Source organism: Xenopus tropicalis, chromosome 2, assembly GCF_000004195.4.
Source record: "Xenopus tropicalis strain Nigerian chromosome 2, UCB_Xtro_10.0, whole genome shotgun sequence".
NCBI classification, from domain to species: Eukaryota; Metazoa; Chordata; class Amphibia; order Anura; family Pipidae; genus Xenopus; species Xenopus tropicalis.
Window position 1 is genome coordinate 111,840,742 of NC_030678.2, and position 144,179 is coordinate 111,984,920.

Below are 144,179 nucleotides of genomic sequence, written 5' to 3' on the forward strand. Positions count from 1 at the left end.
TCAAAACAAAGTGCTTCTTCTTCTCTGCATCCAGGCTAAATGCTCTGACATTTGCTTTGTATTCCTTATCTTTAGAGAACCTGGAAAGCCAAGTCGGGAAACAGTGCTCATACGTTTCTCTTGCCTTGCTTTGATTTTTTCCCAAAACTCCTCAGTGCTGCACAACTGTAAAGAAAATGGTACCATGAAGCCTTGGTAATTGTAAGAGCAATATTGAAACCCTCATTACAGCATAAGAATAGACAGAAGCCATACTCTTTCCAAGCTAAATCTCAGGGCTGATTTATTACAGACTGAACTGGGGAATTCAAAAGCAGCGCTGAGCACTGTTTTATAAGAGGTCATACGATCTCAGACCTTAACTGTAGGAAAGTGGGCATTAGACCTTATTTACCATTGCATTTACAAATAATTTAAAAATAAATGCAAAATGTATGAACAGATATAGGAAAGTTGCTTACTACTGCATGTGCAAAATAGTATATTTGGATTGATATCCACTTTACATTTTGTATATGCTGCAAATGGTGTTGGCAGTAAAACGGGCAATGTACACAGAAATGGTTAAAATAAGAGTCCTTTTTTTTTTTGCCCACACAATATAAAATGCATTGTCAAAGCAGAATTGAAACATTTGTAAAATAAGAAAATAAGCAATTTCTATTTCTGCTTTCTGCTAATTGTTTGTCAGGAACAGATTACCTTCTGAAAAGCTCTGCATGTTTCTGATGTATTTTTGATGTCATTTGTGTCAAGAAAAGACAAAATACGAATCTTGAGATCATCTGGGAGTCGGACTATGAAATCACAGTTTCCCCTGCACATACTGAGCACATATTCCACTGTGTCCTTGCCAAAGATCCTTTGTACCTGCTCTGCAAGCAAGCAAAGAAAAAGAGACAAATAACAGATGTTCACCTGTCTGTGCTGGCTCCAGTGGTTTGTTATTCTGGTTTCAACTTATTGACATAATTACTTGGGCTACATTAGCACCACAGCCATAATGCTTGCTAATTCCCAAAGCTTTGCATAACTCAGGGCTAACAACTTTATGGGTTTTGTCCCATTCTGAGGATTTTCTGCACCAAAACAAGGATATCCAACTGGGACTTCTCAAGGAAACAATCACTAGGTTATCTTGGTCCATGCCTAAGAACCCAGTATCATTTTCTGCATCCAGACTGACAATTCCTTACCTAGCTTGTTCCTGACTGCCACTGCCTGTTGCCCACACCTAACCTTGATATCAGTTTGCTTCTGTATCTCTGCTGCCTGTCTTCTTTCCGACTGGTTTCATTATGAATTGTCGATGATTTACTAACCTCATAGGTGCTAAATTATAGCAGCAATGTTGCTCAGATACTTGCACATTGCTTGCTATGGGTAACTGCACTTGTGTGGTTTAGCAGCTATGTTATAAAAGGAGGTTGAGCCTTTCTGGATTCACCACTTACCCATGGTGAGTTCAGTGCTACAGTATGAGAGCGGTGAAATCAATCAAAAGGTAATCCCTATACCTCTGTAGTAGTCTGTTGGACTTTTAAGGCATATTGTTGTTCCTTCTGCCTTATTATTATTCCAGCCATAATGTGCTCCTCCACTTCTTACAGGTAGTAACACTGTGCTTATAGACATATGTTGCAACTTGTGAGCAGCTGCCCATGGAGACTGGCATTCTTACATGAAGGGCAGTTTTATGTCGAGTGCTTGGTTGGTCTTGAAAAACAAATGCACTGTAGCTTGAACTGAAATAAAAGCTGTCAGGAGCTGGAAGGAGTACTGGCCAGGATTTTTTCTTTGAACCCACATTTGTGCCCAGGCATGCCAAAGCATTGTTTGCTGTTGATATATTACCATTAGGTGTTTCCTTATCAAACACTATTTGGATACAGTTGACATAGTTATTGTGAGAGACAAACACTTGCTATTGCTACAAATTATCCCTGCTAGGTGAGAGGATACTCTACTGTGTTCATGAAAATTGTAGTTTATCAAACAGTTGGTCAGTTTCATTAGACATGTGAATGTAAAGACATAGGAGTGTTTTGAATTTAAGCAACAAAAAGTCACTTTGTGCAAAGATTAACACAATGCCCAAAGCTGATTTGGTCAGAATAATCATATTTCCAGTTATTTCATCTCTAGTTAAAGTAAAATGCTTTTAAATTCTAAAGCCTTTAAGATGTAGAGGAGGGGTGCACAAAAGGTACATCACTTTAAAGATTTTGGTAGACCACAAGGCGGGATGACATGTCAACACTTCTTTTTTCGCCTCAACATAACAGAGCTTTTGACTGCAGCCATACTGCTGTGTTGACACTTGTTTAAAGTTATGTGGGCATTAAATGTGAATTTAACACTGTAATTATATATATATATATATATATATATATATATATATATTGCTATGTGTATTTAGGTATTAAACATCAACTATCTTTTATTAAAGTAGATCTCATGATGGAGGCCAGATGCCAAGAGTAGATCACAGGGTGACAAAGTCTGGGTACCCCTGATGTAGCGCTTGACATCTCTGGATGCAAGATGCTGCAAATGTGTTTATTTGGGTCTATACCTTTTAAAGGGCTTCACTGGCAAATTCAGTCGGATTTACAGAATGACACTTATGAATGGAATAAAGAGATGGGGTTATGTGCTTGTGGTGTCTGGTTTTCTCATATACTATAACTAAAAATTTGCCCATGTGCTGTTAAAGGCAATACTGAACCTGCCAATACAAAGAAGTATTTTCTGGTTTGTGCCAGTTGTCATCTTCTTGAAATACAGAACAGCTGAACAAATATCACTGTTTAGATCATGTTCAGCACATACTGTATATTGCAAACACTAATACACATCCTGATTAAAGGGGCTATTCACCTTTGAATTAACTTTTAGTATGTTGTTTAAAGTACTATTCTGAAACAATTAGTAATTGTTCTCTATTTTTTATTATTTGTGGTTGTGGAATTATTAAGCTGTATATTCAGCAACTCTCTAGTTAGGACTTTTAGCAGTTGTATGGTTGCTGGGATGCAAATTACCCTAGTAACCAGGCAGTGGCTTATTAAGAAAGTGGAATATGAATAGGAGTGGGTCTAAATAGAAAGATAAGTAATAAAAAAATAACAATGTTATTTAGTCTTAAAAAGCTACAGTTTTTGGCTGCCATGGTCAGTGACCCCCTTTTGAAAGCCAGAAAGCGTCAGAGGAGAAAACAAAGGACCAATCGAAAAGTAGCTAAGGACTGGCCATGCTATAATATACTAAAAGTTAACTTAAAGGTGAATCACCCCTTTAAGATGCACTTTAAAGAACAATTTTTGTATAGCTTTAGCTTTCGGTAAGAATATTTATTAATGATAACTGTGCTTAGTTGATTTTTCTATTTAGTTCTGTGACTTTAAGATAATGTTAGCATATTACATAAGGGTATCTGAGTTCTAAATTGGTCCTACCACCACAGAAACTTTCCTTGTACTGTGCTCTAGAGAAGCGCAAAAAGCTTTACCATCTGCATTCTGCATGGGGTATACATGGCTTTTAAAGTAAAGACACCTCCTACATGTTTTATGCATTATTACACACAAGTAGGGTGCCAAAGCAGGACTTGCCAGGGCTCCAAGGCACAGGAAGAGAAGCCTCCAGATAACAAGTCGTTTTGATTTTTTTCTTTTCTTTTTACAATGTACCACCATAACTAGTTTTAAATTACTTGTAGTACCCTTTCTGATAATTTGAGACTACCTGGTCAAAATGTATTTTGTTTGGTGCCACTAAATCTTACTTTGAAAGCCACTGTCCTCCAAGAATTCACTGTGCGTTTTTTTTACTTCTCGTGGCAAAACTTTTCTGTGCTCAGCACGGACAGAAATCTTCCAGGATCTTAGTATTACCTGGTGGACACAAAAATATATAATTAGACAAGTTACTTTTATATATATATATATATAAAAGAAGAACACATTTAGTGTGACGAAGAACACATTTAGTATTCGAAACGTGTTAATAAAGATTTTTTGTTCTTTTTGAAGTCCCTGTGTGTGCGGCACTCTGTTCTTCATTTACATAAACTTCTGGCCAGCACCTGGGGCAGTTGATTGTAGGGAGTGCTCCTTTTGTTTCTTATTTTATATATATATATATATATATATATATATATATAATATGATATGAGAGAGAGAGATATATGGTTTATTGTATCTTTTCTGTAGTAAAAATAAGGATTGATGATTTTGTAAAGACAACCTTATACTGTGGGTTACTGCACTGAGGAACTTTCCTTAGAGTTGGCAAATAAGCCCCACTGTATGAATCTGCCCCCTTCTCCTACTTTGCAGAGGCCCACCTTAATGTATGGAGCTAATTGTAACTGAATCTGACTGAAGCACACAGAGGAATTATTAGTAATTACCTGAGTTTTTGTGATGATGAGATGGTGGAAGTCTTTGTTGGGAGCAGGGGCTTGGCCCTGGACTTCATACAGTATATCCTGTAGCAGGGAAGCCATGATAGATTTAGAAGCCAAACTGTGGATTGCTGCCTTTCCACTCTACAGCTGAAATGTGTATGGTATATATCCTTTGATCTGGCACGGTGATAAGTGATAAGGAAGGGCCTGCCTGGAGAATATTAGTGCTAATCCTTTATTGGTTTATTTGTTTACAGAAAACCATGCTTAGTTTCTGGCACATAGTCAGTAAATGTGTGTGAATAATTGTTGACCTGCTGCCAAATCAATGCAGTATATCAGCTTTTGTTATTATGGCAAGATTGATGTTTTCCCGAGTGCCATGCCAAAGTTGTGTATTGTACCTTACAAGAAAGAAGCATTGTATTAAAGTCACCTAGCAGTGAGGCAGAATTTACAGTATGTTTTGCATACCCCTTCCCTTATAGGTGGTATCCAGATATAAAAATGTACTATTGCCTGCAATAGACATCCCTTAATGCTCTTGTACTTCTGTCCAGGGTCATGCAAAGTGCAAAAATTGGTTGATTTTTGTCTTTTTTGCACTTTTCTCACTGCATGGCCTATCACAATACTTTGGAACAATAGTTAGACAAGCTTTTAAAGGTGGGATATCAAAGCCACTGCCCCTCCAGGTTAGGGTTGCCACCTGTTCAGGTCTTTTTGGGTTTCAGCCTTGTGAAACAATAGCCTGGCCAATTGCTACCTATGATGTCATGGCCCCATGCCAACAAGGCACAAACACCCTCAAAAGTCATGTCTCCAGGGCCATGTCACTGCTCTGCCCCTAAAATCATCATCCCACCCTCTTGTGGCAACCCTTCTCCAGGGCCCAGCTCTTGTTGAATGAATTCCCTGTCAAACAGCACACATAAAATCCTTAAATCTACATTACACTTAGATTTAGAAATGCAAATATGAAACTTTATTGGTGACCCTAAACCAATGTGATTGTGGTCCTAGTACCTGAACAGTCAAGAACGGGCATATTCCTATTTGTAATAGAGGCATTCTGGGCTGATATATTTGTGCAGTTTGGCAGATGGAGAGAAAACAACGTGTTCTCATCCTGATTTTTTTTTTCTGCACTGACATACACGGTCACCTCTGTGCAGATACCCAGAACAGTTTTCAGTATGAAACAAGAAATGCATTTCGGAACATCAGCTTCTCTACACCCACTAAGAAAATGCAGGCACAGAGGAGCCGAGGCAGAGCTCGATGTGACTTTAGCTTTATGATATACCCTGTGCTCTAACTAGGTCTACTTTGTAGCCACCACTTAAAAATACCATGCCTTATTAACAAAAACAAAGTTTTAACATAACTGAAGCAAACAAATTGTGTCCTCAACTTCCCCCCCCCCCCCCCCCCAATTTTCCACGAATCCCACCGTCTGGATTCCAGCTCATGTACATCCAATATTCAGTGGCAGGAGCACACGCCAAGGCAGTGTCTGCTGCAAACATGACTGATTTATTAGCACCACATGTTTTGAGTCACACAAAGACCCTTTATCAAGTGTAAAGGTGAATAGCTATTATATATTACTTAATAAACCCTCCCACAACCAGTAGTGTACCGCCCCCACCTAATACATTTAGAAAAACTTTGTGTTTAACCCAAATATGATCTAAGTAATTAGTCCAAAAATATAGTCCATATTTCACACGTTTCAACATGTATAGTCTTTAGTATTCATCATACTGAATATCCAAATCTAAAAAGCAATACAAGAGACATATACAAACGGAAACCAAATATAAAACATTAAAAACACTTGAGACCTTGTCAACCAATATATGTCTTAAATTGTAAACCAGTACTACCTCCAAGGTCTACCATGGTTCAATGATAAAGACAGCCTGTTTATTTGTTATTATCTAACCTACAGGTTAGTCATGAAAAATTATTATAAATGTTACCATACCCGTGTCGCTACTTTTCCACAAGGAATTGTCTAAGGTGGTTTTTTACTTATTCTGCAAGAGGTAGGATATAGTTAGGATCATTTAGTCCTACTGAAGACATTGTATTTAACCTCTTTATCCATCTAGCTTCACACTGGAGTAACTTCTGTATATAATCAACTCCTCTTGGGGTAGTTTTTTACTACCTCTAAGACTGCCCATTTTAATTGTATATGACTATGTTTCATTTCATGAAAATGACAAGAAACTGTTCTGTCTCCAAAGCATTTCATTATAGACACAGCAGTTGTCTCTCAAGCATTGCACTACAATCCACAACTCCTCTCCTCTGCAGGCAGCCATGCTGTATATAGCTTGAAAAATGGCGTTGCGGTCTTATCTCGTAGGACTGCAATGGGCCATTAAGATAATGATACTTTAAAAGGGCTGGGACCTCTAGCTAGTGACCAAAAATCAAAGTTACATAGTTACATAGGGTTGAAAAAAGACCAGTGTCCATCAAGTTCAACCCATCCAAGTAAACCCAGCACACCTAACCCACACCTACCAATCTATACACTCGCATACATAAACTATAAATACAACCACTAGTACTAACTGTAGATATTAGTATCACAATAGCCTTGGATATTCTGATTGATCAAGAACTCATCCAGGCCCCTCTTAAAGGCATTAACAAAATCTGCCATTACCACATCTCTTGGAAGGGCATTCCACAACCTCACTGCCCTCACCGTGAAAAACCACCTACGCTGCTTCAAATGGAAGCTCCGTTCCTCTAATCTAAAGGGGTGACCTCTGGTGCGTTAATTGTTTTTATGGGAAAAAAGAACATCCCCCAACTGCCTATAATCCCCTCTAATGTACTTGTACAGAGTAATCATGTCCCCTCGCAAGCGCCTCTTTTCCAGAGAAAACAACCTCAACCTCGACAGTCTCACCTCATAGTTTAAATCTTCCATCCCCTTGCAAAAGTGAGCCACTTAAAGGAAAAGTAACACTAACATTTTTAAAGTAAAAAATCTATTCTACCCTGCCCTAATAATTGCCCTATCCTGCACACCATTTATACGATAGCAGGTATTTTAGGTATGCAATTGCAGCATTTGCTTGAGGAGTGTTGGGCCTATACATGTGTTGCTGTTGGGCCCTCAGTTAACAATTTTACTAAACTTTCTTTATGGAAATCTTGTTCCCATCATTCGCCTGAGGAAGATGTGTTACCCCCAAGGCCTCAGTATAAAGATCTGTGTCATATTAATGCACAACCACTGGGGGCTCTTCACCTCTATGTGCCAAAAGGAGTCTTTTTACCTAAGATTTCATCATTTCATCTGACTCTAGTTTGCATAAAAACTCTTTCCTTCTTGGTCAAATTGGTAAAAAGGCTCTGATGACGGCAGGCACTTCTGGCAGGAAACAAATGTCTTGGAAGCTCCTGACACCACCACAAAAAAGACTAAAAAGATTACTGTAGGTACCCATTAGACTCTCCTAAAGGCCATACATTGTCCCAAATTGTGAAAAATACTGTCCTTGTCTTTAAATACTGGAGCAGAACTCAAAATATCAATGTCTAGGTAACTTGGCGACAGCCAGTGTGGGCCAAGTCATTCCTGAAACAGTGGAAACTGGGCCAGCATGGTACTGAAGGTGGTTTACTTGGTCAGTTTCTTATTCGTGCCTTGAAGTTGTTTTGTTCCTGAATTGTGAAAATTCTGCCCATTGTGTGTGTGGAACCATCAAAGTATAATTAAACTAAAAAAAGTGACTTCATTTCAACCACCCCCAGTTTGCACAAAAATAAAGTTTTCTTTTTCTGTCAAATTAACAGAAGAGGCTCCGACAGCACCATGTACAGATGGCAACCAGAAATAAATAAAATATATATATATATTTCTTTTGTTCCCTAGCAAAAAGCGTAACTCTAAGCAAAAATATAAATGGCTATATTGGGAGTGCATGGCGAACAACCAACATGAAACAAAAGTTTGTTTTTCTATTATTTGTTTTCTAACAAAAGAAGGCGGTACGACCACGGTGTCAAAGTTACGCAGTCTCCGCTAGTCACTTGCGCAATGCGGCTACGTGATGCGTCACTGCGCTTACGTGAAGTCGTGATGCCAGTCTCGCGTGATGAGACGGGATTTGGCGTCGGGATTTTCCGCAAGAGAGGCGGCCAGGAGCTTGCAGTTACCAGCTTTGTGGTAGGTGTAAGTAGCGATCTTGGACTGTTGTTATAGGAAAATAGGTGTGTGTGTTGGGCAGTCTGCACTTATTTGGGCTAGTTTGACCCCTTTCGCTTAGAGAGCTGCAGACTCCGTAAGGGGCAGGAGCTTAGAGTGCAATATGCATGCATGTTCTTTCCCTTACACAGCTTTCAGTAATGCTCTTTTTGTCACGGAGGTTTTAGCCCCGTAGAGCTGCACAGGACTGGGTGGGTGGGAATGCGATTCTATCGGGCTAAAACCTAGCTGCTTGGGTTAGAGAGATGTTTTCTATTAGTAATTACATCCTTAGACACTGGTTTGTAATTAAGCACAGAAAATAGGGACATAAAATCTAAAATACTAGTAAAATGGGGTAAAAGAAAGGACAGGAAAGTAGTGATTACCTTTTTAGCAATGTTTTTTCGTCTCCATAAGGGCCTGGTACAGATTTGCAATGTATCTGCAATGCATCTCAATGTAATAGAGATGTCCCCTTCTGTGGTGATCCTACCTGCCATTCTCATGTGCCTCAGTGCCGAGAGATGCAAACCATTGTCATTCTCATGTGACACAGTAGTTTTATTTTCTCAAAACATAAGGACTGTACACAGTGTGTATACAAGTACATTATCCCATTTATTCATTGTTTGAAAACATGTGACAGACTCCAAATAAAGCTCGATTACAAAAATGTATATTATATGTAATAAAGAGTGGCGTGGCGATCTGACCATCGGTTGCACGAAACATCGTCAGATCCGCCACACACCATTCAGGGCTGAATCGGCAGGTAAGGAGGTAGAAACAATAGGATTTCTACCTCCTTCTGCCGATTCAGCGCTGAAGGGAGATTTTGGTCAGGCGCCTTCTATGGCGCCTGATCAAAATTTTCAAACTGGTCCAATCGGCAAGTCGTCCGATATCAGCAGCTTCCTGCGATATCGGTCGACTCGCCAACATACCATACACGCACCGAATATCGTACGAAACGAGGTTTCGTATGATATTATCTGTGCGTGTATGGCTACCTTTACAGGTGCATTACAGTATAATTCATGCAATAGTAAAGTACTTTGTTTTTTATAATAACCTGATGATTTGTTTTCATTAGAAAAGTGGAGGTAAGATTAAATCAGGAAAAAATGCTCAAAAAAGCCACAATTCCTGTATGGCATGCAGTTATCTGTGCACGTGCAAAGTGCAGTGTCCTGGCATGCGGGATAATCTGTGAATTTACTTGCTCTGTATCCTGTATCCCCCAGGTATGGTACTTGGACTACATGCATTGTGGGCTGGTCACTTAGGAGGAACCCTGGAAGCATAGTTTTGGTTGCATGTTGGGGCAGGGGTGCGGTATTTTATTTGGCAGCCCTATTGTTACTTTTATATATATATATATATGAAGACAAGGCATATAAAATTGCACACAGTAAGGCATCATATTTATTTGCACAGTGTTTTATGGATCAAATACATTAAAATGGAACCCTACATAGAAATAGGGTATTTTCCCCCGTTAATGATGATTGTGATTTTTTTCTGACAATGTTTTCTTGTAATACTATACACAGTAGGCTTATAAAAGACAACAGCCTGTAAAATAATCTGAAAAAAACTTCTAACAGTGCCTAAGGATATGAGTTTGAATCAGTTTTGGTGATGTGGGATGTGTATTACATACGCCATACCTTTTGTCCACAGGCTCTTGTCTCTATATGGTTGTGGAACTCCTTGGCAAATTCTAATATCCTTACTTTTTTAACAGAGGGTACACCATTCCCTCTGTTAATTAATGCAAGTAGCATTAATTAACAAGTCATTCTCTTGTAACCCCCCCCCACTTCATTGGTGCACGCCATATATTGATATATATAAATTTGTGTGGACCTTGAGACCTGGGAGGACCCGTAGCTAAGCATTCGGCTCACATCGGTGACGTCACCGAAAGAAGGGAATCCGTGCTGTGCCGTGTGAAGGAGCTCGATCCTCCCAGTGTTTAGACCCACAGTAAGTTCCCGGCCGGGACAGAGGGTATTCTAGCTAACACCTGTAGGGTGTGGGGGATCTATTCAGCACCAGGTTAAGGTCTAGGAGGTGCCTGTACTTATATTGTAGCCTTTGGTGATACCTCACATTGCAAGCGCCACATGTTAGGGTGCATACACGAGTGTTTGCCCTTATAATCTTATTGGACAGTTTCCTTCCTAATTGGGTGTCCGTTTGGGAGTGAGCTCCCCAACTGGGGCCTTTTTTTCCCCATATTATTGCTGTATCCTTCGATTAGGCAGTTATGAAGTCGCAACTTTTCACTTAATTATAGACTGGGCATTTATGTAGTAATCCATCCCCTCCTGTGCTTAGTGTAGCAGTCTGTTACAGATTTATCCAGTATATCTGATTCATTTGGTAGTTCTTTTGCCTACCTTTTAACCAACTGATCTTATGTATATGTATTTTTAGTAATGCCAACGTTTAGTTTTTTTTAACCTATCCTCATATGAATTAATATATTGTTCCTATTTCATCCTCCATTGAACTGATAGGTTTAGTCACATTTCTCCATTTTAGCTTTTCAATTGAATTTCTGATTTTCACTTTATGTATTGTAATTATTTATATTTTTTAATACAAGGTTTATGTATTTATGTGAGATTATTTTTATTGTAATGAATTATTGTATGATTAAACACTAATAGATTGATATAAATTTATACACTTGGTAGTTTGTTTTTTGAGCGCCAACTCCGTTTCTTATTAATTAATGCAAGTAGCAACATTGTAGAAAGTTAAGTGTGTTATATGCATGTAAACCTAGCAATTATTTAGGCTTGCTTGGTATAATAAAATACAATCTAATTAAAGTTGTTTTTTTTGTTTACTCTTTAAAGGTAACACTGACACTAGAACTGCTTCAGGAATAAAAGTTATATTGCTCACGTTTTAAAGCGAAATGGAAGTCATGAAAACATTTAATGAGTTGGACTGTGATCGTTGCAATTTTCATGGCACTGATTATGAGAGTGTGCAGATTCATAAGGGCACTATACATCCAGAATTCTGTGATGAAATGGATACTGCTGGTTTGGGAAAGCTAGTGTTTTATCAGAAAAGTGCAAGACTGTTTCATTGTCACAGATGCTTTTTCACCAGCAAGATATTTAGCAATGTTTATTATCATATTGTAGCTCGTCATGGAACTTCTGAAAAATGGGGCAGTGAAAAGAAGCTTATATTAGAGGCAAAGTCTGAGCCAGATTCTGTAGTTATTTCTGAGAAAAATTCTGAAAATGGCACAAGCGAAGATGAGAAATCTGTAGATGATCAAGAGCAGAAGGACAAATTAAGTGAAGCTGAAAAACCAGATGAAAACGATACCCTTTCTTCTTGGCCAGAAAAACCGCCAAAGGAAGAAAGTCAGGAGAGTTCTGATAGTGAATCTAAAAGCAGCATTGTGGAAAAATCAACTCCACAATCCCCAGAAGCAAAAGAGAAGGAATCAAGTAGTGATCCGGATTTGGAGTCTGAGTCCAATAGCAGCAGTAGTAAACTCAGCAAAACAAACTCTATTCCTGCGAGACATGAATTCTCTGACAATGAGGCTGCATCTTCACATTCAAAAGACATCCCAGAGTTCTCAGATGATGATGAGCCTGATGATGAAACACCTGCTTTACCTGATAGCCTTCCTCATTTTTCTGAAGACGAAGAAACAGTAACACAATCTAAAGGTTTGGAAGAGTCCTCGGATGAGGATGAGGAGCCTGATCAGTCAAGGGGAATTGAGGATATTTCTGAAGATGAGGAGATGCCAGTGGTGGACAAAGGCATAGAGAATGTATCCGAGGATGAAGCTCCAGTGCAATCAAAGGAAGTAGCAGAGTCCTCGGAGGAAGAGGAAGTTCCTGTTCCAGCTCAAGAAACAATGGATTTTTCTGAAGAGGATGATACACCAGCTCTGTCCAAAGATGTATTGGAATTTTCAGAAGACGAAGAGCCAACCAGTATACCTAAAAACATGACAGAATTGTCAGAAGAAGAGGATGAGTCTGCAGTTGCAGCAAAAAATTTAATGGGGTTTACAGAAGAAGAGGAGACAGCAAATGTATCAAAAAACATTATGGAGTTTTCAGAGGAGGAGGATACACCATCACTGTCTAAAGACATTATGGAGTTCTCAGAAGAAGAAGATACTCCAGCAATGCCCAAGAGCATTATGGAATTTTCTGAAGAGGAGGACAGTTCTCCTCCGTCAAAAGACATGCCCAAATATTTAGAAGGTAATTTAACTCCAACTCAGTTAAAAGACCCACTAGATGATGCTCAGGAAGGGAATAGCTCTGCAATGAAGAAACCATCAGCATTATTAGAAGATGAAGAAACTCCTGATGAATCAAAGTTAAAGGAAACACCATCCAGTTCAAAGCAGGAAGGGACTCCAACACACACAACAGGAGGCTTTCCATTTTCAGAAGATGAGGGAGCATCATCATGGTCTAAAGAGTTAGTAGAGACACCAGAAACTGGTGACATTTCTGCAAATGCTCCAGATATGCCTGATACTTCTGATGATAAAGATGGATTTATCAGAGATGAGGAAATAATGAAGCATGTTAGGCGGGCAAAAGGAAAGTTTTATTGCATGTTATGTGAGTGTCGTCCACTTAAAAAGGGACCTGTGTTGCACCATCTTATTACTAGACATAACATGCCCAGCCCGTTTATTTGTAAAACATGTGGAAAAACATTTGTTATGGAGACACATCTTAAAAACCATCTGGCGTCGCATACCAAAGGTTTGTATAAATGTCTCCGTTGTAATTTTCAGACCGATCATCCACGAGGATTTAAAAAACATCAAACTCATTGCCAGAGATGCCACAAAGATGAGACAGAGCAGCCAGTTTTGGACTTACAACAGAGTAAAGAGGAAAACTAATGGGATTCTTGGCATGGTGAGATTTCGTGGGGGGTGGAAAATCTTATTCTGTTAATGTTAGCCTCCTACCGGTGAATTTGGTTATGTATTTTATTAAAGGAGAATGTTTTTTTTATTCTGTTGGGCCTCTTTATTCATGTCTGTGTGTCATTAAATGATTCCCTACCAGCTAAATAGACACTCTAACCAGATTAAAAAGTGTTTACATAATGTTTTCAGGCAAATGTAATGTGTAAGATTTAGTTTTGGGCAAATATATTTCACTGCTAGGTTATAGTAATTAAAGTATTCAGTCCCTGGTTTCTGAGCAGGGTTCTTTTAGTCAACAGGCACAGTGTATTCATAAAAAAAGTAGCAGTTTAGAGAGGATTTTGACAGCCACAGTTTACCACCTGATGATAGCAGCAGTGAGAACAATCAGTCTGGCAGTAGGCCTTTTTCAACTGGTTTAGAATTGCAACAAAGCGACTCTGCCTCCCATTCACTTGAACATTTTTGGGCAGGTATTTTTTGCACTTCTGTGCTGGTGGAGAAAAGAGCATGTGACTTCAGCCTTACTACAGAGCTGCTTAAATGCTTGTGATTGATTTAGCTGAGAAAGTTGCATCTTCACTGACCAGAGTTATCTGAACTTCTTATGTAATTTAACAAAGCATTACATTAGGGCCGTGACACACGGGGAGATTAGTTGCGCTGCGACAAATCTCTGTTGTTGTGGGCGACTAATCTCCCCGCAATGCCATCCCATCGGCTAGAATGTAAATTGCTGGTGGGATGGCATAAATGGCGTCACGATTTGCCTAGGTCACCCGAAGTTTCCTCTCAAGGCAACTTCGGCAAATCATATGCGTATGGTGTATGCCATCCCACTGGCGATTTACATTCTAGCTGGTGGGATGGTATTGCGGGGAGATTAGTCGCCAATGGCAACAGAGATTTGTCGTGGTGCGACTAATCTCCCTGTGTGTCATGGCCCTTAAAGCCTGGGTTTAAAGAAAACAATCAATGGTGATATAAAAAAGGGGTAATTATGTAATGATGGCACAACCAAAAGCTGGAAGCAACAAAGCTAAAGGTGAACTTTAACTTCGATAAGAAAACCCATCATGCTGTAAAGCAGTCGTTTTCAGATTTAAGATCAAGCCTGCATCTGAGATCCAACATTTGGCCAGGACCCACTTTATCTCATAACAAGGTTTCAGACATATAAGCATCACTGTGTTAGCCATTCAGAATATCTAGGCAGGAACATAAGTCTGAATAAAGAAACAGGCACTTTCTACAAATCTCCCCTAATTAGTGCTTAGTCTGGTTCCCCTAGCAAAGGCTCTGGGCTCCACTTGGAGGGCTAGCCCCAGATTTTGGCCGACATTCCATTTCACAGATATGTTTAGTTACTTAACAATGAGTTTTCAACTGCAAAACAATCATGCTACAATAAAGCTAGTATACATACCAACACCTGCCAGTAGCATGGTTTTTACCTATACCAATAAGGTGCAAGTGAAAGTGAGGAAGCCATTTCACTGCTGCAGATCTCCTTCAAAATGCTGAGTGCGATATACATGTATATACATTTTTTAACACTGGATTCATTAATGCACCCTCATTTATAGCCACAGCTGTAATCGTGGTCTGGCAACAAAAATGGATGCAACACATTGATTAAATGAATGAAAGGAACTTGTAGTCAAATCAACCAGTGTTACCATCCCACCTCCTCTTCTGAATTGCTCCAAAGTTTGCCTATTGATGCAGGGAAACCTTTAAGCTGGCAGTTATTGCAGGGTTCCCTCTGTGGAGAGGTGTCAATGGGTGAAGCCCAGTGACTAACGCAGATATCGTTATAACACCTAACAAATTTTGGATACAATTGTGCCTGATTTGAAAAAAATGTGCAAATTGTTTGTTTTGCACTGGACGTAGTTGCGGTAAATGCTGCCCTTGCGCTCAGCTGCAAAAAAGCAGACGTGGGGAAATTGGAACATGTGGAGGAAAATGTGGCATTATAAGAAAAAAATGACATGTTGCATCTTTATAACTTGTAGATACAATCAACTTTAGAATTCCTCACTTAATAATTACTCACTAAATAATTTGGGTGAATATAAGACCAAAGCTGAACCCATATTTTATATCCCCTGATCCCAATGTTTTTGGATTTTACACTATTTTTGTGGTCCCATCAATATATAATGCACTTTCTTGATTTTAATATTTTACACCATTTTTTTTATAGCCCCCTGCAAAACATACGATTTGGTTTTACTGTATTAATATTTTATATAGCAGGGATATTCTGCAGCAATTAACAGAGATTATACATCATTCACATCAGTCCCTGCTGTAGCAGAGCATACAATCTAAGGTCCCTATCACATTCACACACTAGAGCCAATTACCCATCTTCTTTTTAGAGTGTGGGAAGAAAAATGGGTAATGGGAGGATAAGCAACATTAAAAAGAAAATGTGTACTGTTTTCTTCGTGCTTTAAAGTAAATTAAAGCTTCTGGTAAACATCAATAATCTGTCTGAATATAAACTCTGCAAAAAGTGCTGGCAACTGGCTCCAGAATACAAAAAGATCAGCAAATACTATTCTTTTTGTTTTTGTATAATCAGTACCATACCTTTTAATAACAATTGGGGTTTGTGTCATTGTCATGTTAAAAACAGCTTGAACAAGGCTATTAATTCCTGGTTGTGGATAACTCTGTATATGTAGTATATGTTATCCCATGATCCATCTACAGCTTCACAATATACACAGCCATCCAACCCTGTGGGTGGGACATAGATAGCAGATCAGGCATAACCTTCATTAGTACTGGAATATGTTTCTGTGATTAAAAAGCCCTGTATGTTCAATGGGCCATAGGCATTTTTGTTCAGATAAAGCTGAGCTGGGTACTGGCTGATCCTATCCAAGCATGTGGCCAGCAGGCACTGATAATTGGTAAATGTCCTGCACCATGAGTCTTTACCCCACGGAAGAGCATTTTCTCTAAGCTAATCAGACAGACAGAGCTGGCAAGAAGCAGGTAAAATACTACATTAGTATTATAGTGCAATAAAAACACCAGCTACAACATTGTTAGGGCTTATGCTTTTGCAAGCTTCTCTTTCAGTTTAGTTCAGAGAGCTGAATGTTTGATAAAATGAAAATCACCTTATTCCGGCATCAGCAACCAGCAGTATGGGTGCAATCACAATTACAAAAATATAGTCATATTAATTTTTTTATTAAAATCCAGCTTACACCTGATTGGGGTACCCACACAGGTTGTTTTCCCTGTAGCCAGCAGGTGTCACTGTTACATTATTGTTATGTATACTTACACGTCACAACATCTAGCTTTTTCTGTGCTGGGTTTTTTTTTCCTATTTGCTCCATGTGTTGCTGCTAACATTGTGTAAATCAGCACCTTTTTTTATTTTTACTGTTGGAAAGTTTCTGCCAATTTCTTTTTGCTTGCATCAGGGAATTAATTTCCTGAAATTTGTTTGACTTATTTCCTTTCTGGCAAACAACAGGGACGCTTATGATTCTTTATGAAAGGCCTTGGATGAACACTAAAACTCGGGATAAATTATAATCCTTTATTTATACAGGACCAGCAACTTTATGCTGCACTTTATCGAGATTTCATATCAGTCCCTGCCTCTGTGGAGCTTACAGTCTGAGTTTCCTGTCACATTCACACACACACAATAGTTTCATCACTAACTAAACAAGCTGTCGATATGTTTTTGAAATGTGGAAGAAAACCAGAGTACTGAAAGAAGCATAGATCTGGTAAACGGGTGTTCCTGGGGTCTATGCCTCTCTGAAGCAGCCTTTCAGATGACACCCTCCTCGAACCCAATGCTTACCTTTCCAATTGACGCAGAGGTGTGGAGGGGGCCGCATAAGACCAAAATTATGATTTAAAAATCAGAATTTAAGCTCTTAAAGTTACCAGGAGCGGCTTTTTGCCACCCCTGGCATCGTGTGGGCTGCTGCTGCCTGGTGGCTGTAGCACCCCTGCTGTTAAAGTATACAAACCTAACGCAAATGGTGTCCTGCTCAGTCTCAAACACATGACTCCAGTGCTGTAAGGCTGCAGTGCTATTTACTAAACAAGTGTCCAAAGCATTTGGATGAACTGTCCAAGGCAAAAATGAGCAGATGCTCATCTTAGATCTGGTCCACCAATCTGCTCCACTGTCATGATCAGGGTTTCCAAAAAACAACATTAGAATTTCACTGCTACCTATAACACCTTATACTTCAGGGAGTGCCCCTCGCTAAACACTCATAGGCAGGCCAGGTCAAACCAGATCAGGAATATAGAATAAATAGGAAAAGGCTAAGTCAGGCGTGGAAGGGTCAGGGCAGGCAGCAATCTTATCACAGGCAGTGGCAGAATGCAGGTCAGGGGTTCTTAAAGGGCAGAAAACCACCCTTGTTCAACAGTTTGAAAAAGTCACTCACTACCACCCCTTAGGAATGTGGATCTGAGCCAATCAGCAGGAAGCTGACTCATAGTCTTACTAACTGAGCATGTTCACTTGGTCTGGGTCTCAGTGCAGGAGCGAGGCATTATGGGAACTTTCTTTACACAGCTCAGCATTTTTTCTTCCTTTTTGGCTTTTGATCATCTGAATGGGAGAAATATGGGGAGACATAAGGGCATTATTGAGACAACTGAAGGTATGCCTGCAGCTTGAGATTAACTCTTTATTTGCCTTTCCTTCTCCTTTAAATACACAGCAATCCTATTCCCATGGGCATGTCATACTCTTACCCCTTTGGTGCACTCAGGTTGTCCCTAAGCCACCGATGGCTGATATAGGGGGAGGCCCTTTAAGTATATATCTTGATGTAACAAGCCAAACAGCCCTATTTGTTGCAGCCTGCTTCATATCCAATTTACAGAAACTTCAGCAGAACAGGCATAACCTTCATTAGTACTGGAATATGTTTCTGTGATTAAAGCCCTATATGTTCCATGTCCCATAGGCATTATTTCAGGTGAGGCTGAGCTGGGTGCTGGTTGTTCCTTTCCAGGCATGTGGCCAGCAGGCACTGATAACTGGTAAATGTCCTGCACCTTCTTAAAGGGAAGCAAGCCACCATTGTTCAACATGAGTTTGATCAATGGGGATTGTGCTGAATTTATTTTTTAACATTGTTTAAATCACAACAAAAAAATCTATTTTTCTAGGTAAACTGAGAAATGAAAGCAACTCTCTGACTTCCTTTGTACCCTAAACTTCCTTTTCTCTGTGCACTGGGAAACTAATTATCTACCTTGCAAGGACAAAACATGGAGTAGCTTCTGTTTATCTGTTAAGCTTAAGAAATAACAAAAACTATAGATTTTATTTGGTTAACTCAATAGGCAAAACGTGTGTTCAGCCCAAGCCCTATTTGTTACACTCAAGCTGAACAAGGGTTTACACTGTCCTTTTAAAGGCAAGGTCTAGAAAGTGAACTCAGACAATAAACCACCTGCTTGTACAGCTGAACCCACGTTACACAATGAAAGAACACAGGAAGGGATTTCACAGCCATAGACTGTAATTCATGAAGCCTGACATAATCTTTTTTTTACACAGAAATTTCCCCCACACAAACATCCTAGTTCACCATGGAATGGAATGATTTAGCAGTCATTCGTTCATTTTCACTTTCTACCTTTCCTGAACCATGGGGGCTTGCACCTTTTCTTTGCATTTAGCACCCTGCCCAGCCCATTGTAAATTTCTCCTCGTAAAAAAAAAAGAATATCTGATTCTGCAGCTTCATCCTGAATTTGCACTTCATTAAACACCCCTATATTACACCAATTGACATTTTTGTCTAATTACATTAATAGGTTTAAAAATACTCAAAAAAATGATAGACTGCTTAAAGCAGAAAGGTACATTTAGGCCTTGACTTTTAACTTCTCCTTCTGCAGAACTTCCTAGTTACTGCCAATAACTAGTTAACCTTTAGCCTGTTATAGAATGCCCTATTCCTAGCAACTTTGCCATTGGTTTTTATTATTTATACATTTTGAATTATTTGCCTTTGTCACTTTCCAGCTTTCAACAGCCAAAAACTATTGCTTTGTGAGGCTACATTTTTATTGTTATTATTAATTTTTATTTTTATCTGCACAGGCTCTCTACTATTCATATTCCCATTTCTTCCAATTCCAGGGTGAAAAAGACCCTAGCTGGGTACCAGATAGCTGCTAAAATACCAAATGGAGAGTTGCTGAAAGGAATAACCTAAAAACCATAAAAAATAAAGACCAGTTGCTAGTTGTTTTAGAATATCAATGTCTGCAACATATTAAAAGTTAATTTAAAGGTAAACTACTCTTCGAAGAACTGACAGGCTGTATTGACATGTAATGACATATGAAATGCATTTTATATACTTGTAGTGTGATCCAAATATGTTTTAAATATGACTGATTTACTTTGGTCACTGTGTGGTTATAATGAAAAGGACTGTTGCACTACAAAGTTTCTAAAGAAGCCACTTAGAAAAAAAAGATGTTTAGGCTCAGAATACTTATTATAGTAACAGGCTCCTAGACATTCACATGTGCAGTTTCTTCTACAGCTAAATCCTCTTTATCATGATTAAGCTAGGAGCTAAAAGAACACAGGCATCTGTCTGCCTTTTCTTAAACGGAAACAAATACATGAGGGGTTGGGGAGACGGAAATTAACGGAAGTAAGTAAGTAGAAGTAAGTATTTTTTAATTGGAATTCTGTTAATTTTCTGTTACATACTATAAAATGTTAGAGGTCATTCATGACCCCTGGAGGCACAAGTGCAAGGGCACTAAGGGGTGCACGTAGGGTTACCATGTCAGACGTGGCGTATTCTCAGCAAGCCGAAAAACGCTTGCCGAGAATACCACCCGCTACTGTAAATGCGCCCTACCTGTGCCTGCACTCGAATGAATGAGATACGTATTTACAGTAGCAGGGCGTATTCTCGGCAAGCGTTTTTGGCTTGACAAGAATACTCCACGTCTGACATCAGCCTTAATACCGGCCACATACTGAATGCACAGCTTTTAGGGGTAGGCAGAAGAGGCAGCTGCCTAGGGCGCAACGATTGGGGGGCGCCAGGCTGGAGCCTCTCCTGCCTACCCCTAGTCATCTTCCTCTGTCATTGCCCCCGCTGCTTGTCACTAGCGGTGGAGGCAATGACTGTTGCCTAGGGCGCCCGGTCAGCTTGGCCCGCCCCTGCACAGCTTGCATGGTTAATTAACAATTAATTTAGTTGCATGCTGCAGACTGAACTGATTTATGTGCAGCCATGCAGCATGCATTGAAACTGATTGCTAATTATCCAAGCAGGATGTGGATTTAATATATGCCAGAAGTGGCATAGGGCTGATATTTTCGGCAAGCAGAAAAATGCTTGGCGAAAATACAGCCCTACGCCTGCTACTTGTGCCTGCACCCGAATGAATGGGATACGCTCGGGTGCAGGCACATGTAGCTGATATACGCATGAAAACGCGAGACTTTGCATTCTCTCGCGTTTTCATGCGTATATTGGCTACATGTGCACAAGTAGCAGGCGTAGGGCTGTATTTTCGCCAAGCGTTTTTCCGCTTGCCGAAAATATCAGCCCTACGCCACATCTGGCATCAGCCTAAAAGGGTGAGGTGGCAATCCTAGGTGCAGGAGCGCACCCCTTATTGCTCATTTCCTAAGCACTTACTCCCCTGGACTAGCTGCTCTTTGTATGTAGTGTCAGATCAAAAACGTGCAGCGTCAGGAAGTGCACCCCAAAAGTGCAAAAAAATGTGGACTTTTCAACTGTGGACTTTCTTTTCATTTGGCACACTGCATGGGGCATTGTGAATGATCTCTATTGCTTTACCAGAATATTTGGCTACAAAGTGCAACATCACCATTTTTCTTCAGTTCTCAGACATTCCATGCATTCCATGTGCAGGCTTGGAACTCTCTCTTACAATTCTTGTTAATCAGACTGTACTGCCTACAAACCAATCGGCTCCCAAGGGGCTGAAAAAAAATGTCAGCGCCATGTCCCGCATATCCCCCAAGTGGGTATAAAGAATTGCATTTTTTCTCACTTGGGGATCCCTAACAAAATGCTCACCCCTATTCAGTTAAAGCTTTGTTGGTTAGTACTGACCAATCTACAAATATTTCCCACCCACAATGTCATGTTTACTAAACTGAACCAGATTTGTAGCACCCCGGGTTGTGTAACTACAAGATCTATCCAACTCCCGGTGACAGTGAAAGGGGAATAGACCCTGTGAGGCAGAGCACATGCAGGGAAGCAGTCTGGCAGCTTTAATCCTCACTGTGTTTGAGATGCTGGGGCAGGGTCGGACTGGGCTGTGGAGGGCCCACCGGGGCCCGCGCCCATAGCGTACCCCTCCCCCCTAGGGCCCCCCTAACCCCCCTCGCAGGGCCCCCTCTAACCCCCCTCCCAGGGCCCCCAGCCGACGACCTTCCCCGAGCGCCGCAAGGGTCGGGTCTGGGCCGCCGGGGGCCCACCGGGATTTTTCCCGGTGTCCCGGCGGCCCAGTCCTACCCTGTGCTGGGGTAGAGAAAGGCTTCCTGGTATCCTGAGGAGATCCACTACAAGTGTCACGCAGGCTGATGAGAAGTCCCAGTTGAGATCCAGTGCTGCAATAGCTGCACTAAATAGCTGAATGGGAAGGGTTAACTAACTCCCTATGCTCTGATTATGGGGTTCCCTATATGGGTAGTTGTTCTACAGGTGGAAACCCTATCTTCCTACTTGTACAGATCCACAGGAACACTCCCAGGAAAGATGAAATCTCAGGCAGCTCTCAGTAATACTGTACAGACTCCATGCTTTCCTTCTACTCTCCTTCCTGGAAAAGATCTGCCTCCCTTTCATATCTTTTTGGCTCCAAACCTCTTTCAGCAGGGTCAGAAGTAAATCCCTCCTGCTGATTGGGCCAGGCTGTGACTGGGACTTGTCCCTTCTCAGTACAGTTAGCAGCCATGTTTTTGGTTGTCCCAGATTTAAAGTCACAGAGTTGTGTTTTCAGGGAAAGTGAAAGTTCCCTACAATAATAATAATATTAGTGGAGCTACTGAAATGTCACCAAAATCCAGCATGATTATTTTCATATGAACACCTATTTAGATTGTATACAGTACATTCATATATTTGGATTTTTAAACAAATAATAATACATTGTACTGTTGCCTTGGTAAGTAAGCGGTTTTGAATCAGCATTGAAGTTGTGCTGTGTCAGCCAGGTCCTGTGCCAGCTCAGCAAGCGAGTACTGACAAGCCTCACCTGTATTACACAAGAAGGACATGTACTTTCTTCTGTGAGACAAGTAGGCAGATGGTAACACTGTCTTTCGTAATGGTGGGAAATATGACTTTACTGTAAATTTGGTTTTCCCCTGAGTCATTGCTTCATATTTCTCTTCTTTGATTTTTGCCAGGTGAATTAACATAACCACTGTGTGCCCTCAGCCTTAGATTTATCACTGCTAGAGGTCATTTACTAAACATTGGTGCACATGAGTGCACCACCTAATGTTCATCTAAGAAGCACTAGTGCCCTGGTGTCTGTTTGTCTGTTGTGCTCTGCAGCAAATGGTAAATTTTTGATGCAGAGACACGAGCCAAGTGTCATGAAATGCATACCAAGGTTGTGTACACAAAAAAAGACAAGAAATCCAGTTTTTCTTTTGATAGAGGACTCGGTGCAGCGTTTCTGTGAGTGCTTATGGCTGTATTTACATAGACCTTTCTGATAAAGCTTACTTAGTTTTTACCTTTCCTTCTCTTTTAAATAAGTGAGAGGTGCAATCAGGGATATAATATACCACAAGCCACAGCCGTGGCACTGCATATTTAATTATACATAAAAACACAATCTTTATTGGAACAAGGAATAAGACTTGGTTAAAGCCATTTAAAATATCCAGTCTCCCCCATATAAGCCCATACTTAAATACTGTCCAACTTGTGCAAAGGTACAAAGTAAAAAGCCCTACCGGGACTAGAAGAATATGGTTCACGGACACCCGGTTGCATCCAGATGCAAATAAAGTATCACCAAATTATGAAGGGATAGTCCCAGTGAAAGTCATTTATCCAGTACATAAATACATATAACCAACGGGGATTGATACACAGCAAAGAAGTATGTTGGGCAGCCTATAACCAGGGAGTGCGGGCTGGAACACGGTCCTCTTCTGACGGGATTTTCTAACTTGCTGGAATACGGTCAGGCAGACCATTGGAAGGGCCCTATACATGAGCCTGCCAATTTGCTCTGTATATGGTTTGTTTGCCTTTAGTAAATTACCTTGAGAGGCTCAAATGTAATATTTAGACACACATGTAGGAGGTCACAGTCAGCAAGACTAGTGTTTTTTTGGGTTGCTGATGCACTTAAGTGTTGAACTTGATAGTTGCGGGGTTCTTTTAGCCAAAACTAACTTTGTAACTATGATTAAAAATAATTCACCATTTAACAGCAGTAGCTAAGTTGCTACGTGTACTGACTCATTTTAGCTGAAGGCTGATTTTTATGATTTATACACAAACAATTCTAGGTGTGCTCTCCTATATTGCGCCACTGGAAGCTTTAACTCAGCCTTGTCTTGGCTGGGAAAAAACACTTACTAAAAGTGCAAAGACTCAGCTTTACTGATGTTTTCTACATTATGATGAAAGTTATGCAGCTGTTGCTGAACTACAATTCCCATTAAATCATGGCATGCCAAAGGTTTTACAACAGGCTCTGCTGAACAGCCAAGAACAATAAAATGTAACTTGGCACAGAGATGTCTTTTGGGAATCCCCACAAATCTGCAGTTGTGTTTTTCAAAAGAGAAATTTCTGTAGGGTAACAAGGAAACAGGAAATTTCTATTAGTTTTGCCCAAACTACACATGGTAAACAGTTGTTGAAGTACAAAAAACAGCACCCACAACTAGCCAATGGCTAAGTCTTTTTGGGGGGGGGGAGAGGGGCAAATCCTGGTGGCCCTGCGTTGTACTTCACATAAAGTCTTTTGTGCCTTAGGCCCTGTAACAACTAAAGACAGCCCTAATAAGGTATGAGTATGTATGCGGCAGTCATGTTACCTCCACAGCCATAATAAAAGAACCCCTTGAGTGGTATCTACATAAGATTTTTGTCTAGAAATAGTTTACATTTAATTAGAGTCTATTATGATTTTTTTCAGTGGCTTGGATAGGAATGAGGCAAGATAGGTGTAAACCAAACTTATTCTAGTTTACCCTTCCCAAAGTGGGCCTTTCAAAGTGGTTACTGACATTGGCTTGTTGATGCAGTCCTTGCTCCGACGGTCTGTGCCTTGTTTTAAAAGGACAACTAAAACTTAAAAATGAAGCTAGCATACAAAAAACTATTCCTTGTATATAAAAAAGTTTAATATCTATAACATTGATTTTCATATTTATTCTCTTTAAGCCTCCCTCTTGAAGCTAACAAAGTTACAAACATTGTAAAACTTTGGTGTATTGACCATTAAGTCATGGCTTCAAGAATATCTGCAACATTAATGTGTACTTCTTAAATTTCACTTGACCAAAATGAGCTTCCAGGGGTATCTAGGAGAGCCAAGGCTCTAAGCCCCATGTGGGTGACTAGTCTCACAGGCTGGGAACTACTGGTCTAAAGTCACAGGTTAAAGGTGGCCATACACATGCAGATCTCTTTCCTTCAGTTCAATTCAGTAGCACATCTGCCTTGCATGGGGCACTCTAACTGGCCTACCCAACCAATATTTAGCCAGACATCGATCTCAGAGGTTAAAAAATCTTGTCATAATGATGAACACAATGGCTTGTTAATGCAGTCCTTGCCTTGTCGGCCTGCATCCCCATTGATGTGATCTGATCTTTTAGCCCTAGGGCGAAATGATCGAATCAGTCTAAGTCCCATATTGCCCACCTTAAGGTATGACCAGCTATAGTAAGGACTGCCAAGAGAAGATTGAAACAATCACTTAGCAAAGCTTTCCTGTTAGGACCAATCACTGGTTGCACATTGTTAGTATTTATTTCCCAGAATATGGGATGGTTCTTGAATTTAGGACACCTACATATGGTAAAAAGACAGCAATGGTATTTTTGTTATGTAGAGATACTAGATTCCATTTGGTTATTTGTAAATGAGTCAACACCCTGGCACAATTATGATAATGTACCACAAATAGTGTTATTAGGTAAGTGCAATGTATAAGCCTGTATAATTATGTAATTGGCAGATTAAATATTTTTATTCATGTTTGCATAGCTTCATTATTATAGGCCAAGTCTAAAATTAAGGCTGACAGTGGTCATTAGTGTATTTACTCAAATTCTACATTTGAAAAACACATTTAAACCTATTACTGGACGCAAGCAGTTATTTGCTCACCAGGGTCGGACAGGGGGGTGATGGGCACACAGGGGCTGCCGCCCCACAGGCCCCCACACCCCTCAAGGGGCTCCTGTCGAAGCAAACCCCCCCCCCCCCCCCCCGGTAATGGCATTATGGAATTATATATGTATCACCTACAATGTCTTAGGTAGCAAAATTAAATGTCTTTCTTGATCTTAAGAGTAATGTAGCCCTTGTTCTGCTAGAGTAACTTGGGACTTGCATATAGTGGATTTTATAGTATATCGGTGATTGCAAGATACAGTTAGAAAATACTTAAATACACAGAATGTTTCAGGGTCAGGGTGAGTTCAGGGTGAGACTGGGTTAAGCTAAGTGACTGCAATGCAGTTTCCTACTACTGTATAGGCCTTTGTCTAGTAAATCCCTATAAGCCTTTGCTGATTTTAGTTAACCTGCAGTTCAACTGGCCTGTTTAATGTCACGTACTGGGCTTAGCTGAACAGTCCTTGCTCACTGGTTATTATTGCAACCTTTTGTATGATCCCTGCTTTATGTACTGTATAGAGCAGATTCTTCAAAGACTGTACTTAGGTACTGTATATGAAAAGTGTGACTTTATGTATATATATATATATATATATATATATATATATACATAAAAGTGTGACTTTAACTAAAGTGCTACTGAATGAGCATAATTCCTAATGCAGATGCCTTCACAAACATGTAATGTTTCCGTTGGGTTGATTTTGTTTTGACATTTTATTTTACTTGTAAAGGCCAGAGATATTGCACAAATAGCAGCTGCACACACAAATCCTGACAAAGCGTGGGAGAGCCACCAGAAACATTTAAAATGGTAGTTTACCATCAAATTAACTTTTAGTATGTTATAGAGTGACCAATTCTTAGCAACTTTTCAATTGGTCTTTATTTGTTTTAATAGTTTTTGAATTGTTTCCATTTTTAGATGGGGGTCACTGAAGCCAAAAATAATTGCTCTGTAAGGCTACAATTTTATTGTTATTTTGTTATTTATCTTTCTGTTCGGGCACTTATTTCAATGTCTCACTCTCACCACTGCTTGGTTTGTAATTAAAGTGGCTTAACTGATTTGTTGATAACCTGTATTTTGAAAATTGTATGAACAGTAAAAAAGCAAAAGGTGTTTGTTATGTCTTTGCTGTTCCAGTATAACCCATGAGTTTCCAGACTGAAACCAGTAAGCCTTCCAAAACATACCTGTACCAACATAAATCTGCAACGTCGAGTTTCTGAATAAGTTTTGTTGATTTGCAGCCTAAATTTCTAGGCCATGCTTTTTAATAATTCCAGATATTTTCTATAGTTGTAGTTTTTTAGAATTTCTGTACAGTTTTGGTTCTGAAGTAACAAGTTCTAATACAGCCCACCCAGTAACTTATTCAGACATGGCTGACTTCACATTTACCTCAGTCCCACAGGCTCATTATGTTACATTTTGGCTGAGTTGTATTTTAAGTTCCAGCAACAGATGAAATTAATAACAATAAAGGCTTCTCTGAATAGTCAGAGTCTGGTACCCAAGCTTAATAACTAAAGATATTCATATGCAAAGTGCACAGTAGTAGGCCAATTAACTGACATACTGCATGTTTATGGGTTGGATTATATAAAAATTATGATGTGCATAGCAAGTCTGTTAAGCCCATAGTTAGGAAGGAATCTATTTAAATACCTTGGAGGACCACACCTAACTCATAAGTCTCTAGTTAGAAAGTCCTGTTCTAGGCAAACAGAGAACTGTATGCTAACACCAGGTTCAGTGATAGCCAGAAGGACTAAACGTAAGAAACATTATCAGTGTGACTTGGGATGGGTGTGCTTGGGATCATCTTCCAGCAGCATGGTTACCACTAAAGAATAACAAAAACATCAGAATGTTGGCAAACTATGGAGGAAAAAATTAAAAAGCAGTTGTTCTTAGTAAGACATAAAATTAATTCTCCCGGAGCCATTTCAAATACCTAACTGCATGTGCTAACTCAGTGATCCCCAAGTAGTTTGTGAGCAACATGTTGCTCACCAACGCTTCGATGTTGCCCCCAGCAGCTTCAAGCAGGTACTCATTTTTTATTTATGTCTTGGAGGCAAGTTTTGGAGGCATAAATACCATGTATACTGCCAAACAGAGCTTCCTGTAGTCCATATAGGGGTACCATATAACCAATCACTGCCCTTACTGGTCACCCCCAAGGAACTTTTTTCATGCTTGTGTTGCTCCCTAACTTTTTTATATTTAGTTGTTGCTCACAGGTAAAAAAGGTTGGGGACCCCTGTGCTAACTTATCATTAAAGGAACAGTAACACCAAAAAATTAAAGTGTATAAAAGTAACTAAAATATAATGTGCTGCTGCCCTGCACTGGTAAAAGTTGTGTGTTTACTTCAGAAAGTCTACTATAATTTATATAAATAAGCTGCTATGTAGCCATGGGGGCAGCCATTCAAAGGAGAAAAGGCACAGGCACATAGCAGATAACAGATAAAACACTATTGTATTCTACAGAACTTATCTGTTATCTGCTATGTAACCTGTGCCTTTTCTCCTTTTTTCCAGCTTGAATGGCTGCCCCCGGGGCTACACAGCAGCTTATTATATAAATTATAGTAGTGTTACTGTAGCAAACACACCAGTTTTACCAGTGCAGGGCAACAGTGCATTATATTTTTATTACTTTAAAGCTCTTTCATTTTTTGGTGTTACTGTTCCTTTAACACAAGCTGAGCGGATCTTCTCCTGATATCCCCACCTATGGGTGGGCAATATCGGGGGAATTTAGGCATCAACGAGCCGATGCGGTCCCCGATCCAACTGAGTTTTTTAACCTGCCCTGATTTCAGGCCAGATATCGGTCGGGTAGGCCAGTCGTTGTTGCCCCTACACGGCCCGATAAGATCCGAATCGGTCCAAAGGACCAATATCGCCAGCTACATTCGGCCCGTTTATGGCCACCTTTAGTAGTGAGAGCAAATAACATCTGCTAAAGGCATATCTTGCAAACCCACCAGCAATACAGGTTTTGTGTATAGGTGCATTCTGCAAGGAAATACCCTTTGAACCTCTTGTCATCACTCACTATGAGCTGTTTAACATGCACATTTTACTTCCTATAGTATTTCTGCTGTACTTATAATTATGTTTTTGAGTAAATAATTTATCAGGGCTTGACTGAGACCGAGTGAGAAATACATATGAGACTGGATTGCACTACTGACAATGCCAAACTCATGCATTTTCCCCCAAGAGTCAAAATCCAATGGATGCTGGGAGTTATATTTCACAACTGCATAAGGGTCAGGGATTTGACGCCCCTGCTCTATGTCAAAGCTGCCAGAGCTGTTGAATAGTATATTCACATTGTTAAGAAACAGAACACTGGCCAATGACATCTCAGTAGCTAAACAGTTTCATGGAAACCCCGTGACAACTTGAAGGCATTTATGCCTAGGTATGCAAATTATATACATACTAAGGGGATAAATATGTAGGACAAAAGTCTTATATAATTTATTAACTGTGTGTTGCCAAAATTAATTTTTTTCCTGTGTGATTAATTATTTCACAATTGTCATGTAACATCTGCTGATATTTGGCTTGCAAACATCACACAGTAAAAATATCACAGCTTGGGCTGGTACATACCATAACAATGATAAAACCAATATGTCGTAATACAACATTAAACGTTCACTTAATTAATAGTAATGTTCATGTCTTGTGTAAATCTTCATTGTGATTCATATATAACCATTTATTACTTTAATCAGTCATTTTGTTTAGTGCAGAAAAACAACTGCACAGTTACACAGTGTATAGCCACAGCTTTTGAACTGCTTTTCCTTATAAAAATCAGCTTTTGTAGTTTACTTACCTTAGAGAGAACAATGGTAAGAATGTTGCTAAACCTTGACCCCCTGTTAGTGCACTTTTATCGCCTTTGGGAATTACTGTTTTACAAATCCTTTGCCTGCTGTTAGAATAGTAGTTCTGTGATTCAGCATATGCTATGCGCAATAAAAGTTTAAACTAACCAGAACCCTATCCTTGCCAAGCAAATAATCCACAAACAAGTCTTATGGATAAAATAAGCTGCTATACACAGCAACATTATTAGAGACCAAGTTGGTAAACAACTACAATCAAAAGAGGCCTGTGGTTTTCTAGAACCAACCAATGGCTTTTAAGTGCTGTATGAGAAATGGAGTTTGGCCAGAGGTTTAAGTCCAATCACGGAATCTAACCAAGGAATCAAGGTTGGATAACTCTAAAATGCTACAAATGGGGTTTACCTGAGATGGCTATATTATTTGTTTAAAGCTTCATTCAGAAATTATTGCAATTGAAAGGGTGGAGAGTGGATCTTGCTGTCCAGGGAACAAATGACCCCATAACCCATTGATAAACACAGCCATATCTGGAGACCACTTCCTGTAAATAATCCCTTGGCAATCAGTGGGGTAGGCCAATCAGAGGCCCCATACACAGGCAGAAAAGCTGCTAACTTGGTCTGAATATGCCGAATTAAATCTACCTGTGTATGGCCACCTTTACTTACCCACAACCGCTGAAAATAATAATATGTTCACATACACTCATTTGCAAATAAAAAGAACTATCTATCTTCGCCTTAGGTACATTGTTGATTTTTTGCAACTTGCGCAACATGCTTATGACTCACTGGCTTTTGACACTTCACTACTTTGAGCACTGTCCTTTAGATAAATGCCCTTCCTAGCACAATTAACCTGCTCTGCCACCAGTATTTCTGGGCAGCTTCAATTACAACACCTTCTGTGTCATACAATCTCCAAGTCTAATGCTTATAAGAGCAATCCTTTGATATTAGGCCATGAGTCCTAATAGTTTCCAGCCAGACCCTGACAGCTTTCCAATAACTTTCAGTGTCTGCTCTGTTCCCACAATGCCAGCCATCCAGTTCCTCTGTCAGCTTCTTTGGGCAGCCACTGCTTTCTCACATGCTTTACTGCCGACTTCCCAACCCCACAGAACATGTTCAGTTGCATTGAATACGCACCCTCAGAACATGTATCCAGCTTCCCTGCCAGTTCCTTTACTTTCCTGCACATCTTTCTGCCCCAGACCTCTCCCTCTCTACAACACTTCCCCACAAGTTTCATTGCCCAATTGGCCCTGTTTGCAACATCTATCATTCTACTTTCAGCTCCTTCAACAAAGGGGCAAGTTCTGTTATGGAACATGGCCTGACTAGGATTTAACAACAGATCTCTTTATTTTACTTCAGTGGTGAGAGAGAATATAGAAATTAATGCAGTGAAAATCAAAACATTTTATCAGCTGGTAGCAGTTATAATGCAAGAAACCAAATTCAATCATGTAAAGCCAGTTCTCAAAAGAATGGGATTACTGGAGGAATATATATTTTCTTTTAATATGTCATACCTATTTGTTTTGGCCAATTTTGACCTTATCAGTTAAATGTAGGAAAGGGATTTTTCCATGACAAACTTGGTAACATGGTAACTTGTTCTGTTATAGATTTATATTCATACTGTCACATGCAAATACAATGGTCTCTGTGCCTAATTCTAGTTTTCTGGCATAGTTTATTGGAATTGCTTTGCAAGTCCCTAATATAAAATTCAATTGTAAAACAAAGTACTTTCTTGTGTTTATAAGTTTTAGTGTAGTGGTAAAATTTAAAGAAGTCTCCTCTGAGACAATATTGTTTTACTTTGCTAGTTAAGGTGAGTTCTTATCATGTAAATAATTAAACTCTTTAATATATAGTTGTTTCCTCTTATTAACGGTGTAATCCAGAATTGGGTCAGGCAAAATGGCATTCACTTTAGATGTTGCACATATTAGTGCTTCCCTACACTTGCTCTCTGACCCCAAATGCACCTTCATAGTAGAATTGAGCTCAATGCCCTTCTCCTCCTTTTACCATTAATATTAATGGCATGGCCATTTACCCTGTTACCTAGGTTTTGTATGATTTTATTGGTACATGTATGGCCAGCACATGTATTAAAGTTGCCTCACCATCTACCCAAACCCCTTCCAGTATGGCAATCCCACCCCCTAGCCCTAGTCCTAGCCCAATTAGAAAGGAGACTATGCACATTATTATCTGGGCTCCATGATGTCCAGCATTAAGCTCCAGTTCAGTGCAGGGATGAAGAGTGCAGTTACTTGATGTTGTTCACACAGACAAGGATGGAACTGGGTCCAAAATTGAAAGACAGGCTAGTTTAAGTAGTTGTAAAAAATCTTCTGTTTTTATATTGATGACTGAGGGAAGATGGATATGGAGGTGGAAGTGGTGTTTGATTGAGGATACACTGCATGTTCAGATGAGGAGAATTGGGCATTAAGCCTGACATTCTTTCTGGAAAGATGGGTTTGTTAAGGTTTACAAACTATCACCAGTCTATTGCTGGGTTCATTGCCATTTGTATGGACTTGACAGGGTTTGGGGAAGTGCAAAGCAATGGTGAACATGGGTAGGGAGAGAGGAATTGCTTGGGCTACTTCCACACAGGGTATTCTATGGGAAAAGCTCTGCTTATGACAAGCACATTGGCAACGAGGATCGCTGCTCAGAAAAAATCACTTCATCCTGTAGTCTTTCTAGCATAGACTGAGATTTCCCTTAGATGCTATTGGAAAATGGTGACAAGTAGAATTCATTGCATGAGGAAGCTTAGTCCCCGCAAATATCATGGCACACTTTGGGACTGTGACACACATGTCGTCTGAAGCTCTTTTATCTGCCAGGGTGTATAGTCTAGCTGGGTGCACACAAAGAACAATTTGGAATGGCTGCCCGTTGAGCAACAGATAGCATACATAACACTCCTATGCTCCTCAATTCTTTTTCTTAATTGTCTCCCTGTACATTCCTGGCCTTCTCATCTGCTCCTCTTAAGGTGGCCATACACGCACCGATATTATCGTACGAAACCTCGTTTCGTACGATAATCGGTGCGTGTATGGCATGTCAGCGAGCCGACCGATATCGCAGGAAGCTGCTGAAATCGGTCGGCTCGCCGATCGGCCAAGTTAGAAAATTTTGATCGGGCGCCATAGAAGGCGCCTGACCAAAATTCTCCCTTCAGAGCTGAATAGGCAGAAGGAGGTAGAAATCCTATTGTTTCTACCTCCTTACCTGCCGATTCAGCCCTGAATGGTGTGTGGCGGATCTGACGATGTTTCGTGCGACCGACGGTCGTACGAAACATCGTGAGATCGCCACGTGTATGGCCAGCTTTAGAGCCATCCTCACACCATCCACACACACCCTTATCTTTTGTCTAAAACCTTTTTATCTCACTGCTCCTTACCTCTGGAATTCCTTCTCTGAATTCCTCCATAAGGAACACCCTCAGATCATTGGTCCAGATTGAGTTCCATGAGAAAACATTATTTTAAGTTTTATCAAGTAAAAACTTATGGGGCGAGATTAAAGTTAAGGAGAGAAAACTTTTCTCCTAACACATTTCCAGTTTTTCCCATAGACCCTCAATTGTGCCTGTATGTTATCCACCCAATTAGACTGTAAGCTGCACAGGGCTGGGGCCTCTTTCCTTTGGGCTTATCCTGAAGACTTTAATTACACTGAATTGTGTTACCTTATATTTTTTACATCTGACATGATTACAGCAGGTATGTGATTACATATAGGACTTGAGTGTTTTCTCTGTATGAACATATCTGAACTTGCTTCTTTGCAGTAAGAATTTTTATCTTATGGTTTATTTATTTTGCTGCCTGACTAAAACATTCAGCAAGATTTCTAGGTATCACTTAGGACAAGTGTTCCAGTCAATAGCACAGGTGGACTTGGCAATGTTTCCTATCCATCTGCTTTGTAGATAACCAGAAAATATGTACTGTTTGTAGAAGGCAAGGTTACACACTTTGGTGCACTAATGCTTAAGAAATCAGTAATGCTATTAGCAGGCCTGGACTGAGATTCAAAATAGGCCCTGGCATTTCAAATAATCAGAGCCCAAACACGCTCTCACCAACTCACTAAATAGTGACTGCCTATGGCATTTTACAGCAGCCCGTCTTGCATTTGCTAGAACCCACAGGTGGACAATCTGGCCTGGACATTAGCATTCCTATTTATTTTACTCAAGTCTGTTGCACGTGTAAACGCAAACCTTTTTTGGAACCCTGTAATTACTGGCAGCTCCAGACAGGTCTTAATGTGCTTGCCCATTTCTATTTGCTCACAATGTGCATATTACTTTGCCCCAGCCAGATATTGCTATAATTTATACTACATACACTTTCTAAGAAGCTTGAAAAATATCTTTCTGAATAGTGTCCATGCATGCATTTTGGCATTTTTAGCATAATTGAGTCTTTATAAGGCTGAATAATGATCATCATGCAGCCCATACAGTATCTCAGTTATTTGCAAGTTAGCCATGCAACTTGGGGTGCCACACAATGCCTTTGATTCTGGTCACAAATGTTGTCCATATACCAGCCAACTGATCACTAAATAGCACCAAGCAGTGTAGATTAATGATTAAGGCAGGCTGCTGAAATGTGCATATTGGTTTGCCCCATGTATTGCTGTGAATTGTTTAGAATTAGCATGTCGTGTCATCAGCCATTGGTGCTCAGTGATGTAATTTGTGTCTTATGATTTACTGAAACTTATGTATTATAAAGAACATTGTACCCCTTGTAAAATATGAGGATATTAGAAATCATAGAGCCCTGTTGCAATTAGGACCCCAGAAAGGCAGTGTGCAAAGTGCAGAAACAGCTGATTTCATGAGAGTACAACAAGTGCTAAAATGTATCTCTAAAACTTATAGAGTATTTTTTTCTTTTGAAGCTAACTGGAGAGAGATGTGCAGCAAGTTCCCAGCAAGCTCTCCTGAGGTATAAGCATTCTTTATAAGCTTCCCAAGTGTCTTCAGGCATAAAAATGTTAAAGCTATTATAATATATCAAAAGTCCCCTGATACAGTAAAATGTATTAGTCTGTTTCTTTACACAATTGATGTACAGCACTAAATCATTAGGAAACTGGTCAGGACATCTGCTAAATATCCTTTCATTTTGTTTACCTCATCCATGTGTGCTGGTTACCAGACATAACTACTGTGCTGGGGAATCTTCCTGCCGAAGTCTGCTTGAAACATACATCACAGTCTGTGTATCTTATAATGTTCTCAGCTCAATGGAAGCCTTGTCCAATACCCTTCATAAAAATGTATCTGTCTCTAAGGAGATTTCCAGATATTGTTCCAGCTGTAGTGCAGGCAAAACTGACCTGCTGCAGAGGCACTGAGGCTGCAAAAGCACATAAAGAAGACATAAAATGTTAGGTTGTACAGTATATGGCTGTGGTTAACTTTTTCAGTTCAGGTCTCCTTAGAAACCCAACATTTGGTCATGGCCTTCTTTGACTCAGTGTTGCACATACATAAAAATGTGCTATTCATCCAAAGTTCAGAATATATAGGACAGCAAATATATTCGCCCAGAATCTCACCCTCATTAAATATCAAGCTGGGCTTTTAACTGTATGTAGGAGAGCACATAGGTAGTCTCCCCAATTATCACTAACTGCCCTGGCTACTAAACACCAGAATATACCGTGCCATAGACAATACTAAGAACTGCCTCTGCTAAAACACACATAGAGATAATTATCCATAAATAAACAGCATTGTAAATTTTTGTAGCTGTGACAAGTAGCTCCTATTAGTAGCTCTGTGAGTCGTCACCTTTAGGGAAGTGACACACGGGGAGACGCGTATTCCATCCCACCACCGATTTACATTCTTGCCAGTGGGATGGCATGTTAGGAAGGTTAGTAAAGATTTGTGGGAGACTAATCTCCCTGTGTGCCACTGCCCTTAGGGGGGTGACAGAAAAAAACATTTGTAAATTATGTGTTAAATCACTATGAAAAAAAGTGCAATCATCACATAGGCTAGTGTCACATGTACGTCCACCAGTACAGTGGTAAAAGTGGAGTTTTAAAGGCAGTCACCATATTTTTCTTCCCCCAATTCAGCATGTTTTACCAGAATTCAAGCGTTATTGCAGATGCAAAGGGGCAATGTGATTTGTGCAATTGTCCAAATGGTCAAAATTACTGCAACTCTGTCTCAAATTTGACTAATGTCATTTCCAGTGTTTGGTGTGCCAGTGACATCTGCACATCTGCAAATGTGCTCTGCCTATTGACGCTGAGTGTGAAGGTAACCCTTGGTCCGGAGGTGGCAATAGGCGGGTCAGTGCTGGATTCAGAACTGAAGGCCAAGTAAAACTATATGTGCAAAAAGCGCAGTTTGACGCAAGTACCTTTAAAGAAAATGGTTTAAATGAGCCCTATTGTGTTTTTACTGCTGGTGTAACATGCAATCCACTGCCTCCTGCACCATATTTAACCAGGATCGGTTTGGGGGATACCCCAGGGGCCCCACACCCCCCCAAGGGGCCTCGACTCCCCCCAGGGGGCCCCCACCGCCCACCCAACTCCCTCCTCCAAACACACATGCTTTATTCTTACCTTGGGCAAGTTTTTCGGCGTCTTTACGATTTTTGCGTAAAAACGCGAGTTTTTCGTAGCCATTACGAAAGTTGCGCAAAGTCGCGATTTTTTCGTAGCGTTAACACTTGCGCGCAAAGTCGCGCCTTTTTCGTAGCGTTAAAACTTAAAAGGCGCGACGTTTCGCGCAAGTTTTAACGCTACGAAAAAATCACGACTTTGCGCAACTTTCGTAATGGCTACGAAAAACTCGCGTTTTTATGCAAAAATCGTAAAGACGCCGAAAAAATCGCAAAAAATACGAAAAAATCGCAAAATTACCTATCATTACGAAAAAAACGCAATCGGACACATTCGGCCCGTTCGTGGGTTAGTAAATGTGCCCCATAGAGTTTACTCACAAGTGAATGAACTTAATATGCTATAATTTAACACTGAACTAAAATTGAAAAGGAATTAATAGACTGAAAGAAATAAAGTATTGTTGGATTAAACAGACCTCATTTTTTAATATTTTTTAATTAAAATTTTTTTTTTTAAAGGTAGAAAATTGTGTGATTTTTATTCCTTAAAGTTTTGCTTCCCTTGAGTCTGACAACATTACTCTGCATCTTGTGCCAAATTCTTTATCCTGTGCGAGGTGCAGAGCACAACCAGACCCTAGACCAAAGTATTTAAGAACTAAGAAGTACACTTTTGTCAGGGGCACAAGGTGTGCTTTCTCTGCTCATGTATCTATACCAAAACACAATTTGGTCACAGATTTTGGCTCAAAAATCAGCTCAGTTAATCTGCCTGACACAGCTGGAAATCACATTTCTTCTGCTGTTGTATGTATACCAGCAGTAAAAAAGCATGAGGGCTCAAGTGCAGTTCAGGAACCTACCATTTGCATGCAAATAGTTGCATGTAAACCCACTTTCATTAAAAGGTACTTGCATCAAAATGTGCTCCTTGTACTTTCATATAGATGCACTCGGCGGTGCTCAGTCCTTCCTGCCTTCCATCCCAAATAAAATGCTGCTGAGCCTATCGACACAGGGGAACCCTGGCGCCACCTTCTGACTAGGTGGTAGCTCCAGGATTCCCTTCACGCCCAATGTCAATAGGTGGAGCACAATTGTGCCTGAAGAATGTGGCACAGACACTCTCACGCCAACCCTGGAAATGATGCCAGGGGGATTTTTGTGCAGTTACATCTGATTTGCAACTAAATGTGTATGCAGCTGTCATTTTGCTAAATGGTGTGCAATTGTGATAGGTGAAGTGCAATTGAGACAATAACATTTTCCTTTTATAGCTACAATGCCGCTGAATTCTGGGAAAAAATCTGCATTGTTGGAAAAACATGGCGACTGTGCTTGAAATTGTATTTTGCGGACGTATGTGCCCTATTGTCAATGGGTTTAGTGCTCTCACGCTTCTGTCCTGGGTCTAACTAAATAACCCCTGTAAAGCCCAGAAATCAATTCTGCTGTCTTAAGCTGGCCATACACGTGGCGATCCGACGATGTTTCGTACGACCATCGGTCACACGAAACATCGTCAGATCCGCCACACACCATTCAGGGCTGAATCGGCAGGTAAGGAGGTAGAAACAATAGGATTTCTACCTCCTTCTGCCGATTCAGCTCTGAAGGGAGAATTTTGGTCAGGCGCCTTCTATGGCGCCCGATCAAAATTTTCTAACCTGGCCGATCGACGAGCCGACCGATTTCAGCAGCTTCCTGCGACATCGGTCGGCTCGCTGACATACCATACACGCACCGATTATCGTACGAAACGAGGTTTCGTACGATAATATCGGTGCGTGTATGGCCACCTTTAGGTGCCTTGGGTTAACCACAGTGAAGAAGGTCAACATCTCTGGGCTGCAGTCCCAAATGTAACAACCCACCCTCTAGTTAGAACTGTCCTTGCTAAAAAGCTGCAAACCACAGGGTGTCTTGGAAACAAGAAAAATGCAAAGTGCTAGTAAATTAAATAGAATTAAGCCTACTGTAAAATAGGAACTTATCTAAATAAATCAAGGGAATTTCATTAGAGGCTGGAAAACAGATCTTTGCAACAGCAGGCCTAAGGGTAATGCCACACAGGCTTATTCATCGCAAACTGAGAATCAGCCCCAACACTGGCATCAGCCTTCGACTGTGGGGAGGTCACGTGTATAAGTGAACAGACTAAGTAGATTAAATGAAAACACTAAGGGACCGATTAACTAAAGGTCGATAACGCTTATCACATGTTTTTTTGCATTAAAAAGCATGCGATAAATAAGTACCGATTCATCAAAGTCATTTCGCATGCGCTAAAAAAAAGCATCATCGCAAAGTGTTAATTAGCGAATAGAAATAATACTAACGCATGATTCACAAAAGCATATGAAGCGTTAAACACGCAAAATATTATATTAATCTGTGCAAATATTAATACCTACTTGGGGCAGGCGGTACTTAAAGAAAATTGCGGTTTGTGAGCTTTTGGCAACACAACATGGAGTTTGCAGTCGGATTTTTTCAAGTATGTGTTGGCCCTAGAGTGATGCATCCTCCAGTTTTAAGGGAAATGTATAGGATCCCTTATCTGGAAACCCGTTAATCAGAAAGCTCCGAATTACAGAAAGCCTGTCTCCCATAGACTCTATTTTAATCAAATAATTTAGTATTTTAAAACTGATTTCCTTTTTCTCTGTAGAAATAAAACAGTACCTTGTAATTGATCTCAACTAAAATATAAATAATCTTTATTGGATGCAAAACAATACTATTGGGTTTAATTAATGTTTTATTGATTTTTTAGTAGACTTAAGGAATGGAGATCCACATTACGGAAAGACCTCTTATCCGGAATGCTCGAGCATTCTGTATAACGGGTCCTATACCTGTAGAACCAAAATAGGATATGCCCAGACGCCAAGAAACAATATACATGTACCTTTCAACTAGAATCACAAAAAGGAAATGGGGGCGGGTGGGATGATTGGTCGCCATTTTTGGATGCCAGACACGCTGCCAGGTGCCTGCACAGCACTCCAGGTGCCCGTGATATGAAAGCAAAAGGCGGGTAAGTTGCTCCTCTTTTCAGAGCCCAAATCCACTCCATGTACCTGCACCTGGACCACAGAAGAAGGCTGATATCAGGGGAGGGGCTAATTCTCAATGTGCAGACAAATGTGGCATCACCTAAATATTATCTTAATGTTTTAATATGACTCCTTTTATACATCATACATTTATAACACATGAGGCTTGTTTGGACTGGTGCATCCTTAGTGACATCCCACTTTGATATAATGTAGGAGGAGGCAGGTTTTTACAATTTCTTAAAGAATAAAACTGCTTAAAAAATGTGTGTAAAGGTGGCCATACACAGGCCGATTGTAGCTGCCGATATCAGTCCCGTGTAGGGGCAGGAACAAGGGGCATGCCCAACCGATACAGTATTTGGCCTGAAATTGATATCAATCAGGCAGGTTAAAAGATTTAGTCGGATCGGGGATCCCATCGGCACGTTGATACGGTCCCCGAACCGACTGCACCCATTGCTCCCGTTATAATTCGATAGTTTGGCCCCAGGGAGAAGATCTGCTTGGCGCGCGAGCGGATCTTAATGTGTATGGCCACCTTTACCCCTCCTACTATTGTCAGCTTAATAAGGCTTTGGCTATTGACTTGTTAACAGTGTTTATTTGCCATGCTAAATGCAGAACAAATTAAATGAATTGTTTGTTATGTTGCCAGTGGAGTTAATTGTTCCTTAACCAATTAGTATTTTTAATAGTGCCTGTCACCAGAAGGATGTTGAATCCCTAATTTGCAGTGCCGACCAATTGTCAGTTTTGCAGACACGCACTGTCAACAAAACCTTTTGCTGAGGTGTCTACCCCTACCAACAATGAGTTTCAGCCTTTGTTTGCAAAATGTTACATGTATACCCCTAGCCCATAAACATCAAGAATGCTGACACTTAGGGGCTGATTTACTAACCCACGAATCCGACCCGAATTGGAAAAGTTCCGACTTGAAAACGAACATTTTGCGACTTTTTCGTATGTTTTGCGATTTTTTCGGCGTCTTTACGAATTTTTCGTTACCAATACGATTTTTGCGTAAAAACGCGAGTTTTTCGTAGCCATTACGAAAGTTGCGTAAAATCTTGCGATTTTTCGTAGCGTTAAAACTTGCGCAAAAAGTTGCGCTTTTTTCGTAGCGTTAAAAGTTACGCGAAACTTTGCACCTTTTAAGTTTCAACGCTACAAAAAAGGCGCAACTTTTCGCGTAAGTTTTAACGCTACGGAAAAATCGCAAGATTTTACGCAACTTTCGTAAAGGCTACGAAAAACTCGCGTTTTTACGCAAAAATCGTATTGGTAACGAAAAATTCGTAAAGACGCCGAAAAAATCGCAAAACATACGAAAAAATCGCAAAATACCGATCTTTACGAAAAAAACGCAATCGGACTCATTTCGACCCGTTCGTGGGTTAGTAAATCAGCCCCTTATAGTTGGAATTGAGCTATCAAGCTGGGGGTCAAGTTGATTTTTATTGTGATAAAATTAACAATGCTGAATGTATTTAATAAATAAATGTACAAACATAATTCATATCCTTCAGCATCCAGATCTATGTCTTTGTGCTGAAAAAGACTGATGTACACAGTTCAACACAAATAATATTCTGCAAACAAATTCCTCTACACAGGCAGGGCAAAATAGCCTTTTTTAGCACAGCAAAAATTTGCTAAAAAGAAAGAACACTTATTAGCTGCCATTTATATTATAATAGTATTTTTTATACATATTCATTGCAGCTTTTGTATGTGAACTGTGGCTTATTGCACAGTCCTTAAAAACTAGTGCAAAATTACAAATATTACAAATACTGTATGAACTGCAAAGGATTTCATATACTCTGTGGAGTGTAATTTTCTGGTATTTATATTATGTCAACACATTTCCTGCAGGACTTTACAGAAATTATGCATCATTTACTTCAGTCCTGCACCAGTGGAGCTTCCAATCTAAGATACCTATCACATTTTACACACAGTAGGGTCAGTTTAGACAGAAGTCTAAAGTTTTTGAGTGTGGGAAGAAATCCACACAGAGAAAGGGAGAGCATAGAAACTCCTCACAGAGAGTACCCTGGCTGAGATTTAACTCAGGACCCCAGCAGTGCAAGGCAGGAGTACTGAGCTACCGTGCTGCCTCTATATATATGTATTTCTCCATATAAATTAGAACATACATTTTTCATTTATTCATCATTTCATTTTTTTAACTAAAACTAAGGAGAGTTGCGCTATACAGATATTTTACATAGTCGACAACAAAGCCTGTAGAGGCTACTGTGTTATATTGTAATCTTCAGTAGAGTCAACAGCACCACAATTGTGAGGGGGGACGGGGAGTCTGGTCAGGGGTCCCAATTTGCAGCAAGTCATGGGAAATAGCAAGGTTTGCACAAGTCATGGGAATGTTCTCTGCATAACTTGATGTAACTGGGGTGGTTTGGGTATGTTATCAGGTGTGGAATTTAATTACCCTTTTTTTTAATGGTTTCCATTTTACCAAGTTGGCCAACTCCCCTGGGGGGCCAGGCAGGACGTGGACTAATAACTGGGATGCCCTGGAGGGAAAGGCCCTGCAAATCATGGCGCTCCATGATTTCTGATAGTAACCCTGAAAGACAGTATATTCTTCTACAAATAGGGGTTAACTTAATACCCTTTCAAGGTCAGACTGATCCAGGAGAGAAGATCCAGGACTATGGTGAGTTCAGTAATGGATATGCAACAGAACTACCAGCACAAACTAGAATGTTTTTCTATAAAAATGATTCTAGTATAGTAACATTTTGGTGTTATTAACAATGTAAGTTCTACACAATCTAGCAACAGGCTATTTGGTACAGTTTCCTTTTAAAAGAAGGAGAGTACTAGTTCCCATGTTTTCACATGCACAAATTAATCTACTGCATTTATACTCTGATAGGATTAAAGTCAGGTGAAAAAGATTACAGCCAACACATTTACTAGACTGCATACACATGAGAAACAGGGTTGCAATACTGTATTCATACTTTTCAACATATATTTATATATAAATAAAAGCTTTTGTAAAGGTCACAGAACTGCAGGGTAACTGAACGCTACCTTCAAAGCTCCACAGCAGCTAATTTATATGAACTATAGTATAGTTTTTACCAGTGCAGGGGAACAAAACATTATATTTTAATTACTCTGATACACTTTCATTTTCTGGTGTTACCGTTCCTTTAATTTTAGTAGGTGGTACATAATCTACAATGCACCAGTGTAAATGGGTCAGAAAAGGTAAAGAATTGGCTATCTTATGATTACCATTAGAGTGCAGAAACAAATACATAAGCTATATACCTAGGTATATAAATATAGGTATATACATTAGCACATAGCTTATGTATTTGACAGGGAGTCAGTTAATATCAGTGTACATGTATAGCAAAACTGTGTGTATATAATCTATAGCTTGGCCATTTTCCATTGTTTTAAAGGAAATGGAAAGGTAAAACCACTGGGGGTGCCTGAATGTTAAGAACATTTTCCGGCTTATAACAGCCTGTTCTAAACCTGCTGCAATATCATGGCAGATAAACCCCCCATATTATGTATTAAAATAAAAAACAAAAGAAAAACCACAACAACCAATCAGATATTTACTTTCAAAGAAGTGACAAGTAAATGTTACCTGCTGATTGGTTGCTATGCATCATTAGGCCTGGTGAAAACTTTGCTAACTTGATTATACAAGTCTCATCGTTTGTTTTAAAAGAGGGACTGCTATTTAAACCCACAAATAATAAAATTGATTGAAAAAACTTGTGGAGGTTTATGTGAAATTTTCTGCTGTTATATAATAAGGTAAATGTAATAAAGACAGAAAAAGCAAATTGAAGAGGTAAAAAAGCCTAAAAGCAAACATATGCAGATTGCACTGTATGAATGTTGTGTGCTTTAAACAGAACCTCCATTGTCTAGCAGATTCTAAAGGCAGGCAACTATAGTTAGTTCGCATGGCAACATCTCAAGGTCCAAGAAAATCTGCCTCACGCAGTTTACTCTTCTCCATCACTCCAGAGAATGAAAGGCCTATTATGTCAGTTATGCCCAACCACCTTTTTGCTATTTATGCCATAAAGCAGCATTTCTGTCAAATTCTATCATTCTCAAACTAAGATAGGGTTAACAAAGCTTTTTTTTTAGGCTTCTGGCATTCAGCTGTATAAAACCCTGCATACAAAGGGGCTATTCATCTGCTGAACTCCCACCGGCAAAAAGTAATGTGGGAAACCCTTTGTGTGCTCACAGCAATACCTTGGGCTCTTGTCCTGTAAAACAAGTGAAACTACTTTATCGCCCATTATAATTTTAACTGGGGATACACAATTAAACTGGAAAGCTAGAGGCTTCCTTACTATTTAAAAATGGAGGGGGGAATAATTCAAAGTAATACATTCATTTAATGTAAGGTAATCAGTAAGGTCTTATCGATGTGGTATTGTCCAATGCCAAAAGCAGTACCAATTTTCATCCCATAGTCTATGTAATTTTAACATTGGTGTGTAATTTCACACAGCCCAAACTGAAAGCATTATTGATATGGAAGAGTAATTTCAACACAGGGTGTGATACCCACATCTGTAGTACAAATACTGAATACTACTACCTTGTGTAAAATTTGCAGTGATAACACATCCCACTCTGCTTCAGACCTGCAATTATTGGCAGGAGGAGGAAGTATTAGGTACAATGTATTGGGAGTACTGATAAATACACCTGTGTACACATCAGACTTTTGTCTGATTGGTGACTATCTGTAATGTAAACTAGCTGCAAGCCTGCAGATCACTAAAATATCAGCAGTTCCAACTGATTTATAATGATAAATAATCATAATAATATTCAGTCTGATTAAATCTGCACCATGCTCTAACCATAACTGACCAAAATAGGTCTGTACCTGAAACTTGCCTCTGATTTGATGCAGTTGAGGTCAGAACTACTAATCTGAGCTGTCAGTTCTTATTCACATTATAGTCTGTCAAACTACACTCAGACACAACTCTGCAGGGTGAATAAGCACTTAAAGGAACAGTAACACCAAAAAATGAAAGAGCTTTAAAGTAATAAAAATATAATGCACTGTTGCCCTGCACTGGTAAAACTGGTGTGTTTGCTACAGAAACACTACTATAGTTTATATAATAAGCTGTTGTGTAGCCACGGGGGCAGCCATTCAAGCTGGAAAAAAGGAGAAAAGGCACAGGTTACATAGCAGATAACAGATAAGCTCTGTAGAATACAATAGTGTTTTATCGGTTATCTGCTATGTGCCTGTGCCTTTTCTCCTTTGAATGGCTGCCCCCATGGCTACACAGCAGCTTATTTATATAAATTATAGTAGACTTTCTGAAGTAAAACACACAACTTTTACCAGTGCAGGGCAGCAGCACATTATATTTTAGTTACTTTTATACACTTTCATTTTTTGGTGTTACTGTTCCTTTAATGTTTCCCTGTAACAATATATAGACTCAAATACAAAGATGATATGGGGGTTGACACTGAGTTCACCCTTGTCAGACAGAATCTAACGCACCATCTCTATACAAAATTTACCAATAACAATAAAAAAAAACAGTCCAAACCAATGAATGATAGTGGTTTATTAGCAGGTTATTAAATGCTGAGGAATAACAATAAAACATTAATAGCTCTTATTTCATCATTTTTATTAGAATTGCTCTCACGCATCCCTACAGATTGTAAGTCTTTGTAGGTTAGGAATGTTTTCTCTTGTACCTCTACCTTTTATCATTTAATTTCCACACCAGTAATATCTAAGTGCTATAGTTTAAAGTTGCCTGAGCAGACTGATCTCCAGAAGAAAATCCATGCAAACATGAACTTGCTATACCAGATTTTGGTCAGTAAGTCAGATCAATTCATTGTACCAATGTTGACAAAATTAGCTGTAATTTATATACAAAAGTGCTATAAATCAATGTACTGCTTTCTGATCAATTTCCACATGTACCATATGGCACACTAAATATAGAAATACAAAAATATATGTATTTTAGGGTACACAATATACGTACATTGAATTACACAATTAAAAAACACCTCATAAGAATGAAAATGACTTAAAAATTGTGCTAATACTTTACTAAGCCATGGGTTAAACTAACATTTTGCACAAAAAGTATATTGTAGTCAAAACTCTGTAAAATCATAAAGACTGAAAATTGTGCCCCCATCCCAGCTGCTGCAATGCCTGCCTCCTGGCACAGCACTACACAATGTTATTTATCCCAAGGAGACAGATTTAATAGATTCACTGTGGATTGCTCAAACACATTAGAATTTTCTCCTGAAGGCTGCCATTTTTAAAAAGCGAGTTCCAGCAACAAGTCGCTCACTTTGTCTCTACATAAAGAAGAATATAAATCGCCAGTACCTAAACCGATGATACTACTTCAAATAGCTTATCACTCCGAATCTCTATGAGACCCTTTTTTGAGCGATTTTACAAAGAAAGCATTGTCATTCAAAACTTTTGGAATCGCGGAAAGTAAAACCCACTGAGCGGGAAGTCGCTGCGATTTCCCATTGCACTAAATGTAATTTCTAATTGTGGGCAGGGAATATGACACCTGGATTTGTGGGAAATGGAATTTCTTCATTGTTGAAATCTCTAGTAATCACTTGTCAAGAAAAGATGAGGGACTTGTCGCTGGAAAATTTAAAAAATTGCAGCGACTAAATCGCCCCGTGGATCATTAGCCTTAAAGTTAAACTTTAATTAAATAAAGACAGTATCTAAACACCTTTGGGCACTGCACACACTGATGTCTATCATGTAGCTGGGATCTGATAGGCTAATCATTACAGTGAGGCCAGACTATGTGAATAGGGTTCCTTCTCCAAACATCCACAGCTGTAACAGATGTTTTGGATGGAGGCACCATCAAGGCATTTTTTGCTAAGAATTTGCTTCTCATTTTAAAAATATGGTCCTTTTACAAGGTAAAGTGAATGCACCAGACCCTAATCACACAACAAAACCTGAAGGGCACATAGCCTTACTAAACATAGCTGCTCTGCCAGATAAAATTATTTCAAGAGATTATACAATATTTCAGTTTGAAGAAGCAGTAAAGGGGTCAATAGTGCAGCCAGACAATGAAACATGAAAGGTGCTAACAGGGGCCAAAACACTACATGAGTTACAAGCCTCAAAATTTGCACAAGCACTAAAAGCAAAAAAAATCTCTATGTTATGACTAGGATCTCAAATGCCTGGGTGATTAGTGAATATACCATTACACTAAAATGTAGAGGTCTGTGCTATATATTTGCAATCACACGCAAAAACGCAAAAATTATGGTCTGGCACTTACTTAACAGAACTACTGGAAGTGCAGAATGTACAGAGAAGGAACCACAGCTCCTATTCACTACCTGCAGTTCTAGTAATTATGGCTCTCTCTCTGTTAATATGGGACTGATTCAGCAAGCCAATAAGTCTAATGGCTGTGTATGGCCACCATAAAGCTTTAGGTTAAAAATTTTGAAAGGCAGTGAGCAAGGTTTGAGCACATTTTAGAGTACAATGTGCATCATTTTAAAGTTCAAAGATAAATTCAAACATTTGGTCACGTATAATATATATGCCAGCATACATTACAGTATTAAAATTGGTGGCACGACAGGAGTGACATTACTAAAGATGCAGCAACAGTTACAAAAGAATTGGTTATCAATATCACAAAACTGGAAATGTGCACTTGTCTGCACTACAATTTAAGAAGAGCTACAAATAATGGCTACTAGAGTAAATCAGGCCAGCAGATTGTCTAGCAGCACCACAGAATTTCCAAGGCAGTTTTCACTCAGAGCTTATTTCTATGATAGTCACTGAATTCCAAATCAACTGGAACAAGTTCAAGTATGCCAGGCATCTCAGTGCAGCAAGGTGGGTGCACTCTGATTTGCCCCCATGTTGTGTGGTTGTAGGGAAGGAACCTCCAGCTTCCAGCATAGGTAGACTGCTGGGTTGTGCAGTAGCTGGAGGGGGTTCTCTCTGTTATAATAACTATCCCACCCATTGAGATAGAAAATCGATGCGTTTAATGTTAAGATCACCCGAACACATTGGATTTTGGCCTGAGCCTCATTGGACTCTTGAGAGGTTTATCCTCCTGCTCATAAGTGTCTCTAGAGGACAGGTTGTTATGGATTATCTGAGTCCTAAATCGGATTTTATTGAGTCTTGGCTTCCCCTTTACCCCAGACCCCTTCCTGTAGATATCTGTTCTGCTGCCTCCTGCGCCGGGCCCTTCCGGTTGCTCCTCCGGTAGCTGAGAGAGCCGGTGTACAATGAGCTGGGAGGGGAGCACCTTAGAGAGCCGCCAGCGGCCCGAGCCCGTATTCCCTCCTTCCTCCTCTTCTCCCCCTGCGCTGGGCAGAGCACCCACCAGCCCCTGTACATCATGGGTCGTGCTTGGGCCAAGGTACTGCCAGGCTTTCCTGCCACTGTAGTCCCTTATATCCACATCGGCATCGTATGCCCCTATGAGCAGCTTAATAACGTCCAGGTGTCCGTGCATGGCAGCCAAGTGCAGAGCCGTGTAACCCCCCGCAGCCCGGGCATTGATATTGACGGGCACACGGTGCTGGTGCGCATAGGAGAGGAGAGCAGCCAGGAGCTCATGCTGCCCGTGCTTGGCGGCCCAGTGCAGGCAGGAGAAGCCGGTGATGAAGTCCCTGCGGGTGATGAGGCCGGGCTCGTTGCTCAGTAGCTCCCGTAAGCTCTCCCAGCGGCCCCGGCACGAACTGAGCATCCAGGCGTGTTCCACAGGGTCCAGTGCCGCCTGCCCGTGTGCCGCGCCGCCCTCCTCCTCCTCGTTTCCCGACACCGAAGACGAGCTGTGAAGGGACGAGCTGTCCGAGTCTCGCATCCCGGCCCGAAGCAGCGGGGGGCCCCGGCGGAACTGGGGGGACACGGGATCCCGCACACCCCTGCGGCTGCCCCTTGGAGTCCTACCGCTGGGAAGGAAAACCTCCGGGGAGCCAGGGCACTGCTTTAGTGACCCGGGGACGCTCTTATTTCCCTCCTTCTCCTGCGGCTGCTGAGCGGCTCCCCCTGGGGCTTCGGTGACGGAGATGCTGGGAGGTGACGGCAAGTCCTTGCTTTCCCCCTCGGAGCTGTGCCCTGGGGACTCGCTGGCCGCCTCATGGTCACTAGCCGAGCTCTCTGATGAGGGCGCTCCCGTTCCGCTCTCTCGGTATTTTTTCCGCAGACAGACATATCTCACCCCGGCCTCTTCCTTCACGGTTGCCAATTCATTCACAATGTCCTTAAAGCGGCTGCGGACAGATTCCCGGGACTCCCCCGCTGGCGGCTCATTCAGCAGCTCCTTGAAGTGTCCCAGTAGATTCTGATTTGGTACCCGGCCGCCTTGCTCGCTTAGGAAGCGGATAACTGATTCCCGACTCAGCCCGGTCATGACTGAGCGGTTAAGGCGGCGAGCTTGGAACAAGGCATGTCAGCTCCTCCCAGCGGGTAGGCTCGGCGGGGGCGGGCAAGGCAAGTGCCCGTGGGAATTATAGAGACACAGCTACGGACCGAAAGTGCGGCGACGTGTAAGGTAAAGCTACTGTTCAAATCAAACCCCAACCTCCCCCGCATCGATGACTTACAAAATCTGTTCCCTTCTCTGGTACCCAACGTGGGCTGCACCACTTTCAGTAGATGGGGGCGATGCTGAAACTCTAAACCAATCATGTGCGTCCGAGCTCCCCGCCCAATACAGCGCCGAACCAGTCACGGACTTATCCCATCTGCCTGTGGCTTGTGTGAGATTGTTTGTACAGAGCAAGCTGAGTTGGGAAAGCTACAGGCGGTCGTGGGATGAATTATGCGATCTCTATCGCTCTTTTATCTTCGGCGCATGTTCAGCTGCAGATGAACTTGACCTGCGACCCTCAGTCATAGTTTGGCCTCTGCCTCGGGTCTGTTGTTATTAAAGTTGGCACAGAAAGGGAAAACGAAGAGAACTCAAGGGCATCCAGGGGAATTCCAACTCTGTTAACTACACGGCTAGCGGGAAGCTTTCCCATCAATCACTTTTAGTTAGGGTAACCTTAATTGCCCAGGGCATAGATGATTGGAAATCTTCACGGCCTACATCTTGTCATATACTACCTGTATATTATTATAGTTGAGTAAACATTTTTTAGTATTGTATCAAATGTGACCTAATTGGTTTTCTTTATTTTTATGTATTTCAAGTTATGTATGTATGTATGTATGTATAACTTTATTTATAAAGTGCCACAAGGGTACGCAGCACTGTACAATCTTACAGAATACAAAATTACACACAGGGAGGATGAGTGATATAATAAATAAATACATATATGTATATATATATATAAGTGCCATGTGGTATGAGACACAGTAGGAAGGAGGTCCCTGCCCCGTAGAGCTTACAATCTAAGTAAAGTTATTTGCCTTCTACATCTTTCCAGCTTTCAAGTGAGGGTGACTGACCCTGGAAGCCAAAAAACTATTTCTCTGTGAGCTTACAATTTCATTGTTTTTTGTTACTTTTTATCATTTATTTTCTTTTTCTAGTACAATCAAATACTGCCTGGTTGCTAAGGTAAACAGGCCCCTGGAAACCAGATAGCTGCTGAATTTCCAAATTGGAGAGCTGATAAACAAAAAGCTAAATGACTGAAAAATCACAAATAATAAAAAATGAGAACCAATTGCGAATTGTCTCAGAATATCATTGTCTACATCATACTACAAGTTAATTTTAAGTTGAACAGACCCTTTAACATAAATAACAGCAATTAAAGCCCCAAATGCACATGGCTTATATGTTCTGTTTCCTGAATTGTATCACTTTCCGAGTGCAAGTTGTTCAGGGACCTCAGGCTGATAAGCAGGCACTTTGAAGAATATACCTATCAGGTCACAATTCCAGCAAAGAAGCCTAATCATTCCAGGCATCAGTACTACTGGTATTGCACAGACCTAAACCTAACACCCATTTCACAGAAGGTCTGGGCCCCCTTGGCTCAAACATTTATAAATTCTTGGAAAAACTGGTGTAACAATACCACTGCCTTAGTTAAAGTAATGCTGCAATGGGAAAACATGTTTTTCTCAAAATACATCAGTTAATAGAGCTTCTCCAGCAGAATCCTTGAAATTTCACATGGGGCTAGCCATATTATTCATTTCCCAGGGCGCCACAACCATGTTAACTGTACTCTGATAAACTTCAGTCACACTTTACTGCTGAGCTGCAAGTTGGTGTGATATCACTCCCCTCCCAGCAGCCAATCAGCAGAACAATGGGAAGGGAGCAAGATAGCAGTTTCCAGTAGGTATCAGAATAGCACTCAAAAGTAAAGCTGGCCATACACGCACAGATAATATCGTACGAAACCTCGTTTCGTACGATATTCGATGTGTGTATGGCAAGCTGGCGAGTCGACCGATATCACAGGAGTCTGCGTTTCAGCCCTGAAGGTTAGTGGCGGATTTAACGATCTTTCATGCGACCGGTGGTCGCACGAAAGATCGCAAATCGCCACGTGTGTGGCTACCTTTAGAAATCCAAGTCTGGCTTGCGACAATAGGTTACCTGAAAAAAGTTCTTTCTGACTCTTTCTGAAAGCTCAGACTCAGGCACAATGCACTGAGATGGCTGCCTACACAGCAATATTACAATTAACAAAAGAAATACATTTGGTTAATATACATTTTGGGAAAATTAATTATCTGCTATGTACAGTGTAGTTTAGAAATAAAAAGTATGCCATAAAAATCAAACACTATCCTTTTATTGGTAAGTACATATGCCTTTACCTAAAATCAGGCTGCAGAGTGAGCCTTCCAATCTCCGTTATTCTTATTAGCCTTATAAATCTTATTTGTAAATCCTATAGTTCAGTGGTTAAACTATAGAGGAAGCAGACCTTGCAGCCAATGGGGGGCCCAGGGGACAGAAGGGCCCAGACCGCAGGGTCTGCTTCCTCTATAGCTGTTAGTAGTCTCCCCTCCCCAACTGCCCTTTTATCTACATGGTGCCAGTGGCCAGAAAACGGGGCACACAGGCGGAGGAAGGGTTGAGTAAGTGCGCACATGGCCCCTCCAAAGATCATTTTTGCAGTGGGGAGGGGGCAGTGCAGCATAGTTATGCTGCTGCTACAGTTCACCAGCCTTCGTGAAGACACATTGATTAACCAGCAGTTGTTCAACTCCTGCCATGGGATGCTGGGAGTTGCAAATCAACAGCTAAAGGGTCAGGTTTGTTCACATATAATGGCAGAGAGTGGAATGTTGTGTAGGGACCCATAGGGTTAAGCTCCCTATGGTGTTATCCCTTATCTTTTCCTTATCTGTGCTATTATAGGGCAGAGCCCTCTACACTCAGATTACAGTTGTTAAGATACTCCTAATAGGTTTAGCCAGGTTGACCACTCCCCTTGGCAGACTATATAGTGTCTTGCACAAGGAAGTGTCTTCTTCTCTGGCTGCTGTTGTCTCAGGCTTCACGTCATTGAGCCTGAGGCATAAGGCCCCAGTAAAGAGAACCAGCCATTTCTAAAGTCGGGGACAGGGCCCCGTGAATGAGAACAAGCCAGCACAGTCAGTTTTATTAATAGCACCCTCTAGAAGTGGTGAGCATAGTCAGCTTATTTAGCAAGGGCAGTTAATAGCCCCAACCAGGAGTTGTAAAAGGGTTTAGCCTACCCCGGCTCTGTTGTCGTTCTTTAGGGACCGGTTTATTAGACGCCAGGTACCAGTGTTAGGAGCTCTCCCCTGGACCACAGTCGGCCGGAACACTCCCTTCTGAAAGGTCTATATCTCGGGTATCAGCTAATCCTCTGTGCATCCTCCAAGTGGGATATTCTGTTCCTTCAGTGTCACACTTGCTACTATCCGTTGTGACATAATCCTATACTGCTGTGTCTGTGAGTATAATCCCTGCTGCACTATTGAGTTGTGCCTTGTCCAATAAACTTGTACTATAGTTCATGAGCAAGAACCTTTCTAGCATCCATTATTCTATCTGCACCACACAAGCTATATATAGCTGTAGTTCAACTACACCCTCAGCTCCATTAATACCTCCCATATAGCGGAGGCCCACTCCTGTGCATTAAGGTCGCATGTAACACATGCTCTATTCCTATCACTAGCCTGGGTTTTGCCATATCTAAGCCAAACAAGTGTTACAGTTGCTATACACATAGAATTTCAATATTATAGTCTACGTACCATTGATTTCTACCTACTTCTTTCCTCTCTAGCTGTTTCCACATTACTTACATTAAAGAGATACTGACACCAGAATTTTATTTTTTTATTTTTATGACTTTCATAACAATGTCTTCAGGGTCGGACTGGGCCCAGATCCGATGCCTGTTGCCGCTCCCCGGCCACCAGTGTTCTCTTCTGATGTGTTTTACTTATGCGCACACAGGGGTGGACGTGCTATTGTGCTTCAAGGTATTTCCAACATTGAGTTTTGACTGTAGTGACCTCCCACTTGCCCAATCTCTATGTGACTCACAAGTGGTTGCAGGAAAGCATCACACTAGTACTGAGTACTGACAAGGAATGAACTTTTCATTTCAGAGCCCTTAGAGGCATTCCAGAACCTAAACCAAAAGGCATTGTTAAGATATGCCAGACAGTTATCAGTATTTGCAATACACAGGACTTTTTTGTTTGAAACAGAAGTTGTCAGATTAGATAAATCTGATCTATATGCAAACTATTTCTACTTGTTCTAAAATGTTTTTAAAGGAAGTGGCTTATTAAAGTTGTGTACTTCTTAAAGGAACAGTAACACCAAAAAATGAAAGTGTATAAAAGTAACTAAAATATAATGTGCTGCTGCCCTGCACTGGTAAAAGTTGTGTGTTTGCTTCAGAAAGTCTACTATAATTTATATAAATAAGCTGCTATGTAGCCATGGAGGCAGCCATTCAAAGGAGAAAAGGCACAGGCACATAGCAGATAACAGATAAAACACTATTGTATTCTACAGAACTTATCTGTTATCTGCTATGTAACCTGTGCCTTTTCTCCTTTTTTCCAGCTTGAATGGCTGCCCCCGTGGCTACACAGCAGCTTATTATATAAATTATAGTAGTGTTACTGTAGCAAACACACCAGTTTTACCAGTGCAGGGCAACAGTGCATTATATTTTTATTACTTTAAAGCTCTTTCATTTTTTGGTGTTACTGTTCCTTTAAGCTGGCCATACACGCACCGATAATATCGTAGGCCAGGGTCATGTTGTGCAACCACTTAGCTATCACTGTATATTGGTTTCTAGTGCTGATATTACACAACTGACCACAGCCAGCAATGAACTTAAACAAATGTCTCAGGCTGGCTTGAATGCCATGAATTGGTGCAGGAGTCTTTGAATGGCATTACTGTGAGTTTGTTAGATGGACCTACATAAAACATTTTTCAATTTTAAGCTCCATTAAAGCTCCTTACAGGTTTTTGTTCACTCATCCTTCACAAAGAAGTAGATGTGCCTGATAATACCTCTAAAAACACCAGGCTGACAGCATCAGGAAAGTACTTGCATGCTGCATTTCTGCTGACACTGAGGCTAAACATCATTTCTTTCTTGTGATCTTAATAGCTGGAAGGCAATGCTCACTTAATATCATGATCTTTGGTTCATTTTACTGGGAGGCACACTGTATATGAATATTTGACAATAACATGATCACTGTCTGTTTTGCATTCTAAAAATGCTTTCAGTAATAAATTATTGTGAATATGCAGACATACTTTTTTAGTTTACACTAAAAGTTATCTTCATGCATTACTGTTTAAGGATTATAAATGTCATATAAACTATACAATGTTATCCAGTAAGTAAGTCATTGGGGGACAGTTAGCTCTACAGCTAGCAGGCCTGGATTTGTGGAAAGGCCACAAAGGCCCGGGCCTAGGGCGGCAAAAATTGGGGGGCAGCATGCCGTCCCGCTACACCAAAATATTAAAGTTTTTTGTGCATACGGAGCAATGGGGAACTCTCCCCCACTGCTCCGTATGTGATTGAAAAGGCACGAGCATGCGCGATCGCGAGTTCGCCCATGCGCGGGGGGGAGGTTCGCCGTTCGCGCATGCGCAGGGGGGCGCGACAGAGAGGGGGCGGCATCGGGGCGCCCGGCAAACAAATCCGGCCCTGACAGCTAGATCGTCTGTATGAATTGTGTCTCTTACGTTGAACAAAGAGCAACAAGATGAGTTTTTGTATTACAGGTATGCTGTACAACGTAAGTAAACAGCACAAGCAACTATTCAATGTTTAAATTAAGATTTAGTATGTTATGCAATGACCTATTTTTATCAACTTATCAAAATTATCTTTATTTTTTATTGTCTGAATTATTTCTGTAAAGCTAGATTTACATTGTTATTATTACCTTTATTTCTTGTCTATCTATGGCAGTTTATGAATATATCTATTCATCTATCTATGGCAGTCTGATTCATCTAAATTCTAAAGCAGTACTTGGTTGGACTCTAGCAACTAGACAACCATAGAAATAGTTATCTATATCATATTAAAGGTAATTGTTGTTGTTTTTAAAGGGATACTGTCATGATTTTTATGGTATAATTTTTATTTCTAAATTATACTGTTTACATAGCAAATACTTTTATTCTTGAACCAACAAATATACATATTTTTTATAGGTCAACTTTTAATGTTTTGTAATACAAAAAACAAAACACAATCAACAAAAAAAGTAAAATAACCGATAGTACTAACAAGGAGATACCGCTTATTAAACTTACCTCAGGTTAGGGGTACACAGAGCAAATTTAAACATATCTGGTCACCGTGGTTAGACTTAGGGTATTAGTAATGTAATAGTACTCTTTTCTATACCACCTTGTACCTATTATAGAATGTACTAAACAATTTATACTTCCTCCAATGGCTTCAAGTAGATATTATACTTGAAGCCATTGGAGGAAGTATAAATTGTTTAGTACATTCTATAATAGGTACATGGTATTGCTTGTGGGCATAATTGGTTAAAATAATATAGTTCAAAATACACAGGAGGAAAATTTTAGGTGGCACTATATGAGGGAACTCAAAGTCATTCGCCAAGATATTAATGGTGCTTCACCAGATATTGACTATTGATGGGCATAACCATATCATATGGAAAAAGTTTGCATTTTATTGTCCACACCGGGGGCAGGAATCATCCATCTTTCTCCCCATTTTAAAGAATCTGGTGGGGGTAATATCTGGTGTTGGATTTTAATATGGAATGAGTCTATCCTTGGTAGATATTAAAAAGTTGTAACAGTTTTCTGTTGCTTCCTCTCAGTCCTAGCGGGTCATGTCTGACATTACCTGGACCCATTTGTCCATCATAAGGGGCTCTTGGGTGGTTGAATTTAGTATTATCTGATATACCCTCGAGTTCATTTTGAAGGTCTCCGGTGAGTGTAAAGTATCTTCTAATAGGGTGATACGAATCATTGGTTGGAGAGATTAGAATTGGGCCTTGAATGCGTGTCTGAGTTGTAGATATTGGAAAAGTGGAATATCATGTTGGGTATATTTTTTGGAGATGGGGAAGCTTGTAGGTGGGGAAGCCTGTGTCTAGGATAAGATCCCCAAGGTATTTTAATCCTATTTGAGGACAGAATATGAAGCTTTGAAGCCATATAAGATGGTTTAAGTATGAATTGTCCCATAAGGGAAGTTTGGGGGAGAGCAGTGGCAGAGGATTGCCCAGGAGCATGGTAGCTGCTTGCCACGCAGTTGATATGGTGGTATGGGAAATTTTGAAGGCCAGCTATAGATTCCAAGATTAACAATTGTAAAAGCCAATTTGGATTGTATGGATCCAGAAGGAAGCACCAATGCAAATAATACAGTTGCGAGGCAAGATAGTACAAGTACAGGTTTGGGAGGGCTAAGCCTCCAGTGTTGTATGGAGCTATCAACTTTCCCCAGACCAGTCTTGGTGATTTATTATTCCATATTAAGTAGGGTAGGGGTAGTCAAATGTATTTTTTTAGTTGTAATATTAGTGTGTAGGCAGCCATCTCAGTGCATTGTGAGCTTTTAGAAGGAGCTAGAGCTGCACATTAGAACTCCTTTCAAGTAACTTATTGTTTCTCTTACTCCCTTGTAATTGGAAGAGTCCCAAGCCAGACTTGGATCAGGGAACAGTTTATTCACAATCTTAGTGAAAGGAATAGTTTATTATGTCATGCATTGGCACTGGAGTAGCCAAATCATTCAATTCCATAAATTCTTCAGGCAGCATTTGAAGGTTTGCAGTAAAGGATTGAATTTGATAGGAGGAGAGTGGGAATGCTAGAAACATGCCATAGCATGATGTGAACTGTTAAGTGAGGCATGGGACAGAGCCTGTGGGTCTGAAGAAGGCAGAAACGACAAAGTTTTAGGCTTTTTTATATTTTTAAACAGATAAAATGTTTCCCTTTTCAAGCATTGGGGAACCAGAAAAAGGCATTTTCCCTGAAGTGTAGTAAATATGCATTTGTGAGATTACTGGAAAGGTCTAGTTAAAAAGTTTTTATTAGGCCAGAAAGAAGTTTATTTACTGTGTTAAAGCTTACTTTATGGGTTTAAACAAAGGAACCAAATTCCTCACAACTAACAGGTGTCCCTTAGGGGATTAGGGAAAAAGCAAACATGAGAGACCTAAATTCCAATAGAGTGGATGATAGGAATCCTGGATAAGAATCCATATGGGTGATATCTTAGTCGCTTGAAGTTGCCTCAAATGCAAACTTTGGGTGACTTTGTGAAAAACAAAGCTACTCATATGTTTTCCCACCAGCAATTTACATTATTGACAGTGGGAAAGAATTCTGAGGAGATTAATTTCCTGTGTGAGTGGAGATTATTGCAAGTAATTTCCATGTCTGTCGGGGCCCTAAAAATTAAAAAGATTGAATCTGGTTGGTTGAATAAAAATTTTGAGGGGGAGTATTACAGTGACAATCCCAGAAGGGGGTGGAGAGATAGGAATAAAATTCTTACATACAGTGCCTGAATCAGGGCAAAACGATGGATGCTATGTGTGCTGCACGTATAGTGGTGTGCCAAAAATAAGCCCCACCTAAAACTATAAGCCCCCACTCACAGCTATAATAAGCCTCACCAACCAACACTTTCTGGTTTCACCCACTTTAAAGGTAAGCCATTTTGCTATTTCAATTTTACTATTTTATCTACTTTAGTGTTTGATGCCCATTATGTATTGATTTACCAAAGTATATGACATGTAGGGACCCCAAAACAAAATATAGTGCATATGAATTTCTTGGCTGACAATTCCGCTTCTGCAAACACAACACCCTGCCCAGTGGCTTAAGTTGGTCATTCTGGGCCCCCCTGCAGAAAAAAACTCTAAAGGGGCCTGGCGTGACCAGTCCCCCCTTCCCAGCCCTCTCATGCCACACCTCCCAGCCCTGACTGCACCCCTATATTTAGAGTTTTCACAGCTCAACAGGTATATGCTTTGATATCCACTCTGTGTGTTTGCTAACAGCCCGATCCTGTGCCAGTGAGACATGTATGAGGTAAGGAAGTCAGCAGATCGTTTTCTATGGTCTATATACACTAGCAGATAAAACATACCATCTGACATTGGCCTTAATGGCATTAATGTAAGGCTTCTTACACACGGGCATTTGTGAATTTAGACAAACATGCTAAATGTGTAAAAACATTATTAAAGTGTACCTAAGTGCATTTTTGTGAGTTCCAAATGCAACCCTCTATTCTATTGTTTTTTGAAGGTATGTAAAGCACAAAAAATGCAGCAAGTTGCGAAAAAAGCCACAATGAAACACAGAATAAAATGCAAGTTTGAACATCCATAAATACAACCAGGCAGAATATAATGGAATCAGTGATCTGTTGCCTGTGTGTAAGAGCCCTTATACTTTTGTCTGCTGATTTTATTTTAACAGATGTTAAGCTAATAGTCCTAACTTTTTTTAAAATGCTTTTTTTTTTTTAAATATTTTCTGCAAGGCATGCTCCAAAGAAGTGTATTGTTTGCCTGCAGTGTCAAGTCAAACCTTTATTGCATATCACCTAAAATCCCATCAAAACACCCAATATTTTCCTTAATATAAAAGAGATAACCACACCAGTTGGATGGAACTGAAAGGCTGCAGTTCTTTATTAAAAAGCATGATAAGTATCCAAAAATCTGAAATAATTTAAAAATTAATGAAATGGCCAATAACCCGTCACCCACCTCTGATAAATATACTTAGAATTGGCAGAAAGTTTTAATCTTGCATTCAGTGCATCCCTAATGTAAAATGATCCATGACTTTAACTTTATAAGTCTAATTTTGAAATAAACCTAATAAAATTGTTTTTGTCATAACTTTGCTTCTTCAAAGTTCAGCTTGCAGGCCATTGCTTCATATTTCTGGAGACAAACTATGCAGCCCTGACCACACCTCTCCTTACAAAAAACATATGGAACACCTCAGAAAGATTTCTTGAGAAAACATGACTATGTGCAGCTGCAAAATGGTTTCTTTTTATCTTTTATCTGTGGAAATGTGGCAACAACACACATGGTGAGCAGCCTGGAGTAGACAGACTGTGCATCTGCATGCTGCTATGGATACAAGGAACAGCAGGACATTTATTTCCACCATATGACATGTGACTGGATTTAGAAAAGCCATATGGTCACTCAACATTTCATTATCTGATACAGGCGGAACACCTACAGGAAGGAAAATAAAGTGAGATGAAAGGAGTAGACAAGATGGTAATTACTGCCATACCGTCTTTTCACATCAAAGAAAGCCACAGAATATTTGTATTGGATTATGCATTGCCCAATTGCATGGCTCAGAGGTGCCCAAGCTTTTCCCATCAAGATCCAAGTAAAAGACAACAAAAATAAATGATTCTAAAGTGCAGAAAAAGATTTAGTCATATTTTTTTTTTGTCTAGGGTGCAATTTAAGTGATCTGCTAGCAGGAGGGTGGAGTTGGAATTGACTGGTTGGGGAAGTGTGGGATGGTGGGGCAGGGGAAAATGAGGGGTGTGAGCAGAGAGTGCCACTTTGTCCAGCTGCATGTACACACCAATATTCCATCTAATGAGAGAGTTTATTTTACATTGAATAAAAACAAAAAATATCAGGTTTTTAGTTGGAGCAGCAAGGTATAGTTTATTCATTATTGTGTACAAGGCCTGGGAGTTCAGAGCACGTTTGTGGTCTATCACTAGTTAACTGAGCTTGTGTTGTGATTTAGATGCCAGAGATCTATGTGGATCATAGCAAAATTTTAATACACTAAATTATCTGGCTGCAGGGTTAAGTGGGATGTATGTGCTTATTCTGCATATTAATACGTACAAAATAAAGCAGTGACATCAAGTAAAATCACCTCATCGGCTAAATCCATGCCTGGTGAAAAAATTCGCTCATCACCAAAAATTAAATGCTATCCCATACAGTTTATAGGGACAGTAAACACCTAAAACATATTTGCTAAGAATTAGCCTAATAAATAGGACTTTACAAATCATGTTTACATTTTTTTTAAAAACGTATTTTCCTATTTTTTTGCCATTAAAAAACATTCAGTATTTTCCTATTTTTTTGCCATTAAAAAACATTCAGAGGTCAGAGCTCCTTAACTACCTTTATACAAATAAATCTCTCCCTTATCTAAGCAGCCACATTTGAGCAGCTCATTATCAGGGGCTTTCAATGGACTGGTAATTTGTTTCTCCAGCTCCTTTGAAGTTCTATGGGACCAGAAGTGAAACTGGCTTCATATTCTTGTTTTGTGCCAGAAATAACAGAAACCAGAGATATTTCTTAATTAAAATAATGGGCAAAAAATATGTGTATTACAAGCCCCCCTATTCATTCAGATAATGTTGAAAAGCAGTGTATACTGTTCATTTAATGGAGCAGAGGAGACAGGTATGGGTGTATTAAATGCAACAGCTAACAGTGCTTAGTGATTGGCTGGTAAATTCCAAAACTGTGCTAATCCTGTGCATGAATTGGGACTGAGTTTGGTACTAAATACAGTTGGCTGTGTTTAGTGCTGATTCTGGAGCTGCTTATGCCTGAGGCAGCAGCCCCAATGCCGCCCCTGCTCCACGCTTAGAACCTTAGTGGTTGTGTGGGTCCAGAGGGGGCCGCATAACTAATCTAGAGAGCACTCACTGCCGCCTGAGACAAGATTCTCACCTTGCCTCATGACAGGAATGGCCCTGGCTGTATTTATTACTGTGGACATTCTGTAGGGTGTCCTTTTTGTTGTTCACTCACCAACTATAACGTTTCCTAAAACTCTTTTGAGCAATAACGGAACTACTGTAAACATCAACAGGCCTGGGTGCAGGGCATGCAACCGGGCCCCCACCCTGTCTCTGGACACATTGTTTAGTGGCAAATTTGCACTGGTGCAAGCTTAATCACACAGGAACGTAATCACCCTCCTAACCCCAAGTAGTTTCGCCACTGCTTTTAAGTGCTCTTTTCTAGATGTTTGCACAAAGACACAATTCTTGCACAAATTGAACAACTTTTGATTGGTTTCTGCCAGAAAAATGCTTCACCTAATCACATCAAGCATTTCATTTGGGCTACAACGTGCTTATAGTTCTTGCACAGGTTAGTTCAGTTGCTAAAGCAAAGTTTACAAAGTCAGTCGGTATTTAGTTAGTCAACTGTATAATTTATCCTTCTCCTGCTCCATCACACTCCTCAGCATCAAGCTATGGCTACCCTTAGTTCTTGACTGCGCTATATCTCACTCTACAGTAAGCTATAAAACCAATATGGCTCCCAACTAGCTTTGCCTTCAGTTACTCCTTTGCCTTATAAATGGCACACTGGTAATTGACATGCATTGGCAATGGGCATACATTGGCATGCAAAGGATTTCATACTCTTAAACAAAATTAACAATTGGGGTCAAATATTTTGGCCCAATTCCAGAACAACAAATATTTGCACCTAGCAGCCCATATGTTCACATTTGGCATCTTGAGCATGATGGGGGGGTATGAGAATTTTAGAGTCAGATTATCCTATCACACTTTCTGTAGATGTACATGTTCTGGTTTATACCAGTGCTATCTCATATTAACCATTTTCATGTTGCTTACCAATTAAACAAGCGCAGGGTTGCTTGTTGATCCCTATAGAAGAAGGCATGTTTTTAAAGTACCACTTGTAAATTATAGGTCACTATATGAAGGTTATGATATTGCAGCAGGTAAATACCAAGCTATACACTATTTTTTCAGTGTGCATTTACACACCTTTCACCTGATTCTAAAAGCTTCAGAAGAAGGACATATCATTTATGGCATGGTATGCCTCTAGACCAGTGATCCCCAACCAGTGGCTCGTGAGCAACATGTTGCTCCCCAACCCCTTGGATGTTACTCCCAGAGTCCCCAGAGCAGGTTTTTTTTTTAAATTCCTGACTTGGGGGCAAGTTTTGGTTGAATAAAAACAAGATTTCCTACCAAATAAAGCCCCTGTAAGCTGATAGGGTGCATAGAGGCTGCCTAATAGCCAATCACAGCCCTTATTTGGCTCCTCCATGAACTTTTATGGTGCTTGTGTTGCTCCCCAAGTCTTTTTGCATTTGACTGTGGCTCACGAGTAAGAAAGGTTGGGGACCCCTGCTCTAGACAATATGAAAAGAGCTAAAAATAAAAGAAAAAATAAAGGACCACGAATAACAGCATTATGATATAAACTGAAAGATGATAAAAGCTAAGCACATTTAAATCACATAAACAAAAAGTACAGTCTTCATGATCATGTGGCCTTTTGATTTACGGTCTCAGATTTAATATATGACTGATCTCAGACAATCCCTCAAAGCACCCTCAATATTATGTAATACCCTTTAATCTATCACATGAAGACAATTGCCTGCTACTATTTCTTGTAAACAGTTCTACCTACAACACATAACAAGTGATGTTTTGATCTTGAACTGTGTCATGTGTTGTTAGTTAATTATTGTCAGAATGAGCTTTTAAGCAGCTTTGACCTTTTTTTTTTTTTTTTTTTTTAAACAAAAAATGATATTATCCCATTTCAAAGGTCTGAGTTTTGCAATAAGTAAATATTTCCCTAGTCAAGCCATTTCTTTTGATCCAGGTAACAGTAAAATAAAACTATACAGTTTCTTTAGTCATTCCTTAAAGGAGAAGGAAAGGGTAATAAAGAGTTAATTTCAAGCTGCAGGCATACCTTCAGTTCTCTCAATAGTGCCCTTAAGTCTCCCCATATTTCACCTGTTCAAATGATCAGAAGCCAAACAGGAAGAAAAAAAATGCTGAGCAGTGTAAAGAAAGTTCCCATAATGCCTCACTCCTGCACCGAGACCAAGTGAACATGCTCAGTTAGTTAGACTGTGAGTCAGCTTCCTGAGTGATTATGGCTGTATTTACATAGACCTTTCTGATAAAGCTTACTTAGTTTTTACCTTTCTTTCTCCTTTAAATTGCAAGCAAATATATAACTGATTTTATAGTACTGGCATAGTCCAGCTTGGAGTGGATTGTCTGCTTTCCTTGGCCTATGTTTTGTAGGGAGGTGGAGGAAAGTGGATCAACTCTCATGTGCTCCTTCCTGTTGCTCCATTGGCTGCCTGTGTGGAGCTACACTAAGCGGATATCAGTGCCAAAATGCATGGTTTTGCTGATATTTGCTCAGTGTAGGTCCATGCCTGTGGAGCTACAGGAAGGAGCACATAAAAGTGTAACTACTTTCCTCTGCCCGCGTACCAAAGTAGACAAACTGCTTCATGTACCCCAGTCTTAAGCAGTAGGTATAGTGCTAACTCAGTTCCCTCATACTACTATATTCTTCACTCTGAGCAGCCAACAACATACATAATATGCCAGGAAGAAGAGAAAAAAAAATGGCTTCCCTAGAGGAACCTAGAACATGAAGGAAAGGTAATATGGTGTAAAGGCATTAATAGAATCTGCAGTCATAACATCTCCCACCAGGACTTTCCACAGCATTACTACCCTCACTGTGAAGAACCACCTATGTTGCTTCAAATAAAGTTGTGTTCCTCTGCTAGTCTAAAGTGGTGGCCTCTGATGCACTGATTTCTTATGTTTGTCACAGAAAAGACAAAATGATTCATGGATAAAGCTTAAAAGTGTTAAAATGCCTAACAAGGAATACAGTAACATTAAAACAACAGAATTTCAGTTGTGTTTACTACCGCCTATAAATTCAGCTGTCACTAAAAAGTCCCTAGATTGTGTATTTTATTACTGCTGTGGGCCATACCATGATCCCAGGAGTCAGAAAGTGATCGACCTCTCTGTAGCAAAGAAATGTTTGATTAGCATCTTGGAATTTCCCTTTTATTTTATTGAAAAAAATGTTTATCTACAAAAACATGGTATTGTATTACAACATAGTCCTGCAGCTTATAAAACATTTTTTTAAATTAAAAAAAAAGGGTAAAAGTACTTGTCAGGCTTTCCTTTATACCTGCCCTGCATACGTTTTCTGTGTTTTATTTCTATCTACTTCCTCTTGACATTGCTATGAACTTCTCATAGTGGTGGGAATTTGTGGCTCTGAGATGGAGAACATATGTGCCCATAGGAAAACTGATATTCAAGGGAATGAGACGGAGGCTGGAATGACAAAAATAGCTTGCAGGAGTCGCTTCAGTAATACAAAGGGATTGAAAAGGAAATTCATTAGGATGATATATTGATATATTAATAGGGGGAGAGTGATTTATTATTAGAACTGCAATTTAGTTTTAGCAATGAATGACAAATTACCAAGTAGTGTGGAATAGGTTTGCTAACAAATTTAGTCACTTTAAAATTGAAAAATTGAGAGCAGGAGGGGATCCTTGTTTAGCTTTCAAGCCAAATATATTTTGGAAAACACGGAACGGGAGTATTTATTGCTTAAATGGGATCTAAACTCTCTAAAACAGACTTGTCTAACAACAAAGACTTAAAGAGTGCTTTGTTGAGCATATTTTCCATTTACAGCAATTTTCTATTTTTAGTGAATTATGAGGTATTTAATGTTTTAGACTGCTAATACCAGGCTTTCAGCTCCCCCTTTGGGACTCTTTTATAGTTGTTTACATTGTAATAGATGTAATTCCTTCTTCTCTCTTTTTTAAAATAGATTTATCAGTATGCTTAGCATTTAATTTATACTCTGAGCTTCCATAGAGAAATCCATGAACCCCATTAAGTGGAAGTGCTATGCAGTATTATCTTCTATGTACCAGGGTTCCCAGTTCCTTCAAGTACCACCACATAGAGTTCCTATGTTTTTGCCTGACTATTAGCATTAAGTGCCCTGGGTCACATAAACTTTAATCACACTTTGAGAAGAAGGATCACAGGAAGCCTACATTATGTATTACTTTTTGTTTGTACTGTTAGAAAATGATTAAGCAACAGGACCTTTTTTCTGCCTGTCATTGTGCTACAGCTTTATCTGGAAGGTCCTGGGGCTGATTTATCAAAAATCATGGTTGGATGTGACCACAATTTTGCCCAAAAACATGGTCACCTTTACAAAATTTCAGCAAGGCATTGAATATAAATTGCCTGTTTGAAAATGCTCAAATATGCAATTTCAGTATTGGGGTTACCTTAGAAACTTACTGCTACTCAGCTGCTAGGCAGGTTAGAACTTTCCAGGATCTTGATTCAGCAAATATCGATTTTCATTAGTTGGCTTTTTTTATTTTAGCTTCATAGCTTAAATCTGCCGATGTTATTCATCTACTTCCGTCTATGTACTCTTCTATATTATTATATTTTTACTAACAATGACTTGTTGACAGCTGTTCCCTACATTTTATATTGTTAAGTAATGACATATTGTATAAGAGCATTGTTTCCCTCCCCCACCCCCTTTTTCCTTTCTGTACCCCTTCCCTTAATCGTAAAATCTAAAATAAAGAATTGAAAAAAAAAAAATCTGCCGATGTATGGCCACCTTTACACATATTTATATACTTTTATCAGGAACAATACAACTACTGGAGTGCTTGAAAAGACCAAATAAATATATAATTGTGGAACTGAATTAGGATATGTTTTTTTTCTCATTGAACTGAAACTAGGCCTTATTTGTGACATTTTTCATTTGATGAATGTTTTTGGAAATATTTGTGTGGGATTCACTATGTAAAATTGCCCATTTGAGTCTGCTCTTGCACAGGAATGCAAGGAATGTGCAAGGCAGCAGAGATATGTGGCCCTTAATGTGCAGACAATGCATTTGTCTTGATAATATGTCAGATATAAAAACCAAATACATTGAGGGGTAATTTATCATGGGGGTTGGAGGCAAAGGTACAAAGTGCAAAAAAACAGTTGCCCCTGTCTTCATTCAGGAGGTGCACCAGAGATGCAGGGTACGGCAGAACATTACTTACAGCGCCATGTTGTGCCTGTGAGCAATTTACAGAACACAGCTTGCATTTCTTAGGGGGAAAGCGCTTTATTTATAAAACTCTAACTGGGGGATGGACGGACATTTTTTGCCACTCAATTTGCCAGCACTCTATAACCATAGTAAATGTGAGCTTTATTAAAGTAAAAAAAAAATCTCAGAATGGTAAGTGAACAAATAAGATTATTACATAAGTACTGACAAAAAAAGCAATTTTTTTGTTTATTAAAGGAACAGTAACACTAAAAAATTAAAGAGCTTTAAAGTAATAAATATATAATGCACTGTTGCCCTACACTGGTAAAACTAGTGTGTTTGCTACAGTAACACTACTATAATTTATATAATAAGCTGCTGTGTAGCCACAGGGGCAGCCATTCAAGCTGGAAAAAAGGAGAAAAGGCACAGGTTACATAGCAGATAACAGATAAGTTCTGTAGAATACAATAGTGTTTTATCTGTTATCTGCCATGTGTTTGTGCCTTTGAATGGCTGCCTCCATGGCTACATAGCAGCTTATTTATATAAATTATAGTAGACTTTCTGAAGTAAACACACAACTTTTACCAGTGCAGGGCAACAGCACATTATATTTTAGTTACTTTTATACACTTTCATTTTTTGGTATTACTGTTCCTTTAACTTAAAGGAGAAGGAAAGGAATAATCACATGGGGGTGTCAAATGTTAGGCAACAACAATGAATATAATCTCTTACCTGAGATCTGGTCTGTATGCTAAAAACTGCAGTGGCCTGGGTTACGTCTGTAGGAGTGCAACATCGCAATCTTTTTTTCTTTCCAGCTCCAGGCTAGGTGCGCAGGAGCAGAAGAGCGAAAAGCCAAACTTGGCAGCAAAAAGTAAGATAGAACACTAGCCTGGGGTCTCAACAGGGGCAAAACTACAGAAGAAGCAGACCCTGCAGTTGTGGGGGGGTCCCAGGAGTGTAGAGGGCCCAGTAAGACCCTAAATATTGAGCAATTTTAATATATCTTGGTAGAATAGGTCAATTTACCAATGTTTTGGGGCTTTCCATGTCAAGTTCAATGAAATCAAATACCCTATTGGTTGCTGAGAATTACTACATTGGAGCAAATTTAGATGTGCATTGGTAAATGAAGGTATCAATACCATAAAATGGCAGATGGAGAAATTCTTATTCTTTTTGTGAAGGATAGTGAGTACCTGTTTTCCTATAGTGTAACCTTAAATGCAAAAACATATGTGCTACTTGTTGCCAGGCTGTCAGTTTGCACATACATCATTAGCACAGAAAGGCTCTATTATTATTATTATTGTTATTATTTATATAGCGCCATCAATTTACGCAACACTTTACAGAATAGAGGGGTACAAAAGAGAGAACAGTTAACTTTTACATATAAACAATTCACAAAAATGGTTTGCAGTTACATTGGATGAGGATCGGAGACACTAGGGGGAGGGCCTTGCTCGCAAGAGCTTACATTCTAAAAGGGAGGGCTGAGACATAACTAGCATGGCGTTAGAGTTCATGTAGGGGTGTAAAGTGACGTAAGTGTGGAGTGAGAGGTGAAAACCAGTGGTTAGTGAAAATTTGGGGGGTTTAGGTTATAGACTTGAGTGAAAAGGTGAGTTTTAAGAGACCGTTTAAAGGCTTGGAGAGTCTGGCAGTACTTTATGGGACAGGGAAGAGCGTTCCAGAGGATGGGTGCAGCGCGGAGGTGATGAGTGAGATTAAATAGATTGGAGCGGATTGGAGTGGGGTCAGTTTAGACAGGGGAAGCCCACAGAGCAGTGAGTTGCAGTAGTCTAAGCGAGATATGACAAGGGCGTGGATGAGAATTTTGGCAGTCTCATGAGTGAGGAAAGGTTGAATGTTTTTGAGGTGGAGCCGACATGATTTAGAAAGTGTGTGAATGTGGGGAGTGAAAGAGAGAGTCAAATGTGACTCCTAGACAGCAAGCTTGTGGAACTGGGGTTCTATTAATATTTTCCACAGACAGTTGTGTCAGGCACAAAAAAGGATTTGGAGGATAGGAAGATGACCAGCCCAGTTTTGTCCATTTTTAGGTGGCGAGAGGATATGAATGCAGAAATTGCAGTTAGACAGTTGGAGACACAAGCTAGGAGTGAGGGCAGGTCTGCATATAAATGATAGTGAAATCCAAAGGAACTGATTAGTTGACCCAGACCAGTAGTGTAGATTGAAAATAGAAGGGGTCCAAGAACAGAGCCTTGAGGTACCCCAACTTAGAGAGGCTGAGGAGTGGAGGCTGAATGGCAGACACTGAAGGAATGGTTGGAAAGATAGGAGGAGATCCAAGATAGAGCCTTATCTTGAATCCACAGTGAGGATAGAATATGGAGCAAGAGAGAATGATCGACAGTGTCAAAAGCTGCAGAAAGTTCAAGCAGGATTAAGAGAGAGTAGTGGCCCTTTGCTTTGGCAGCGAGTAAGTCATTTGCTACTTTAGTGAGGGCAGTTTCTGTAGAGTGGTGGGGGCAGAAGCCAGACTGAAATGAGTCAAGTTGGGAGTTAGTTGTTAGTGTGAGAGTTTGCTATATACATGTTGTTCAAGCAGTTTTGAGGAGAAAGGGAGTAGAGGGGAGTGAAGGATACAGAGAAGGCTTTTTAAGTATGGGATTGATGATTGCGTGTTTGAATAAGTGTGGGAATATGCCAGTAGAGAGGTTAAAGAGAGAGGTGAGAGTAGGAGTGAATATAGGTGAAAGAGGAGGAATGAGATGAGAAGGAATAGGATCAAGAGAGCAAGTGGTAAGGTGAGCTTTAGACAGGAGAAGGGAGACAGTCTCCTCGGTAAGTGCGGGAAAGGATGCAAGAAAAGTGGCGGCTGAGGGAATGTTTGATAGTGTGATGTCCTCAGGGTTCCGATTTATTTCCATGCGGATTTTTTGAATTCTATCTATGAAATAGCTAGCAAAGTCCTCAGAAGTGATAGAGGAGGCAGCTATAGGTTGGGTGGGTGGATGTAGAAGGGAGTTGAAAGTATTGAACAGTTGTTTGGGGTTGCAAGATTGTGTGCATATGAGAGTGGCAAAGTAGGACTGCTTTGCAAGGACAAAGCATCCCTGTAGTCGTGTAATGCATTTTTGTAGTGGTAGAAATTAGTCCTGAAGTTGTTTGCAGGACTGCCTTTGTGCCAGGGTTGTCTGTTGGTGCAATGTGGGTGGTACGTGGAGAGGGGAGCAAAGTTGTCCAAGACAGTGGTGATTGTGTGGTTGTAGAAAGATGCAGCAGGTTCAGGGTCAGTGAATGAAGAGACAGAGGAGAGCACAGGCTGTAGAGTTGATGAAAAGACTTTCATTTGGCGGTAGGATTTGGTGGAGGAAGAGTGGTGTGCGAGAGAGAGAGTGTAAGTGTAAGGAGATGGTGATCAGAGAGAGGGAAAGGAGAGTTTAAAAGGTTAGTTATAGAGCAGAGGTGAGAAAAGATGAGGTCAAGGGTATAGTTGTCCTGATGGGTGGGTTCTGAGACCTATTGTTTGAGCCCATAGAAGGAGGTAAGATTAAGGAGCTTGGAGGTAGGTGACCTTTTGGTGTCAATGGAGATATTGAAGTCACCCATAATTATAGCAGGGATGTCAGAAGAGAGGAAGGATTGGAGCTGGGCCGAAAAATCATCTAGAAATTTAGAAGTATGTCCTGGAAGGCGGTAGATCATTGCAACATGTAAAGCAAATGGGGAGTAGATCCTAACTGCATTGACTTCAAAAGATTGGAAGTTGAGGGACGGTATTTGAGCAATGGGCTGCAATGAGCAATGCTCGGACAGTAAAACACCGACCCCACCTCCATGTCTATTGCCAGGTCTGGGGGTGTGGCTGAGCTGAAAGCCACCAAAGGACAGAGCTTCAGGGGTAACTGTGTCAGTGGGCTTATCCATGTTTCAGTGATGCCTAGAAACTGGAAGCCCCTGGATATGAAAAGGTCATACACAGCAGCTAGTTTGTTGCAAACTGAGCGTGCATTCCATAGGGCACATGATATTGGTGCAGGAGTGGCTGGGATGATTGGGATGTTGATGAGGTTGTCAGCTTTAAGTAATTTTGTTTTGGCATTTGTTTCTTATTTTTTCCCATCTAATTAGCATATTTTTCATAAGGCAGAACATTTGCTTTATAACTTAACAAATTACCTGATACAAATGCCCCTTATTTTCATATTGAAAGAGTTTATACCTGTTAAAATAATATAAGTATTACTACTAATTGCAATATGCATTATAAAGTATGCATTAAAAACATGAACCCCACTGCACTCTCCCGGGCTGCTGATCCCCTCCGATGTGTCCGAAGGTTGCTAAGGCCTAGCAACCAGACAGTGGTTTAAAAGAGAGACTCTTTTGGAATGGAAAGGGCCTGACTAGAAAAAAAAGTAATAAAAAGTAACAATAACAATTATGTAGACTTACAGAGCAATAGTTTTTTGGCTGCTGTACATTATTACTTGCCAGTGGTTACAGATACTGGAACATGAGCACTGAATACATGAATATACATAACTTTTTGATGTTATCTTTAAGGAATGCCAGGAGTTTTGGCATTGGTGAAAGGTGAAAATATCAGAGGGCAAGGTGTAAAGGGTAAAAATAGCACGTTTTTTAGCATTTTTCCTTTTGGACCTCAGTAAGAAAGGCACCCAATGGAGCCCCTTGGTGAAGTCGGGGAACAGTCGGAAACAGTTGTAACTCCTGTATATCAGTACACTAGAGTTTAAGTCAATTAGGGTTCAGCTAGAAAGAGTAGCCTGAGCTCCAACGTAGGAGTGGCAGACTTGAGGTATCTCTCCCAGGCCATATTGCTTGTAGTGTAGCAATCCCAGTGGATAGGGAATCAAGAGGAATTTCCTGAGGCCACTACAGGGAGTCACAGAGGTGAAGTGAGATTCCTACCGTCTGTCCTCAGGGGAGTGTCATCCTGTATTATGCTCTACATGTGATGTGACCTGTACCAGTTGTTGTATGCAAAAACCTCTGGTGCCCTCTGTATTTATTTCTGTATAACAGTGAGAGAGGTGTAGTTTCATGACACCCTTAATTTCCTCTTCCCATTTTGGGTAAGAGAGTCCAGTGTAGAGAGACCTATGTTCTACTCCTACTAGTCTGGGAAGGCAGTTATTGAGCCTGATAAAGAGGTTACACCAGCTTTAGATGGCCTTTAGCCATTGCTCCCATTGATCAGTCTTACTGGGGGGGGGCAACTACACTGTACAGATGGGAATACACAAGGAGTAAATAGAAAGCAGAGCAGTACTTATGTTTAAAATGACATAAAAAGGTCAATATATATAATGTATTTCACATTTTTTACAGAAATCAACAGATTTAAAAGCAGGCCCACGCTGGATATCCGATTTGGCAGCAGCTAGGTGTGGTAATATATCATCAATGCTTCAGGGTTTTTGGCAGCTGATGTGCCTATTAAGTGCTGCGGCCAGCTTTCTTGGTAATTGCGGTAGCGTGCCCCAAGATTTCAGAACAACACACTATGGGGTGAATCTCCTTCACAAATGTTGGTATATTTAAGGTAAAATTCTACTTTAAACTATCGTATATTATCGTAGGTCATCTTTGTTTCTTTCTCTACTGAAATATTTTAACATGTTATGGTAGAAAGCTGAGTCCAAATACTTTCCATTGTGTTCATGAAACAAAATATTGCATTTGTAACCCCAACTTTATCAATTATGTTTTAAACAGAGAAGTCTTGTAAAATGTATATGACTAATAGATGATAACATGGCAAAGAGGCTGGTAAACCATGACATAGACAACAGTGGTTTTCTAAGATAATTTGGATGTTACCTTTATTTTGATTGTTCGTAACAAACAACTAGATGACTTAAATGACAGATAAGCTGAATAAATACAGACAGAAAGGTACAGTCATTTATAAAATATATTTTACATTTAATTGCATAACATTTAATGCATATCTAAGTTAAACAAATGTTGCCTTCACAAATGTGGGCTGATATAATTTGTCTTTCAGTTCTTACAGATATCAGTAATTATGGAAAGTCACAGTGCTAGCATTTAGCTCTACTCTCATGCCCCCTACAGGTTAGAAAAAAAGGTATTTCTGTTTTAAAAAGCCTTTTGGTGCTTCTTTTTCAATTGAGAAGGGCTCTTGGGTTCCTTTTAGCTCCTTTCTCTTTAACCAATATGGATTTTTCTGTTTTCTATATGCTACACCCTCAGAAGCCACGTTCAATTATCTTGCACTGATAAGAAAATCAAAACAGGCTGTCTGCAAGTTTGGATATATTGCTCTTAACTATTAGGCAGTATCTTTGCTATCAAACCAGTGCTTCCAGAGGCATAGTTGGCCACAGGGATATTAAGGGGTCATTTAACTACTGTGTGTGATGTCACTTCTGTGTCAGGCCACATACCCCCCTCACCCCGCCAGCTCAGTCAACAGAATTCCGCAGCAACTCTCCAGCAACAGCTGGTGGTATTTTTTTAGTTATTTTCTATTATATAGGCACCCAAGGGTCGCTCCCCAAAAGCTGCTGCCCTAGGCATAGGCCCTCGGGTGCCTATATATAAATATGGCCCTGTCCAGTCTGCTCAATAGCTCTATAGACTTCACTTTATGACATCATTTTAATTTAATCTGGCCCTCAAACATGCTATATGAGAAATAATCAGTCCACTAAATGTTATAAGTTGGACAGCACTGCTCTAAAAGATGCCTCCATTCTTCCAAATTGTGGTTAGTTCTGTCTCCAATATCCATGCTCTTTTCAGAGGCGATCAGCGCTGGATTTCTTATCTGGGCGCCCTGAGGCCGCCCCCATTTGCCACACCCCGAATTATTAAAAGTTAGTTACATTTCAGAAAACCTTAGACTTATATTCTGTTTAGACTGGAAATTCTGTTTAGGTTGCAAATTGGAAGAGTAAATAAGAAAATCTCTAATATAATTTCAATAGAATTTATTGAAGTCTATAAATCTTTGGGTGCTTTACAGTGGGTGAGCACCAGCCAGTTAATGGTACCATGCACTTTCTTAGCATCAATAAGAATATCTTTATTGGCAATGCAGAAGTCCTGCAATTTAGCAAATTTTTTATTCAAACTTGTGTTTTTATAATACAGTCATAACTTGTTGGTATGCGGTTAAGGAACTTCCTCATGTGTATTTAGTGTTCATATAATAATTAGAAGAGATCATAATGTCATGCAAATAGACAATGATGAAAGCATTGAGTACATCTCTTAAAATAGTTTTTAAAATGCTAAAGGGCTTTGGGTAGACTGACTGGCATGACAAGGTATTTAGGGTTGAGTTCTTTGTGAAAAACTTACACCCATCCCCTACTCTGAATCTTACAAGTAAGGCTTTCTTAGCTCAAGCACTAAGAATATATTTGATGAGTGAAGTTTATGGACAATTTGAGGATTAATGATAAATCATAATAGTTCTTAATAGTATTTGTCACAGAGGTGCAACTTCAGACCAGAGGCGAGCAAAGCTGGCCAGGTGTCCTAGGCGACCCACCTTGCCACCACTGCTGCTTTACCAACCCCCACCCCCCCCTGCTGCGCGTGCACAATCAGGCACACTAACACGCACATGCAGAGGGGGGAGGGAAAGGAAAGGGAGGGAAAGGAAATCGACAGTGGGGGTAAGTTCCTAAATAGGGGTTGGCAACAGAGGTACCTGCCTAGCGCCCCCTCACTGTTGCACCCTAGGCAGGTGCCTCTTCTGCCTACCCCTAGTTCCGGCCCTGCTTCATACACACGTAATGATGGTTGTAGCTATAAAAGGTTATACACTTGATGGCACAAGTACGTCTGCAAGTGCATTGAGCAAAGCACTATATGGAGTGCGATTGCCATTTTTTTTTACCGAAATGCAGTGCTTACTGTGCTGCACTTACTGCAATTGCTTAAAGTGTGCCGAAATTACCTCAACTGCGTATGCATTTTGTTGCAAATTGGGTGGTCTTTTACAGAAATCCGTCCGGCATAATTTCTGGTGTTCAGCACGCGAGTGATGTCTCTCTAAAACTACCGCTTGGTCAGGAGGTGGTGGTAGCTCCAGGGCCCCCAGTGTTAAAAGAATCAGCAGCACCTAATTTAGAATTGAAGGCAGAAAGGACTGAGGGCAATTATACATAAGTGCAAGAAAAGCATTTGCATACAAGTACCTTTAGGGCTCTGGCACACGGGGAGATTAGTCGCCCGCGAGAAATCTCCCTTGTCACGGGCGACTAATCTCCCCGAACTACCATCCCACCGGTGAAAATGTAAGTTGCCGGTGGGATGGCACACGCTGAGCAGGCGATTTTGGCAAATCGCCAAAGTTGGGATGGTAGTTCGGGGAGATTAGTCGCCCGTGACAAGGGAGATTTGTCGCGGGCGACTAATCTCCCCGTGTGCCAGAGCCCTTAATAAAAGTGGTTTTACATGCACCTGACTAAAGGGAAATTGCAGGAACCACATCTGCACTTGTGGAGGTAAATGAGCCCTTCAGTCTCTAACTTTGCTTACATCACTGCAGTGGCTCTGGGTTCAGGCATATCTGAAAGCTGATTGGAGCATAGCGGCTGATTCTCAGCCTGCAATTATCCAAAGGCATTCTTTTTAAGTACTTACTGCATATCTAAATTCCCAGATCCCTGCTTGCTTCTCTGAGATATGGTGCTGGCAGCCTACAGCAGTGTGAAGACTACAGTGACATCACTGAAATCGGTCTCCCCTTCCAGCGCCAGCCTTCAGTAGCAATATGCACATGTGCGTAACTTGATCCTGTCTCCTGTTCTGAGCTACATATGCCCACCAGCCAATCAGAAGCGGATCTGCCGGGGGGGGGGCGGGAGGGACTGAAACACATGTGCAGTATGCAGCAAGGAGGGAAAGGAATGGAGAATACCTTTTTAAAGATGGCTGCCTGTTCAAGAAAACAGATAGAAAATGCAAGTGTGACTGAGTAAATATTTGATTAGGTGAGCCAAAAGTGTGGCATTTTTACTAAACAATAGGAGGACTATTGGGCAGTATGCTTTTTAAATTTTGACTTGCATTCTCCTTTAAATCAGCTAAACCTAATTGATTTTTTGAAAGGTAATTATATGTGTGCTAATAATAGGATGGTCTTAATGTCATCTGGAATGACTGACATGAAAATTTCACGGGTAAGGGTCCACTGCTTAACTGGTTAAAAGGAAGAGGCTGCATAGATGCTTGACAGCAAATCATTGTTGTAACAATCAATGCTAACAATTAAAACAAGTTCCAAGAACACTTTCATTGCTGGGATGGTATTGCATCAAGTTAATTTGCTCTACAGAATGCCTGAGGCTGAAATCAGGTTAAACATCTTTGCAGCAGGTTGCTTCAGAATTCACCTTCTCTCACAGATTTCCATACCTATGTAGGGACCCATAGGGTTAAGCTCCCTATGGCTTTAAACCCTACCTCTACACACCTTTACTGTTATTGGGCAAAATCCTCTGTACTCAGGTTACAGTTATGAAACTATCCCTTATAGGTTTAGTCTGGTTGTTCACACCCGCTGCAGACTGATATAGTGTCTAGCAGGAGGGTGTGACTTCTTCTTTGGCTGCCTCTGCTTCTCGGGTGAAGGACCACCGAGCCTGGGAGCAGAAACAGGCCCCAGTAAAGCCATTTTGCCCCAGAGGACACCCTCCCTCTGGAGGGGACAGGACCCCGTGAACGAGGTCTTAGTAAGCATAGCAGATTTGTAATAGCACTCTCTAGGAGAAGTGAGATAGTTAGCATTTAGCAAGGAAGGGCAGTCTAATAGCCCCATCAAAGGAGAATTAGTGTTCTGGAAGTACCCTTCCATTCGGCAATGTTGCCTCAGCAATAGGGCCACAGAGTAGAGATAGGAGACAGGCTAGAATAAACCCTGATCCCTACTCACATGGAGGACTCTCAAGCTAGAAGTTATCAACCTGAGGAATAATGTATCTATCCAGTCCTATCTCCAAAGGGGTATTCAGCTGACAGGTGCATTTTACCCTGCCCAGACTCTACCACGAGGTGGGATTAACCGGTGTGTACCCTACTTTGCTTGTCCTAAAAGGATATTGACATCTACCCTCTATATCTGCATGCATTGTGAGTATCTATGATACCTCTATATGTGTCTTGGACAATAATAAACTTGTTCCTAGTAAAACAGCAAGAACCTTTCTGGCATCCATTCTTACCAACTGCACTACACAGCTACAGTGAGTTGTAGTTCAACGACACCCTCATCTCCAGTCAGGTCTCTTCCACCTAAGCGAAGGCCCATCCTAAGAAAGAGAGTTGCATGTAACACATGCTGTCATATCACTACTAGCCTGGTTTAACCCTTTCATAGCCAAACAAGTGTTACACATAATTTCCTAAAGATCCCCTAACATTACTACTAGGAAAGAAACCTTCAAAGTACATGAACTCTGTTCACAGTTTGAGCCAACATATATTAATGGTAGAATGTTTAATCATTGCCAGCAAATGGAAAAAAACGGGACTCCCATTAAATTCTCTGAAAGCAAAAATAATATGGAAGCTTACGACAAAATTTGTCTCCTTTGGCTAGCCCATGAAAATTATCCCCAGTTATTTATGGCCCTACATGATTGAACTGCCTAACATTTCCATAAATATTAGGAACTATTGAACTTATAAGTATCAAATATGTTTAACTCAACAAAATCCAGGTCCCATGCGCTATATTTATATTATCTGTTTATAATTGTTACTTCTTATTATTATCTCTTTTTTAATGTTATTGTTCAGCAGCATTATTTGTTTTCACAATTCTGTTTATTGAGAAAATTGCATTCAGTTTACATGCATTTTTATAGAGGAGTCGTTTGGTTGTACAGTTTTCTCATGGTTAATTTAATAGTTCAGCAGCATTATTAAAGCAGAAAACCGTACTAAGAAGTCTGTCAATTATATAATCAACAACAAAATCAATAAAAATTGGCAGTTTAAAAAAAAACAGCTTTGCAGCATTAAAAATACCTTAGCTTTTGCCAGGCTTTCTCTTACTGAACATTCATCCCAAACTAATCTGTGTGGTGCATGGGCATATTACACATGGTGGTATCAGAGGGACCCTACAAAACAATTAAAAAAATGTTCAAGCACCCTTGCTGGGCCACCTACTGTTACAACCAGCCCACTTTAGTTATGGTCATAGAAGTGGTGTTGATCCACAACAATGAATTTTGATAGTGAAACAGTACAGATTACAGACAGTACAGAGACAATGGTCTGACTAATGGAACAACTAGGGAAAAGAAGTTGCATTACTGTACCGAGTTTGAACCTTCCTTGTAATGGGTCATACTGCAAAGTTTGCAGTATGACCCATTACAGGGAATTAATGTAATCAATCTAATACAGGTATAGGACCAGTTATCCAGAATGCTCAGGACCAAGGGTATTCCGGTAATTTGGATCTCCATACCTTAAAGGTGGCCATACACGCACCGATATTATCGTACGAAACCTCGTTTCGTACGATAATCGGTGCGTGTATGGCATGTCGGCGAGTCGACCGATATCGCAGGAAGCTGCTGATATCGGACGACTCGCCGATCGGACCAGTTTGAAAATTTTGATCGGGCGCCATAGAAGGCGCCTGACCAAAATTCTCCCTTCAGAGCTGAATCGGCAGAAGGAGGTAGAAATCCTATTGTTTCTACCTCCTTACCTGCCGATTCAGCCCTGAATGGTGTGTGGCGGATCTTACGATGTTTCGTGGGACCGATGGTCATACAAAACATCGTCAGATCGCCACGTGTATGGCCACCTTAAGTCTTCTAAAAAATTAATAAAACATTGATTAAACCCAATAGGATTGTTTTGCATCCAATAAGGATTAATTACATCTTAGTTGGGATCAATTACAAGGTACTGTTTTATTATTAAAGAGGAAAAGGAAATCAGTTTTAAAATTCAGAATTATTTGATTAAAATGGAGTCTATGGGAGATAGGTTTCTGTAATTCGGAGCTTTGAGGCCCCTTCCTTATAGAGTTTACAATGTAGGTTAGCACTTGAAATGCATTCTGGGCTTTAAAATATAAGTAAAATAATAATAAGTATAGAGATTCAGTGCCATGTGGCAAGAAATTTGATGAGGCTCCTGCCCCATAGAGCTTACACTCTAAGATAGCACTTTAAATGCCTTCTGGGCTTCAAATTTCAGCCTAGTCATTAAAACGTCTTCTGTGAATTAGAGACAGCTACCAAGAAAGTTCCACTTATACCCGAGTCAGACCAAATAACTTTTTCCGTATCAATGGTAAGGGACCAGTATGGTCGAGTCCAGAGCCCCTTCCAAGGGCGTCGCCTCGTTCCAGAGCAGTGTCATTATGAGCGGGCGTGTTTGTGGTCCGTACCGTGGGCGGGACAGTGTATTGGGCTGCGCTGGGAGGGCGGGCTTTTGCGCCTGGGCTTGTGACTTTTCACTGGAAAAGTTATGGCAGCTTCGCCTGAGCTCTCCCGGCATATGGTACGGCATATTTGTGTTTATTTGCTTGGAATATTTCTGTTTCTCTTGGAGTAGGTAGCGGAAAGGAATGTAACTCTGGCAGCTGAAGACGGAGAAGTGAGAAAACTTTGGAGGCGATTAAATGCGGGGCAAATATAGGGGCATGGGGGATGGTACGGGCACGGTGGGACTCTAGGAAGGAAATGCGGCTCACAGGGGCTCAGAGCAATGTAATGACTGATCAGGGAGAAGCTACAGGCTAATGGGAGACATGGTGGGGACGTGCGATTTTTATTGGGGGCTCGGTGTGGGGCATGTCGCCATAGCCTGGGGGTACATGTGGTGCGGCGCCAAGTGTCGAACGAGATTCCACTTGAACAGCCATCGGTACTGGCCTGAGTATAGTCTTATATTCCGCGCCCAGGGCATTTCCTGTAGGGATACACCGTATAGTCGGAGAGTAATACATCACAGCTGTCAGATTGCAGCAGGCGGGTAGTTATTGTGTTGTGGCATAGTCTGATTCCAGAACTACAACTAGGACCATACGGCCAGCCTAGTTTGCTTACTGTAGTACAGCAGGCATCGCTACTGAGGGACACATGCAGTGGGGGGGACATGACACACCCATAGGAGCAACTGCAAATCTCACAAACGCACACACAGCTGTTTCTGCCCAGACACTGGCCTCTCTGTGCCACTGGATGGCCTGAGGCCTTTCCTCTCCCATTCATTGTGTTCCGTGTCACTGAGAGAAGCTGCCTTGTACATTACTAACTACTTTGGCAGCTGGGTTGGAGGGGGGGAGACATAGTTTAGGAGATAACGTTGTTGTTGCAGTTTGTTGTGCAGACATTCTTTCCATTGCTTGTTGTGTGACCTGATGATTTGGCATTGTTTGTTTACAGGGGGGTGTGATGGGGGCGGGGGTGTCCAAACATTGCTAACCCAAACTTGTACTCCAGTTACCAGCAGCTACATAGTTGCACTCTTTCTGGCCACTAATATCCCTTAGAACAGCAAGTCATGTTGTACTCTAATTTAAAGTTGTCAAGACTTAAACATTTTTGTGCCTTTGGTACAGGTGCAATCTAAAGCACTGCAGCCACAGAAATGTTGTCCCTAAAATATATTAATATGTCAAAATGATTAAGACGACTGCTCACATCAAATCATTTGTTCAGGTACCACCATATCATGTCACCAGCATCAGTATCATTCATTGTATTTATGCTTCATTTATTTTGTGTAGCTTTTAAAAATCATAATAAATGTGTGTGGTGGATCGGTGCATACTTGTATGTAGACACAGGCTTTACAGATTGTGGTTTGCATGCATATTTTGTTTTGGAGGCCAGCAGATGTCCCTATAATCACCACAATTTATATCTGGAGCATCATTACTTAGCAAGGTAGCTTAAAGGAAATCTATACCCCTGGGCACTAAAAACCCCCTTAACTATCACTGCCTTCATCTCACACTTATCACATCGTTTTTAAGTTTAAATGCTGTCCCTATCGCTAACCCCTAGCTAAAAATGCAGAGTAGTGCAGCAGCGTACCTGGTTGACATCTTCTTAACAACTAAAGACTCTGTTGGACCGATCTTCCCTAGATGTTTCTTGGCTACAAATTCCAGCATATAAAAGAGAGTTAGGGCTCTGGCACACGGGGCGATTTCGGTAAATCGCCAAAAAAGCCTTGCAAGTCTTTTTTGGCGATTTGCGCAAAATCGCGCCGCCGCGTCTGCCATCCCGCCGGCGACTTACATGTTCGCCGGTGGGATGGCAGGGGGAAGGCAACTCGGGGAGATTAGTCGCCCGCGAACAGGGAGTTTTGCCGCGGGCGACTAATCTCCCCGTGTGCCAGAGCCCTTAAAGCAAGGGACACATGGAACCCCTGTACCCCTCCCCCATTGACCAGGCATAAAGTAGTGTACTTGGGCATTGCACCTGCACATACTTTATATCAGGGCATATAAGGGCACACCTCTGTCCTGCCATGTTATATCTATTTTGCTGCAGCCTCATTTTAGTAAATAAACTGTATACTGCCAAATAGAGGTCATAAAGAAGGCCCTGTTCATTAAGGGCGAAGATACATGGGGCAATTAATCACTGTGGCTTTTCAAAAAGTCGATTGCGGCGACTTACCCACCGCAGGGTACAAGGACTAGTCACGCACTGATTTGTGCAGTGTGGATTAGTTACCCTGACTTTTTAAAAAGTACCAGCTACTAATAGCCACATGTATCTTTGCCCTAAAGGATTAGTGACATGCAGTCAGCTTTTGAAAGTGAAGTGAAAACAGCAATTATTGTGAATGAGCAAGCGAGCATTTTACTGGGGAAGTGAAGCTGATTCTTCTTCTTCTTATTAATATTATTATGAATAACAAGCATTTATAAAGCACCAGCACATTCCACATTACTGTACAATTACTGTACAATATAAAGGTGTATGCGTGAAACAAATACTGACAGCTATAGGAATTAAAGAGGGACCTGCTAAAGAACTTAGATGTCTTTCTTCCCCCATGTCTTGAATAGTAGTTAGTGGTAATCTAAGCTTATCTGCTGTCCCTGGTTCCCCATCAGTATTCACCAACTCCTCTAACTGTACCTATTCAATGACTTTCTGGCATGCAGCCTGCTGTGGATTTGAACAGAAAGCAAAGTGATCCCATGTGAGTGAATGGAATGCCAGTTTGGAGGTGGCTGAGATGTGTATACAAGTACACCAGCTAAGCTTGGCACAAAGGCTACCCAGACATGTTGACATGTTGAATGAACAGCATTCTTGAAGCCAGGGAAGTCATAGGAAAAAATATCTAGCTGCTAAAGGTTTTAGGTTTTAGTCTTCTTCCGTTCATATATCGGTTGTACGTTTAAAGGACAAGGAAAGGCAAAGTCACTTGGGGGTACCAAAATGTTAGGCACCCCAAGTGACTTTAATCGCTTACCTCGTACCCCGGGCTGGTGCTCCTGTATGGAGAAAACAGCACCAGCCCGGGGTACCTGTAGCACAGCACTTCCTCTTTCCTGCTTCCTTTCTGAAAATGCCAGCGGTTGGCGCATGCGCAGTAGAGTTAAAAGCCGACTTTTCTGTTAAAAGTTTGGCTTTTCACTCTACTGCGCATGCGAGCGCAGGGAACCCGGAATGAGGAAGTGATCGCTGCTACCCCGGGCTGGTGCGGTTTTCTCCGTACAGGGGCACCAGCCCGGGGTAAGCGATTAAAGTCACTTGGGGGTGCCTAATATTTTGGCACCCCCAAGTGACTTTACATTTCTTTCTCCTTTAACGGCAATGATCTAAAACTAACATTTAGACTGAAATTGTGGGATATACCCTAAAAATAACAAATTAGAGGATGTTCTGAACATGAAATAGTTGGCAGACACCAATGGTACAAAAAGTTCCATTGTCGGTCCCCCAAGGATATTGTCCGATACACAATACATGCACAGATTTTATTGTTATCCTACTGAAATTTTCTAACCTGGCCAGTCGACTAAACAACCGATCGGCATTGTACGTAAATTGGGGAAATTATAATGCTGAGCCCAGATTTCATTGGTATGTGTATGGCCAGTTTAAGACTAAGGTTTACCAAAATAATCAGATATTCTGTGCAAAGGAAAGCACTTTTGCAAAATATGCTGTTTGGTAGTATCCATTTAAGTGGTAGCTTGATACTGGTCAAACGAATCAACGGCTTTATCAATGGAAAATTTAGTGAACTTTATACTAGGCTGTGTGATGGTAAAACAACTTTCAGGATATTGAATGGTACAGGCTGCTTTCCTAGGGTTGCTGGTGGTTGTTTTAAGCAGAAAGCAATGTCTAACCATACTATTCTTTATATTGTTTTTAAATGGAGCCTTTTGTTTTTTAATTGGGCAGATTTTGCATACATTCAAAAATTGTGTTCTGTAGGGGAAACCACACAAGCTTCTGTCAAGCAGAAAATATTTTTGAGCATTTTCCAGCGACACTAGCTCTAATTACCAGTACATGCTGCTTGCTTTAGGCCAAAACTGTAGATCAGTCAAATGGATAATAGGTTGTGAAACTTCATATTACTATATTGTCAGCATTAGCAGCCTGGAAATGTTTCTGACTGTGTGCTCCTGTCCACCCAGCCTCTAAACTGTGCTTAAGGTGGCTTTATATACCTATACTCACCTTTTTCAGCACTTACTTTCTTAACATTAATTAGCCGAGTTATTCTGACTGTAGATACAGGGTGATCAGTGGAGTGACTATTCTGTACTGGGACCCTGCAAATCTTCAAAGAGATGCAGAGTAACAAACCCACCCAGCCCCCTTCCCCTCCCATATAATTTCTGCTTCCTGCCTGCTACCTGAAGGCCAGTGAGAATTTATATTCAACAATGCAGCAAGCAGACCCCGGGATATGTGCTCCCCCTGTCTCCCCCGCAACCAATGGGGTCTGCTTCCTCTATTGTCTACGCAGTGCTAATCAAATTATCTACAAAGAACCAAACGTGGGGTAGTTTCATTTCTGTTTGTCTGGTTTAGCCCAAAAAAAAGTATAATACATGTTTTTCAGAATTAAAACTTGAACAAGGGGTCCTTTAAGGGGAATGGCACACAAGGATATTTTTATGACCTATGAAGATTTTCATTCATCCAGTTTGTTATATTTAGTTTAAGTAAATCTAAAGTAACTGGACTTGCTAAGTAATCACTGAAGACACTTTTCACTATTCATCCGAGCAGCTTTTAAGTTCAACTGATGGATATTTTTAGTTTTCATAAACACATCACATGACATTAAAAACTCCCCAAATCACCATTCATTGCCTATGCTAGCACTTACTGAGCTATTCGTATCAGCAAACCTGCTCTTCCCAAGCCCTTTGGTACCCATGGGTGTCTACCTCTGGTGCTGGTCCACCAGCAGTTTTTAACTGGCTTTTGTAGTTTGTTATACTGACTTTTCCTGTATTTACACTGCTGCAGTGAAAAGCTTCTAGTGTATTTCATTTTGGTTATTCATTACAGTATAAGTTTTAATTACTTTTTTTGTATTAAAATTATTTGCCTTAAAATTTTCAATAATAACATTGTAGTTATATAATATATATAGTACAGATAATTCTCCAACTGCCTGTTTTTACTTTGCTTCTCTCCTAATAAGACTTGTATGACATTTAATAGTACAGCTATGGGATACCTTATCTTGAAACCTGTTATCCAGAAAGTTTCGAATTACAGAAATGCCATCTGTCATAGACTCCATTATAAGCAAATAATTCTAATTTTTAAAAATGATTTCCTTTTTCTCTGTAGTTATAAAACAGTACCTTGTACTTGATCCCAAATAAGATATAATTAATCCTTATTGGAGGCAAAACAAGCCTATTGGGTTTATTCAATATTTAAATTATTTTTAGCAGACTTTAAGTTATGGAGATCCAAATTACAGAAAGATCCCTTATCTGGAAAACTCCAGCTCCCGAGGATTCTGGATAACAGGTCCCATACCTGAACAGCTCGTATATAGCAAATCTTTGTTGTAGTGAATCCTCTAACTGTCTGAAAGCAAGATCTTGTATTACTAGAGAGCTGGAGTCCCAGAGCCACTCCTTGTATAAGGAATTCCTTTGTGCAGTAATTCTTTCCATATGTGCCATTCTCAGGCGCGCTCTCCTGAACTTTGTGACGTAACAATCCAGCCTGTTACATAGTTACACAACTAATGTAGGTTGAAAACAGACAAAGATCCAGTAATTTTTTTACTCCTCAAAATGAACCCCTATATACTCACATACATAAGCGCTAAAATGGTACTAAACTAATTGTAGATTTTGGTATCACAATAGCCTTAGATATTACGCTTGTTCAAGAAATCATCCAAGCCACAGTTGTCTTATAAATTAGCCCTGCTACAAAGGTGACTATTTTGCCTAAATGTACTCATTCAGATGATGCAATTTGCATGTTAAATGCTACCTTGTTGCTAGAGTTACCGGTACTAACCTCTAACAACCATATAACCATTTAAATTCTAAGCCTGTCGCACATCGCTACACCTACACTTTGTCTATACATACACTGCCTTCCTCCCTGAATCAAGCATTGGTACACCTATTAAAGCAGGGGAACTACTTCCACCCACAAACAGGCCATAGTTTCTGGACTGTCAATAGGTGCAGCACAGATTGGCCAAAAGAATCAGTCTCGCACCGAAAGCTGGAAATGAAATCTACTGAACATGGAAATCGTGTTAGGAAGTGCACTTGGCACACTGTGTCTGCATAAAGTAAATGACCCCTGTTCTGAGTGGTTCTGTAAAGGTTGCAGAATTTATTGGCACACATATGTTTTCACCTACTATCACATTATGGCACCAAAGCTTCTTTACAATATAAGTCTAGTGTCAGAATTATCACCTAGCCACGACATGCCAATTTCTATCGTAGTCTTGGCATTATTTCATATAATGCCACTATGTACAGTGGGTGACATGCTTTCCCCTGCAAATATTACTGAGTGAATCTAAAGGCTGATACCAACTTACTGGCCATGTATGGGGTGCACTGATGGGCCCACTGGACAGTATTGGGCAGGTACGAAAATTCTGTCAAACAAGCAATGCATTGACCCAGTTCTTGTCTGACAGGTCTCTCTAGGCCCCACTGTATTATGCTAATGTTTGCTTTAGGGCCAACAATCTGATTAGCCCAATTTGACCCAGCATGGGGTGGCTAAATCAGGCCCAGATCTACTCGTTTTCAACCTTGCAAAACAAGAGGATCTGGCTATATATGGCCAACTTAACTGTGGAAGAATAATGCTTCAATAATAAGAAAATTATTGCTAATTGATATCCATTATGTATGATAATACATTAATAATGACTTTATATAAATTAGCAATAAAATGTATAATAAACTAGTAATTGAATTTGGCTTTTGCAGTGGCGCCATATAAAATCAGCAGAATTTATAGAAGAATATAGAGAATACGTAAATGGGCTATCACAAGATGAATTTGGTTCATTGCATAAACATAGGATCTGTGTTAACACAAATAGATTTGCAGCATTCATGAGAAAGTAAGTCATAGCCAATTTTAAATGAAATGGATGCTAAGTCTGCTTTAGATCACTGTCAGGAGTTTAGTGCTGGTGACTTTAGGCTCAGAGTGTTTTGAGCTGAGCAGTTTCTCTACAGTAACTCTCTCCAGCACATTCTTTGCCTGAATTCCACTGGACAATATATTTGCCATGTAACACATGTATCTGATGTGACCATTTCCTAATCCTTCCTGTTGCCTAATTCTCACCTCTACTTAGGGGTAGCCAACTCCTCTTTCTACAGCTCTATTGGTTCCATTCTTTAAAGGACCATGTACAGATTGAGTTCTGTTACCACGTACGTGTAAAAACTGTGAGTTTGATTCAGAAATACTGCCATATTTTATATAAATTAGCTGCTGTGTAGCAGAATAAGGTAAGACATCTGGAGAAGAACAAAAAAGCAGTATCTGTCTAAAGGTCCCCATACACGGGCCGACTATAGCTGCCGATATCGGTCCCTTGGACCGATTCGGCAGCTAATCGGCCCGTGTATGGGGAGAGCAGAGCGGCCTGGCCGACCGATATCTGGCCTGAAATTGGCCAGATCTCGATCGGCCAGGTTAGAAAATCCGGTTGGATCGGGGACCGCATCGGCTCGTTGATGCGGTCCCCGATCCGACTGCCCCATTGCCGCCCACATAATCCGATCGTTTGGCCCCAGGGCCAAACAATCGGATTATTTTTTTTTTTACCTAAATGCTCCCCGATATCGCCCACCCGTAGGTGGGGATATCGGGGGAAGATCCGCTCGCTTGGCAACATCGCCAAGCGAGCGGATCTGCTCGTGTATGGCCACCTTAAGAACCATTTACAAGTAACTTCAATTCCATTGAAAATGTTTACTTAATGTATGTTGGAAAGGTGCTAAAAATTAAATTTTATATCCAAGAAATTAACTCCTGACTAACTAACACTTTTATATAGTTTGATAAATATGTCAATCGCGTTAAATTCCTTTTCTGTAAGATTGCCCCTTAGTTTAGTTATGGTGACCCACCTTCTTCAAGAAGTCTAAATTCTATTTCAATTTCAGCATGATGTGTTTATTGGAATTTGTTTCCCCCAAGGTTTACCAATCAAATCTTGGAATGAGATCTCCCCAGAACAGCAATCCAGACATTCAAGATGCTCACAGAGTAAGTTAATCTATAGTCTTTCAGGTTTACATTTCTATTATAAAGATGTTTTAAGTATTACTCATTAGGTAGCATTCACAGTGTCCCACAAATTGTGCAAAGTATAAAAAAGGCTGCAATCGGCCATTTGTTTTTGCACTTTGCCCAGAGTGTGGACAAATCCTTGTCCAGGTAATCCAGCTTTGGGTTTTAAATAATTTGAACTGCCAAAATCTGGGCACCTTTTAATTGCCGTAAGAATGATATAGGCATTGGATCTCTTATCAGCAAACCCAATGTCTAAAAAGCTCTGAATTACAGGAAGGCCATCTTCTATAAGGGTCTATTTTAAGGAAATAATTCTATTTTTTTTTTTTTTTTTCTTTTAATAAAATGATTTTCCTTTTCTCTGTAATAATAAACCAGTACCTATTTTGATGATAAGTAATCTGTATAACTACATATTGGTGGCAATTATTTTAGGCTTATTTAATATTTAAATGTTTTTAGCAGATTTAAGATAGGATGATCCTTTTTACAGGAAATAAACTTCAGAAATTCTCAGGTCCAAAGCATTCTGTAGAAACTTCCAAGAATGTATTCTCTTTTAATTATCCTGTCTCATGATATATTATAAACACTTATTTTCCTATTTTCATTTATTATTTTGTTTTCTCCTAGCATAATGAAACTTCTAGGAGCTTGCCTTTATCTGGACACGTTGGATTTGACAGTTTACCTGACCAATTAGTTGAGAAATCAATTCGCCAGGGATTCTGTTTCAACATACTTTGCATTGGTATGTAGAGGTTATTTTTCTGTATTTAAAGAGTGAAAATATTGCCTGCAACCTGTTAATTTTAACGGCTTCTCTCTCACTTTTAGTAATTAACATTTTTTCTTTTTTTTTAGTAAACCAGTACATTGCTTAAGGGGGAATATAGTAGCTTTAAGGAGAATATAGTAACAGGTGCAAATATTTCTTTAGGTCTAGTAATCCCTGAGCAGTTATCGTTTATTGGTCTGTTGCTGAGAAAATAATGAAGTCAACTTTGGAAATATCTTCAAATAATGGGGCAGGTTGAAATTAGGTATATTATAGGAGAAGGAAAGGCATTTGAATAATGCTATTTATTCTGCAGAAAGCTTTACTATACCTGAGTAAACAGTCCTAGAAGCTTTCTCTGTTTAAGATAGCAGCTGCCATTTTAGCTTGGTCTCCATAGCTTCCTCCTGCAGCTCTAGCCACTTGTAGCATAGATCACACATTCTGATGGGAGGGGGTGAATTTTTATGAGGGGGAAAAAGGGGAGAGCTGCGCAGACTCTGGCCTGGGGAATGAACCATTTAATTAAGAGAGGAATTCAGATACCGAAGAACATGTTTACAAAAAAGGAGACAAGAAATCCTGTGTTTCTTTTGATAGACTCAGTGCAGCTTTTCTGTGAGTGCTTCTGGCTGTATTTACATATAACTTTCTGGTAAAGCTTACTTAGTTTTTACCTTTCCTTCTCCTTTAAAATAAAAATTCTGAAAATTAAAAATACTACTGATGAATTGGGTGAACTATGGCAAAGTTATACAAGGTGAAAATTCACACTTAACTAAATACACCCAATGTTTCTGGTCAGAAATGATGTGTGTAAATAAGTATTTTCTGTGACTTTGTTTTTTAGGGGAAACTGGCATTGGAAAATCAACATTAATTAACACACTATTCAACACTAACTTTGAAGAACAGGAAACCAGCCATTTTGAGTCATCCGTAAAGCTAAAAGCACAAACCTATGACCTCAAGGAAAGCAAAGTTCATTTAAAATTGACTATTGTAAATACAGTTGGATTTGGAGATCAAATAAACAAAGAAGACAGGTTAGTGTTTGTATAATACATAATTAATATGTCCTTGTTATCAGCATTTTGGGGGGATTCAGGATTCCTGAAATACTGAATTCCACTGCACTGTACAAGTCAGTCTGTGGTTTAAGAGGCAAAGTGCCAAAATATTATACATGTGTTTGGTTCCTCTTTTTCTTTAATGAGTACTACATGGTGATGTCCATCGAAGAAATCCAGAAAACCATGGCATCACAGAAAATCAATTTAAGGAGGCGCGTGGATGAGATTTCTATATAAACTATTATGCTACAACTATATACTACTACTATATATAAGTAATTTTCCAATACACTTTAATTAAAAATGTTCAGTGGTGTTATTCATAAATGTAAATGCATTTAAAAGCATACATTTGTTTTTTTCTTTCTGTTCACTGGTTGAAACATTGTAGCAGAAATTATTTCTCCTTCAGGTCTGTTAATTATGGCTTGTGCTCAATTGTTTCAGAAGTGAGATTCAGTAGAGTATATAAACAAAAGTTACTAAGAATTTTCTTTTATCTTGAATTTTTTTTACGTGGACATCCCTATAGAACAGATGGGTTACAACACAATAATAGAATATATATATATAATAGTTTAAGTGTTAAAAGACAAAAGGAAGGAAGTCCCTGTCATATAATGCTTGTAGTCCAGTAATTCAGTATTCATGTTATTAAAAGATGTAACATCTATGAAATACTTTAATATGTTTCATGCAATATTTTTCAGCTACATGCCTATTGTGGACTACATTGACAAACAGTTTGAAGTGTATCTGCAAGAAGAGTTAAAGATTAAACGTTTGCTATATGCATATCATGATACTCGTATTCATGCCTGCCTTTACTTCATTGCACCTACTGGCCATTCCCTAAAGTCCCTTGATTTAATAACTATGAAAAAGCTTGATAGCAAGGTATGATATTATTTTATTTCTATCCTAAAACATTCTCTGATTATTAATGTTTATGGTTGTCCAATATGTTGATACCCTGAAGGGAATACAGAAAATGTTGCTAAAGGTAAAGAACATTAAGGACCATGACTTTTAGTAGCTTAGAAGGTAATATTACACTATTTACATTAAGCAGACATTACCTCAGAAGATGCATTGCAAGGAGGAGCAGCAGCAGAGCTGCAAGATGTATTCCAATAAAAATATGTTGCAGTCAACTTACATATAGATAGTGATTGGTCTTACTGGTAAGACTGGGCTTGATGTAGTTGACCTGTGGGACCTGCATGGGTAGCAGTTGTTCAGTACATACAGGGGAATGTAATATAGGTCGCTAACAGCAAAAATTGTTGCATTGTGAACAATTTTGTGTTTGTGTGGGTATAAAATACTGTTTTTAACCCTTTGCATCTCTTGAAACAGTAGGATAGTGATTACCATTTTTTTTTACTTTGCAGTGTGCAGTTTATGGGAAAAAAAAAGCTTTTAATGAAAAAGTATTTATTTTCATGCTGAAATTTACACCATCTTTAAGCACGTCTTAAACATTCACAAGGCACAATTAAAATTTGCAGTGCAATAAGTCTTCTTATTTGAACACAAATTTTTCAGTTTGTTAATTTTATTCTATTCCCCCTTTAGACTTCATTATAAGCCATCTGTAGCTGGGGAAATTGTGCAGCCCTATGCTACCATGTAGGCAAATGTACATCAGTTTGATTCTGAAAAGTGCTCTTTACACATTAAATATTCTTCAGAAACAAAAATGTTCCCTTCTTATATTTGTCTTCTTGTTTTAAAATCTAAACCTTAAAATCTAAAATCTATAAGATACCATGACCATGACAGTTCCATGCAGTAAATGACACACACCTCTGGCGTTCGTCAGCTTAAGCAATATTTCATAAGCTAAAAGACACTAAACAATGCAGTTCACATTGTGAAAAAGGGACTTGTAGCTATGGCAACACAGTTTTAATGCTACAGTAATTTCTCTCTGTGTCAACAAACTGCCTTAGGCATCTTGAGAATATACATTTACAAGCTATGCTTTGCTAGCAATATGTATTGCATGACCTCACTGAGCTGGCTGCTAAAACTGTTAAGCAGACTTCTCGTGTTCATATTTAGGATCTCAATACCTAAAGAGATATGAAATGTGGGAGATATGATCCTGTAGAATGGAAGCTTTGAGGTTTTTTTGTAATACATTTAGGAAAGCATTGCAGTTGGGTCGATAGGAGTAGAAAGATATATTCATGGATATATCCATGGATTTGTCAGACTGTGCTCTTTCCAGAAATGTGGTTTCTTGGGGATAAACTTGCTGTTAGTTTTTGGCTTTAAATTCTAGAGTATGCAGATATCTGGTGGTGTACTGCTTTTGATCTATGCAAGTTACAAATCTCCATAAAACTAATGGCGTGTTTAGGAGACATGGGATTTTTCAAATCATTTGTATTGAAAACTGAATTCAGTGGGTTGGTAATATATTACACACCCTCCAGCGAAAACAATGGCAACATTTTCTTCCCAGGTCAGTGACCCTCTATGGGAAAAAATGCTCCGTCTGGGAACTATTTATTGCAGCACCATGCCTCCATCTTAACTTGCTTTACCAGTTATCCTAATGTAGATTTAAAACTACTGCTTATGGGTCAGCATCAGCAGAGACATGGGAAAGCAAATAGCATTTCCGGGGTACCATCCACTTGATGCTTTGGCGTGTACTTTGTCAGTCATAAAAGTACTGGTGCACTTTTTGGCAGGAGATTTTTAAGCATTAATGGCCATGCAAGGATGTGTACCAACACTTTCAGGTAATTGCCCTTTAAATTGATTAAAGGAGGATTTCAAGCATTTTGACCCCCTTCAAAGTACAAAACTGCACATTGCATTTTCCTAAATCATACATTTGTGAACTGCCATCATTATTCTACCACTGGTTTTCTTGAATACAGAATATTATGAAGCAGATTGATAATTAAGTTTATTGGATCTTATCCAAGAGCTGTGTTTTATATACCTAGACATTGCTGAAATATTCTTTTTATGCTTTGTTTCCACAGGTAAACATAATTCCTGTCATTGCTAAAGCCGATGTGATTTCTAAATCAGAACTGCACAAATTCAAAAGTAAATTGATGAGTGAACTTATCAGCAATGGTGTTCAGATATATCAGTTTCCTACAGATGATGAAACTATTAACAAAATTAACTCCTCTATGAATGTAAGTTTGCATTGCATTTGACATCTTTGTTGCCTTATGTTTCTTTGCTAATTTGCCACATTATTTTGTCACTAGCCACTGTTAGTTGGGCAGTAATTATAAACATATTATGTACGTACGATAGAATAGTGATACTGAGAAGTATGTAAAATGGGAATCTGTGTATATTTTTTTCAAAAAATAGGAAGGATGAGGAAAGTGTGTACAGAGCATTCCACTTTGGATATGTGCATAAAAATGTGAACTCATGCAGGGTTAATCATGTTGATCTGCCTAAAACGCTGCAAACATGGTGCCAGCTTTGTTGATGCTGGTAATTTCCTTGTGACTTTGGGAAGGATTGAAAGACTGCTTTTACAAACCTAGACACTTACTTTAGATCATAAGCTATAGTTGTGTTAAAAAATCTTTTCCTTTTAGCTACAAACTTATATAAAGCAAATTGCAACTGAAGTAACAAAACATCCTGTATTTAAAGCAGTGCCATTCCTTACGGCATGTATTTTGAGTCTAGAAGAAACAACCACCTAGCTATACAGTAAAGGAAAAGTGTGTTGTTGCATATACTTACCTAGGCATCAGGAAATTAATTAAGTATATTATCTGTTTAAGGCACAGCTTCCATTCGCAGTGGTAGGAAGTATGGAGGAAGTCAAGATAGGAAACAAAATGGTGAAAGCTCGGCAATATCCTTGGGGAATTGTACAAGGTAAAAATGATCCTATCATCCTGTAGAAACCATTTAGAGCAAGTCATTCATTGATCAGCATTCTGTAAAATTATGTAATAAATGCTTGTCGCACACAATAATTAAATGAATAAGACCTAATTGTAATTTAACAGCAGTGCAGTTGTTCACCAAAACTCCTTCATAGCAGACTCTTCATTTTAATCGCAACTTTTAGAAAATATTTGTGTTGTGGAGATGCAACCCTTATGCATGTAACTGTGAGTTATGGATGCTCCTGGTTAGGGATGCTTTCTTATGCTAACTGGTAGTCACTTTATATTATGATTTTATTTGCCAGGGGGCTAGAATGCATTTGATCTGGATACACTGAAACAGTAATACATGTAGTATGACAGCTTGCCCAAACTGATCCTATATTTAATGCACTCCCTTGTGGTTGTTTAGCACTGTTAGCATATTTTAGTCTTACTGCAGAGTTTCATGTGACTGATAGTTCTCTGATAATAATGACAACAAGGTTTAGTTAAAACAGTTTGGTCATAGGCAAATAAACATCCACTCACCCAGCACCAGTTATAACACATGATACACTTTCTGATGTGCAGGTACAAAAACAAGCCCAGACAAACAGCTTAAAGCATTTAAACATTAGAAAATAAAACAGAAAGGGACAGGATAGTAGCATAGGTGAGCACACGAGAGATTGGAAAAGGGAGGGGGAAGTGGAATTCAAGAAAAAAGGAAGTGGTACCAGAGAAAAGGTAATCTGAGAAAATGGGAAAAGAGGAAGGAGAAGAATAAAGGATATGAAAATAGAAAAAGGGGTGAGAGAAAAGTACTACAAGGCAAGACACAAATTTATTGCAATATATAATGAAAATAGACCAGAACATAAAAAGGGCTTTATTTGAAAAATATATTTTTACTTGTCATGGGGTTTTTAATGAAACATGACTCCAACCAAATCACTAAATTCAAAAACGAAAAACAAATACAAAATAAAAAACCCTACTGGTACCCTGATAGTAGAGCAGAAAAAAAGATCCACAGGAAATTCATATTTTTCACTGCACTTGATTTAGCTAATCTACATAGAAACCACTGCAAAGCAAGTGCTTATTTGTGAATTTCTGGTTAGGAGGCAAGCTTTGATTGCATAAAAACCCAATGTAATTGCCAAACAGAGCCTTCTGTGGGCTTTCAGTCAACATAGGGGCCACCAAATAGGCAATTATAGCTCTTGTTGGCACAAGATTGGGCATTGCAATTGGTCTTCATTTTGTATTATTTGTTATTTCATTTTTAGTTCAGGAGCTCTCCAGTTTGGAGTTTCAGCGGTTATTTGGTTGCTAGGGTCCAAGTTACCTTAGTAACCAGGGTGTGGTTTGGATTACAGACTATTATATAAATATAAGAGGGCGTGAATAGAAAAAAAAAAAGTTACCAAAAAGTAACAAAGCTGTAGCGTCACAAACCGATAGTTTTTTGGCTGCTGGGGTCAGTGACCCCCATTTAAAAACTGCAAAGAGTTGCAAGAAGGAGGCAAATAATTCAGAAACTCTTAACAAATAAATAATGAAGGCCAGTTGAAAAGTTGCTTAGGTCATTCTGTAACATGCTAAAAGTTAGCTTAAAGGTGAACCACCCCTTTTACACTGATTTCATGATAAATCAGATTCTTAGTAAAGTACATGATTCAGAGATGCAGTAAAACAGTCCTATGCTGCAGGATTCATATGAAAGGATGATTTGGTGTGGTTATAGGTTTTTGAATTCAAAGAGATGATCAATAATCATTTAAAGATATATTTGGCATGCAGTGTTTTTTATGCATTTAAGCACACAGCAATGCAAATATGAATTGATTTTAGTCTGTCCCGTGGGTCTGTATCCAGGGAGATGACATTGCTGCTGAACACAGAAAAAATACAACATAGTACAGCCCCAGGCAATATAAAAAAAAAAAATCTCGAGTTTTTCTATGAAGGATGGACACCGGCTGCACAATTTCCATTAACCACACTGGTGTATCCTTAACCAAAAATAATTAAAGTTGTTATGGTATAGTGACACAGAACACATATTTTTTTTAAACTTATTTTTAGGGATCAAAGTGTAAATAAATATGTACAAAGATAAGGCATTGTGTATAGGCTATAGCAAAAAAGCTCATATACATATATATCTGAATGTAATTTGCTATGTTTTAATAATCCTTTTGATACTTGTTTCTTTCTTGTAACTAGTGGAAAATGAAAATCATTGTGATTTTGTAAAGTTACGGGAGATGCTGATTAGTACTAACATGGAGGATCTCAGAGAACAGACCCATTCCCGGCATTATGAGCTGTACAGGCGCTGCAAATTGGAAGAAATGGGATTCCAAGATATGGGACCTGGAGATAAGCCAGTAAGGTATGCAAGCAGGTTACTAATGGTTGGAGACATTGGGTACATTAGTTACTTAATTTGTTTTGCCAGCTAACTTTCTTGACCTCCTTCCATTAACTCTGTACAGCAATAGGCTGGTTAATTGTGCCACTGGTAATCCATTTTCTTGTTGAGATCACAACTGCCATTTTTTTTGCTGTTATATATTTGTTTGTATTTGGGGGGGTAGGCTTGTCATCAAGCTGTAGCTCTCCATCATTAGAATTAATTCTTGCTACTTAAAATAGCTTGCCGTTCGCTCTGTCCTGTAGCCTAAGGGGCACATTTACTAACCCACGAACGGGCCGAATGCGTCCGATTGCGTTTTTTCGTAATGATCGGTATTTTGCGATTTTTTTCGGAAAATTTTCGCGACTTTTTCGTTACCAATACGATTTGTGCGAAAAAACGCGAGTTTTTCATAGCCATTCCGAAAGTTGCGCAAAATCTTTCGATTTTTCGTAGCGTTAAAACTTGCGCGAAAAGTCGCGATTTTTTCGTAGTGTTAAAACTTGCGCGAAACATCGCGCCTTTTACGTTTTAATGCTACGGAAAAGGCGCGTAGCATTTTTTCGCGCAAGTTTTACCGCTACGAAAAGATCGCAAGATTTTGCGCAACTTTCGGAAAGGCTACGAAAAACTCGCGTTTTTTCGCGCAAATCGTATTGGTAACGAAAAATTCGCGATAATTTCCGAAAAGTCGTAAAGTCGCCGAAAAAATCGCAAAAAATACGAAAAAGTCACAAAATGTTCGTTTTCCAATTGGAATTTTTCCAATTCGGTCGGAATTCGTGTCTTGGTAAATCAGCCCCTAAGTGTAGTTTCTTTTACTTTAGCTAATACAGTCCAAGGCTAAAACAGTAAAGATTTGCCTATAATAAAGTAAAAAAAAATATTCCTTCATTTGAGCCATTGTTGATTTTACACTTTAGATGCAGGTGCAGAAAGAACTAAAGCAGACTATTGTGGAATAAGCAAAATATGATGTGTGCTGCAGGCACTTTCCAAACTGCCAGCAACGCAGCCACTTTGCTGTGAAAATGACGTCTTCTGTTGGATTTCAGACGAATGTTATGTTACTCTGCTCTACATCTCTGTAGTTGGATAATTTTTTCCACAGGTACTGAGGCCCTCTGTACTCTTTTGTAACTGCTCTAACTACTCTCCTGCTGTCCAGACAAATATCTGCCGTGTCTCATTTCAGTGAACATTTTGAGAATGCAGGCAGAGCAGTTACTGAATTACACAAGGGGACTTTGTAACTGTGGGGGGGAAAATGTAACTCCCTCATTTGCATCTCCCTGTAATGAACAATATATGGCTGATTTAACTTTAATGTGTATCTGTTTTTTTATTATTTTTTTCTGGGCTGAAACAGATTGTTTCAGTATGTAAAATAATTGCTTGAACCTGTGGTCCTGTTATTTAATTTGTACCAGGGATTATGGATTTGTATGGGTGCTAGTACTCAGCGTTCAGATTACTCAGAGTCTGTAAATATGTCAGTTTGTTAACCCTGCCTGTTAGGAAAATATAAATCAATAATTATGATAACAAAAAAAATTATGATCAAACTCTTCTTCTGTTTATGGCAGACTAAATCTGCCACAAATATTAATGTTTATGCACAGACCAGGGTGCATGCAATGGGGCTAGATAAAAATACGTAGAAAAAAAGCACAATATCAAGTGTTCAGTATTTTTTTCTTGCAGTTCTTTAATTTTAACAATAGATTTGCAGGTTTTTTAATCCTAATTTTTTTTTTTGCAGCTGCAACACACTCATCCTTTTAATCACTGACACATTTACCTGCTCCAACTTGCTGATTGCTGTATGATTGAGAAATCTACCAATTCGCCAGCATAACTGAATTGTCGGCAGCAGGGAAATAAATTAGATTTTTTGTAATAGAGACAGAGCCCATTTCAACATCCTCTACAATTTAGTGCATTTAGTATTCCCTCTGGAATCATGTCAATGCTTCACTATACCAAATGAAGGTGTATTACATACATACATACATACATACATACATACATACATACATATATAAATGTTTATACCCTTTTTTACTATCAAGTAAAATAGCATTTTCTATATTTTATTTTTAATCTGGTTCCTATTCAGACCACATGATGATGATTTTTTGTTAAAATGCAGTTTGAGGAAATAGCTTATGACTTACATTTGATACAATCTAAGCTGTTTCCCTTGCAGTTATTAAGCCGTTTTACATCCCTGGGGGAGTTTATGAAAGTTATATCCTGTTGATAATAAAATATTCTGCAACACTGTTGCCAAAAAAATCCTGTTCTACACAGCAGAATTTTTGTGCCAGACTCTGTTGTGAAGTAGAGGCACCCTGCAGTACTTGAGACACTTTCATTGCTGCTTTTCTTTTGTTGTCCATGTGTTTTGGTTAAGAACAAATTTATTGTTTCAAATTGTCAGTCTTATTAAGTACTCTTACTTCCTAGGTTTAACTTGCATGAAAAAGGCACATGCATAAACTTAACTAGCTGATCACTGCCATAGACAACTACTTCACATTATGCTTCCAGTTTACATATTAATATCCTAAATCAGGTACCATAATATAGTCATTTTACTAGACTAGATACAACTAAATGCATTCTAGGAAATGTTTCATTCCAGTAGGCACAGCTTACTTTTGGATTCCTCATTTTATGGTAAGGAGGCATACCTTAGTGGGTTAAAGCCCAGGCATTGCATACACTGATCTCTGAAACAGAGATTAATCCATTCCATAGATTAAAATGTGTTTGCCATATTTCAGATATATAATATACTTCTAATTGCGCATAAAGAGGGTAAAATCTATATTTACATGTTTCATTTGTTCAGCTTTTTTAATGAACTTCTGTTTTTATTTAGGATCTAAAAATGTACTGTTTTTTAAAAAAACTTTTAGGGGACTACTTCAAGGTCTGTATAGCAATGCAGGTGGATCTTATTCTTTACAAAGCTGTTTAACCTCTTAAAGTGACAGTGTAAAACTTACTTAATATGACAGATGATATTAACAAGTGCACTAGCCCAATTTAGCACCCAAGTTATTATAGCCCCATTTTCCAGAATCCAGGTTAGAACTAGGTAGCCTTTTATACAGCATATATTGAATGACTACAACTACCAGCATTTCTTTAGCAGTGGATCTGTAAGGATCCTGTCAGTGAAACACAAACTTTGACATGCTATTTAACCATGCAAATTTGTTTACTGACAAAATAAAAAATTGCCAGGAAGAAAAATCACAGCATTCTAAAGGATAAGCTGCATAGTGCTGGCAGACAGACCTGTAATTCTGGTTCACCTTGATAAATGTGCTTACCCACACTAATACTCGGCAGATGCCTTCAAGAAGTCCAGGGCTCAATTACCTACAATAAAATGTATTTTCTGCTGTAAAGGTAAAGTAAGTCCAGCAAATGACTATTTCTGTATTCCTTCAGTTTGCAGGAGACCTATGAAGCTAAAAGACAAGAGTTCTTTGATGACCTTAAGAGAAAGGAGGAGGAGATGAGACAGACATTTGTGCAGCGAGTAAGAGAGAAAGAGACTGTGCTGAAAGAGGCAGAAAGAGAGGTATTGTTAATTCATACTATTTATCCTGTGTTGTCTTACAGTGGTGCATAGAACAGCATGGTACTCTCCCATTTAGTGGTTGTTTAAAGTGAAACTGGCACATTGTTTTTATTCTAACCAGCCCCAAATCTGGGTGAAGAATTCTGGTCCTCCTGCCTGTCCCAAGCACCCTTCCCTGTGTCACACACACATTTAGCCCACATGCTTTGCTGGGGGTGGTATTGTGCTCTTTGTACATTTATACTCCAGTTTACCAGAAACTTGACACCTACACAATCTGAAATGAGGTAGTGTTACAGCAGTGCTGCAAAATAAGTGTTGATATTATGTTAAATCAACCATGGATAATCTTTACACTATGGTCAAGCCACTTACACAACATAAATAATATAAATCTGGTTACCTTCAGTCTTGGAATTACACAATTACAATAAACAGGCAGGCGCCATTTTATGGACACTTATTAAGGCAAGCTTTGCATCATGCACATTTATGTGATAGAACAAAGGACCAGATGCCCATTCTCATGCACTGGTTACACAATTAGATGGTGAGGAGGGGAATGTGAGTAGTTTAGTGACATCTAGAAGGTGCTGAATGGAGTTTAACTGAATGAAGTTAAAGATAGTGTCTGCCTGCCTCTATGTCTAAGGCATAGAGGCAGGAAAGGCAATATATGATTTACAGTTGGGATTTTTAAATCCCTTTATAATGGGTATGGATGTGTTAACAAAATAGGAATTTGTATTTCTTGTTTAATTTGAAAAGGACTTTTATTATACAGTTGCTGGGTGACAGGTCCCCTTTACCAAATATCAATTAAGAAAGTAGGTGTACTTATTTAATATTGAATTCTGTTTACCTTGCCTGGTTTCCATGTACTTTTAGCTGCAGAATAGATTTGAACAATTGAAAAGGCTCCATCAGGAGGAAAGAGAAAGCCTAGATGAAAAGAGGAAAGAACTTCAAGAAGAGATGAACAATTTTAGCAAGAGAAAGGCAGCTGCAGAATTGCTGCAAGCCCAGGCCTTCGGAAATGTTGCCAATACTAGTTTGAAAAAAGATCGTAAAACGTAAGTACATCTCTGATCACCAGCTCCAACAGTGTTGCAGAAATATGCACAGTAGCACTGTTTGCTTTGTTTATCCCCCATCCAGTTGCTTAGCCATATTTATGTTTCCTTTATATAACTTGTACATTAAAGATTTAAATGGTAATTATGATTTGCAACATATATACAGGATTTTCAATATAATTGGTCATCGCGGAAACATTTACTTGCACAAGAAGTGCAGCTTAAAAAAAGGGTTTACCACTGGGAAAGCAGTGAGCAAAGTGCACTCTATACCATCCTTTCCTTAATAAATCTTTTTCTGCAGGTCTTTGCACTTCATTTCGGAACACAGAGACCCGCAGTGTTCCCCATAAATACAGCACTGCCTCACTCCTACTTGCATGTCAATTAGATGAAAAAGTTAGGGAGAGATGGGAGGTGGAAGGTGCATTGGGGCTTATACACAGGCAGCTAAGCTGCTGACTAAAGGGTCAAAATGAATAGTCTAAATCTCACTGTGCTACACCTTTCTATAAAACAAAACTGTGGTTTATCTTTCTAATCTGGCTTGAAGATGGCCTGCTGTAGTAATTTACAAACTAACAATTCTTTGATTTTCTGCCTTTCAGATTCATGTAAATGGAAGATGGTAAGATGCTGCATAGATTAAACAGCTACAGGCCTGCCATGAGTGTCATTTGTATTCCATTTCCCTGTATTTTTTTCTGTAAAATTAATTGTATTTGATGTATCGATGCTCAAGGAGGATATTTTGGGATAACACTCTGCCAAATTTAAAGCGTTTAGCAGCACCACAATCAACACATGTCTCACTGTAAGCGCTTCGGTGTCTAATTACCTTTTGTAAGGCTGGACCTTTTGAGCCTTTCCGCTACTACTGCATGGAACCAAAGAGAAATGCAGAGAACTGCTTTCAGCTGCAGGAACATGGGAAGATTTTCTACCATTATAAACAAAAGGGAAAGGACATTTCAGTGTATATGTTTACTTTTTTATATTTTCCTATTATGAGGTGTATTGCAATAAGTTAACCCTTTCACTGGTGATAGCACAGTTACCTGCCATTACCATGCATCAGATATCACTCCATTTGTATCTAGTTGAAGTAAATCTAGAGCAACTGGTAAAAAACGTTTTACTACTGACAGGAGCAGTTTCTTCATTTCCGAACTGAAGAAGCAGCTCAATTAAGTAGTGAAGTGTCTTCAGTGATTACTGAAGTCCGGTTGCTCTAGATTTACTTCTACTAGAAATACCATGACCTGGATGAATGAAAACCTTCATAGACATCACTCCATTTGCTTTTGCAAGAAGAAGGAATAAAGAAGTGTGCGTTGAGACCAAGGAGGTTTTTGGATTAGTAGTTCTGCAACTTCTGCTGATGCTATTCCATCCCTATTTTAGATACATTTTTCTGCACTGATCTAATGTGCACTAAAAAAATCCAGCCTTACTCACCATGTAGAAAAAGTAACCCTTTATTGTGGACAAAGTATATTGATTTCCTTGGCCCCAATGCCTTATTATTAACTTTGCTGACTGCAGCATAATAATGAAAACAGGTAACCGTAAATGTGCATTATTTCAATTTAATGATACTTCGAATTACTTTGTTTAGCACCCCTGTGAAATGGTTTTCTATTTTCTACAAAAGTGGAAAAGAATGCTTTTTCTATGTATATTTTTTAACATTAACCCTTTCTATGAATATTATAGGTATTATTCTAAAAAAAATATACTTATAAAAAATAAAGATTTTAAACACCAGGTGTGTGATTTCTAAATAATGAAATAAAGAATTTTTTTTAAAGGGGAAGTCAACCACTCAAATCCTTTTTTCATAATGATCATATGCAGAATAATCAGCAGGCTTCTTTTTCATAGTTTCAGAAGTGAGAACCAGCTGTGCAGAGAACAGAAATGGACAGAGAAATACTGCTCTCACTAACAGTTGTATTTACTAAAAAATCTAAAGCGACTTACTGTCTTTAATGAATTTATATTGGGAAGCTACATTAAAGCTGAGTATATCTAAGGTCAATTACAGGAACAAATAATTGTGCTTCTTAATGGCAAGTAAATCAAGCAAAGCAATCTCTGCAAAGCAACCATTACATGAAGTCAATTGCACAGCTGTCTTGTTTTGTAAGTGTAATACCTGTTAATTGCTTGTGGTTAGTGTGTCCCTGTGATCTGTAGTTTTGTGGGTGCAACTTCATACAGAAAATTCCCTTTGCGAAACAGTATTGTGTGTCAATTTCAGCCATTGTATTCCTAAAGGTGGCCATACACGGGCCGATTGTAGCTGCCGATTCTGCAGTAGGAGGGGCATGCCCTGAAGTAGGAGGGGCATGCCCGACCGATATCTGGCCTGAAATTGGTCACATATCATTCAGGCAGGTTAAAAGATTTAGTCGGATCGGGGACCGCATGGCTCGTTGATGCAGTACCCAAACCGATTGCCCCATTGCCGCCATTATAATTCAAGGCCAAACGATCAAATTAGCCTACATTTTCCCCGATATCACCTACCTGCCAAGCGAGCGGATCTTCATGTGTATGGGCACCTTAAGAGGAGAAAAGATGTATGGTCAGAGTGGGATTGATTTGCCTGTCTGACAAATGCTAGTCCAACCTTTGTTGTTCCTTGCTGAACTTAAAGCAAAGATCCAGCCTTTTAACCCATTGTTCATGCACTGGCCTGGGCCAGGGAAGAATGAAGAAGCAGTAAAAGAAGATTGCTCTATGGTGCTTTTACAAAAATACCTTGGTCTGGTGCAGTTTTCAGCAACCAGAAGCATCAGCCTAGTGTATCAGGAAAGCTACTGTATCACTGGGGGGGTGCATAACATTTGGCACCCCTCACTCTTGGGATGCTGCAGAAATGTGGCTTTAGCCTATGAAATGTGAGGCTAGGGAATTCTTTGAAAAAGGCCCTATAACCTAAATCTTTATCCTAAACTGAAGCCAAATCAAGATCTAAAAAGGTTAAAGCAAACTATGAACTGATATTATGTATCTGCTAATTTAGCTCTGAAAAATGTGTGTGTGTGTAACCAGACAGAAAACAATGTACAACAATAAAATATTTATATATTTTTCCTCTTCCCAGGTTATTCTAAACATATCAGTTTGCATTTCTGTGGTGTATTTGTCATCTACTGTTCAAAAAGTAGAATGCAGGTTTAACAAATATTTTTGTGGTTTCTAAAGGAAATAATTCTATAGTGTTTGATTTTCTGACACATTTTTATAAGAGTTGCAGATGTTGAGTAAGAAGGAAATTAAATAAAAAAAGAGAGTAAAGCAAAAATACAGAGATTTTCTCCCATCAAACCTTAATTGTTAAATAATTAATGCTACATTCATCAGTGCTCATATTATAAATGTAATAATCAGTTGGAAAGTCTGATTTAGTAACAGATAAAATAAACTCCCCTACACATACACATATCCCCAAAAAGCATGGAATGTGTTGTTGCTGTATAAATTAAAGATAATAAATATGGCAATTTTTACCAGTATATGTGGCCTGATAACCTCTACAGATCTGTTCTTTGTGGTTTTTTGATAATCCAGATCCGCTTCTTGCAATATTAGGACTGCAGTATAATTAAAGACGAAAAGTTTTGTGTGAAACGGAAAACTTTACGGAAGTGGCAAAGGTAATGTTTTAGGCCTTACTCCAGCCCTTTATCAAGCCTACAAAATACATATGCAATCAAGTTTTATATAACCACAGGAAGAGAAGGGGCCAACAATGCTCACCCTCCATTTTACCAATAATGCTTAGTAAACAACATTGCGTCTAATATTATATTTCCCATAATGCTTAGTGAGTTTCATAACTCAGTGTCTATTAATAGTCCAACATATCCTGTGACAAAAAACAATTCACTCCATATTTTTAGCAGTTATAATATCTTACTGCAATGCAAACATGTCATGTGAGATTTCTCTGGCTCCACTTCTGAATTCAGGGGACATATCACTCCAGACCTATTCTGGATTTGGAGCTTCCACAACCTTAAATTTCATGGTCCTGAAATTGAAGGATTTCTAATCTGTTTCAGGAAAGTAAAATTTAAGCATGTGAAAGCTCCAGATATATAGTAGGGGTAGGTAGGTGTGATATGTCAACTGAATTTAGCAGTGGAGTTACAGAAATTCCACAGGAATAATAATATAATACTGGAATAGTAGATTCATGTATAGAAATGAAGTGACATATGTCAGACCCAGCTCCCATAAAGTGAAGGTGGGTACTCAACAGAAAAATACCTTCTTTAAAATGTTCTACTCCACAGGCACATCATTCTTCTTTATGTTAGTTTTAGGGGCTTTAACGCTTTCACTGCCAGCAGTTTTGGTCAAAGTGGAACATGTATTGCCAGACAGTTTTTGAACATGTTGCACTGTTTCACTTTAGGGGCCTTTCCTCGGGGGGACTTTTAGTTTACCCAGGAAAACTATATCTTTTTTTCAGGACAGCCTAAGCTTTCAAAATATGGTAGAATTTTGGTGTAATTCCAATTCTGTAACAAGATATAGGCTTCTAAATGTCTAATTCTTCTAATTCTTAATATTTTCCATAATATAAACACACATACCAGAAACAAAAATTATTTTATGCACAAAAATACAAATGATTTGGAAAGTCCCATGTCTCCTGAACGTGCCAATACCAAATATATATAGTTCTGGAGCACTGCTCCAGAAAGCTGCATACTTTAGATTTCAATGCCAAAAATTCCACTAACAGAAGGTTTATCCCAGAAAATGGGAGAGAACAGATTCTGGGGAATCGAGAGTAGGATCAATTGTCTGTCTACTCCAAACTATCAAGTCGCAATGCTTTCCTAAAGTTATTGGTTTATATCAAAATTTGTGAATTTTTTAAAAAAAATCACTTCAAAGCTTCTCCCACATAGTATTAGGTACCAAGATAAAACACCCTAAATTTGAACACCAGGGGTCCACTGAACAGTTTGATACCCAATATGTATAGGTTTACCCAAATATGTGGCATGTAGGGGCCCCAATGGGAACATACCCCCATATGATCTGTCATTTCAGCTCCTGCAAAATCAACACATTTCCATCTTTTATGTGGAATAATGCTACAAAAAAAGTACGCTCATCCCAGAAAGCCATATATTTTTGGAAAGTACACATTTCTTTTTACTCCAAAGTACCAAGTCGCAAAGCTTTCCTGTTTGCCCATTTTTATGACATTTTTAGAAAATCGCTTAAAAATGCTGCAATTTGCCGCATTTATCTCTCACAATTTCTTGCATACAGAGGCAAATCACCCCAAATAGAAACACCTAAGGTCTACTGAACAGTTTGATGGCCAATATGCATAGATATACCAAAGTCTGTGGCATGTACTGACCCCAAAATGAAAAGAGCACATAAGGATTTCTCGCCTGCCAACTCACCTTTTGCATACAGAGCCCCCTGTCAGGGTATTATGTTCCGTAACACCCCCTAACTATACAGAGAACCCCAGAAAATTATATATTTTTGGAAAGTACACATTCTGATGAATTCAAAATAGGTAAAGTTATTTTTCTACACCAAAGTTACAGATGGCAAAGCTAGACTAAAAACAGATCATGAATACTAATACAGGGATAAAAATGCAATAAAACCACAAAAATTGTGCAAATAAGTGAAACAACAAAATATGTCACACAACAGCGTAATTAGTGGTCAGATTATCTTATCCAATAGTCATGCTGTCATAATAAACAGTTTTTAGGGAAAAGAAACTAAAAACAAAGTGGTAAAAAGAAAAAGTGTTTGTGTATACATGTGTGTACATGTGTAAAAGTTGTGTGTAAGTGTGTATATGAGTGTATATAGGTGTATATAGGGCCAAAAGCGTTGTGTGGTAAATGGTAAGAGTGAGTTTATAAAGCAAAAAAAATCACCCTTACCTGGAAGAATGTCGTCAGTGGGCCAGCGCTGGGGGGAAGCAGGAAGTGGTACCAAGCAGAAGACGAGATGCGATCGCGTCTGCTGCTTGGGGGTTGGCCCTGTGACGATTGTGTCGCAGGGCCGACATGACAGCCCCCCTGGTTTGTTGCCCAGGGGGCTGTCATCGCTAAAAGCTCTCTGCAGAAGCGGTGCATGCCACTTCTGCAGAGAGTATCTTTATCTGCCAAACAACGTACGGCGCACGTTGTTGGCAGATAAAGCCTTTTACTGCAACGACGTACGCCATTGGCAGTAAAAGGGTTAAGGGCTCTGGCACACGGGGAGATTAGTCGCCCACGACAAATCTCCCTTGTCACGGGCGACTAATCTCCCCGAACTACCATCCCACCGGCGAAAATGTAAGTCGCCGTGGGGATGGCAAACACTGAACAGGCGATTTCGGCAAATCGCCGAAGTTACCTCATTTCTATTGAAGCTTAGCCTTTTAAATCTACTCTCTTACTTGCCTGCATTATGTCTGTCCTGACCTCATCATGTGCGGCAGCTTTTTCTGTAATCAGGACATTATAACTTGTGTCTTAGAAACTTTTAGGCCTACATGAATGTGTTTATGTGCTGGAGCAGTCATCTGGTTTGGTGCCATAGTATTGTTATTGTATTACTGTATTACTGCTAGGGATGGACCGAATCCAGGATTTGGTCCGGTATTCAGCCAAGATTTGCCCTTTTTCGGCAGGATTTGGCCAAATCGAATCCGAAACATCACGTGACTTTTTGTCACATAAACACGGAAGTTGAAAATGTAACCCTTCCAATACCTAACTAGCATATGCTAATTAGGATTCGTATTCGGTTCGGGATTTGGAGTTCAGACGAATCCGAAAACGTGGATTTGCTGCATACCTAATTACTGCCTATGGATCCCACTGTAACACTGGGCCAGACTGTCCCATCTTTTCCTGCCCCTTTTAATTAATCCCATTCAATGTATATTAACAAACTTAATCTCTGGTTTTATTTTGTCAACATGATTTAGGTTATTATAATTCTTATTTACAGAGAGCTCATATTGTCTTGTATTTTGTGAAAACATTTCTCTGAGACGCTGTCTATATTCATAGAGCATTTTATTATGTAGGGCTTCTCTTTATTTTGTCAATTTAACCACTAATGTAAAAAATTAAGCATGTGGAGTTGCAGTTACAAGTAACAGGAATACATTTATGGCCAAACAGATAAGTAAACAGGTCAGTTTATGTGCGCTAAGGGCTCTGGCACAAGAGGAGATTTGTCGCCGGCGATTTTTAAAAGAGCGATTTGGCGTCAAGACGAGCGACAAGACGCCAATGCTAAATCAATGGAAATTGCCAGTGTCAAAACATACAAGGCTACTTAAAATCGCCTGCTGTTTCAAATCGCACACAGACCCTTTTCTGAGCGACTTGAGTAACCATGTGGGAGGGGTAACTGTTGAGTGTACCATGGGTAGCAGATCGCCTGGAGCTCAACTCGCATGAAATCTCTTCGTGGGTATTGTCGTGGCGACTTGTCGCCAAAGTGCCAGGGGGAAAAAACACAGGCGACAAATCTCCTCATGTGCCAGAGCCCTAAGGGGGACCCTAAAAATAATTTGTGGGGATTAGTAACATCCACTAGATGAATATCACTTTCCCTTCTGGTGGGAGCGCAGCAATAATCCATAACAACCAACCAGCTATCCAGTAATTCATTATTTATTTGACTTTAGCAGTCTCATGAGTGTTGATTGGTTGCTGTTAGTTACAGCAAATAAACCAGTTTGTTTCATCTGTGACGCTCATTAGGGCGGTAACCTTGATTAATCAGGTTCGTGTGGGAATGAAGCTACTTTTTGTGCTTGCCAGAATGAAAGATGGCTACTTTTACTTCGCAAGGATAAGCTAACGTAGAATTGCGACTTGCCCCTGACGTATGTTGTGCGACATGTAGAGCGTGTTCGGCGGGGTTGCGTGGGTTAGGGAAATGTCGGTGTTTCACGATGAGGTGGAGATCGAGGACTTCGAGTATGATGAGGACACTGAGACCTATTACTACCCGTGCCCATGCGGAGACAGGTTCGCTATCACCAAGGTAAATGATTCAGTGGGGGAGCCATAATAATAGTAATAGTGAGACTCTCATATAATAGAATCCTATTCCCGGCTACCAGATGCTGTCGTTTTGCCGCATGTGAAGCCCTGCGCACTTTCATGTCTTTAGCGATGTTCTGTATATGTGTATGTATCATTATTTTTCATCCTTTGTAGGAAGACTTGGAAAACGGAGAGGAGGTTGCTACCTGTCCTAGCTGTTCCTTAATAGTTAAAGTAATATATGACAAGGTAAGCAAATGCTCTATACTGCAACTAATCTATATACTGTGCTTTAGCACCGGAGAAAGAATTCCTTTTCATGCTCCCTTCATTATGGTTCTCACAGGGCAAGCTGATATTAATGTAACGCTGACACTTCACATAAAAAAGACCTGTGTTGGTATCCATTAATCTACTGATACATTTGGGTGTGGGTCACCAGCCCTCTTAAACAGGCCATACATTACATATGCAGCCAAATCAGGCCACTGGGCCAACAATCAGACTATAATAGGACATATGTAGACCCACTTCACTACTTCATCAGAAAGCTGGTGGTTCCTCTCTGTATTGCAGGGGGCTAGGGGGCAGCTCCATGCTCAGATGAAGCATAAATGCAGATTGTACTTCAGCCAGGTCAGTACTTTGTGACTCCCCAGTCCTTCCAAGAAGGAAAATGCAGCATCAGCAGCTGGACAGTAAGATTGTTAAAGTGTTGCTGAGACAAGTTCTGCCTTTCATAGTTTCCAGTACCTGTATCATGCACCTGTAAATGCAGGTATATTAGACTTTACACATAATGAAAAATATACTAGATTTAAAGGCAATCTTTCTTTTTAACCAATTTATTTTGTAGAACATAAGCACATATCTTAATATTAGGTTTAATATAACAGAAATTGAAACTTCACTATAACTTAAATGAGAGATAAAATACTTTAATACAGTGTTTTTCAACCTTTTTTGGGCAAAGGCACACTTATTTCATGAAAAAAATCACGAGGCACACCACCATTAGAAAATGTTAAAAAATTTAACTCTGTGCCCAGCAGCAGTGCCCCCCTAGTACACTGGTGCCCAGCAGCAGTGCCCCCCTAGTACATTGGTGCCAAGAGCAGTGCCCCCCTATTACATTGGTGCCCAGCAGCAGTGCCCCCCTAGTACATTGGTGCCAAGAGCAGTGCCCCCCTAGTACACTGGTGCCCAGCAGCAGTGCCCCCCTAGTACATTGGTGCCAAGAGCAGTGCCCCCCTAGTACATTGGTGCCAAGAGCAGTGCCCCCCTAGTACACTGGTGCCCAGCAGCAGTGCCCCCCTAGTACACTGGTGCCCAGCAGCAGTGCCCCCCTAGTACATTGGTGCCCAGCAGCAGTGCCCCCCTAGTACATTGGTGCCAAGAGCAGTGCCCCCCTAGTACACTGGTGCCCAGCAGCAGTGCCCCCCTAGTACATTGGTGCCAAGAGCAGTGCCCCCCTAGTACATTGGTGCCCAGCAGGAGTGCCCCCCTAGTACATTGGTGCCAAGAGCAGTGCCCCCCTAGTACATTGGTGCCCAGCAGCAGTGCCCCCCTAGTACATTGGTGTCAAGAGCAGTGCCCCCCTAGTACACTGGTGCCCAGCAGCAGTGCCCCCCTAGTACATTGGTGCCAAGAGCAGTGCCCCCCTAGTACATTGGTGCCCAGCAGCAGTGCCCCCCTAGTACATTGGTGCCAAGAGAAGTGCCCCCCTAGTACATTGGTGCCCAGCAGCAGTGCCCCCCAGTACATTGGTGCCAAGAGCCAGCCCCCCCTAGTACATTGGTGCCCAGCAGCAGTGCCCCCATAAGTCAATGTGCCCCGTGGCCCCCCTTAATACATTGGTGCCCAGCAGCATTTTACTCTTCGGCGGCTTCAGCAGCATCTTCCCCTCGCGCGCCGCCTCTGCACTTCTGCCTACACGCGACCGCACACAGGCCCTTTTATAACGTTGCGCCCTGTGCGTACTGACGTCACCCGTACACACGGGGCGCAACCAATGACAGGGCCCGGATTTTTTTTTTTAGAGTAAAAATTGTGGCCCTGCCTACGGCACACCAGGCAACAACAGTGGTTGAAAAATGCTGCTTTAATAGACAACAAAGGCAACAACTCTGTGGATGGCCTTGTATGTCTAGTACTATTACTGGATTTGCAAAGTGCATGCAGGTATAAGAACCATGGCTTCCGTATGCAGCAGAATCACCCAAATGTGGCTTTGCAGCCTGTCATTTACCAGAACGGAATCCACCTATCGCTAGTGGTGACATGCAAGTTTTCTGGTCAAAATCTGCCAGCCACTGCAAATGTACTTTATTCATGTAAATAACAGGCAGCATGGCTACATTTGGGTGCTTTTTTGCACCCCATGTTTTTGGTACAGCAGCAAGTTGTGTTTTAAAATTCAAACTCTAAAGCTGGAAATACAGCTAAAGATCTGATGGGATTTTCTAACCTTCCAAGTAGATAGCTGATTAATTTTTGGCCAGTCAGACAAGCTTCCTTGGGAAATCTGGGTATAGTTAGGGTATAATATTAAAATATTTATTGCTCTTTCTGGATGCAGATAATAGTTTTTCTATTAGATTCTATATGAAGGCACTATTCATGGCTAGGAAAGAAATAACATTTGGAAGAATAAAACACCTTGTTTTGGTCTTATTTTATTAACAAAATAGGCCAAATTGCAATATATGGAGGCAGATTGATTCAATTTGAAGTAGGGATTCTCAATGTTATTTCTGCATTCACTTAATATTGGGCCTTGTCAGCAGTCTAAAATGGATTTGATGCTGTCAGGTATTCCTATTCTAGCTGAGAGTATGTGACGCATGTCATATTGCTGACCAGACTTGACCTTTACCAAAAGAAAACAGTGACGTTATTTTTCTGTTTGCATGAGATAATTTTGAAAAGAGAAACATAATTCTCCTGTTTTTCTTTGTAGGATGAGTTCATGCAGGGAGAAGTTGTTGCAGAGCCTGTAGCAAGCAAGCCTGAGTTGTTGAAGTGCTGATTATCTTCTCTCAGTGGGCTGATAATATTCTCTCAATATATTAGCTGCTTGTACCCTGGAAGAAGCTCCATCTCTGAAAGCTCCTATTGTCATGAGTTAATGGTTAACACAGACGTGCTTCTGATTTGCTTGCAGAGAACATTACTATAGATTGGGAAAGGTTAAACTTGCCTGTGGATAATGTATTACTTAAGACAAAAAGCATCTTTTGTACAATTTGATAGCCCTCAATTCCATGTGGCGTTCCATTCTTTATAATAACATTTCTAGTGAAACAGTATTCGCTATTGTTCCCAAGGGGCAGTTCTTCAAAGGCCATCTTGATGTCAACATTGCAAAACTTGTAAAACATAATGCAGATTTTATATATTTATTTTGTTTTCTAGGCAAGGGATGAATAAACTTTTAGTATATATTTTTTGTTTTAATTCTTCTCAAGGTCTTGATTGAGTGGGTGTAATTGTTTATAAGCCTTGTGTAACATACAATAAGTTTATATAAGGTAAAATAAATAATAATGCTGTAAAAGTGAATAAGGACCATTATATAGGTATGGGATCTGTTATCAAGCAAGCTAGAATTTCAGTAAGGCCGTTTCCTGCAAAGTCATAATTTTCTATTTTTTAGTACCCTGTACTTGATCCTAACTGTGCTGCATGAATCCATATTGGTGTTGAAACAATCCTATTGGCTTTATTTCTCGTTTTTGGGGTTTTTTTTTTTATAGTAGCCTTAAGGCAGGGATCCCCAACCTTTTATACCCGCAAGCCATATTTAAATGGGAAAAAGTGTTGGGGAGCAATACAAGCATGAAAAAGGTTCCTGGGGGTGCCAATAAGAGCTATAATTGGCTATTTAATAGCCCCTATGTGGACTGGAAGCCTACAGAAGGCTTTATTTGGTATTATGCTTGGGTTTTATGCAACCAAAACTTGCCTCCCTACCAGAAATGTAAAAATAAGCACCTACCTTGAGGCCACTGGGAGCAATATCAAAGGGGTTGGTGAGCAACATGTTGTTCCTGAGCCACTGGTTGGAGAACACTGCCTTAAGGTCTGGTGATCCCAATTACATAAAAAAAACCCTCTATCTAGGTCCCAGGCATTTTAGATAGGGATGCACCGAATCCATGATTCGGTTCGGTATTTGGCCATATAGAACCCTGACATTTAACCCTTACAAATCGTAATTAGCATACGCTAATTAGGATTCGGATTTGGTTCAGTATTCTTCTGAATCCCTCATGGTGGATTCTGGGGTTCGGTCGAACCGAAAAACCTGGATTCGGTGCATCCCTAATTTTAGATAAGATGCTATACCTGTACTTCATTTTGTGTAAGTATGTGTCTAAAGGATAGATTGAATGAAGTACTTCACCTTGTATGGTGGTGCTCAGCTGCATTTTCATTAGAATTCCTCACCCAAGCAATGTCTCAGCTTCTACTCTGTATAAATGGAAGTTGGCTGTCCACGATCTGGGCTCCTTGCAGTTATTAGAATTTAAGGGCTGACTTACAATGTACAGTATATATAAAATATAACATTCAAAATACAAGGTCTATAAGTAGTTGATTCAGATTCACATTACATGGTATCATAGAAACCAGTGTATTATGCATTAGAATGTAATAATCAGCCTTGTAGCATTACCGTCAAAACTTATGCTTAGCTTCTCAACAGGAATCCAGAGCATTCTGAGCATATGTAGTGCCACAGACACACCAAATATGTCCCAAGTACAAATGTGAATGCATGGGCCATTACTGTTATAGGGCTGGTATTTGGGCTGGTGTAACAAGTATAGGCAGCATTTCTAACATTTTAATAATAAATTCTGACAACATACTGAAAGTACCCTTTTAAATGTATCAGCTGTTTTATTTATCCTAAATGGTACCTCCAAAACTAGTAAAACATTGTTGTATGTAAAAATGGTAGACCCATAATATAAATATTTTTCATTTGTACTTCTAAAGAGGAGTAATAAGTTGAGGCATCTTTATACAAAGGGAGCCAAATTTTGCAGTGGTTTAGATGTATAAGAGAAAGCAGATGACAGCAGGGCAGCAGGAGGCAGTGTTTATAGGTGATCCTTCTTAGGTAGCACAATCCAAATGGAAGCAACTGGGGAGAAGGAGTTTGATTAAGCTATTGGACTTGTGTCGCTCATTCGTCTGTAAGGAATCCTCATGGAATTAAATGTTAAAAAATAGTTGAAACCTCTTTATACTTGTAACAAAATTCACCTGTTTTTGATACTGAGGCATAAAACAGTGCTCTAACCTTTTACTATGGGTTATTAGCACTCTATCATATCCGTCAGTCTGTCTATTGATCTATCTATTATCTATCTGTTCTCTTCGTACTATCTGACTTAATTTATGATTTTTCTTGACAATATGGATAATAAGAGACTAAACTGAACACATAATGTTTTCACTGAGCACAGGGCTACAGTTGGTTGAATTAGCACATGTTTATACATGTGAGCAGTAACGCCACGTCAAGGCTTCAACCCTGTTACTGACCATTCACTCAGGGCGTAACATGCCTCAGGGGAGTTCCAATGTGAATAATTTGCCATTGGTTCCCCTATGGGTGAGATGTTGTCTCACTCCATGTAGCATAGAATACAACAACAACTTAAAACTTACCTATTATAAAGAATATATACTTATGAAGATGAATTATTTGCTCATATTATGCTAAAAAAAGGCTGATCAAGAAGGCAAAAACCCCATTCTGAAGCTTTGGCCAGTTTGCCGCAGAATGGGAAAAAATCCTTCCTGATTCAACACTGTGCTGTATGGATTTGCCATGAAGGCAAAGCGTGCTGCATCGTTAACCTAATATTATAACAACTATAATAGTATAATATAATAATGGAGGCTTTTAGAAGAGACATGCCTATGAAGTTTATCCCTTTGCTGATATAATTCTAAATAATGTACAAGTTGATACAGGAGGCAAAAAACCCCTTCTGAAGCTGTTGCCAATATGCCGCAGAATGGGGGAAAAAAAGCTTTCTGTATCAAGATTGTAATAAAAGCATTAAAACTAGGGAATAGATTTCATAGACATGAAGGCAAGGCAAGGTGCAGGCTGCCCCTGCTTGCCTTATTGTTACGCCCTTGGTCCTTTCATACTTCACATTCTCTCACTCAATCACACACCATTCTCTCCCTATGTAGTGCTATATAGATATACACTTACCTATGTACTCACCTTTCCCTTGTAATTTTTCCAGATGAGAGACTGTGCTAGATGAATGGATCCCAAGGGGCTCCGGAGCAAATGACCAGACATTGCAGAAGATGATGTAGTCTGTATGCAGCTGATGTTCCAATGCTAAAGTCCATGGATGGTGGTTGTAGATACCATGAGGCTCAGATACTTACCTCTGCCAGGTGGAGCTGACAAATGAAAAGCCTGAGTTCTTCTTGCTGCCCCCTGATGTGGTGTCATTCCTTTGGGGCTGCAGGAAAGACGGAGCCTTACCTTCAAGCGGCTTAAAAAGATCCATAGTTGGCTGCACAAAAGTGGAAAATAATTGTTAGGACAATACAGAATATCCAGTATGGGTAAGTAAAAATCTACGGTAAGTGCCTTTGTCTTTGCAGCAGCAGATCCAACACTGAAACTGTACATATTATTTTGTTAGTTAAAATCAGTAGTACCAGATTTCAATAGGTCTCATGGCTAAGAGTGTAAACAAATTATACAAATCAAAGCAAATTCTTGAGGTGAAACTGAAATATAGTTTGCCTTGTTTTCAACATTTTTCATGCATATCAATGCTACAGCACCCCTAGGGTTTATAAATAAATATGCCTGTTTGTGCAGGGAGAATTCATTTGTAAAGGCAATCAATAATAATGTACACAAGTAAATATGCAGTGCTGCAATGTGCTCTACATACAAGAAGCTACAATTTTATACTTTTTGTTTTCTGGCCAGTAGTTAGCAATCATTAGCTTTATTGACATAAGTAGTAATTCTTTGCCTTCCTTGGAATCAATTTAAGGCAGGAGGGGAGGAGTTATTATATGTGATCTATAACAGAGATTTAGTAACCTTGAGCTGCACCGATCTATCTCTAATTTCTATTTTCTCATTACCTGCACCCTTTTCAGCTTTTGTGGCTAGGTATGAGATTTTATTGCTGTTATATGTTAGTCTTGAGATTTCTCATATTAATTTATAAACAATACATTTTACTGAAGTTACACTAATTGTTCAGGGTTATGTTTCTATTGTCTTTTTAAAAGAACTTACTATTGGCTGAAAAGGTGGTTCCTGGCTCTCCAGCTCCTCCCAATCAATACAAGAAAAAAAGGGGTGGTCTTTGATGGTGCTACACACCCCAAGGCGCTGTTGAGGCTTCTTCTTGAGGAGCTTAAAATAAAATAAACCATTAAAAAGACAACTAAATAAAAACAATACATCTCTAGGAACCTATACAATAAGCTGCAAAACAAATAACCACTGCCTGTTAGTATGTGCAGTGAAAATATATATACAATTTTCAGTGTGAATGAGACTCAAAATCACTGGGGAATATTAATTTCTTGGCATTTCCCAGAGTACCAAAGGATATCCTAATGGGATGTAGTGCTATTGGGCCCCAGCCAAGGGTGATTTCCTTAAATCTTTTTTTTTTTTTTTTTATATATATATATATATATATATATATATATATATATATATATATATATATATATATATATATATATATGTCCGCCATAGGGCAATATGACATTATTACATTTAGCATTACCTACATCTAACTGTTGTGAGAGTGGGCCCTCAATGTCAGGTTCTCCATTGGGCTCCAGGAAGCCTAGACCAATTCTGCACCCTACAATGACTATGCCTACTAAATTGCTATAATGTGCCAGCATTCCTCCAGTTCAAAGCGGTTAAAGCATTGACACATCCCTCCCCCAGAAGTGTTTTGGGTTTCATTCCCCATTACCCACTGCAGGGAAACAGGCTTTGGGTTTAAACTGATCAATTGAAAAAAATGAGCTTAAATGTGAGTGTCCGAACTGCTGATAAACAGCACAAATGCATACATGTGATTATAATTCCTCTATATCACCTTTTTAATAAGATCTTTCAGATCTTCATCAATCCAGTGAGGAAAGACAGGCTCTTCGTAGATGACAGAGTCAGTATGCTCCTCCTCATCGCTTCCATCCAAGAACGGGGACTCGCCGGTGGCCATTTCGAAGATAATGATTCCAAGGGCCCACCAGTCTACTGCTGCAGTATATTCCCTACTTTCTAGGATCTGAATAGAAAAACAAAGCATTTATCAGTTAGTAAGATGTTGTCAGTTATTTCACCTTTTGATGGCTTCACCTTAACCATCTTATAATTTGTTTGTGAGACCTATAAATAAGGTAACGGTTAACAAAATTTGTATTGATATAAGAAGTAAAAGTTGAATGCGATAATGTTGGCTTTACCTGAGATCAGCCCTTCCCATACTGTACCCAGCAGTACTTCTTCCCTATGGAAAGACATCCCACAAACCCTTGTGTCTTCTGCCTTTATCCTATAAAGCCAGCCAGTACAAGTACATAGAAATATGAAGGACAGGCCATTTTGTAGATTGGTGTATTTCTGGTAGAAGGATTTTTCAGGTAATAATTTACAAAATACTGCCTGCATTGGGGCATAGAGACCATGGGATATTGGTGCATGGCTAAAGGAAACAGTGTAGTAATAATTTTACTTGACTGCGTTTAGAGCGTTTTTAATATCCACTTTGACAAGAGGCTGCTTATATAACCCAAGAATGACATTGGGGTAAGTAACTGCATTTCAGCAGTCACTGATACTTCTACGTCTATACATGTTATCAGTTTGGCTATATATACAGTTCTGTTGTTTTGGCCACATAACCCTATACATACTGCTGTTACTAGGCCTTACTTGATAAGAATGATACTAGAGTTGCATTTCTTACCTCCGGGGCAATGTATCCCATTGTGCCTGCCCGCCCAGTGATGGTCTTGTTGTTGAAAATATTCATCTTCGCTAGACCGAAATCTGTGATCTTGATGTGACCTTCTCCATCTAGCATAATGTTTGCAGGTTTGAGATCCCTGTAATAAAGATATGAAAAGGGCAATCATGAGAGAGGTTTGGAATTAATATTAACCTATAAGGCAATGAAATGTGCAAAAAAAAAAAGAATTAGTAAGATATAGCTGAGTTATACTGACCGGTGAATGATGCCCCTGTTATGAAGGAATTCCAAACCACATACCAACTCTGCGGAGTAGAAGCTGTTAATTAGAAGTAAATGATGATAAAGATTAGCGCATGCCTTGCTACTTTTGTAGGTGTATGGGAAATAGCTCACCATTAAATTGGAATAAGGTGCCTTCTTTTATATATTCTGCAAAACTGTTAGCAAGTTCAGAATTATTAGTAAATATAAAGGCACAATAGCCAATGACTGCAACAGTTTTAATATATAGTATAGAATATAGTAATTTCCTATATTCCTCAATGTGCTACTTACAGTACTCTGGTCATATCCAGGCATCCGTGTCTGTTGATCTCTTCCTCCAGGCTTCCCCCACTGAGGAGTTCCATAACAAGGAATGCATGCCGCTGGTTACACAGACAAATACAGAGAATGAATCATTGGAATAAATGAACTGAACAGTGCAGTTTAGGGGAACGCACACATTTTAAGATGTAGTAAATAGTGTTGCAGCAGAGTGGCTGTAACAAAAATGTTTATAAATCTATATCAAATACCTCTCCCTATATGATATTTTATGTAAATAAAGATTGCAGGGATAGTTTGCCTTTATCCAGTTTGGAAATTCAGCAGCTATTTGACTGTTTAAATTTTAGGGTTAAATTTACAATTTTGCAATGACAGGTACCCTTTAAGCACTTACACTAGAAACTGGAAAGGATGTGTGTGTTTCTCAGGGAATGAAATATTGTTTTCCTTGCATGGGGAGGGGGGGATCTTTGGGTATAAACCAGTTGTGTACCTGTGTTTGGAATGCCGCATACCCATGGCATAGGTATGGGCATTCGCTCGTGATCTGTAGCACGTTGGCCTCTGTCAGGATGCTGTTGGAAATGCACCCTGAGTTCTTCTTGATGACCTTAATTGCAACAGGTGGGCTGTCACCTAATGTGGCCAGCATAACCTGAGAAAGGAAGACAGATAAAAAATATTAAACATGTTAATAAATTAACAAATATATTAATGTGTGTTCTTATAAAGTATCATACACACATAATTAAAAGTTGAATAATCAGCATACAGAATTAAGTAGAATATATTTCTACTTCTAAACTGGAAGACAACAATAATATTTAATGTGAGATACTAAAAATCCTTTTAGAACATATCCTTAATATTACTTCCCTCTCTTCCCCTGCTATGTCTATATTTAAATCATATGCCCAAAGAAGAGGTTTCCCTAGGGGGAAACTGATCTCTCACCCTGCTGTATCCTCCTTGTCCCAGCTGTGAATGGAACTCATAGCTGGTTATTGTTTGGGGGTTAGGCTCTGTAGGATCAGCCCGTTGTCTTTTCTGGTCATTTCCATCTAGTGAAGAAGAGATTTAATTTACACCTTATACACTTTGGGGTATATTTATCATGCTGTGTAAAAAGTGGAGTGAAACATTACCGGTGATTTTGCTGATTGGCTGCTATGAGCAACATCACTGGTAATGTTTTACTCTGTTTTACACAGCATGATAAATATAAATATACTGTTGAAAGCTAATTGCTGATGGGCTGCCCTGGGCAACATCACCGGTAATGCTTTACTCTACTTTTTACACAGCATGATAAATATACCCCTTGAATTTAACTTAAACAGTGGTACTTTAATATTTCAGGTACAAATGCATCCCCAATTGATTAGGCAGCCCATGGTCCCGAATCCTGCCAAAGGGCTGATTTAATAAGATAGCTTTGAAGTTAAGTTGCATAATGCAGTTGACATTAGCACATAACCAAATATTTGCTTTCATTTCTCTAGCTGATAATAGATCAATTTCCTGATTTAAGTGCAACTGCAGTTTAGGACCTTGTAGCTATTTCTAATATAGTATACAGACTTATGTACATGCACACACACACCTACTTAAAATTTACAATAATTAAGTCTAATTTTAAAAAAAGGTTTTTATTTTCAGCAGTACTGACAGTTTGCCCCTGCTTCTAAAAGCCTTTAAACTCATAGCCTCTCTACTAATCCAGGCCAAGTTCACATAAAAACAGTGATACAAGGGATCCCCAAATCTAGCAAACAGGAATGAAGGAAAGCAGAAAGCATTTATGGGTAGGGTCTTTAATCACAAGGGAGGTCTCTTACCTTCTTCACTGTCCTCTCTGTCCCTTTTCTTCTTCTGATGATCATCACAGGGGTGTTTACCTTCTTCGCTGTCCTTTCTGTCCCTCTTCTTTTTCTTCTTCTTCTTATGCTCTTCTGGAAGTTGTTCACTGCTTGAAATCTGCTCACTCTTCTCCTTTGATTTCTCTTCGTAATGATGCTTTTTGCATTTCTTCTTTCTTGCCGCTCCTTCTTCACTCTCTAGCTTTCTCTTTATTGCTTCCAACGGTCCTGGTCCCAAATCACCGCAGTTGAAATCCTTCTTCTCCATGTTGGAAATGGCTGTCAGCTCTCCACTCTTCTAAATGCTCTGCCCAACAGTCATTTTCCAACAGTCATTTTCCAACAGTTATTTTCCAACAGTTGCTTTGTTGCAGGTTGCCACTGTGACATCACCACCTTGGGCTCATTGCAGGGAGATATCATTGCAGAAAAATGTGACATAGCTTAAAGCGGACCTGTCACCCAGACATAAAAAGCTGTATAATAAAAGTCCTTTTCAAATTAAACATGAAACCCAAACTCATTTTTTATTAACACATCCATACCCATTATAAAAGCATTTAAAAATCCCAACTGTCAATCATATATTCTCATGCCCGCCTCTATGCCTAAGGCATAGAGGCGGGGCAGACACTTACTTTCACTTCGAATTCAGAACTTCTTATATGTTGCTGCACTGCTCTCATTCCCCCTCCCTCCTAACCATCTAATTTTGTAACCATTGCACAGGCATGAGCATCAGGTCCCCCATACTGGCACAGAAACAAGATTTTGGCAAGATACAAAGCTTACCTTAATAGCAGTGTCCACAAAATGGCACCTACCTATTTGATATGACTATGTAATTCCAGGACTGAAGGAAACAATATTTACATTACTTATATAATGTAAGTGAAGTTTATTTTGCTTAACAAACACAATAAAAAATAATTTCAAATTATTTCTTAGGGTGACAGGTCCTCTTTAAACAAACAAAAACAAATGCCACAGCCATGTGACCTATGCTCTAATAAACTTCAGTCACACTTTACTGCTGCACTGCAAATTGTAGAGTTATATCCCCCCTCCCTTTCTTCTCCAGCAGCATATTAGCAGCAACTGCATACATGACGCTTCATTTTCCGAAGTTGCCCAATGTTTCCTGCATGTATGTTCCAATACATCAGTCTATGATCCAAATTATATTCTGATTCTTTGGTATTTTTTTGTTATTGTGTGTCTTATTGAGCTTACATCTAGTTGCACACCGTTGATTCACTTTATTGCTGATGGGAAGGCATTTAAGAGAGATTAGTTGCCCAAAGTAGCCAATATTACAGAAAAGTTTCATATACCATTTTCTGACCCAACAGCTCAGAAGAAACTGTTTACAACCATAAACTAAATTAAAGTGTGGTTGCCAATAGCAACAAAGCAGTAATTAGTTCTGAACACTCTACTAAAATGTAGAAAGTGAAATCAAAGATCTGATTAGTAGCTACTGAAAATGCACTTGTGTAATATAGCACCTATGTTGGCATATCATTGTCATTATCTTTCTCTTCTGTTAACAGACCCTTCTTAAAATGTTAACTTTATCAAGATGATCAAGTGGCTGTATTTATGCTTAAAGCGCATCAAAGAACCTTAAGGTAAAGAACTACAAAATTAGCTGCAGCCATCTACAAGCATCAGAATCACATGGAAGATTACATGGGTATCAGGCAGGGCCGGAACTAGGGGTAGGCAGAAGAGGCAGCTGCCTAGGGTGCAACGATTGGGGGGCACCAGACAGGAGCCTCTCCTGCCTACCCCTAGTTTTCCTTCTTTGTCATTACCCCCGCCACTTGTCATTAGCGGTGGAGGCAATGACCGTTTGGATTGCGCCCCCCCCCCCTCGCACCTCTCCCCCCCCTCGCTTGTGCTTTGGCGCGCATGCGCCGTTCCGGGGGGGGGAGTGGCCGACCGGGTTGCCTAGGGTGCCCGGTCAGCTTGGCCCACCCCTGGTATCAGGGTATAAATAAATGAGTTTGCAGCTATGGTTTTTGTATGGTTTATCCAGCTAAATAATAAAGAAACAAATTCTAACTTATCACTAACTTTATGAGCTGAGAGTAGATTTTCCTTTATGTATTTTTCAGAGGGTTGCAAAAGCTGAGGAGCATTTAGGGCCTGAAAAGAAAGATGAGCAATTCAATATATGACTAACAATAAAACGGAACCATTTTATATTTTTTGACAGGGTCAGTGATGCCCAAAACCAGATAGCATTTTCAGTTGCTGGTTGGAAGTAGGCAGAAAGGTTATAAGTTAAAAACTGAACAAAAAAGAGAGGGGGACAACTAATATTGTTCTTAAAATTGGCTTTTCAAAAAAGTGAATATAGGCTAAGGCTAAGAAAGGAAGGAAGCAGTAGTTAAAGGGTGGTGGGGCATATATACTATAATGTTTAGTGCCATGAGACGAATTGAAAAATATTGCCTCAGGTGGCAGCACCCCTGAAGTTACCAGGGGTGGCAAACAGCCACTCTTGGTAACTTTTTTAACTATCAATGTGGCCCTCTCCAAAAAAAACCTAAGCATGGAGGGGAGACGCCACCTCAGGGTTGTACTAAGGGCCAAAATGTCTCTGCCTAGAAAAATTGTCATGTGTCAAGAGCTTCTTCTACATGATTTGTATTTTGTTTTATTACCAGTAGGTGGCAGTACTGTACTGACCGTTTCCTTTGCAATAGTTAAATACCAAAAAAAATTCTCTCTATCTCTCTTGCATGTATTTACCCCTTCAGTGCAAGGGATCATAGAATCCATAGCGCTGGCTGTAAAGGACCTTAGTATTAGTGTCATAGATACTTCATTTCTGGTCCATGCAGTTGTTAATGTGGTAACATTTGATAGATGTGGCAACTGCTCACATGAGCTTGGCCAACACAAAATCTACTCTTTCCTACCTGACATGGTGAGGTGGTAAGATTTTTACTTCTGCCAGCACACATATAATTATATAATTATTACTGCAGCAGTCACAGGCAGGCCTGGATCCATGGTGAGGCCACAAGCAGTGATCTTGGGATCACCTGTTCTCCCTCCCACCTTATCTAATGCCTGGCTAACCCTGAGTGGTGTCAGTGGCCTGATTCTAGAAGTGAATCCATTAATAAAATGTACACAGGATGTATAACGATTTTAGTTTGAATATCAGTTCTGCCAGCTAGAGGCTATATTTCCAAGTTTGTTAATAGTAAAGTTTGCCACATTGTCTCCATAGATCTGTGATATATTTAACCACTGGCCCATTACATGGTAAAAAAAATTGACAGCACTGCGTGTACATATTATTCATTTAATGAAGGCTAAATGTAAACTTCTAACTTAATTGATAAGCATTATTTTCGAAATTTTAATTGGCTAGTTTCCATTTTTTTAATTGCCAGCTAGGATTTGGGTAGGTATAACATGGGACTTCCAAAAGGGACATCAGCCAATTCAAACCGATATAAATACTTGTTTCTTACTACAGGATATTCCATCTTTTGTATATATTACAGTTCTGGAAACAATTCACATTTTGACCTTCTTTCACAAATTTACTTGCTTTGTTATTGTATCAGGTACGTTCCTTTTATCTCCAACAAACTGGATTTCACTAGCTCCACTAGATGCAACCAAACTGAGGAAAAGAATACTTTGGGTTCAGATGGGAAAAAAAGGAGATAATAACTGATTAACTGCCTAAATTCGCTTACATTTTGACTAATTCTTTCTGGTCTGGAACAGAATTTAAATGGGTTACAAATAACCTCCTCTGCTTTTGAGCTGTGTCTGGATTGAAAAACCTGCTTCCTATTGTTTTTCTGCATTTTACTGGAAGCCTCTTTTTTTTTTTTTTTTTTTTGTAAGACTTCGAAACTAACCTTTCTTCCACCACTCCCACCTACATTTGTAAATCCACTTACAGTTGCACTTTACTCGCCAATACTGACCCAATGGAATATTCACAACACAATGGCAAGAGTGCATACTCTGAGGATTTAAATAAGCTTTCATGCTCACTGGCTTAAAATGTGTAGTTTTGCAAGGCTTGTTACACACAAAAACCTCCAAATCTAAGAAGACTATGGATTTACTGGACTCACTTTAGGTAAATTAGGGATTAAACTCATTAACATCAAGAATTAACAAATACAATCAATTCTGACTTAAAGGAGAAGAAAAGGCTAAGTCACTTGGGGGTGCCAAAATGTTAGGCACCCCACAAGTGACTTTAATCGCCTACCTTTTACCCCGGGCTGGTGCCCCTGTTAGGAGAAATCTGCACCAGCCCGGGGTACCTGTAGCGAGCGCTTCCTTTTTCCTTCTGTTGTCAAAATCCCTGGGTCGGCATAAGCACAGTAGAGTGGAAAGCCAACTTTTTTGTTAAAGTTCAGCTTTTCACCCTACTGCGCATGCATAAGCGCAGGAAAGAGGAAGAAGAGACACTCGCTGCAGGTACCCTGGCCTGGTGCGGTTTTCTCCTAACAGGGGCACCAGCCCGGGGTAAAAGGTAAGCGATTAAAGTCACTTGGGGGGTGCCTAACATTTTGGCACCCCCAAGTGACTTAGCCTTTCCTTCTCCTTTAATGCCAGATCAGTAGCACAATGTCTATAAAATGGCATCAAAATAATATCTTTGGGCAGTAACCATGGAACAAAAGTTCCTAAAAATCCACAGAAAGATCTGGAAAGCTCAGAGCAAACAGAATGCCCATAAAAATTTCACTGGTTTAATTACAGAAAATGTAATAATTGTGAGATAATATAAAAGGCAATTTTCAAAGAAAATCTAGGGTGCAATGGTGAGGGCGCTAGACATGTACATCTTCTGCCTTGAGCACAGTAAACATTTGGCCTGGCTCTGGATCTTTTTCCTGCTTTCTGGGTTTTACCATTTTTACTAAAATTTACATTTTAAAATGAATTTGTTAAGGTTTATTACACTAAACTTCTTTTCCAAATTGTTCCAGCTATGACAATAGCTATTCCTAATCCCAACCTTTCCATTTATGTGCATTAATTCTACTAAACTGGCATTTTGATCTACTTTGATAAACAATTCAGTAAAATCTCTTTGCTGACTCAGGAAATGAATTGCTGGAAATGCTTTAAATATTATTACTACTTTCCCTTTAACTCATATAAATGCTGTGAGCTGTGACCGACTATTTAAACTTATGTTAGCATTAGCATACATTGTTATGTATTGGAAAACATTGATAGAACTCTCAGCACCATCTGACTTATCATTTGCTTCTATAACATGCTTAACTGAAACACAGCTTGTATTCTCAGTAGGGGCAGCTGCTGAGCAATGTACCAACTAATGTGTTAAATTATAACAAGTTATTGTGATCTGAGTTATTAAGGTGTTACTGGAAAACAAAAAAGGGGAAGCAAAATTTTTTTCTTCCCCCCGACTTTATTTGTACATTTTTTTCAATAACATCACAAGAAAGGAAAAATGAAAAAATGCAGGCATCACTCTGCTGTCATTTACAAAGAGACATGTTAATATAAAAATTCAAAGGAAGAACTTAACAGAAGCAGACACTGTGATAAAAGTATTTGTACAATTTACGTAATTAAAACTTCCACATAGGGACTGGAAAGGTAATGTCAATCAGGGTTGGACTGGCTTACCGGGCTACTGGAAGAAAAAACCTGGTGGGCTTCGATCCTGTTGGGCCCTTCCACCTCCCTGCATCCAGATCCACCCCAGCTGCTCCTGTTTTACTTTCTGTTAAGTAATAAAAATGGGTGTACGTTTCAAAGTGTAACTATCTTTATTTTTCCACAGTAAGTAAGCACTGCAAGAGTGTGAGTGCTTTGGCTTGGGGTGGAGCAGGGAGCAGCGGTGGGCCTCAGGTGACCCAGTCCAACTTTGGTGTCACTAGGTATTCAGGCAGCAATTCAATCCATACATTTGCATCCTAGGTCCCTCTGGAAACTGTAGAGTAGCCCAGTTGGCCCATATGTCATCGTATTGCTTCTTTGCTTTGAATGTTAACTCCGTCAGTGATGCTGATGTGTAAATTAATTCTACACAGTGGTGCAAATGTGTTTCTGTGGCTGCTTGTTTCAAATAATTTCCCTATAGAAATCTAAAACAAGCATGCCCAGTGAAAGTAGGCTCAGTGGCACAATGCCATTTCAATGACTACACTTTATATAGATACAAAGCTTTAATGGAGTATATACAGTAGCTCTAAAGGCAATGTCTTAACCTCTATGGTAGATATATAGTAAGAGTTCATTTCAGAGGTAACATAACAACAACAACAATAATAGTAATAACAAAATAATCTTAATAAAAGCTACAAATTAATGTTACTGTACACATGTGCACATCATCTAATTGCTGTAAATTTGAGTGACCAGATCACTTAAAAATTCAGGGTCATGTATAATAAATACATGTTGCAGGGCAGGACTGATTGTGGCACTGTTACACTATAAAAATTAATGTGCAAAAGGGATTTATATTGAGCATCATTTATTACACAGCTTATTCCATACAGCCCCTGTTGTTATGCCAGAAATTTACACAGTGATCACTTAAAATCAATACGCAGCTTGTTAATTAAACGATTTACATGGCATTCATATTGTGTTGTATATTTGCTTGGCCCCTAGGTGTTACACTGTTAGCAAATGATTGCCCTTGCAAGCAAGGTTATTTATTAAAGGCCACTGGCCACAAGGAGGGCGATTAATCTCCCTGAAATGCATTCCCACTGGCAATAAATTGGGAATTCATACAAGCCACTTTGTTTTCCAAAGTCACACATAGTCAGTCACCTAAAAGAGACAATAGAATTACACTTGTTATGTGTATTTCCTTTATATTGTAGCCATAAAATGAACATTTTATTCGGTAGCAGCCTTGGAAGCCTTTGCTAGATAGCCCATGTAGTACTCTAGGAACAGCAGCCAAGTTCAGAGAAAAATCTCCCCTGGCACTTTATCACCTTCCGCATAGAACTGTGTAAGTGAGTGATGGAACCCAGACAGAGAAGGAGACATCAGTATAACATCAGTAGCACGCTGCTGTCCTCAGTGCTGGATAAAATTCAAAAGAAGCTTGATCATTTCATGCCAAGTATTAGTCCCTTCAGTATGGACAGCAAATATATAGTAACCATGTTTCCACATTTGGTTACAATTTGGGGAACGCAACTAAACCCACTTAAAAAGGATTAAAGTTAACCTATGCAATCACAAATGGTACACTTTAAGTGAATAGGAAGGGGCTGTATACAAAGCAGGCTCACACTGCCACAGAATCTGTGGATTCTGGCAAATGCCAGAGGGGCTGCTGTAAGATGCCAGAGACAGTCACTATTTAGTGGGCCTGCGGGGGGCTGTTTGGGCTTCTGTGTACTTGAAATGCCAGGGCCTGTTTTGAATGTCAGTCCAGGCCTGATCAATGACTGGTGTTTGGAGTCCTCTTTCTGTGTATAAAGGCTGTCATTTTCAAAGTGTCAGTATGGATCCTAAATGTTGTAATGTGTAGTAGTGTGTGTTAAATTATTAGCTATGACCCTAATGCATAGAGTATGTAACTAACTTCCATAGAGAGAAAGCAATAGCAATTCTCACTTGAATACAGAAGGGGGGGCAGAATTAAGAAAGACGTGTGTCCACGACTGGGGGTGGATTTTTAAAAAGTGTGCATCACTAAATATTACATTTATGGTGAATTCCACATCTCAATGGGCCATAGTACAGTGTTTGTGACTGTCATTAATGTATGCTTCTTGGATGTACAGCTTACAAAACTGCTTGAGTGGCTCTGGCAGTGTGAATGGTTGACAAAGTTGTGGGTTTTTTGAGCTACAACGGTCTGTCTCTTTTGCTGCTCTCACTTAATTTAGTTAAAAGTAGTTTGGGGGGAAAATGTAAAAAAATGCTGTGTTTAGGAACTGGCCCTTTAATAAGCATATTCCTCTAAAATGTCTGTTGGCAGATCAGGAAGACTTGATCACAGAGGAACACGTATAACTTTAATCAACAAGAACAACTGCAACCTCTTCTGGGACCTGGGGATAAGAGTGCAGCCCACTGGCTTTCTGCTGCCCCCATAGCTTCTACATCCCTCTACAAGAACCAAAGAAAGCTGATGATAGGGTGGTGACAAAACACCAAATTCTTAATGTCATTTGAATACATGACATAAATGAGTGTCAGTGTGGGCTCTCCTGCCATATATATAGCCATGTTGGCCACATTTGCTCTTTCTATACTAGAAGACTCACTGGGCACTGTCATCTGTTACAAGATTCTTAACTTGCGTCATGGCAAAAGCACCCCTGGCTTCTACCAGAAAAGAGTACAGCTGGAATGAACGGTCTGTGCAGGCCCAGTTATTCCAATAATGCAGCTTGTGATATCAGTGAGATGGGTCAGAGTCTTAGTAGCAGTCTTAGAGTCTTAGTTGCATGTCTTAGTAGCAGTAAAATATCAGATGGACACTTATAGGGACATTATACAATGTATGGATCTGTTATCAGGAATTCTATGGACCTGGGGATTTCCATATACAGTGGCTTGCAAAAGTATTCGGCCCCCTTGAACTTTTCCACATTTTGTCACATTACAGCCACAAACATGAATCAATTTTATTGGAATTCCACGTGAAAGACCAATACAAAGGGGTGTACACGTGAGAAGTGGAAGGAAAATCATACATGATTCCAAACATTTTTTACAAATAAATAACTGCAAAGTGGGGTGTGCGTAATTATTCAGCCCCCTTTGGTCTGAGTGCAGTCAGTTGCCCATAGACATTGCCTGATGAGTGCTAATGACTAAATAGAGTGCACCTGTGTGTAAATCTAATGTCAGTACAAATACAGCTGCTCTGTGACGGCCTCAGAGGTTGAATATTGGGAGCAACAACACCATGAAGTCCAAAGAACACACCAGACAGGTCAGGGATAAAGTTATTGAGAAATTTAAAGCAGGCTTAGGCTACAAAAAGATTTCCAAAGCCTTGAACATCCCAGAGAGCACTGTTCAAGCGATCATTCAGAAATGGAAGGAGTATGGCACAACTGTAAACCTACCAAGACAAGGCCGTCCACCTAAACTCACAGGCCGAACAAGGAGAGCGCTGATCAGAAATGCAGCCAAGAGGCCCATGGTGACTCTGGACGCTGGATCTACAGCTCAGGTGGGGGAATCTGGCCATAGGACAACTATTAGTCGTGCACTGCACAAAGTTGGCCTTTATGGAAGAGTGGCAAGAAGAAAGCCATTGTTAACAGAAAACCATAAGAAGTCCCGTTTGCAGTTTGCCACAAGCCATGTGGGGGACACAGCAAACATGTGGAAGAAGGTGCTCTGGTCAGATGAGACCAAAATGGAACTTTTTGGCCAAAATGCACAACGCTATGTGTGGCGGAAAACTAACACTGCACGTCACTCTGAACACACCATCCCCACTGTCAAATATGGTGGTGGCAGCATCATGCTCTGTGGGTGCTTCTCTTCAGCAGGGACAGGGAAGCTCGTCAGAGTTGATGGGAAGATGGATGGAGCCAAATACAGGGCAATCTTGGAAGAAAACCTCTTGGAGTCTGCAAAAGACTTGAGACTGGGGCGGAGGTTCACCTTCCAGCAGGACAACGACCCTAAACATAAAGCCAGGGCAACAATGGAATGGTTTAAAACAAAACATATCCATGTGTTAGAATGGCCCAGTCAAAGTCCAGATCTAAATCCAATGGAGAATCTGTGGCAAGATCTGAAAACTGCTGTTCACAAACGCTGTCCATCTAATCTGACTGAGCTGGAGCTGTTTTGCAAAGAAGAATGGGCAAGGATTTCAGTCTCTAGATGTGCAAAGCTGGTAGAGACATACCCTAAAAGACTGGCAGCTGTAATTGCAGCAAAAGGTGGTTCTACAAAGTATTGACTCAGGGGGCTGAATAATTACACACACCCCACTTTGCAGTTATTTATTTGTAAAAAAATGTTTGGAATCATGTATGATTTTCCTTCCACTTCTCACGTGTACACCACTTTGTATTGGTCTTTCACGTGGAATTCCAATAAAATTGATTCATGTTTGTGGCTGTAATGTGACAAAATGTGGAAAAGTTCAAGGGGGCCGAATACTTTTACAAGCCACTGTAAAAAGTATTTCCATAATTTGGATCACCATATCTTAGGTCTACTAAGCATTAAATAAACCCATTAGGATTCTTTTGGCACCAATATAAATTCAATATGGATGCAGCTTAGTCACCATCAGGTACAATCTACTGTTTTATTATTAGAGAGGTAAAAGAAATAATTACAACATGATTATATTATTATATTTATTATTATACTGTTTGTATAAAATTGAGTCTATGAGAGATGGCCTTCACATAATTCAAAGCTTTCTAGATAATGGGAATCCTGATAAGGGACCACATACCCCATACTCCCACATATACTGTAAGTGAGGCTTTAGTTCAAAATTTATTTAAAAAGCAATGCAAGTAATCTTAAAATGGCTAGATGTAATAAAGTTTTAAAAACAACTGCTTATGGGCTCTTACACAAGGTTTTTTCTGCATTTACAAACACATGAGTTTCAAATGCAATTCTCTATTTTATGGTTTTCTGAAAACACATTAATTGCAAGAAAATGCAGAATGTGGTGTGTAAAATAATGCATCAAGGCAAATGCAATAAAATGCAACTCTCAATGGTCATGAGTACAACCAAGCAGAACATAATGGAACACACATCTTGCATAACAAAATGCCCATGCATTAAAGACCTCAGGATGTTTAATAGTTTCTGAAATATAAAAAGTTTCCCAGCAGATGGCACCAGAGGACCATTTGTAATTGAGGCTTTTCTTTTATTGGTGATAATGTATAGTAAGTAGGGATGCACCGAATCCACTTTTTTGGATTTGGCCGAACCCCTGAATCCTTTGTAAAGAATTAGAGTAAATACCGAACCAAATACAAACCCCATTTAGCATATGTTAATTAGGTCTCGGAAGGGTTAAGTGTTGCTACTTGACATATAGGGGCCTTTTTATCATGCTGCTTATGCTGTGTAAATGTACTTAAAGGAGAACTACACCCCCCCAGCTATAAAAGCCTCCTTAGCGGGCCTGCCTCAACCCCCCCCTTATTGCATACTGTGTAACTTAAAAAACTGTCCCTGTTGCAAACTTGAACCTAAAAATGCGTACCTGGGCGCCAATCGTATAAGCTTTGGGATCAGAAGATCAGCTTCAACTGCACATGCTCAAGCAGGGTCCGTGTCGGCGGCAAGACCCAAAGCTTCTACAATTGAACAAAAGATGGTGCCCAGGTATGCAGCTGCGCTGCTCTACATTTTTAGGTAGATAAGCTGTTTTTTATATTGCAATGCCTGGTGATCGGATGGTGATGTGTAGTGTATTCGTTCACCTTTTTTTTTTTTAACAGCATGATAGAGAAGCCCCTTTATTCTAAGCAAGTGGTCTGTTATCCTTGGCAGTTTTGCAATTGAGCAATACAATGGAGAACCTTATTTCAGGTAAGTTTTGGGCCCCGTAGTTAATGGGTACCTATTGGGGGAATATTGTTTTCCGCCCACCAATGCTTATAGAGCAATGCACAAAACATGTGGCCTTTTCCACCAATGTGTTCACTATTACATAGCATACATAAATACTCTGACAGCCCAGGAGATAAGACATTTGCAACTAATGATTAGTTGGCCATATGCAAATATGATGTTAGCACATAGAAAGCTAAAAATGTAAGCACATTTTTCTTGAACATACTTCATAGGTATTCCAAATAGACACGTAGTATTTGCTTGTCTTGTATGATACATTAACCAGACAAGCACGTTTCAATATGTAATGTGTTTAGTGTGTGTCTTTATTGAATAATAGACAACTGTATTATTTAATTTAAATTCTTTTTATTTCCAAGGTATTGGTGATTACACATTCTCTTTGTATGAGAGTTTGCATTTTGTCTTACTTTTGAGGCCGAAATGTTTCAGTACAGTTGTTTATCTTTTCATAATCTCTGCAAAGGCACTATATGTAGATATACAGTTTATAGGAAAGAGTAGCAAACTTATTGCATGCTAAAAGATTTGTTAAAGAAAATCCTGCCTATCTGTCTGTCTGTCTTACTTGTCTCTCTCTCTGTCTACACACAAGCACCCAAGGACAGTGTCACCTTAGGGGTCCTAGCGGTTTTAGACGGCCAAATTGATGCCGCCCCCTTGCTCGCCTGTTTTGCGCCAGAGCGGGAAGGGGGGGGTGCACATCGAGAAAAAAATCTGAAATAGTTACTGGGAGTGGCTGTTTGCCTCCCCGGTAACTTGGTGGGCGCCTGAGGCGAGTTTCTCAAGTCATCTCCTGCCCAAGGATACCAACTGGTTTTCCTTTACATTTCTACTATTCCACTACAAAGCTATATACAGATGTGTGTAATGTGATTTGCTCATTAATGAACATAAAAGCTATTTTAATCTTTCAAAATGTACATTAGATATTTTGGCTAAGGACTGACAAGGTAAAGTGATAATGTGAGCTAATTTGCCACTATTGTTGGGAAATCAGCAATTATAATAAATGATTTTACAGTTGAGTGTATTCAATAAAGGAATGGGCAATTTGTGGTTGTAATGTTTCTAAACCACAACTCCCAGAATTCTACCATAAGAATCTATTCTGCATCTGAATATTTCTCATCCCCAGAATGCTCTCTTTCTTCTTCATCTTCTTTTTGCACTCTCCTGTGTGTTGATCTGCTAATGTCAGATTTGGCATCACTGCCAGAGTCATCTTCATTTTCTTCCTGTTTGTATTTTTTCTTTAGGGTTTCCTTATCATAATCTTTATGGGCTGCCCCATCATCTTCTTCTGCTGGTTGTGCGTCTGCAGCCCTCTCATCTGCTGCATGTTCTTCTTCATCTTCTGCAGAATCTTCATATCCTTCTCCATCACCTCCAAGGTCACTATCTGTTTCTGACCCATCTTTTGTGGTGTAATTTTTAGGTTCATGATGTATTTCCCTGGCTTTGTCTGTATCTTTTGCCTGATTATCCTTGGTTACCCTGGATTTTGCACCAACCTCTTTGTTTGAAACCATTCTTTTCCTTTTATCTTTGTCTTCCATGTTTCCTTTTTTTGTTTTTTTCTCTCTTACTGAACTTTCACTTGAATCCATTCCTTTGGCAGATTCCTTTTTGTCTCCTAATTCACTCTGCAAAAATAAAATATTTTGAAATTGTTTAGTTGTACTTTATAACATGGAAAGTACTGTGCCCCAGGTTTTACTGATTTACTCCCTAAACATTCAACTGCATCTCTTTCAGAGACTCTGGAAAGAGAAAGTTAGGCTATATTGAAGAAATAGAAATGTTTAGAATTAGTCCCTTTTTCATTTGTGGTTTCTGAATTATTTGCCTCTCCGCAAAGTGGAATTAAAAATGCTGAGGTTAAACGTGACATTCAAATCTTTGTTAGAATTCAATGTAAATGGTGTTAATATAGCAAGCTAGCTGTTGCTCTTGTACAGTAGAGATACAAAAATAGAGATGGAGACTCTAGATTTTTTTTCTAGAGCAGTCTCTAGTACACCTAGAAAATAATAGGAATGCACCGAATCCACTATTTTCGAATTCAGCCAAACCCAGCATTCTTCGTAAAAAATTCAGCTGAATACCGAACCGAATCCTAATTTGCATTTGTAAATCATGATACGGAAGGGTTTATGTGACAAAAAATAATCACGTGGTTTTAAGGATTCATTTCGGGCAGGAGCATGGATTTGCCCCAATCTGAATCTTACTGAAAATGGTCGTATCTTGACTGAATCCCGAACCAAATCCTGGATTTGGTGCATTCCTAGAAAATAATGTTTGGTAAAGCCTTTTGTCCGATTTAGAATCTATATACGTAGGGCTATGATATTGTGCAAATTTGGATGTATATTGATCTAAAACTCTAGTTACCCTCTTTGCCCAAATCAGCCTTTCACTACCAAGAGACCCCAAGGTTTGTATCCTTGGTATCGCTACCTCTTTAGCATTGTTCACTACGGATAAATTGTACCTCCACAGAGTACTATTCTCAGACAGAAAAAGGATCACTCTGTACTGGAAGTGCCCTGACCCTCCAACCTATGATGAGTGGTAAAAATCAAATGGAAAAAGCCTTGTATAATAGGAAAGGCAACTACCAGAAGAATGTAGAAATCTGGGAAAAATTAAACAACTCTCAATGTAACCAAATTGTCTAGCCCATGGTAATTTCCTTTGTACCCACTGTATTGCCTGTATCTGTGACTGAGAATGTATTTACAGCTATGTTTGGCAGCAATGTTTAACTGTGCATCTCAAATCCAGTCGCAAATGCTTTGCTGCATTTTTAAATAAAAATTAAGTAAAAGTAAAGCCAATATCAGTACTAAAAAGAGCAGGGGGCAAAAAGGCACAAAAGTGAATATAAAGCTTTCAAGGGCTTTTCATTACTGGTTAGTTGATGTGGCCTCTCCTAACAGGTTTACATAGGTCCATGTTATGATTTAATTGTTTGCCCTAGGGATAAACTATTAGATCAGCTGGATTTGCCTTAGATCAAATGAGCAGATCTTTTCATGTATGCCTAGTTTTATGAGATACAGCCCTCAGCTGGTAGACAGGAGTCAAGAATGGACATTACCTTCTCTTGGCACCACCACCCTCTTGGGTATCTGGCAATGCTGTCCATGTATTTTTCTGCTTTCACCCAATCTTCATGCCACTTCTCCACCTGATACTGAGGTTCACACTTTGTAATCCTGTCCAGAATGGTCTGATTTTCTTTGGATAACCTTAATAATTCTCTGTACCGTTTCTCTTTATTTAAACTGATGAGGGGAGAAGAGAAAATTACATTTCATGAATTACCGATTCCACTGATAAGTTGATAAGGTGCTTTTTTATTATAAAATAGAGAACATTTGTAGAATGTCACAGCTAAAGCAGCCAAAATAATTATAGGTGAACGTTAATTGAAATAAGGCTATTTTTCACTCCAAATTGATCCTCCAAATGATGGTAAAGTTTCAACTGTATAAAAAAATTATGAATGCTTTTTTTTATTAAGCAGGGCATTTTTGTGTGCAATACTGTGTCAGTGTAAGGTGGTTATACCTTTTTGCTTCATACTCATTTTTATTGTCCACCCTCCCCTTGGTTCTCATGATGGCTGACATCTTCTGAAGTAGCAAATGGTTGTCTCTTTCAATCACTGCTAGACGTTCCTCCTCTAGCTGTTAATAAACAAACATACAAAGGCATTACTCATTTCGAATGCAAAGGGACATATCACTACATCCATATCGATCTGTATCTCTGTATGTAAAAAAAATAAATAAAAGAAATGCCCTAGAGATCAACAATGTCATGAGATTTTGACAAGATAATGAAATTAGACACATACATATTTGCAGTGCAATATCTTGTCAGTCATAAGCACGGTCATGTAAATTACCACTGACAGCTGTACCAGGGTTTATGCGGCCTCTGGAGATGTCATGGTTTTTTGTTCACCTTTTTCCATATGTAAATATTAATCAGCTAAAGGGTGGAAATGGGCCCCAGTCTGCCTCTCTCATTTGAAAATTATTAGTTTACCTAGATTTTCCTTTGCACTATTCAGTTGCTTTGGGAGGAGATAAAAAATGCCTTTGCACACTTATAGCAATCTCAGGTAGAGAGGAATGTGTTTGACAAGGGACAGAGCAATAAGAGTGCAAGGTGAATGTGTAGTGTAATAAAACCTATTATTGTACTTCACTGACAAGGGTTCAGTCTGGCTTAACTGGTTTTCTATGGGATATGGGTAAAAAATATTGTACATACAGTATTTTGTTGAAGGTTGAAAACAATTTTACAATATAGAAGTGCACACAAAGAAAGCATTTATCCAGGTTCTTTCAGCTGGCACTTTACCAGGGTGGCAAATAGGTGTACATGGTAATTTAAGATGAAAATTTTTGTTTTGTTAACTGACAATTCAGCTCTATTCATTCAAAGTGGCCAGAGCACATGAGAAATAAGCCAGGGGTGAGGGGATGGTGTGAATTGCTCCAGAATTGCCCCTGCGGACCCTTGCTCATATGAAATCTCCATCAAGCCCAAACATTAAAGGATGGTTAATCAAAGAAAAGAGAATGCTAGTTTTAAATGAATTATTTGCACATAAAGACAACTCAAACAGTATTAGGTGAAAAGAATGTAAACAACTTCTGGTATAAAGAAATCCTTATGAGCTTATTACCATATTGTATGATACAATAATCTTTATGGCAGTTATGGATAATAACTTTAAAGGAAAACTATACCCTCAGAATGAATACTGAACCAACAGATAATGTTTATATTATGTTAAGTGCCCTATTAAAGAATCTCGCCAAACTGGAATATATATATCATTAATAGTGATCGGCCAGATTTTTCGGCAGTCAAGGCTTCATGTCAAATTTCCGCTTTTGGCAAATTTTTAAAAAAAATTTTTTGATGCACACCAATTTTTTTTGACGCAGGACATTTTCACCATTTTGTGAATCTTTTGAAACATTCAAAACATTTTCGGTGAAACAGGACAGATTTGCTCATCGTTAATCATTAAATATCGCCTTGGCTTGTTTGTGTGCACTGTGAAGCCTATGATCCCAGGAGGTGACCCTTCATATTAAAAATGGCAATTTTCTATTTAGGAGTACCCAATAGCACATACTACTCAAAAAGTATATTTTTATGAAAATGGTTTATTTAGATGAAGCAGGGTTTTACATACAAGCTTGTTTATGCAATATATATTTATAGAGACCCACATTGGGGGTATAGTTTTCCTTTAAGTGTTCCCTTTCTTTCTACCCCCTTTCACTACACCCCATCCTTGTCTCAAATCAATACTTTACAAACATGTATATTTATGTTATACCTTCATTCTGAAATACTCTCCAAGTATATACCTTTATAAATGCAAGTTGCTGGGCTGTACTAACAACTGTTCTTGTTTGCTTTGTGGGTGATTTCTTATGGAATGTTTATTTGCTGTAAAGGTACTCATAAGCTTAAGAATTTTACATTGATGATTTAGATAGAGTAGCACTTTTGTGTGATAGAAGCAAGATAATCTGGCTGTTTATTCAGAAATACATCAGAGCCTGCAAACTACCAAAGGTGAATAAAATCAGTTAGGCTCATTTATCAGCACTGATGAAATTTGCACCTGGGCAGTAACCCTTAGCAACCAGTGAATGATTAGCATTTTTCTAAGAGCTGCAGGTAGAATAATGAAAGCAACATTTGACTGGTTGCTTTGGGTTACTGTCCAGGTCCAAATTTGCCCAGTATTGACAACTGAGCCACAGCGTATATACAGTTTTAGGACCCATTATCTAGAATGCTCTGGACCAAAGGGAATTCCGAATAATGGGTCTTTCCGTAATTTGGATCTCTATACCTTAAGTCTACTAAAAAATCAATAAAACATTTATTAAACCCAATAGGCTTGTTTTGCATCCAATAAGAATTATTTATATCTTAGTTGGGATCAACTGCAAGGTCCTGTTTTATTATTACAGAGAAAAAGGAAATCAGTTTTAAAATTCTGAGTTATTTGATAAAAATGGAGTCTATGGGAGATGGGCTTTCCGTGATTCGGAGCTTTCTGGATAACGGGTTTCTGGATAAGGGATTCCATACCTGTAATGGAGGAAAAGATGACAGCATCTTGTTACTTGGAGAGGTGAGTGTGTTGGAGTTCCCATATGACTTGAGCAAGGAGTCCAGTGTGGTCTAGTACAGCGTTTTTCAACCACTGTTCCGCGGCACACTAGTGTGCCGCGAGATGTTGCCTGGTGTGCCGTAGGCAGGGCACCAATGTACTAGGGGGGCACTGCTGCTGGGCACCAATGTACTAGGGGGGCACTGCTCTTGGCACCAATGTACTAGGGGGGCACTGATGCTGGGCACCAATGTACTAGGGGGGCACTGCTCTTGGCACCAATGTACTAGGGGGCACTGCTGCTGGGCACCAATGTACTAGGGGGGCACTGCTGCTGGGCACAGAGTTAAATTTTTTAACATTTTCTAATGGTGGTGTGCCTCGTGATTTTTTTCATGAAACAAGTGTGCCTTTGCCCAAAAAAGGTTGAAAAACACTGGTCTAGTAGATAAGATATCCTGCCCCATATAATTCCTTTTGCAAATGACTAATATACATTGAAGACCCCTGTGCCTTAGTAATAATGCTAAAAACAAAAATAAAATATATACCTTCAGCTTCTTCATTTTTGTGTTAAGATGAACATATGTGTGTGGACTGTTTGTATCTACCACTGGCTTGGCAGACTGAACCTGAAACAAAAAAACAGACATTCTCATTTCACAATGTTTTATTTTACATTATCTATTACAGGTAACATTGTTGGATGTTTAGATTATAACATGTAAAGGTTACATATTGCAGGTTTACTATTAAGCATAATAGCATAAAAAGCATAAAAGTAATGAACTAATCTGTCCCGTTTCGCTTGCCTGAAAGATTTCCCTAATTTCCTGATTTAATAACATAAGTAAAGAGTCTGATTGTGATAAAAAAATTAATAGTCTCTTCTTAGGGTGAACACCTCTGGGTGATTAGTTCCTGTGACTTTTTTTAAATTGTCACATTACAAACAATTGGACCAGTGTTGTTAGTGGAGTACCGCAGGGGTCAGTCCTTGGTCCTTTGCTTTTTAACTTGTTTATTAATGACCTGGAGGAGGGCATAGACAGTACTGTTTCTATTTTTGCTGATGACACTAAATTGTGCAAAACTATAAGTTCCATGCAGGATGCTGCCGTTTTGCAGAGCGATTTGACAAAATTGGAAAACTGGGCATCAAACTGGAAAATGAGATTCAATGTTGATAAGTGCAAAGTTATGCATTTTGGTAGGAATAATATAAACGCGAACTATCTACTGAATGGTAGTGTGTTGGGGGTATCCTTAATGGAGAAGGATCTGGGGTTTTTGTAGATAACAAGTTGTCTAATTCCAGGCAGTGTCATTCTGTGGCTACTAAAGCAAATAAAGTGCTGTCTTGTATAAAAAAGGGCATTGACTCAAGGGATGAAAACATATTTTTGCCTCTTTATACAGTAGGTCCCTGGTAAGGCCTCACCTTGAGTATGCAGTGCAGTTTTGGGCACCAGTCCCTAAGAAGGACATTAATGAGCTGGAGAGAGTGCAGAGACGTGCAACTAAACTGCAACGAGGGATGGAAGATTTAAGCTATGAAGTTAAGACTGTTGAGGTTGGGGTTGTTTTCTCTGGAAAACAGGCGCTTGCGAGGGGACATGATTACTCTGTACAAGTACATTAGAGGGGATGATAGGGAGATTAGGGTGTTCTTTTTTCCCATAAAAACAATCAGCGCACCAGAGGCCACCCCTATAGATTAGAGGAACGGAGCTTCCATTTGAAGCAGCGTAGGTGGTTTTTCACAGTGAGGGCAGTGAGGTTGGGGAATGCCCTTCCTAGTGATGTGGTAATGGCAGATTCTGTTAATGCCTTTAAGATGAGTTGGATGAGTTCTTCAACAGGCATAGTATCCAAGGCTATTGTGATACTAATATCTACAGTTAGTATTAGTGGTTGTATATATAGTTTATGTGTGTGAGTGTATAGATTGGTAAGTATAGGTGTGTGTGTGCTGGGTTTACTTGGAAGGGTTGGACTTGATGGGCGGTCTTTTTTTAACCCTATGTAACAAACGGCACACGATTGACCACATTTTTTATAAGTTGCAGCAACTAATCACTCCATGTGTCTCCGCCCCTAAGGTGGGTGATATCAGGCTTATTTACAAAAATGGGAATGCAGACTGTTGGGGGCAAGGACTGCAGGCCTCACCCCTAACGGGATCTAAAAACTGCCTGATCCATATCTGCCTAATTTTTGGCAGGCAGGCAGGCCTATTGGAAGGCCCCATACATGGACAAATAAGCTGCTGACACAGTTCAAAGGGATTAAATCTACTTGTGTATGGCAACATTTAGGTTGCCATATTTGTGGTAGTCCTGTAACTGTCTGTCTTTATTGACAGTTCAGTTGTTTAGGTGACTCTGAATGGCTTTTATCTTGCTGATATGCTTTCTAATACTATAAGTGGCAACTGCATTTCATTTTACACTTGCACGTGCAAGTAAACATTTTATTGGTGCATGTTTCCTAAGCAACATTACAAAGGATATACTTATTTTGTTTATTGATTTAAATACATTTTATTGAGCAGATTTAGAAATGTCTCTGTACTGTTCTGCTTCTCACAGACACTGGGTCTGCTTTGCAAACTCCTGCTCTTCTGTATAGGATATTTATTTACTTGATCAAATACAGATTATACAAAAATCTTGGAAGTTTGAAGAAAAAAAAAAAAAAAGCTTGGAAGAATGAAAAACTAAAGTTTACTAAAAAAATACACATTTTGCCCATTGCTATACATGCTGATGTCATTCTAAGTCATGTAAATTAAGAGCCCACTCTTTCAGTATTGCACTGTGGAAATTGAAGTGTCTTACTCAAACTTGCATTAGTCTACAAATCAGTACAACTGCACCCACTCAGCATTATATAAAGGACCACTAGTAACTGAAAATGAAACAAACAGCTGCATAAACATTATATAGAGAAAAAAATGTAATTAATATATAGTAAATTGTAAGCTCTTTTGGGCAGGGCTCTCTTCACCTCTTGTATCGGTTATTGATTGCTTTATATGTTACTCTGTATGTCCAATGTATGAAACCCACCTATTGTACAGCGCTGCAGAATATGTTGATGCTTTAGAAATAAATGTTAAAAATAATGATAATAATAAACAATTGGGATAACATGAATATGGCTTTCCTATAGGCTTTTTAAAAGACTCCAGTGAATGGGAGGCAATTGTGTTAAATGCACAAATGCACTTATATAACAGTATCATCCAGTGTAACCTGCAAAGCTAATATCATTCTATAAGTTACCCTTCTGTTTAGATTGTAAGCTCTACGGGGCAGGGACCTCCATCCTCTTGTCTGATTCTTCACTTATTGCAACCGTACCTTGTATACAGTATATTTGTACTTATTATCATACTTTGTATTTATCTATTATTGTAATAACCTCCTGTTTGTTGTATTAATGTATTGTTCTACTGTACAGTGCTGCGTACATAAGAATCATTTTTTAAATGACATATATAGATACTATTTGTTCTCCAGGTTTTTTGTCAGTGGTGTCCTTTATTAAGGCTGGTGCTGTCTCCATGGAGCAACAAAACACCAGTGATGATTAGACGGATATGCCTCATTTACAGTGACATTTTCAATGCTAACTAGTCTTCCAAAAAACAAAAGTTGTTTTGAGTCCTGTGATCCACAATGTGTTTGTACTGATTGTTAGTAGCATTTCCCCCAGGCAGTCAGTCAATCATTTAACCTTCCTAGTGCTACTTGCCACGCGAGTTCACTGGGATCAAGATAGCTCAACACGGCAACATGGTTACTTAGCGGCATATTAGTGTATTCACAATAGAACAGTGCAAGGCTATTGCTGATAATGCAGAAGGTATGCAGGTAATCTGACACTAAGTTTTCTGTGATACAATTGCTGTATACATACAATTACAAATAATTGCTGGTGGCCCAGCTCATCCCAGTTCATTCTTTTTGTATGACACTGATTTATTCACAGGATTCAAAATGTCATTGTGGTTACAGCAGAAAAATAGCTACAGAGTTTCAAACTACATCCAGATCCTGGAACCTAAGGGGACCCCATGAGTACAAATTATATGAGCTTTCAATGCAGAGGAAACTGAACTGGTGCCAGCAAAACATAGTATATACAAGGCCTGAGAGCTTTATGTGGATAATGTGTGTTGGAGTCAAGAAATATGGAGGTTAATTTAAAACTTAGTTGTTGGGGTACAATGGGGTGGTTACAGCATATATTTTACCAGGATTCATTAACTTCACTATGCATCTAGGGTATAACAGAACGTTCACAAGTCAAGAATGTAAAACATGGTGCACATCTACCAGTGGAAGCACAAAGCTCTAATGGGTTCAATATGGTAATACAATGCTATGTAGTAAATAACTTGCTTTTATACATGCTTCTCTATATTTACTTAAAAACTCAGGTTGTGGCTGCTTTTCAAACAGCACATGAATTTAGTCCTATATTTGCTGGACTGCATGGTCACTTCAATATGTACACCATGGGGCAAATTTATAAAAATCTGAGATTGAGTTGGTTTGCTAATCGAGAACAAATGTGAACATGTATACACTCGAGAGTAAGTTTTTAAAATGTACATGTGTGGTTATATTTAAATGAATTCAAATCTTAAAGGTTAACTAAACCCTAAATATAAATATGACTAGAAATGCCATATTTTAAATACTGAACTTATTGCACCAGCCTAAAGGTTCAATATCTTGATAACAGTGATGATCCAGGGCTTTTCATTTGTCACAGAAACTCCCCATCTTGGATTTTGTTAGAAGTGTCAGTGAAAGTTGTAGAGAAGCTATGCGTAGGGGTCGTCGCAAATTAACAAGCAGAAAATGGGGCTGGCATTGGTTTCAGAGCTACCATATAATGTGAATCTGAATAAATTACCAATTTGTCATGTATTGTGACATTTATATTGTATATATACAGGATATTGTAAGTCGGTCCCTAAGTTTAGTAACTGACAGCAGCACAGATCGTATGCAGGGAATCAGCAGAAAAGAAGATGGGGAGCTACTGGGGCATCTTTGGAGGCACAGATTTTCCCTGCTAAAGGGCTTCAGTTGCCTTGGGACCTAAAACCAGGGCCGCCATCAGGGGGGCACAGGGGATACTGTTGTGCCGGGCCCGGACGATATCCTCGCTTAAAGGGGGCCCGGGCCCTGGCTGTCATTGGTGGCCAGTGGGAAATTTGATTGGTTGCGTCCATACGCACGGGGCGCAACCTTATGAAAGGTGCAGATTAGCGGGGGGCCTGGCACAGATCGCGAGGGCGCGGAAAAGGAAGGTGAGCTGGAGGAAGCCGCATGAGAGCTGGAGGGAGTCGCTGGGTGTGGGGGGGGGGGGCTGGACGAAGTCGCTGTGGGGGAGCTGGAGGAAGCCGCTGGGAGGAAGCTGGAGAGAGTTGGAGGATGCTGAGGGGGAGGAGCTGGAGGACAAGGGAGGGGGGTTAACTGGAGGATGCTGAGGAGATGCTGGCTATTAAAGTTTTAGGGGGCCCCGGGCTACCACTGTTTTAGGGGGACCTGGCTACCAATGTCTGTGTGTCCTTTTTACTAATGGGAGGGGCCATTGGGGGGCAGGATGTGAGTGGAGGGGGCCCCAGAAAATTTTCTTGTGATGGGCCCCGCGATTTCTGATGGCAGCCCTGCCTAAAACACAATGTACAACATTTCTAGATTACTTCTTTAGTTAATCTTTAGTTCTCCTTTAAACACAGTCTTTTCAAAATGGTATAATGGTAATTTGAACTTCAAATATTTTCTGTAACATACTAATACAGGAATTGTATCTTGGGATACAACAATTAGATGGATCTCCTGCTGTTTGACTTAAGGTACATGGAGAATAGACAGAATGAAACAGGAGATCAGTAAGTAGTTCACAGTTATATTCTTGTATTATTTCCTTGAAGTTTATGTACTGCAGCTTCAGGTTCTGGTGTGGATAAGCAATAGCAGTTTCTAGCTATTAAAGGACTTTATAGATGTATTTACACCTAAATTGATAAAGGAGTAATCACAAAAATCAGGAGAAATTTCAGGAAAATTTTAATCTGAAAACGTTCCCTTGTACATTGCACCTACACATGCAGCTGACTTGTACCTAATAACTCTTGCACTAACAGCATTTTTGGCATTGTGACAGAAGTTGCATTACTCACACCCCTATGACTATTACAATATTCCACTATTGTAAATTGCACACAAGTTGTCAGACATGCCATTTTAAAGGGAGACCACTATTACATTTGGCATTTCCGGAGAAATATCCTGCACTGTGTATAAAAAATATGGTGTTTTAACATGAGTGCGGTTCTAGAAAGTAAAATATTTAGTCACAAAACAAAAATACTGTCCTCTTATTATGCTGCATTTTAACTTTCTTGTACATTGTTTCTTATATTATTTAATGACTAATGCCCCAGAATAGTTTTAGCGGTTCTGTTTTAAATTTGCATAGTTTTCTTTGATACAACCAGTAAAATATACACTTGTGATTTTTTTTTTATGCATTGTAGTTTCCAGAGACGTTAGATAAATCCTATAATTTGCATTATTTCTTTCCATAGTATTTGAATAAATATTTGAATGTTCTTTTCTGAAAAATTAATATATTCAGATGTCTTTGAAGTGACAGAACTGTTTTCATCAATGTGTTTAGAGTTCTGCATATAAATATGTTTATCTTTTCATGGTTCATTAATTTGATGCACAAACTATAAATGATTGCCTATTTTTGTAGCAGTTCAGACAAATATGATAGCATCTGTTTCTTTGACTCATTATGGAACAGAATGAAAGTAAGACAAGTAATGGCCTTAAGTAAGCAGCATGGCCAGTGTACTGGTAATGATTAGTTACTCCGGGCCATAAATAATGAAATACTGCCTGGCCATTATCATTGTGGGTGGTGCCCATGGGCACATAGATAAGGTAAACAAGAAAATAGATAGAGATATGTTATTGCCCTGAACACAAGAGCCAGAGCACTAAGGGGCATAATAATTGAACCCCTGAAGACCCAGGAATGGTGTATCTAATCTTAGGGCAATAGACTGTGCAGGCTGCTCTTTGCACCTTGTGCCACATTTAAATGCTAGTGCAACAGTGTTAGGTGCTAGGCTCCACTGCTGAGTCTTTGAATTCTTCATTGGACTTCTATGTTATGTCTGTGCATGAGAGTGTAAGTAGACAATTATCACCATGAAGACACAAAACAAACACAGACTGAAATCCAGCTAAACGACTGAATGTAAGCCATTCAAGCCTTTCTGGGAGA

At 39.6% G+C, this 144,179-nt stretch overlaps 6 protein-coding genes and 1 long non-coding RNA gene across 10 annotated transcripts in view; 4 read left to right on the plus strand and 3 right to left on the minus strand.

The window, feature by feature from the left end:
- LOC100145255 (uncharacterized loc100145255) overlaps positions 1-4,522 on the minus strand; it is a 5,543-nt gene extending 1,021 nt beyond the window's left edge. The window contains 4 exon segments of the mRNA NM_001126736.1: positions 1-165; positions 703-875; positions 3,788-3,896; positions 4,415-4,522. The exon segment at positions 1-165 is cut by the window's left edge and continues 1,021 nt beyond it. Of these exon segments, the coding sequence (NP_001120208.1) occupies positions 1-165; positions 703-875; positions 3,788-3,896; positions 4,415-4,510 (543 nt within the window). The 5' untranslated portion in view covers positions 4,511-4,522.
- Positions 4,523-8,486: 3,964 nt separating this feature from the next.
- champ1 (chromosome alignment maintaining phosphoprotein 1) lies at positions 8,487-13,663 on the plus strand. 2 transcript variants are annotated; one of them, XM_004911797.4, is made up of 2 exons: positions 8,487-8,615; positions 11,501-13,663. In XM_004911797.4, exon 2 carries the CDS (start codon positions 11,563-11,565, stop codon positions 13,546-13,548), a length of 1,986 nt encoding a protein of 661 aa, XP_004911854.1. In that variant the 5' UTR covers positions 8,487-8,615; positions 11,501-11,562; the 3' UTR covers positions 13,549-13,663. The 2 variants fall into 2 exon arrangements, with proteins under 2 accessions (XP_004911854.1, XP_002937908.2); XM_002937862.5 differs by having other exon boundaries at positions 8,487-8,609.
- A 31,511-nt stretch (positions 13,664-45,174) lies between these two features.
- sowahc (sosondowah ankyrin repeat domain family member C) lies at positions 45,175-49,553 on the minus strand. Its single transcript, XM_004911799.4, has one exon. It carries the CDS (start codon positions 49,036-49,038, stop codon positions 47,671-47,673), a length of 1,368 nt encoding a protein of 455 aa, XP_004911856.1. The 5' UTR covers positions 49,039-49,553; the 3' UTR covers positions 45,175-47,670.
- A 28,953-nt stretch (positions 49,554-78,506) lies between these two features.
- On the plus strand, positions 78,507-101,406 carry septin10 (septin 10). 2 transcript variants are annotated; one of them, NM_001011111.2, is given in 11 exon segments: positions 78,507-78,566; positions 86,720-86,788; positions 87,449-87,566; positions 88,444-88,639; positions 89,377-89,563; positions 91,672-91,833; positions 92,446-92,542; positions 94,771-94,939; positions 98,429-98,561; positions 99,450-99,634; positions 100,246-101,404. In NM_001011111.2, coding segments are annotated over 11 exon segments (1,359 nt in total). In that variant the 5' UTR covers positions 78,507-78,533; the 3' UTR covers positions 100,256-101,404.
- Positions 101,407-107,579: 6,173 nt separating this feature from the next.
- Positions 107,580-111,134, plus strand: dph3 (diphthamide biosynthesis 3). The gene is made up of 3 exons (NM_001016157.2): positions 107,580-107,689; positions 107,866-107,940; positions 110,651-111,134. The coding sequence occupies exons 1-3, from the start codon at positions 107,582-107,584 to the stop codon at positions 110,717-110,719; spliced, it is 252 nt and encodes an 83-aa protein (NP_001016157.1). The 5' UTR covers positions 107,580-107,581; the 3' UTR covers positions 110,720-111,134.
- Positions 111,135-113,706: 2,572 nt separating this feature from the next.
- LOC116408868 lies at positions 113,707-116,923 on the plus strand. The gene is made up of 2 exons (XR_004221347.1): positions 113,707-114,300; positions 115,833-116,923. It is a non-coding gene; the product is annotated as an uncharacterized LOC116408868 (long non-coding RNA).
- Positions 116,924-131,021: 14,098 nt separating this feature from the next.
- The window catches only part of cfap97d1 (CFAP97 domain containing 1), a 17,758-nt gene continuing 4,600 nt past the window's right edge, over positions 131,022-144,179 (minus strand). Inside the window, exons 2-5 of one of the 2 annotated variants that reach the window (XM_012956675.3) lie at positions 137,408-137,488; positions 134,273-134,391; positions 133,800-133,986; positions 131,022-132,339 (exon numbers count right to left, since the gene is read on the minus strand). In XM_012956675.3, coding sequence (XP_012812129.1) covers positions 131,800-132,339; positions 133,800-133,986; positions 134,273-134,391; positions 137,408-137,488 — 927 coding nt within the window. In that variant the 3' untranslated portion in view covers positions 131,022-131,799. 2 annotated transcript variants of the gene reach the window in all.

Excerpts from the sequence above, each read along its gene's own strand:
- sowahc (XM_004911799.4), bottom strand. The coding sequence starts at position 49,038 with ATGACCGGGCTGAGTCGGGAATCAGTTATCCGCTTCCTAAGCGAGCAA.
- champ1 (XM_004911797.4), top strand. The coding sequence starts at position 11,563 with ATGGAAGTCATGAAAACATTTAATGAGTTGGACTGTGATCGTTGCAAT.
- dph3 (NM_001016157.2), top strand. The coding sequence starts at position 107,582 with ATGTCGGTGTTTCACGATGAGGTGGAGATCGAGGACTTCGAGTATGAT. Across the intron at positions 107,690-107,865 it reads ACAGGTTCGCTATCACCAAG|GAAGACTTGGAAAACGGAGA; the intron begins GTAAATGATTCA and ends CATCCTTTGTAG. Across the intron at positions 107,941-110,650 it reads TTAAAGTAATATATGACAAG|GATGAGTTCATGCAGGGAGA; the intron begins GTAAGCAAATGC and ends TTTTCTTTGTAG.
- septin10 (XM_012956846.3), top strand. The coding sequence starts at position 86,741 with ATGAGATCTCCCCAGAACAGCAATCCAGACATTCAAGATGCTCACAGA. Across the intron at positions 87,567-88,443 it reads TTTCAACATACTTTGCATTG|GGGAAACTGGCATTGGAAAA; the intron begins GTATGTAGAGGT and ends TTTGTTTTTTAG. Across the intron at positions 92,543-94,770 it reads TCCTTGGGGAATTGTACAAG|TGGAAAATGAAAATCATTGT; the intron begins GTAAAAATGATC and ends TCTTGTAACTAG.